General features: G+C 42.2%; 2 protein-coding genes across 6 annotated transcripts; one reads left to right on the top strand and one right to left on the bottom strand.

Moving 5' to 3' along the window:
• Positions 1–38954: 38954 nt before the first annotated feature.
• Positions 38955–76076, bottom strand: HMG20A (high mobility group 20A). Of its 3 annotated transcripts, XM_075857768.1 has the most exons (11): positions 75662–76073; positions 71831–71897; positions 69218–69257; positions 64495–64577; positions 51304–51445; positions 50542–50757; positions 50064–50196; positions 49760–49791; positions 41972–42047; positions 41650–41865; positions 38955–40892 (listed from the first exon to the last, which is right to left on the bottom strand). In XM_075857768.1, the coding sequence occupies exons 4-11, from the start codon at positions 64575–64577 to the stop codon at positions 40756–40758; spliced, it is 1035 nt and encodes a 344-aa protein (XP_075713883.1). In that variant the 5' UTR covers positions 69218–69257; positions 71831–71897; positions 75662–76073; the 3' UTR covers positions 38955–40755. The 3 variants fall into 3 exon arrangements, with proteins under 3 accessions (XP_075713883.1, XP_075713884.1, XP_075713885.1); XM_075857769.1 differs by lacking the exon at positions 71831–71897; XM_075857770.1 differs by lacking the exons at positions 49760–49791; positions 50064–50196 and having other exon boundaries at positions 75662–76076.
• PEAK1 (pseudopodium enriched atypical kinase 1) lies at positions 76057–139203 on the top strand. Of its 3 annotated transcripts, none has more exons than XM_075857767.1 (5): positions 76057–76196; positions 110463–113079; positions 134438–134643; positions 136142–136611; positions 137058–139203. In XM_075857767.1, the coding sequence occupies exons 2-5, from the start codon at positions 110567–110569 to the stop codon at positions 138231–138233; spliced, it is 4365 nt and encodes a 1454-aa protein (XP_075713882.1). In that variant the 5' UTR covers positions 76057–76196; positions 110463–110566; the 3' UTR covers positions 138234–139203. The 3 variants fall into 3 exon arrangements, with proteins under 3 accessions (XP_075713882.1, XP_075713881.1, XP_075713880.1); XM_075857766.1 differs by lacking the exon at positions 76057–76196 and adding an exon at positions 76232–76360; XM_075857765.1 differs by lacking the exon at positions 76057–76196 and adding an exon at positions 107877–108271.
• Positions 139204–144179: the final 4976 nt, after the last annotated feature.

The following is a 144179-nucleotide window of genomic DNA, read 5'->3' as shown; positions in this document are numbered from 1 at the left end:
ATGATATCACTTTGTCATGCTAAATGAATTATAAGAGTAGGCGGTTTGCTTTAAAATGAGGATGGTGCTTGAAATCATGGTCTTCTTCTGTTAACCATGGTTACCTCCAAGGAAACACGAACGGTCATCATTGCTTTGCATCAAAAGGGTTTTACAGGCAAGGACATTGCTGCTTGTAAGATTGCCCCTAAATCAACCATTTATCAGATCATCAAGAACTTCAAGGAGAGAGATTCAATTGTTGTGAAAAAGGCTTTAGGACACGTAAGAAAGTCGAGTAGGTCCATCTCCTAAAGAGGATTCAGCTATGGGATTGGTTCAACAGCAGTGCAGAGCTTGCTCAGGAATGGCAGCAGGCAGGTGTCAGTGCATCTCCACGAAGGCTTTTGTAGGTTGGCCTGGTGTCAAGAGCAGCAAAGCCACTTCTCTCCAAGAAAAACATCAAGGATAGACTGACATTCTGCAGGAAGTACAGGGATTGGACTGCAGAGGACTGGGGTAAAGTTATGTTCTCTGATCAAGCCCCCTTGAGACTGTTTGGGGCATCTGGAAGAATGATTGTCCAGGGAATAAAAGATGAGCCCTACCATGAGTCCTGTGTCATGCCAACAGTAAAGCATCCTGAGACCATTCATGTGTGGGGCTGCTTTTCAACCAAGGGAGTGTGCTCACTCATAATTTTTCCTATGAACACTTCCATGAATAAAGAATGGTATCTAAACATTCTCCAAGAGCAACTTCTCCCAACCATCCAGGGGCAAGTTGGGGATGAACAATGCTTTTTTCCAGCATGATGGAGCACCATGTCACAAGGCAAAAGTGATAACTAAGCGGCTCGGTGAATAAAACAATGACATTTTGGCCAGGAAACTCCCCAGTTCTCAATCCCATTGTAAACCTGTGGTCAAGCCTCAAAAAGCGGGAGGTCAAATAAAAACACAGAAATTGTGATAAACTCCAAGCACTGATTCGGTAAGAATGGGTTGCCATCATTCAGAATTTGGCCCAGAAGCGGATATTCAGCATGCCAGGACGAACTGCAGAAGTCTTAAAAAAGAAGGATCAACACTGTAAATATTGAGTCTTTGCATAAACTTAAAGAGGCTCTGTCACCAGATTATAAATGCCCTATCCCCTACATAATCTGATCGGCGCTGTAATGTAGATAAGTGGTTTTTATTTTGAAAAACAATTATTTTTGAGCAAGTTATGAACAATTTTATATTTATGCTAATTAGTTTCTTAATAGACAACTGGGCGTGTTTTTACTTTTTACCAACTGGGCGTTGTACAGGGGAGTGTATGAGGCTGACCAATCAGCTTCATACACTTCTCATTGTTCCAGCTCAGCATGATCCACAGGACAGCGTGATTGTGAAGTGAAAGAAGCTGGGCTGGAACAATGAGAAGTGTATGACACTGATTGGTCACTGATTGGTCAGTGTCATACATTTCTCTTCACAACGCGAAGTTGCTAAAAAGTAAAAACACGCCCAGTTGTCTATTAAGAAACTAATTAGCATAAATCTAAAATTGCTCATAACTTGCTCAAAAATGATAATTTTTCAAAATAAAAACCACTGCTGTTATCTACATTACAGCGCCGATCAGATCATGTAGGAGACAGGGAACTTATAATGTGGTGACAGAGCCTCTTTATTGTATTTATTAATAAAAGTTTAAAAACTTATGAAATACTTATAATTGTACTTCAGTTACCATTAAAACATATGACTAAAAGATCTAAAAACACTGCAGCAGCAAATTCCATTTAAACCAAAATTTGTGTCAGTCTCAAAACTTTTGGCCAGGACTGTACTAGAACTTTATTAACTATTAAGATCCCTTCACAGACACACAGACAGCTTGTCATTCCCTATTTGGGTAAGATACTCAAGTTATTTTAGCTATATCTCTATCTCTCTCTCTCCTGCATTTGACATCAGCAGGGGAAGGTAAAGGGCTGCAGTAATTCCAATCTCCACCAAATGTGCCCCATATTAAAATGAATATAGTGTTCAGCCTGTAAGTGAATGAAGCGACCAAAGAAACAGATTGAGGTGCCTAAAATATTCTTAAATTAATTACTAGAGCTATGCCTTTTTTGGCAGTTCCAGTTTTGTTAGGATCTGGCAAACATCTTATCGTCCAAATATTTATGGCCCATCATAACCATTAGATTGTCTGTAAAGGAACATACAATTGGTTGGAAAGGCATAAGCATATTGCAAAGTAAAAATACAGTATAAAAAAGTTCATATTTCAACATGTTTTTCACCTTCATTGATTTGCATATTTGCATGGATGGGGCATGTATTTTTCATAGCATGGATGGGTAGCCCTTTCACCCAACTTTTTGCCTATATTATACGGTCTGTAACACAAACATAGATGGCTATGGAGTCCTTACAAAATAATTAAAAACATTTGTAAGGACTCAGAGACTGAGTGAACTTGAATGGTATCAGAGATGTGTCTTGTAACGAGCTGTGCACCCGTGTGTCCATCACATGACCGGGACTCAATTGTATCCCCTGGAAGTAAACAATGAAGTATTGAGAGGCAGCAAGCAGGGATCCAGAAGACCAACAGAAATTTAGAAGAAAGTAAATTATAAAGTGTATACACGGAAAAATATTTATTTTCTGAAACCTTTTTAAATGCCACTCTTGACCACTCATTGGATGAATTGCATCATAGTGCAACTGGGTTTTATTACATTTTAATTCAAAGCCTAGAGGTGGTGCCATGGACATTGGCTATTTATTTAGACAAGTATTAACAGGATAGAGTTAAAGGCAAAATTAACAACAAGTATGTGTCAGTTGGTATTTGTGCAAGTCAGCATTTATACAACATTAATTGTTCCTTTCCATTACTGTGCCTAGGCACAGAGTCCCAATTTCCCAACCACCATAGGAATAGTATCAGTTAAAATGTAACTTTTATTAATGTATCAAATGGAGACAAACAACAGACAAGCAAGAGTTAAAATTGTGTTCAAAAGACGGCCAGTGTGAGTCACAGAGAGTAGAACAAATGTATGCAGCACATCGCTGTGCACTGTGTGAGAGACTGATTCGGCAGCTGCAGACTGCCGTGGCAAGAAAACAGTCCCACACTAGTAGAAGAGATCACTGGACCGTCAGTGAATGTTAAAATGGCGAAAGCCCCCCCGACATGTTTCGCTGCACAAGCAGCGTCCTCAGGGGATAATTCGGGGCTAATGAGCGCGCGTTTTACTTCCTGCTCTTTATATAGACTAGTGCTCATTGCGTGCAATAGCATCATCTCCATCCCCAGCCAATCACACAATCCCATACGACGAGCCTCCAAGCTGCATGAATGACATGGTCAGTAACCAATCAGATGCCAGACCAACGTCCAATCAACATGTGCGTCGCGCGCACGCGTGTATCATTCCAGATGAATGATTGTCATATCGCGGGTGCCCTGCATGTCAGATGAATGACAACCTGAACAACCAATGAGATGCCGTGAGTCCAGGTCCAATCAACGCATGCATAACGCGCATGCGTGTAATAGTCAAGGCAGGTAATAGTAACACTGCCGAGATCTTCCATTCATATCAAATAAAGAAGGAAGTAAGGGACTGTATTATGACAGGGCAAAGCAATCAATGGAATTGGATAGCAATGGGGTTATAAACAAGAGGGCATAGCATCAATGAAAGGAGGACGTAAATGCAGCCATTCACCATCACACGGGAATTATCAATGGGCATAGACAGAGCACATATGTCAATAGACATAACAGGCAGGGGTACGGAGAGAGCAGGAATACAAACTTAGGTTGTCTGTCATGTTAGTAATATCAGAACGGTGACATTATAGATGTTTCATAAACACTGTAAAGTATAAGTAGTCATACATCAGCAATTAGTTTTAATTCAGAGTCAGTGTATTGTAAACTGTCAATCTGACAGTGATATCATGCTACAAAAGTATATCTCTGCAAATAGATATATTTCTATAAGAAGGCCATAAAGGTAAAACCTTCATTTAAACCATTGGGGCTGAGGGAGTTCAGCCTATATATCCAACGGGCTTCTTCCTGTAAAAGCCTCCTGTCTAGGTTGCCAGCCCTAGGACCCAATTTAACCTGGGTGATGCCCCAAAATTGGAGGACCTTAGGATCACCCTCATGGAAGGATCTCACATGTCTGGAGAGGGAAGTGTCCTCTTTCATGTTTATGGAACTGACATGTCTCGAGATCCTTCTCCTGAGTTGTTGGATGGTCTTGCCAACATATAATTTGGGGCAAGGGCATCTGGCGGCATACACAACGCCACTGCTCTGACAGTTAATGAAATGTCTGATGGTAAAGTTATGACCGTCTAGGATGTTAGTGAAATGCTTAGTCTTGGGCATATATGTACAGAAGGAACATTTTCCACAAGGAAAGGAACCTACAGTAGGAGACGAAAGCCACGTATCACGAGGGACAGTGGGTCTCGAATAGTGACTCCGTGTAAGGAATTCACGAAGGTTCCTACCACGTCGATAGGTAATATTTGGAGTATTTGAGATGACATCTGTTAAATCTGGATCCGACTGTAGAATTGCCCAGTGCTTTGTTAAAATTTTGGAGATCTGAGAGGAACAAACATCGAAGTTTCCTATACACCTAATGGTGGAGTTGTCATGTTTTTTCACTATATTAGTTTTCTTTCCATAGAGTAGTTCTTCTCTTGGGGTAGCTCTAGCTCTTGCATAAGCTCGATGTAAGATTTTCTTAGGATAACCTCTTGCCAAAAATTTATGAAAAAGGGCATCACACTCCAACTTAAAAGTGTTTTCCTCAGAGCAATTCCTTCTGGCCCTAAGGTATTGTCCAATTGGTATTCCCTTCTTGAGAGATGGTGGATGGAAGCTACCATAATGTAAAAAACCATTGGTAGCGGTCTCTTTTCTAAAGATGTTAGTGTGGACACCACCACCAGAATCCAGAGAAATCTGAAGATCAAGGAAATCAATAGTGTTTTTATTAATGTGGTGAGTGAATTTCATGCCGATGTCATTGTGATTAAGTAAATCCATAAAATCAAGAAACAGTGTAGTGTCACCATCCCAAAAAATAAGTATATCATCGATATACCTCCCCCAGAATAGTATGTGACAAGTGAAAAAAAGTAAGTCCTCATTAAAAATTAAAGTGTCTTCCCACGACCCCAAAAATAAATTTGCATAGGTGGGTGCACAAACTGTGCCCATAGCAGTGCCTTTAACCTGATGGTAAAATTTGCCATCAAATAAGAAATAGTTATGAGTGAGTAGAAATTTGAGAAGAGAGAGTATCAAAGTGTTATGTGCCTGAAATTGTATCCCTTTAGTGTTCAAAAAATATTGTACCGCTTTCAAACCCAAATCGTGATTAATATTAGTGTAAAGTGATTCTACATCAACAGTGGCGACTAAAGTCGTGTCAGTGACATTGATCCCCTGGATTCTGGTGAGGGTGTCCTTTGTGTCCCTCAAGAAGGAAGGTAGGGCCTTGACAAAAGGTGCCAACATTTCATCGACGTATGTACTGATGCCCTGTGTAAGATTATCGTTTCCAGAAACTATGGGTCTCCCAGGCACTGGTCTAGTATTTTTATGAATCTTCGGAAGTGCATAAAAAGTTGAGATGGTAGGAGTGGGATTGTACAGAAACTTAAATTCGTCCGAAGTAATGAGTTCCCTGGATTTTGCATCATCCAATAAAGAGCGTAATTCAGATGTAAAAAGATTAGTAGGGTTCTTCTCTAAGATGGTATATGTGGATCTATCATCTAGTAATTTATATACCATGGATGTATAATATGAACGATCCATGATCACGATGTTCCCACCCTTATCTGAGGATTTTATGATAATTTCGTTGTTGTTACATAATGTATCTAATGCATTCTGTTCCATTTTATTAAGGTTGTTATAGGTCCCATGTTTTGTAGCCTTTAGTTTCCCCAATTCAGAACTTACTAATTTGACAAAAATGTCAATGTGTGCATATTGTGCAAAGGGAGGGGTCATCCTTGATCTGGGACGTAAGGAAGAGAAAGGACCAGTAGCTGAACTGATTCTATATTCATTTTCCTCAGAAAGGGCTTCAAGGGCTTGTAGAGTACTACGTTCGTTGGAATCCATTGGGTGTCCATCATTAGTCTTGGTCTTAAAATATTTATGCAATGCCAGCTTCCTGGCAAAAAGATGAATATCCTTGACCCAGGAGAACTCATCAAAAGCAAAAGTAGGGGTGTAAGAGAGACCTTTGCGTAGAAGTGTCTCTTGATGATGACTTAACTGCAAGGAGGAAAGGTTGCAGATCTGTAACTCGTCTGAGGTGTAATTAACTTGTTGTGCTATCTGGGCTGGTTCCAAGGAGTATGGTGTATCCCTAAAAAGGGGAAAGCATTCGGAGGACCGCTCATCAAAGAGCTTGTGGCGGATGTGGATATAGGGTTTCTCCCTAGAACATCTACACTTGAAATGGTCCCCATAGTAGTTGGGGTTGATGGTATATTCGTGGTCATGGTCGCAAAGGAGGGACGAGCCAAGGAAGATGCTGATGATGTAAAAGAGGTTGGACGTGGTCCACTGTGAGTGGAGCATGATGCTGTGAATTTTTGAGACACAGTAGGTGTTCTTTTAGAGGGGTTATACTTATTCCCTCTAATTTTACGTTTTGCTCCCAACCTAGTATCGTCCGAAGATGGTCTGGAGTCGTCTGTCCCAGACACGTCGGACTCTGAGATATCCTCAGATCTATAAGCACGATTGGGAAATGGAGCAGGAGTGCGAGAACGGTAAGTATATACCTGTCCTGTGTCAAAGTCTCTGCGATCACGTATATATTTACGATGTTTTCTTTCTTTTATCTCTTTCTGTAAATGTTCTATATTTTTTTGTAATTTAAATTCACAGTCAATGAATTCAGGCTCAGAGCTGAATATTTGTATATCCGCAATTTCCTTCTCCAATTGTATACTTATTTTACTGAAGTCTCTTTTTTCAAATTCTAACAGATAATGTAACATGCGTGATGAGCAGTCAGTCAATATCTGCTCCCAGCCCTTAGTGAAGGTGTTATCATTGCGATATGAGTTTGGAATAATGTTGATACGCAAACCCCTATAAATGATCTTCTGTTGAATGTATGTTTCTAGACTCGTTATTTCCCAACAGGAACGGACATATTGTTTATACGTTTTCTGTAAATCTCTAAATGCCGTTTGCACATCACACTTATTCAAGGGTATATTCTCAGTGGAGAAGACAAATGCTGCATCTAATGATAAATCATCAGGATTCAATTTCCTAGACAGGAAACTGGCCATAACAGGAAGAAAATTGATAGAAATATACCTAAAGATAACTGAAATAACTGCCGATGTATATCACTGGTAAAGTACCATGTAACAGGGGTCAGATATAAGGGTGATTAACCCAAATTCAACATAGAAAAACAAGGAGGACCCCTAGTGGTTGGCAGGGATATATTAACAATAAGGAATAGAGTGCCTAGGCACAGAGTCCCAATTTCCCAACCACCATAGGAATAGTATCAGTTAAAATGTAACTTTTATTAATGTATCAAATGGAGACAAACAACAGACAAGCAAGAGTTAAAATTGTGTTCAAAAGACGGCCAGTGTGAGTCACAGAGAGTAGAACAAATGTATGCAGCACATCGCTGTGCACTGTGTGAGAGACTGATTCGGCAGCTGCAGACTGCCGTGGCAAGAAAACAGTCCCACACTAGTAGAAGAGATCACTGGACCGTCAGTGAATGTTAAAATGGCGAAAGCCCCCCCGACATGTTTCGCTGCACAAGCAGCGTCCTCAGGGGATAATTCGGGGCTAATGAGCGCGCGTTTTACTTCCTGCTCTTTATATAGACTAGTGCAAAGGTCTCTCTTACACCCCTACTTTTGCTTTTGATGAGTTCTCCTGGGTCAAGGATATTCATCTTTTTGCCAGGAAGCTGGCATTGCATAAATATTTTAAGACCAAGACTAATGATGGACACCCAATGGATTCCAACGAACATAGTACTCTACAAGCCCTTGAAGCCCTTTCTGAGGAAAATGAATATAGAATCAGTTCAGCTACTGGTCCTTTCTCTTCCTTACGTCCCAGATCAAGGATGACCCCTCCCTTTGCACAATATGCACACATTGACATTTTTGTCAAATTAGTAAGTTCTGAATTGGGGAAACTAAAGGCTACAAAACATGGGACCTATAACAACCTTAATAAAATGGAACAGAATGCATTAGATACATTATGTAACAACAACGAAATTATCATAAAATCCTCAGATAAGGGTGGGAACATCGTGATCATGGATCGTTCATATTATACATCCATGGTATATAAATTACTAGATGATAGATCCACATATACCATCTTAGAGAAGAACCCTACTAATCTTTTTACATCTGAATTACGCTCTTTATTGGATGATGCAAAATCCAGGGAACTCATTACTTCGGACGAATTTAAGTTTCTGTACAATCCCACTCCTACCATCTCAACTTTTTATGCACTTCCGAAGATTCATAAAAATACTAGACCAGTGCCTGGGAGACCCATAGTTTCTGGAAACGATAATCTTACACAGGGCATCAGTACATACGTCGATGAAATGTTGGCACCTTTTGTCAAGGCCCTACCTTCCTTCTTGAGGGACACAAAGGACACCCTCACCAGAATCCAGGGGATCAATGTCACTGACACGACTTTAGTCGCCACTGTTGATGTAGAATCACTTTACACTAATATTAATCACGATTTGGGTTTGAAAGTGGTACAATATTTTTTGAACACTAAAGGGATACAATTTCAGGCACATAACACTTTGATACTCTCTCTTCTCAAATTTCTACTCACTCATAACTATTTCTTATTTGATGGCAAATTTTACCATCAGGTTAAAGGCACTGCTATGGGCACAGTTTGTGCACCCACCTATGCAAATTTATTTTTGGGGTCGTGGGAAGACACTTTAATTTTTAATGAGGACTTACTTTTTTTCACTTGTCACATACTATTCTGGGGGAGGTATATCGATGATATACTTATTTTCTGGGATGGTGACACTACACTGTTTCTTGATTTTATGGATTTACTTAATCACAATGACATCGGCATGAAATTCACTCACCACATTAATAAAAACACTATTGATTTCCTTGATCTTCAGATTTCTCTGGATTCTGGTGGTGGTGTCCACACTAACATCTTTAGAAAAGAGACCGCTACCAATGGTTTTTTACATTATGGTAGCTTCCATCCACCATCTCTCAAGAAGGGAATACCAATTGGACAATACCTTAGGGCCAGAAGGAATTGCTCTGAGGAAAACACTTTTAAGTTGGAGTGTGATGCCCTTTTTCATAAATTTTTGGCAAGAGGTTATCCTAAGAAAATCTTACATCGAGCTTATGCAAGAGCTAGAGCTACCCCAAGAGAAGAACTACTCTATGGAAAGAAAACTAATATAGTGAAAAAACATGACAACTCCACCATTAGGTGTATAGGAAACTTCGATGTTTGTTCCTCTCAGATCTCCAAAATTTTAACAAAGCACTGGGCAATTCTACAGTCGGATCCAGATTTAACAGATGTCATCTCAAATACTCCAAATATTACCTATCGACGTGGTAGGAACCTTCGTGAATTCCTTACACGGAGTCACTATTCGAGACCCACTGTCCCTCGTGATACGTGGCTTTCGTCTCCTACTGTAGGTTCCTTTCCTTGTGGAAAATGTTCCTTCTGTACATATATGCCCAAGACTAAGCATTTCACTAACATCCTAGACGGTCATAACTTTACCATCAGACATTTCATTAACTGTCAGAGCAGTGGCGTTGTGTATGCCGCCAGATGCCCTTGCCCCAAATTATATGTTGGCAAGACCATCCAACAACTCAGGAGAAGGATCTCGAGACATGTCAGTTCCATAAACATGAAAGAGGACACTTCCCTCTCCAGACATGTGAGATCCTTCCATGAGGGTGATCCTAAGGTCCTCCAATTTTGGGGCATCACCCAGGTTAAATTGGGTCCTAGGGCTGGCAACCTAGACAGGAGGCTTTTACAGGAAGAAGCCCGTTGGATATATAGGCTGAACTCCCTCAGCCCCAATGGTTTAAATGAAGGTTTTACCTTTATGGCCTTCTTATAGAAATATATCTATTTGCAGAGATATACTTTTGTAGCATGATATCACTGTCAGATTGACAGTTTACAATACACTGACTCTGAATTAAAACTAATTGCTGATGTATGACTACTTATACTTTACAGTGTTTATGAAACATCTATAATGTCACCGTTCTGATATTACTAACATGACAGACAACCTAAGTTTGTATTCCTGCTCTCTCCGTACCCCTGCCTGTTATGTCTATTGACATATGTGCTCTGTCTATGCCCATTGATAATTCCCGTGTGATGGTGAATGGCTGCATTTACGTCCTCCTTTCATTGATGCTATGCCCTCTTGTTTATAACCCCATTGCTATCCAATTCCATTGATTGCTTTGCCCTGTCATAATACAGTCCCTTACTTCCTTCTTTATTTGATATGAATGGAAGATCTCGGCAGTGTTACTATTACCTGCCTTGACTATTACACGCATGCGCGTTATGCATGCGTTGATTGGACCTGGACTCACGGCATCTCATTGGTTGTTCAGGTTGTCATTCATCTGACATGCAGGGCACCCGCGATATGACAATCATTCATCTGGAATGATACACGCGTGCGCGCGACGCACATGTTGATTGGACGTTGGTCTGGCATCTGATTGGTTACTGACCATGTCATTCATGCAGCTTGGAGGCTCGTCGTATGGGATTGTGTGATTGGCTGGGGATGGAGATGATGCTATTGCACGCAATGAGCACTAGTCTATATAAAGAGCAGGAAGTAAAACGCGCGCTCATTAGCCCCGAATTATCCCCTGAGGACGCTGCTTGTGCAGCGAAACATGTCGGGGGGGCTTTCGCCATTTTAACATTCACTGACGGTCCAGTGATCTCTTCTACTAGTGTGGGACTGTATTCTTGCCACGGCAGTCTGCAGCTGCCGAATCAGTCTCTCACACAGTGCACAGCGATGTGCTGCATACATTTGTTCTACTCTCTGTGACTCACACTGGCCGTCTTTTGAACACAATTTTAACTCTTGCTTGTCTGTTGTTTGTCTCCATTTGATACATTAATAAAAGTTACATTTTAACTGATACTATTCCTATGGTGGTTGGGAAATTGGGACTCTGTGCCTAGGCACTCTATTCCTTATTGTTAATATATCCCTGCCAACCACTAGGGGTCCTCCTTGTTTTTCTATTTCCATTACTGTGTGCACATCTTTTGGCTGTTAAGTGTTAATTCAGGTGGTTTTACACTGGCAGATATGCGGCGCTCATTTGCTCCATTCAAACAAAAGCAATGATCGTTAGTATGGGGTAAATGATTGTTACTATGATCGTTCGTCTCCATTCATTTGCATCATATCGGCAGCACATCTCCCTGTTTACACAATAAGTTGTGCTACCGACTAGCGACCATTTTTTGGCCGCATAAAAGATGCGATCAGCTGATGAACAAGTGTTTGCTCATTTATCGGCTGATCTTTTCCCCGGATTACGTTCACCCGATCATAGGCCTGTGTAAAAGAGCCGTGTGCCTGCATTCATGTGAACACTAGAAGCTTTCAGGCATTGGAAACAATGACTCCTGATTAAGAGGCTATCCCTTGAGCACACTACAGTAGTAGCAGTAGTAGTGATAGTAGTAGCAGGTACTACATAAGTGTGAAGTCTCTACTTCAACATCACCATGAGCATTAAAATGTTCAAAAATGTAGAAACAGAAAATAAAGAACCCTAGATACGGAATGCTCTTCACCGTTTTATTCTCTTGCCTATACAATGGTTAAAGGGGTTTTCCAGTCCCCAAAAATGAATGGCCTATTATCAGGATAGGCCAACAATAGCCGATTGGTCGGGGTGCGACTTTGACTGTGAATCGTCGACCCGCATTTAGCGGCTATTCACAGTATTGCAGCTTTCTTCTCCCATTCACTTAAATGGGAGAAGGCTGCAATACTGTGAATCGCTGCTACATTTGTGTTGACGATTCACAGTGAGCAAGAAGAAATTAAGCAGAGCTCGTACGAGCACTGCACCCCCTTCAAAACAGCTGCTCGGCGGGGGTCCCAGGAGTCGGACCCTGACTGATCAGCTATTGATGGCCTATCATGAGGATAAGTCATCAATTTTTAGGGACTGGAAAACCCTCATTCAAGAAGACAAAATAAAACGATGATGAAAATAGATAATTGTGATTAAAGTATTTGTCTCCTTAAGATCTGTGGTTTGCTAAATAGAGGTAATGCTTATAATCTAGAATGGTGGAATAATTTCCTGTTACTTGTTTGTTAACATTCTGCATAACTTGTGTTTGATGCCCCCGGCGCTTGGCATTAATTAGTATCTTCATACATATTAAATTAGGTGGTCACCATTGCTATTCACATGCAGTACAAAACTGTGAAATAAGGGGTAATGTAGGGTAACCAGTTTTAAGGGATGCTAAATATTATTTCTATACATTTCTTAGTTTGATCATGCATTGAACTGTAAGAGTAAAGGAAATTAATTTCTTTGAGCTTAGATGATGAGAAAAATAAATACTGATTCATTTGGCCTGTACATATACAACAGAATCATTTTCCATGAAAGAAAAAGGAACTTTAGCACAATTAAGAGCAAGAAGCCGATTGTGAACAACGCAATAGAGGGTGGGGGTGGTGCAAAAATAGGCCAGGTCTTAAATGGGTACCTTAGATACCTGGGTCGCACCCTGGTTGTCAGCCTGTCAGTAGGAGTAGAAGACAGATGTGAGGGTTTACACACAAGACAAAGCATTCAGATGAAAAGTAATTTGCAAATGCCCTACTCTGTGCTATATATCGCCAGACTTCAGGTAGTAAAAACTTACCTTTTTTAAGGTCATCCTAAGACGGCTTGATGGCCACGAGAAACAACTTAGACAAGCAGGTGACTGATGGCTTCAAGATGACAGCTTCAAGCCTTGAGGTATAATGGATTGAGGACTGACTGTCATAGCTAGGTTCGGGAGTATATCCATTGTGTATGTGCAGGATTTTAGAACTTTAAACCATACAGGACTAACCACATGCAAGGGAAAGAGAAACATAAAACCTTGTGGGGGAGGAATCTCTCAGTTTCGATGGTTTTGTAAATATATCAAGAAAATTAAAAAATTCGGTAAAGATTTTTTTTTTTATTGTTCTAGTTCACAAAAAGTATGTAACTGATAAAGACAGCTCTCCAGAAGTCTCCGATTGCCCTTATTGAGATATAGGTCTCATTTTATATTGTGTGTAACAATTACCTGACAATCTTTTTTTTGTTTCCTGTAATCTGATCCTTGCTGTAATAGACATCAGCCCTCTACACTGACTTCCTCTAGTCTTTGCGGGACTCATACATAGCTCCAGCATAAACCATAGGTGAGAGTTGCAGAAGCATGGAAGAGCGGACATCCAGTAGACTACGCTGAGCGCGGTTATTGAGCTGGATCCACTAATCATAGAGATAGGATAAAAAAAAAATCAGGGAAGAACTGCCCATTTATTATTTTTTAACAGCACAACTAGAGTGGTAATGACATTGTTCAGAAGAAACACTTAAAGGGAATGTGTTGCGAGTTATTTATTTTTTTATTTTTTTAATTGAACAGTTAGTGTAAAAATGATTAAACATTGTTCTAATTTTTTACTTTTTTTCACTAGTCAGGAAATATTATAAATTAGATTCTAATTTATAACACTTCCCAGTGCTGGTCACTAGATGGAGCAATTCCCAAAATTGCAGCATTGCATGTGGTAAAGCAACCACATTGCTTTATGCTGCAAAATTTGGGAAAACTCACTCGGTCTAGTGAGCGCTCAGAACCCCCCCTCCTTTATCCTGGCTAGTGCCGGGAGAAACGAGGGGATTGAACGGTCAAACCTCCTACACTGTGTGTCGCCATTTTTTGAGCTAACACACAGTGTAGTAGGTTAACATACACTAGTAAACACACAGTAAAACACGTACATACATAGAAATCACTTACCTGCTCCAGTCGCCGCCGCTCCCTCCGGTCCGTCCGCTCCGTCTGCTACCACCGCTCCAAGTGCACAAGTCCGGAAGCCGCGACCGGAAGTAGTAATCTTACTGTCCGGTCGCGACTTCCGGTCTACAGGAAAATGGCGCGGACGGCGCACAGTTCAACTTGGACTGTGTGGGATCGGCGCATGCGCCGTTCCCACACAGACGGCGTACAGCATAGTGAATGGAACGGGCCCCGTTCGCATTCACTATGGGACTGTAGCTGCCGTATTCCATGTCTGTATGTGTCGTTAATCGACACATACAGAAATGGAAAAAAAAATGGCAGCCCCCATAGGGAAGAAAAAGTTCAAAAAGAAAAAAAAGTAAAACACAAATAAATATAAACGTCTTTAATAAAACACTAAAATCAAACTGATGTAAAAAAAATTTTTTCGTGCCACTGTTCCTTTAAAGAAACATTTGTTTGTTTTTAGAATTTTGAGGTCGTGTTTCTTGTCATCTTTATTAACATTCAATTACAAAGATGGTTTCATGTATTTATTTCTCGTCAGTTTAAGACCAAACTGAAAGATTGGTATGTAACATAAGCCCTTCTACATACCGGACAAGATTTTGTGGAGGAGACATGCTGAAAAAGACTTTCTACAGCTTTCCTGCAAGGTCCATGAACACTGCAGAAACTGTTCAAAGGCTATATTGGAAGTAACACCTATTTGCAGGCACCGTTTCCCATTCATAATAACAATGATAATAAATTTAGCGGTGTCAATTAAAAACATCTTTGTGCACAATGTCCCTGAAGTCAATCAGGAAACCTGCTGACAAATGTGTTGGCACAGATAGAATGACATTGGTATTTATACACAAGTCTTGATTTGCCCTTTCCTAGACCACGGCCCTGCATCACGAACAGTGGTATTAGAATCATTGGTAAGCAAACACCACGCTGATCAATAGATAGGCAGACACATTGCTGTGTATTAATCCTGTGTCACTACGATTGATACAAGTGTTTACTAAGGGGAAGATGCAGAAAACGCTGATAATACAACGGCCATCCCAGACGCTAAGATACAGTGATATTTAAATATGTATAGCGCTTTGCGATAGTATTCACACCCTTGGTGTTTTTTCTGTTTTATAGCATTACAACTTTGAATTAAAATGTACTTATGGGGGTTTGTACCATTTCATTTACACAACATTCCTACCACTTTGAAGGTGTAAAATATTTTTACTGTGAGACACAATGATTAGGACAAAAAAAAACAGAATACAAGCATTCACCCCCTTAATACTTTGCAGAGCCTCCTTTTGCTGCAAATACAGGTACAAGTTTCTTGTACTATGTCTCTATTAGCTTAGCACATCTGGGTATTGGAATTTTTGACCATTTTTCCAGGCAAAACTGCTCCAACTCCTTCTAGATGGGTTGCGAGCTCTGGGCTTTGACTAGGACATTCCAAGAGATGTATGTTTGAATTTAAAGGCTACGTAGACCTTTGTAAGGCATATATATATATATATATATATATATATATATATATATATATATAATTTTATTTTATTTATTCTTTAATAAAAAGGTGTATTAATGTGTATGCACCACACAAATAATTTTTATTAAAAATTATTTTTACTTTTTTAGATACAGCTGTTATGTATTCTCTATACAGAGCAGCCGTATCAAGTGCTATTCACTGAATCCCTCAGTCCCGCGGACTTGACGGGTTCAGTGAGAACGGGTCCTGCATGTCTCTGACATGCAGGATCCACCTGCAAACGCTCACATCTAAGTCCTTTCATAACTGGTGTATTTATACTGACATCATGTGACACTTTGATTGCACACAGGGGGACATTATTCTACTCATTTATGTGACTTCTGAAGTTAATTGGTTTGACCAGAACATATTTATTGGTTTCATAGAAAAGAGGGTAAATACATAAGCAATCCCAACTTTTTATTTTTTTATTTTTTTTATAAACTAGGTATTTTCTTTTTCATTCGACAGTAACAATTTGCACAATTTTGTCCATTACATAAAACATAGTTGGCAACAGTCCCGAATTTGCCGGGACTGTCTCGAATTTACAGAGACAGTCCCGGTATTAGCCTTATTCAATTGTAGCTGCGTCCTCAGGACACAGATACAATTGAATATTATGGCAGAGCAGGAAGCTATCTGCTCCCTGCTCTGCCATTCACTCCTCCAGGAGCAGAATCCCAGTCCAAAGAGTTACCGACGCTCTGGCCAGGGACTCTGCTTCTAGAGGTAGCCCCTGACGTCACTGTTCATATATGGACAATGAGGTAAGGGGCTCCTTCTGGACCAGAATCCCCTGTAGATAGTGCCCGACACAGCCCCCTATAAAAAGTGCCGCAACACACCGTTTTAGATACTGCCACCCCCTGTAGATAGTGCCCCACAGTCCCCTGTAGATAGCGCCCCACACCCCACCCAGTCAACAGCGCTACACCCCCCTCCCCGACGCTCTGGCCGGGGATTCCGGTCCTAGAGGTGGCTCTTAATGTCACTGTCCATATATTGACATTGACGTCAGGGGCTCCTGCATTAGAGGAATCCCCGGCAACACTCTGGCTGGAGATTCCACTCCTAGAGGGAGCCCCCAATGGAGCTATCTACAGGGAGAGGGTGCAGCGCTATCTATAGGGGGTGACACTATACATAGGGGGTGTAGCGCTATCTATAGGGGTGGGCGTGTAGCACTACCTATAGGGTGTGCATACGTGGCACTATCTATAGAGGGTGTGGCACTATCTACAAGGTGGTGTGTGGCACTATCTACAAGGGGCTGTGCGTGGCACTATCTACAGAGGGCACTGTGGTACCATCTACAAAGGGCACTGTGGCACCATCTAGAGGGCATTGGCACCATCAACAGAGGGCACTGTGGCACTATCTACAGAGGGCACTGTGGCATTTACAGGAAGCAGTGCGTGGCAATATCTAAAGGGAGCAGTGTGTGGCACGATCTACTGGGTGCAAGGTGGAGCACCATCTACAGGGGGCACGGAGTGCGGCACTATCTACGCTGGTTTTTACACTACCAGTAGGGGTCAGCACATATTACCTAGCCCTAGTGATAAAGTGAGACATCACCTGCCTGTAAACAATCGAATAACCAGAGATACCGGGCACCATAGTAGTTGTCAGCCAAACTAGTGCAGAAATTTTTGTTCATTTATTTGTATGCAGAAATTCTTTGAAGAAAGCCACGCCCCATTCGCCACACACGCCAGATAAGCCACACCTCCATAAGACATACCCACCAAAGAAGACAAACCCTAACTGCCCCTGGAAAAAAATTCAATTGTTGGCAACTATGCATACAATCTAATCTAAAATCCATTTTAATTCCAGGTTGTAATGCAACAAAACAGGAAATACACCAAGTGGGCAAATACATTCGAAAGGCACTGTAACTCTAGGTTGTGCAAAGGCTGCAGTCGTACATGCGCCCTGGAGTGAGATTGGACCCCTCTGCCACATAATCGTTGGAGATCCCTATTTTGAATTGGAATTCCGGAGTGTTAATCCTCTGCTTCCAGATGCAATGAGAGCGATCATCTCCAAATGAAGATTTGGAATAATGGTGGCCTAGCTGCCGAAAGCATTCCATGTCATTAAACTATAAATAGAGCGAAAAATATACACCGCGCTACATAAAGCAATCACTAGTGTTAACCAAACCAAAGGGGTCGGTAATAATGTCAGGTTTCACCTCGGAAGGTTGTAATAAGCCAGGCACAACTCTAATAACGGAAGTATTGCGAGGGGAACACATGGACGCATGACAAAAGGAACAAACGACATGGAAATAGACCATGGGGCAGATGCACTAATGTGGATGCATCTAGAATATGGCGTAAAATGCTTCAGAATGTGGCACTTTTCTGGCGCATAATGTTGCAACTAGTTTTGGATATATTTATTAAGCAGATGCACCAAAAAGAACAGATCTTTGTGCCTCACTTTAAAAAGTGTCTAGAAAAGAAGGACATGGCTTAGCATAAATGGGGCATGGCTTAAATGCGTCAACGTGTGGCAAATATCTGACAAACAAGTCTGTCACAGAGTAAGTCAAATCACAGGTGGTATAAGGAAGAGAAAATGATAAAAATGTCAAGCAAGATGCACCATATTTACCATACAACATGCTTTAATAATAAATTTGGTGCATCTTGTGACTGCCTGGTCTAAGTTACGCTGTCTAAATCACATCTGCCCCATGTTGTAAAGGAATCAGCAAAGGAACAACTGTAGCAGGAAACAATTGCATATCAGACTCGTGCCTTCATTGTGGATAAAATATAACATCCAAAGATTTAAAAAAATTGTTACAATAAAAGCTAATGGTGGAGGTGTGAAAAAGTAACAAAAACGCGTAAAAAAAACCAGCACTAAAAACGTGGCGTTTTTCCTAAACCCACTGCGTATGAATCCACCATTAAAGGACTAAATGAACACATTTCCTGTCATTGAGCCCATTGAAAAAAGCTACAGTCAACAGCACAGCAAATAGAAGGTCCAGTTCGCATCATGTTTTGCCCATCTTATTAAAATGTAAATTTTCGTGTGGTTTAAAGATAAAAATGTATGTCTAACAGCAAGATACATTTCCTGTTGCAATTGAATTCCACTGTAAAAGAAACAGAATCAACAGGAAAATAAATTGGCAGGGGTATAAAATAATTTAAGACACAGATTATACTCATCCCATTTTGAACATAACATAAGAGGTTTTTTATCTAAACCCAATAATGGGTCAATATGGCAATTGTGGAAGGATCAATGTATGTTTACAGGGGGTGATGAGCACTTTTGACCATTGAGAGCATTGGATAACAATACACAAATATGGGAAAATTTTGATCATTCCCTTTTCCCATGAAATGAAAGCAATTCCTTAGCCTACCCCTCGCCTTGAACGATAAATCATCACATAGAACATGTTAGAGAAATACTCTTGGTATGGTCACCATGAGATGATTTTGACATAAGGGTTAATAATGATGCAGAGGTTACCCAGGTCTCCCTCAGTGCTGCACATGAACAACTAGATATTAAATGGTTTCCTTAAAGCCATAATTATTTTGCAAGGAAATACAAGCAAGAATACTTACGATTTATCTTATTCCCATAATAGTATATAACTGCAGACACGCGGTCACTCCTACATTGCCATGGGACAGCAAGCTAAAACCGTTAGCAGACACTATATTGACAAACTGGAACTATTATTATTCTGCCAATGCATATCCAATAAGTGGATGAGATGTAAGAAGTGCGCTTATAAATGTTGGATAGTAATACCGGTTTGCCTGAGGCATTTGTCAAAGCTCTAAACTAAGAATTCCAATGATATGTTGAAACAAGGGAGAAGCTTTGTTGATATTTAATTGTTTACACCATTGGGGGAATACATTATGAACTCCTTTACAAACTAGTTGTTAATGGTTTTCAGGAGCTCAGTTATGTATTGATCCTTCGTTCTGAGAAGCCTAATCTTGTAACAGAGGCCAGAATACTCCTTGGGCCACATGAGACATTGGACTAAACCATATTTCCTTATGATCACTAGAGAATGAGAATAGTCGCTAATACTTGACCCGAGCATTTTAATGACCTTCTCAATCATGGGAATTGTCAAAACAGTTGAATGTAAAATGGGAATGGTATATAAATAGTCATCCCTCTTAGGCTTTTTATCCATCGATCAAAAGAAAAAAAAAAAAAATCGATATAAATCTGATCCCAAAGTGATAACAAATCTGTACAAAGTGATCTACATGAGTTATAATTATTAACACAAAAGAATTGTGTAAATAATGAATACATAACTATTCACCCCTTCATGTCTGTATAAAGGCCCTTTTGGCAGAAATGTCAGCTTGCGTGGGTGGCTTTCTATCAGCGTTTCACATGTGGATGTTCTTTCAAAGCGGATGAAGGTCAGTCAGGTAAAATAAGCACCTTGAGCGAACAGCTTTCCAACCAGTTTAGTTTACAAAGTCTTGTAGAAATTTAGCAGAGAATACTGGGATCCGTTTCCTATTTCCCGTCTATATTGGCTGTGCACCAGATAAGTATGAGAAGGTTCCTGCTACAAGCGGTTGCCTCCCAGTCAGAGAATAACCTGATCTAAAGTCTATGAGAAGGAGCAGAAGATAAATACAGTGCATTTGGAAACTCTTCAGACCCTTTCAATTTTTTCACATTTTGTTATGTTGAGGCCTTGTGCTAAAATGAAAAAAAATTCAAATTTTTCCCTATCATTCTGCACTCCCCATAATGACAAAGTAAAAACAGAACGTTAAATCTTTCTAATTTATTGAAAAGGAAAAACTAAAATCTTGCATTGACATAAGTATTCAGACCCTTTACTCCGTACTTCGTTAAAAGCATGGAACCCTGGGTTACATCACTTATAACCGGTGACCATTCAGAGTAGGAATCATTGACCACAACTCTCTGGATACGGTCCTTGAGCCAATTCTCAATCCAATTACAAACTATACTATCTAAACCTATAGTCCTTAATTTACCCATTAGACGTCTATGTGGGATAGTCTCAAATGCCTTTGCAAAGTCCAAAAACATATCAACAGTGGCCCCTCTGTCTAGGCGTCTGCTCACCCCTTCATAAAAACAAAATCAGGTTGGTTTGACAACTTCTGTCCTTAGTAAAACCGTGCTGGCTGTCACTTATAATACTATTTTTTGCCACATAATCCTTTATATAGTCCCTCAAAAGCCCCTCAAACATTTTCCCCACATAGTATGTTAAGCTTACTGTTCTATAATTACCCGGGGAGGACCTAGAGCTCTTTTGAAAATAGGCACCACATTTGCTCTGCGCCAGTCCCTTGGCACTATACCAGTCACTAGAGAATCTCTAAATATTATGGAGATGGGGACAGAAATAACTGAACTAAGCTCTTTAAGAACTCTAGGGTGTAACCCATCTGGTCCCAGAGCCTTGTGTACATTTATTTTATTTAACTTAGCTTGGACCATATCTACATTCAGCCAATTCAGTATATCAACTGATATATTAACAGCACTGGCACCGGCTACATCAGCTGCTCTTTCTTCTGTTGTATATACAGAGCTAAAGAACCCATTTAGTAACTCTGCCTTCTCTTGATCTCCTGTGACCAACTCCCCATTACCACTATCTAGGGGTCCTACATGTTCAGACCTTGGCTTTTTTGCATTTACATACTTGAAAAATTTTTGGGATTTGTTTTACTATCCTTGGCCACCTGCCTTTCATTTTGTCTTTTTTGCTAATTTTATTAAGCTCTTTATAATTTACAAAGGCTATAGCTGTACCCTCAGATTTGTATTTTTAAAATTCCCTTTTTTTTTTTACCTGTAATTGTAATGACAGGGATAGGGAAACAGACAAGTGAGCCCTAATCTACCCGCCACTCAGTCCCTGCCTACTTGCAACGACCCGCCCGAGGCGACGGGGTACAACTGGGCGACGGTCCCTACACTCAGTAAGTGCATGACAGACAACCAGACAAGGAAACACAGAACAAAGGGAAACGGGGCAGTTGCCCACGGCAACACCGTGAGCAACAAGAGTAGTAAACGAGCCGAGTCAAACCAGGAGAGTACGAGGTGTCAAACGCAGAGCAGGAGAGTAGTGAACAAGCCGAGTCAAACCAGGAGTGTACGAGGTACCAAACGCAGAGCAGATGAGTAGTCAGTAAGCCAGGGTCAATACGAAGCAGGGACAAGTAGTTCAAGAAGCTGCAGCAGGGCCAGGAAACCAACAGAGAAGAATTCCAAGCAAGGAGGAACAGGAAAGGCAGGTATAAATAGACAGAGGGCGGGAGCTAGCTCCGTCTGGCTAGGCTGTGATAGGCTCTCCCACTCCTAAGCCTGCCATCCTGAGTGGTGGAAGATGGAGTCAGTCTCACAGACATAGAAGCAGGTGCAGACTGATTACCTATGGGCATGGATACAGAAGCTGTGCCCGGCAGATCCTTAACAGTAATGACCTTTTTACAGAAGGTGTAAGCCATGTGGGGTTTAATTTTAGTCGTTTATACTTGTTACCTATAGGAATAAATTTTGCACTATAATTACCCAAAGTAGATCTGAAAATCTCCCATTTATCATTTGTACCATTATTTAACATTAGTTCTTCCTAGCCTATATCCTGAATTGCAGCCCTCATCCTGGGGATATTGGCCTTCTTAAAATTAAGTGTTTTTGCCCTCCCAGTCTGTTTTTTACAGTATAGGTAAAACATATTGTGATCACGGTTACCGAGGTTTTCACAAACATTGACATTCCCAACAAGCTTTGCATTATTATTATTAATGACCAGATCCAACAGAGCTTCACCTCCAGTCGAGTTTTCCACAAACTGGCCCATAAAATTTTCCTGCAACAGGTTGAGGAAATTTCTCCCCTTTCCAGTTGAAGCCAAACCATGACACCAATTAATATCCCGGTAATTAAAATCTCCCATTATCACTACAGTACCAGCCTGTGCAGCCCGCTCCATCTGTTTACAAAGCTGATCTCCCATCTCCTCAGTTATATTGTGGAGGGGGGGGGGGGTCTATAGATTACACCAAAAGTAATTTTTTCAGTGTTTACCCTCCTTTGTAATTCCACCCACAAGGTTTCAACCTCCTCACAATCTTCACCCTGTAAGGTCTCTTTCACACTCGCCTTCATATCACTTCTCACATACAGACATACACCAACACCTTTCCTATTGGTCCTGTCTTTCCGAAACCGTGTAAAACCCTGTAGATTTACAGCCCAGTCATGTGAAGAGTCTAGCCAAGTTTCAGCAACACCAACTATATCTATATGTTCCTCCAGTACAAAGGCCTCAAGCCCCCCCATTTTTCTTGCTGGCTTCTGGCATTTGTGAACATATAACTTGCCTTTTAATTTTTCACTTTCAGTATCAGAAATGTGATTATTTTACATTTGGGCATTTTTATTTTCATTGCTGTCTTGTAACAAAAGGATCTCCTTATCCTGTTGTCTAGTCCTCTCCCCACAGTCTGTTCCCCCCACCAATTTAGTCTGACCCCTCTCTAACCTGACTACCCATTTATTTTCTACATTGACCTCCCTCCTCAGCCCTAGCTTAACCCCTTCCCGCCACAGCCCTTTTTCAGATTTTCATTTAAATTTTTTCCTCCCCACCTTCCAAAAGCCATAACGTCTTTATTTTTCGGTCGATATAGTACTATGAGGGCTTGATTTTTGCGGGACGAGTTGTAGTTTTTAGTAGCACCATTTATTTTGCCATATAATGTACTAGGAAACGGGAAAAAAATTATTTGTGGGGTAAATATTTTTTTTTACAGAATTCACTGTGCAATTAAAACAACATGTTAACTTTATTCTGCGGGTCAATACGATTACGGCGATACTAAAGCTATATAGTTTTTTCTATATTTTACAAGTAAAAACGTAAGTGTAAAAAAGAAAATTTATTATGTGTCGCCAAATTCCGAGAACCATAACTTTTTTATTTTTCCGTTGATTAAGTGGTATGAGGGCTTATTTTTTGCGGGATAAGCTGTCGTTTTTAAGAATACCATTTTGGTGTACATGCGACAGTTTGATCACTTTTAATTTAATTTTTTGTGGGAGATTAGGTGACCAAAAAATAGAGATTCAGGCATTTACAAGTTTTTTTTTTTAAGGCGCTCACCGTGCGGGTTAAATAATGATATATTGTAATAGCTCAGACTTTTACGGACGCGGCGATACCAATTTTGTTTATTTATTTTTTTACTATGCTCTAGGGGAAAAATGGGATAAGGTTTTTTTTTAAACTTTTAATATTTATTTATTTTTTACACAAGAAAAACAACTTTAATTTTTACTTTTTTTTATTAGTCCCCCTAGGGGACTTCAACAAGCGATCGTTACATCGCTTGCACGATATACTGCAATACTAATGTATTATATGTAGTATATCGTGATTCTGACAGGCATCTATTAAGCCCTGAGGCAGGGCTTAATAGGTGCACAAAGATGGCGGACCTGGAGGACTTCATTAGGCCCCCAGGCAGCCATAGCAACCATCGCCGCCCCCCCCCCCCCCCCGCGATTGCTTTGCTGGGGGCACGATGAGCTGTTAGAGGGGGTCACCTCCCTCTTTCTAACGATTTAAATGCTGCGGTCGCTATTGACCGGAGCATTTAATGAGTTAAACGAGCGGTATCTCGAGCACGATGCCGCTGGTTACTCTGAAGTGTCGGCTGTAACAAACAGCCGACACCCGCATCGTATGGAGCGGGTTCACTCCATGAGCCCGCTCCATACTTCCCCTACCCGACTTTGGCATATGGATACGTCAAATGTCGGGAAGGGGTTAAATACCCTGCCACCCCAGCTAGAATTCTCTCCCCTAGCACAGCGGACCCCCTTCCATTTAGGTGCAAATCATCTGCAGAATACAGTTTGTACCCCAATGAAAAGTCAGCCCAGTACTCTAGGAACTTAAAGCCTTCTCCTCTACACCAAGATTTAAGCCATGCATTTAACTCCCTGAGCTCCCGCTGTCTTTCCTGTGATGCGCACGGCACAGGCAGTATTCCTGAGAATACAACCTTGGAGGCCCTTCCCTTCAGCTTGTAGCCTAGTTCTTTAAAAATTTTCTTAAGGCTCCTTCACCTAGCATTTATTCTGTCGTTGGTTCCCACATGGACCACGACAGCTGGATCATCAGCAACCCCTCCCAGCAATTTATCCACCCACTCCACCACATGCCAAACCCTGGCACCAGGGAGACAGCAAACCTTTATGTTGAGGTGGTCTTGGTGACAAATTATTCTGTCTTCCCGATTATAGAATCCCCTACAACTACCAATTGCCTTGCCTTACCGGCATTACCATCCCGCCGACTACTAGCTGGGCTGTTCTCCCAGATGTTAGGGAGATCAGTATCCACTAGGGCTGCCAATTCGGAGACCAACACCCTCGCATCATCACCCAACTTGGCAATTTTGCTTGGAATATCAGAGGTTCGATGGGGACCTTCGGTGGACAGCCATTTTCAGGTCTCTCCAGATATGTTTGATTGGGTTCAAGTCATGGCTCTGGCTGGGCCACTCAAGGACATTTAGTGTTGTCCTAAGCCACTACAGTGTTGCTTTGGCTGTGTGCTTAGGGTCATTGTCCTGTTGGAAGGTGAACCTCTGCCCAATCTGCAGCCCAGAGCACTCTGGATCAGGTTTTCATTGAGAATATCTCTGTACTTTGCTCCCTTCATCTTTCCCTCAACCCTGATCAGTCTCCCTCTCCCAGCCACTGAAAAAACACCCCCACAGCATGATGCTGCCACCACCATGCTTCACTGTAGGAATGGTATTAGGCAGGTGATGAGCAGTGCCTAGTTTCATCCAGACATGACGCTTAGAACGGAGGCCAAAAAGTTCAATCTTGGTTTCATCAGACCACAGAATCTTGTTTCTCACAGTCTGAGAGTCCTTTGGGTGCTTTTTTGCAAACTCCAGAAGGGTTTTCATGTGTCTTTTACTGAGGAGAGGCTACTTTCTGGCCACCCTGCCATAAAGCCCATATTGGTGGAGTGCTGCAGTGACCTTCTAGAAGTTTCTCCCATCTGGATCTTTGGAGCTCAGCCAGAGTGACCATTGGGTTATTGGTGATCTCTATTACCAATGCCCTTCTCCCCGGATTCCTAGAGCTGGCCGCCCCACCAGACTAAGTAAAGTCCTGGAGCTGCCAAACTTCTTCCATTTAAGAATTACGGAGGCGACTAGGCTCTTAGGAACTTTTAGTGCATAATAAAAGAAAATTGTACCCTTCTCCAGATCCGTGCCTCCACACAATCCTGTCTCTGAGCTCTACAGGCAGTTCTTTCCTACTCATGGCTTGATTTTTGATCTGATATGCATTGTCAGACTTTATATAGACAGGGGTGTGTCTTTCCAAATCATGTCAAATCAAATGAATTTACCACATGTGGACTCCAATCAAGGTGTAGAAACATTTAAAAGATGATCTAGAGAAATGGGAAGCCCCAGAGCTAAATTTCAAGTGTCGTAGCAAAAGGGTCCAAATACTTATGTCCGTGCAAAATTTGAATTTTTTGTTTTTAATAAATTCGCAAACATTTATTGAGTGCAGAATGATAGGTCAAAACTAAAACTTTATTTTTGTTATTTTTGCACAAGGCCTAAATATAACAAAACGTGAAAAAAGTAAAAAAGAGTCTGAAGACTTTCTGAATGCACTGTAGGTAGTTCCAAGGCCAGGAGATGTATATAGAATAGTTTAGCTGTGACACGGGACACAACAGATTCCATTAATGCCTGACCATATAACTTAGAGAAATCAGTCATCCCAATTCTGGACACAGGTCCAAAGCACATCCAATTTAGTTCTATATATCCAAATGGTCATTAAAATGCGCAGTCAAATTCACGGTTATGTCAATACATACTGTATACAACAAATATAAATAACATTGTAATTCCAGACAAATTTGTTAAAACTGTTTTCAAGACATGGGTTCTCCATAAAAACTAAGGGATACTTTGTTACACTAGCACCCATAATGGTCCAGTCTTTGCCGCATTACAAAAAGTGTGCCTTTTACACAATGAAATCTCTAGAATAATAGCTAGCGTTAGAGGTTTCTTAACCTATAGTTGTATACTTATAAGTTAAAAGAAATACTATTCAGTGGGGCTGCACAGCGATACCAGACACAGCCCATTGATAAAACAGAGCGATTTCGCTAATCCTGGACAACCCCTTTAATCACTGATAATACAAAGTTATGTAACTTTCTAGTTTATGTGGTGCTTTCATCCCTCACCATTGTTGAGATCTCTGCTGCGGTCAGTGAATGGGAACATTCTTTTTTACATTCAGATGCTGAAAACCAATAGCGATAACACTTCTCACAGCTGTGGGTTTAATACAATTATATCCAATCTGTGTTGCTAAATTAATTGAGTCCAATTGGCGTACTGCTTATACTGAATACAAGTGTCTCGGCTATGAGAAGTACTAGGTCTCCACTGACAGCAAGCAGAGATCGCAACAAAAGTATTTTTGGTTCAGTAAAACCACTGGGGGTTTGAGTGTTACATGGAGAATACTGACAGTTATGCTAGACGCATGAGTTGCTTTTAAATTGTGACATTACTGCTCACAACCTTAATGTTACCCTATGGGGAGTAAAGTCTTGACATGGTCTGAATTCTTGCAATCATCACATCTCCTGTGGCTTATTTCCTCATAAGGTGACATTGAGGTTGCTTGCGGATTGCAGTAATGGCATAATTTTAGAGCAATTTGTGGATGACACCTCCGCAGCAGAACTTTAGCCTCAAACACACCCATCTGAATAAGGTCTAGTTTATTGTAAGTAGCTTATCCATCAAGGAATTAAACAACCCCACATATAGCTTTGTATGCAAGCCTTTTCTGCCTTCCTCTCTTAGGTAACGTACTGCCACACAGTGGATACAACATATCTCAACTAGAATTTGCACAAAAAGATACAAGTTGTGGATTATTATTCAGGAAAGGTTATTACTATTCATCAAATAAGGTGGTTAAACGGTTAAGAGATATATACGCGTTCTCATACTTAGCTGTTAAAAAGAAGAAAAAAACAGACTGTATTTAATAGCAATGCAGGTATAGCAGATATTGGGGCAGATTTACTACTGTTTCTGGGTCTAGAAAGTGTCAAAAAATGTGCCAAATTTTGGTCCAAACTTAGATGTTTGGACCTCACTAGGCACTTTTTAAAAGTGTTTTGGAGAAGGGGCGCATCTTAAAATGTGCCTGTGTGTGCAAAAAAAACTGACATAATTCTGGCGTAAAGTAAGTCAAATCAAAAGTGCGGCAACATTATCATGCAGCATGCACCACTGTAATAAATTTAAAGACAAAACAGATAAAAACAAGGACATTTAAGCAAAAACACCGAAAAAGGCCATACTTACAGATGGACACAGCCAGGTCAGAAACGCTGATGAAGGCGAGTGAGCAGGTGCTTTAAATAATAATAGCCACTCCCACTAGTCTTGAGGGGAGTGGTATGTGGTGCATGGGATGTGTAGTAAGAAATAATAAATGAATAGTGTATGTGCAAGTGTAATAATGTAAGTGAAATATAGGGGGCAGTAATGAGTAAAGTGCCTAAAAAATAAATTAATAATGGGATGCAAGTGTGTGAAACATGGAGGGATAGTGTGTAAGTCATGAGGCGCAACGTGTCTAGCCAGGTAGAAGCCTATTTGTGACGCCTTGATAATTCATAGAGCGGGCTACCCTGCTTGCTAGGCCAAACAACAACACACCATGCTCTCCCAGCATCAAAGACCTGGCTGTGTCCAAAAGAAGCGAATATAAGTAATAATGAAAAATACCTGGGGTATTAGTGATCATTTTGGCCAAAAGGACGCAAGCTCGCAATCCACGACAAGGATCCCCAGACTTGCGAGTCCCTAACTGGAGCGAAAAGCTCCTGATGTACAGACAAAACAGATAAAAACAAGGACATTTAAGCAAAAACACCGAAAAAGGCCATACTTACAGATTGACACAGCCAGGTCAGAAACGCTGATGAAGGCGAGTGAGCAGGTGCTTTAAATAATAATAGCCACTCCCACTAGTCTTGAGGGGAGTGGTATGTGGTGCATGGGATGTGTAGTAAGAAATAATAAATAGTGTATTATTTAAAGCACCTGCTCACTCGCCTTCATCAGCGTTTCTGACCTGGCTGTGTCCATCTGTAAGTATGGCCTTTTTCGGTGTTTTTACTGTAATAAATTTGTCGCATTTTGTGTCTGCCTGGTCTAAGTTTACGCTGTCTAACTATGAGGGCTCGTTTACACGAGCGTGATATACGTCCGTGCAACGAGCGTGATTTTCACGCGTATCGTATGGACCTATGTTAGTCTATGGGGCCGTGCAGACAGTCCGTGATTTTTGTGCAACGTGAGTCCGTTGCAAAAAACTCACGACAGGTCCTATATTCATGCGTTGTTCGCGCATCACACACCCATTGAAGTCAATGGGTGCGTGAAAATCACGCATGCCTCACGGAAGCACTTCCGTGGGACAAGCGTGATTCGCGCAACAGCTGTCAAACTATGAATGAAAACACAAAAGCACCACATGCTTTTCTGTTTACAAACAACCAAACGAAGTGTCATAATGATGGCGGCTGCGCGAAAATCACGCAGCCGCGCATCATATGGAGATGACACACGGAGCTGTTAAGTGCCTTTTGCGCACGCAAAACGCCACGTTTTTTGCGTGCGCAAGATGCACACGCTCGTCTAAACCCGGCCTTAGACAGCATTAGTAAATGTGGGCCATTGTGTTTAGGCTATATTTACACGTATACAAAAAATATCCTCTTAGATGATAAACCAAGGCGCCTCCACAGACAAGTGAACCAAGAAGAAAAACCACAAAAGGAAAAATATTCCCACCATAATATAATCCAAAAATTGGACACATTTTATTGAGTAACATGTATGTATGTATACAAAATAAGAAAATCAGTTAAAAAAAAAGGAGCGCAAGGGCAAAAGATAGTATAGCCCACCATTACAAAAATCCCACATACAAACAAACATACATACGTGAAATATAAATGGATAACTATTGAATACACCAAAAAAAAAAAAAAGATTGCGGAGACTAAAGGCTCTTTTACACGGGCCAATGATATAGCAAACAAGCAATCCGGACCATTGTCCTATGTAAAGAAAGCAACGATCAGTCGATAAACTAGCAAATGCTCATTCATCGGCTGATCATATAGTTTATGCAGCAGATATGCCCGTCCCCTTACAACACTGATCATAGCTCCTTGTAAAAGGAGCAAACGAGCGCCGATCAACGAGCAGTCTCATTGATCGGCGCTCGTTGTTACGGCCCATATTGGCCGTTTAAAAGGACCCTAGGATATACAAATTACAAGTGTATGATGAATGGACAGCGGTCTAGTAAATGTCAATAAATGTATGCTCCGATATCAGGCTACAGGTATCTCTATAAGAGAAGATAGGATACAGGAATTGCGCGCAAAAAAGTAACCGACTCCACCCAAATATGGAGAGTTGTGTCCAAATGAGAAGTATATCGATTATTAATGTGTTGCAAAGAATAGAGAAGTATATCTCTCACTATTTAGCGGAGTGCCGCTATATATTAAAATGTAGTCCATGCATTATACACAAATACCATCCAAAAGTTATATATTTCCAGACATTACCTGACTTTATGCAGTAAAGATAAAGTGCATATGCATGGTCACAGATGTATATATTGTACCACCATAAACTGCCAGGGTCAATGCCCACAATGCATATTACGTGCTGTAAAACCGCAGCGTAATACAGTACCAGCATACGCAATGAGATTCCAGGGAATCTCATCTCCACGCTGAAGTATTTTTCGGGATGTAAATTGACCCACGGTGCATGTCAATTTATCCGGCGATTCCTCTTGCGAATTCTATCTCCTAGTTATGCAGAATTACACAGCAAAACCCGCAGCATGAAAACAAAGTGATATACGCAAAACAGAAAAACTGCACCAAAAAACGCACCTTCAGGTTCCTTTTTGTGCTGTGAATTTTTTGTGGTTTCGCTGCATATTTTCAACAGCAAAATAGGCAACGTGTGCATTTAGACTGAGGGTGCAGTCACATGCAGCGGATTTTGTTACAGAAATTTCTAAACTGAAAATCAGTCCAAATCATCTGAATGGAACTTGGAGAAATCCATGAAATAACTCCACTCACATGAAATTTCTGCAACAAAATCTGCCGCATGTGACCGCACCCTAACAAAGTACACAAAATGTCACGACAAGCATGTATTGATGTAAGCCCCTCGACATGGTGACAGAGTGGCAGGTTACACTTCGCTTCATCAGGAGGGTTTATATTAAGGTGCCCTGCACATGGCCGTAGCCATAATCCCGGTCCGTGATTACGGCCGGCGACAATCGCCCGCATTTGCGGGCCGTGCTCTCATTTTAAAGTATGGGAGCACGGTCCGTAAAATAAAAAAATAGGACGTCCTATTTTTTACGGAAGCTTTCTACGGCCCGAACACCTTCCCGTAAGTTTACAGGAAGGTGTCCGTGGGCCATAGAAATTAATGGAACCATATTACAGGGTGGATTTATTCACCTCAAGTGAGCGACGTTTCGGTTCGTCACAGAACCTCTCAAGCTATTACAAGTAGCATGAGAAAGGTTCTGTGACGAACCGAAACGTCGCTCACTTGAGGTGAATAAATCCACCCTGTTCCATCTACTCTGTCCTGGTGCCATTACGCTGTTCTTGGTTGCTCTATATATGTGTATATTTTAAAAAAAAAAACAAAAAAAAAACATGCACACAATGCAGCAGAAAACGGCAATATTTTTAGAGCATGCTGCAACTTTTTAAAACTGCAGCGAGCCTTGCCCTTTGAAGCTGTGTCAGTTTACATGCGAATGAACAAACCGAATACAAAACAAACTAGTTGGTTTACCATAGAAGATGTTCTAGGAACACAGTAGTAGCAGTGCTTTTTGCTGCAGGACATTTGTTACAGGTGAGGTTTCAGAACAGTTGACATTTCATCTACGTGGGCCATATATAATTTGTGTGTGCCAGATGATGCAACATTAACAAGGCGCAACCTGGTGGCGGATACGGGAAATGCAACATCTTTCTATGATCACTATATAACGCTGAAGGGCATTAAACTCTGTCCTTGTCACATGAGAATCACACATGTACTCGGCTCGAAAGGCTGAGTTCACACTGTGCGATTTTAGCATGTTTTTTTATTTGTTTGTTGATGAACTCTTAGGCTGGATTCACACGAGCACATTACGTCCGTAATGGACGGAACGTATTTCGGCCGCTAATCCCGGAGCGAACACACTGCAGGGAGTCGGGCTCCTAGCATCATAGTTATGTACGATGCTAGGAGTCCCTGCCTCGCTGCAGGACAACTGTCCTGTACTGTAATCATGTTTTCAGTATGGGACAGTAGTTCCACGGAGAGGCAGGGACTCCTAGCATCGTACATAACTATGATGCTAGGAGCCCGGCTCCCTGCAGTGTGTTCGGTCCGGGATTAGCGGCCGAAATATGTTCCGTCCATTACGGACGTAATGTGCTCATGTGAATCCAGCCTTATTGAGCGACATTGGAATTTATCTACCCAAACAATAAAACAAGATTTACTTACCGATAATTGTATTTTTGGAGCTCATGACAGCACCCATGCGAGGAGACCACCCATCCCAGGACAGCAAACCTGAGGAGATAAAAAGGTTCACACCCCCTCCACACCCCAGTGATTTGCAAGAAAGGAAGTAACCGGAGGAGTGAAACAAACAAGGTATCTTGAAAGATAACACAAGAGGCAGAGACGAAAGGGACCCAAATCTGCTAAGTTATAGCCCTAGTCTGCCTAGGCCAGACCCAGACCTATAGACCTCCACACAGAGGAAAGGATAGAGATTTAACGGACTCTCAGTGCCAAATAAAAACGTATAAGGGAGGGAATATATAGGGTGCTGTCATGAGCTCCAAAAAAACAATTACCGGTAAGTAATTCTTGTTGTTCCATCGCTCATGACAGCACCCATGCGAGACTAGACTAGTAGTCATCAGGGAGGGACAACAGCCTTCAGGACTTTGCTACCAAAGGAAGCATCTGCTCCAAAAAGAACCTGCAGACAATAATGTCTTTAAAAAAAAAAAAGGTATGTGGAGAGCTCCACGTAGCACCCTTACAAATTTGAGAAAGAGAGGCTCCTGCTTTCTCAGCCCAGGAAGTGGCCACTGACCTAGTTGGGTGAGCTTCAAACCCTACTGGTGGAGGAAAAGATAAGGACACATAAGCTAAAAGGTATTGCCTGCTTAATCCATCTGACAATGGATACGGTAGAAGCCTTACCATCTCTACGAGGTCCCTGAAACTGTAGGAGTAGATTTTCATCTTTCCTCCAATGAGAAGTAACCTCTAAATATTTCAGAAGACATCTCCTGACATCCAGGCAGTGGAATCGATCTTCCTGAATGTTCTCTGGGACAGGAAAGAAGGAAAGTAGCACGACACCCTGTGAAGTATGGAACTTTGAAAGGAAGGAGGGGAGAGGTTTAATGATCACCCTGTCATCTAATACCTTAGTATAAGGGGGGTGAGCTGAAAAAAACATCTGCATCTCCGAAATCCTCCTGGCAGATGTAATGGCCATAAGGAAAGTAAATTTTATGGTTAGTAGTCTCCTACAAACATAGTAGAGGTGTTCCAAAACTCTCAAGTAGATGTTAGATGTCACTTTCTTCTTACCTAAGAGTGCGTCTACTACCTGAAAGACTTTTCTAGAGAATTAACCTCTCAAATTCCATGCCGTCAATTGAAGTTTTTTGAGATGCGGATGGAAGGGGAGCCCTGAAAAAGAAGATCCTTCCTGATGGGAAGGATCCAAGGAGGATCTACTAACAAGGACATGAGCCAAAGTAACCAGGCTCTCCTGGGCCACCTTGGAGCAATCAGAATTACCGCAGCTGTCTTCCCGGATTTTCTCTAATACCCTGGGAATAGGACAAAGGGGTGGGAAGGCAAATCCCAAAGAGATCCATCACAGGAAGACCCCATCTGGAAACAATCTGCAGAAAAATATCCCTGTTCAGGCACCACTCGCCTTGCCTGATTCTGACTCTGCTAAGGATGTCTGTAACATAATTGTCTGAATAAATTCTGACATCCTTTCCCTGTAATATAATAGGGGAATTGCAGCAAGGAGACCCTTCTTTATGGCCATCAGTTCCTTGAGATTTGAGGAAGAGCTGGTCAAAAGATCCCATCGTCCCTGTCAGAGATCCTCCCCCAAGTGAGCCCCTCAACCCTCCTGGACTTGCGTCTGTGGTGAGGCTGACCAGGTTAAAACTCCAATGGGAGCAGAAGCTCCCCAGGACAACTTGTCTGGAGGACAAAAAACTTAAAACTGAGGTGTGGAGGGTGTGGAACCTTTTTATCTTCCCAGGTTTCCTGTCCTGGGATGGGCGGTCTCCTCGCATGGGTGCGGTCATGAGCGATGGAAAAAAATGCTGTGTGAACCCAGCCTAAGGCCTTATTCACACGAACGTTGAATACGTCCATGTGACGACCGTTAAAACAACACAGACATATGCAATTCAATGGGGCGATTCAGACATGGTGTTTTTCACGCAGTGTGTTTCCGTTGCATGAAAATCACTCCATGTCCTATTCTTGTGCTTTTTTTGTGTATCACGCAGCCATGGAAGTCGACGGGTGTGAAAATCAGGGACACACATCCGTGTGCTGTCCGTGATTCACGCACACCAGTTGCTTGAAATGCAGAGAAAAATAAATAAAGAAATGTGCACCAACACTGACAACAACTGATGCCACACGGAACAAACACTGACGGCACACGGAACTGCAACGCATGAAAACGTGTCCGCTTTCTGCGGACGCAAAACGGAAACGCTCGTGTAAATCCAGCCTAAGGGGGGATTCACACGAATGTGTATTCGGTCCGTGCGGTTTTCACGCGCCACGCAAAGACCAATACAAGTCTATGGGGCAGTACAGACAGTCCGTGCTTTTTGCGCAGCGTTTGTCAGCTGCACAAAAAACGCGACATGTTCAATATCTCCGCGTATTTCGCGCATCACGCACCCATTGAAGTCAATGGGTGCGTGAAAACCACGCAGGTCGCACGGAAGCACTTCCGTGCGAACCGACTGAAACAGCACACCAGCTGTCAAAAGGATGAATGTAAACAGAAAAGCACCACGTGCTTTTCTGTTTCCAAACATCCAAACGGAGTGTCTTTTTAGATGAGCAAACCTGGACAACCGAACCGAACTTCACCGGGTTCGGCCGAACTCGTTTTGGCCGAACCCGGCAAAAAAATTTCCGGTACGCGACGTCAGGAGATAGTCACTGTCCAGGGTGCTGAAAGAGTTAAACTGTTTCAGCACTATAGACAGTGACTTCCGATCCCAATATACATGAACCTGTAAAAAAAAAAACGAAGTTCTGACTTACCGATAACTCCCGGCTTCTTCCTCCTGTCTGACCTCCCGGGATGACAATTCAGTCCAAGTGACAGCTCCAGCCAATCACAGGCCAAGCACAGGCTGCAGCGGTCACATGGACTGCCGCGTCATCCAGGGAGGTGGGGCCAGATGTCGAGAGGCGCGTCACCAAGGACGCGTCACCAAGGCAACAGCCGGGAGAGAAGTTCTCGGTAAGTACGAACTTTTTCTTTTTTTTTAACAGGTTGCTGTATATTGTGATCGGCATTCACTGTCGAGGGTGCTGAAAGAGTTACTGCCGATCAGTTACCTCTTTCAGCACCTTGGACAGTGACGGGCGTCGACTAGCCTCATCTCTATGATGGCGGCTGCGCGAAAATCACGCAGCCGCGCATCATACACGGATGACACACGCAGCTGTCAAATGTTTTTTGCGCGCGCAAAACGCAGCGTTGTTTGCGCGTGCAAAAACGCAACGTTCGTCTGAATCTGCCCTAACAGTGCAGATATAAAAGTTGTGTCTTATAAGTCGTGCACCAGTGTGATTGATCATCACAAGACCAAGACAGAGTTTTATCCACTGGAATTAGACACGGAAGGTTTCTATTGAATGACTGCAAACAATTTTCAATAGTAAAAAGCTGTGTAGTGTATACGAGGCATAACTTTACGCTGCAAGTACATTTTGTTTTTGAAAATACACCTAAAAAAAACACTTTTTAGAAGCTGATTTCACTTGAAACTAACCTTATTCTTCCGCCTGTAAGGCCTTATTCATACAAACGATGAAACAAGCCGTGTGATGGCGGTTTTGTTTTTTTAACGGCCATCATGCAGCTGCATAAAAAATCCACATGACCATTGTTTTAATGAACCAGGCCAGTGAAAAAAATGGGAAATGTCCTATTTTTGCTCGTTTTCACAGATCCCTCAATAGACTCAAGACTATGAGGGATCTGTGAAAACGGGTCTCACACGGATGGAAATCGACCTTTCCCTTCTTTTTTCTGCAGCACAAAGTATTATCGTTGTCGGCAGCACCTCTCCCTGTATAAACAGGGAGAGGTGCTGCTGAAACGATGGAAATGGAGCAACCAGCGCTCGTCCCCACACATAGCCAATAATTTCCCACAGGGAACAGCAGATTGCTGGGTGTGATAACGTAACGGCCCAAAGATGTGAAAAAAAAACAACTTTTTAACTGTATTCACAAACATATAAATCAGATCATGGTAAAAAACCAATGTCCAGCACGTGGCTCAGCCTGACACGAGTTTCACCAAAAGGCTTTTTTTCTCTTTCCCTTATATAGAGATTTAGGAAGAAGAGTTCTGGTGATGGATATAACTTTTAACGATTGAATGGAAATCCCACAGCTGCAATATGTCTCTCTACAACCTACAAGGAAGCATCTACAGCTGGCTTCGGTAGGGAAAAAAAGACTCTGTGGACTACTTAGTGATTTCAGACAAAACCGCGTGCTGCGCACATACCTTTATTTTAAATGTGTCAAACAAGAAGATGGCGAATGACATCACTAGGTGTGTATCCTGCTCCATTTACTAAGACTATGCTGATGCCTAATTACAGAGTTCAACACTGTCCAAGACTACCGTTTCACCCCCCATATAGACACCCGTCGTCATGACTCCTTAAAGACTCCTAGCCCCTTTTAGGCACTAGTGCTAACCTACTGGAGAAACTATATGAGGGCTGAATATAGGCTGTTTATCCCAGAAATCCTAAGTACACCTCATTCCAAATTATTATGCAAATGTTATTTTTCGCTGATTTTCCTAAATAGTCGATGCAAATGACAGTCAGTATAATCTTCAAGCCATCAACCGTTGGAGTATAATGCGAATTCTATTGAACAAATCTCCTAATGATAACAGATTTTTATTTTAGAAGTAAAAAACTCAAAATGCACTCTTTCAAATTATTATGCACAACAGAGATCAAAACATTTTAAAGGTTGTAAAGAGACTAAAATGGTAGGTTGTTGAATTTGCAGCATCAGGAGGTCATATTTACAGAAATCAAAAGCTCTTTCAATCACAAAAACTTAACAGGCCAAGTTACATGTTAACATAGGACCCCTTCTTTGATATCACCTTCACAATTTTTGCATCCATTGGATTTGTGAGTATTTGGACAGTTTCTGCTTGAATATCTTTGCAGGATGTCAGAATAACCTCCCAGAGCTTCTGTTTTGATGTGAACTGCCTCCCACCCTCAGATATTTTGCTTGAGGATGCTCCAAAGGTTCTCAATAGGGTTGAGGTCAGGGGAACATGGGGCCACACCATGAGTTTCTCTCCTTTTATGCCCATAGCAGCCAATGACTTAGAGGTATTCTTTGCAGCATGAGATGGTGCATTGTCATGCATGCAGAAAATTTTGCCACAGAAGGCACGGTTCTTTTTTTGTACCATGGAAGAAGGTGGTTAGTCAAACTCTACGTACGTTGCAGAAGTCATTTTCACACTGTCGGGGACCCTAAAGGGGCCTACCAGCTCTCCCCCCATGATTCCAGCTCAAAACATGACTCCGCCACCTCCTTGCTGACGTCACAGCCTTGTTGGGACATGGTGGCCATTCACCAACCATCCACTACTCCATCCATCTGGACCATCCAGGGTTGCACGGCACTCATCAGTAAACAACACGGTTTGAAAATTAGTCTTCATGTATTTTTGAGCCCACTGCAACCGTTTCTGCTTATGAGCATTGTTTAGGGGTGGCCAAATAATAGCTTTATGCGCACTTGCAAACCTCTGGAGGATCCTACACCTTGAGGTTTGCAGGACTCCAGAGGCACCAGCGGCTTCAAATACCTGTTTCCTGCTTTGCAATGGCATTTTAGCAGCTGCTCTCCTAATCCTATTAATTTGTCTGGCAGAAACCTTCCTCATTATGCCTTTATCTGAACGAACCCGTCTGTGCTCTGAATCAGCCACAAATCTTTTCACAGTACGATGATCAAGCCTAAGTTTTCTTGAAATATCCAATGTTTTCATACCTTGTCCAAGGTATTGCACTATTTCACGCTTTTCGGCAGCAGAGAGATCTTTTTTCTTTCCCATATTGCTTGAAACCTGTGGCCTGCTTAATAATGTGGAACGTCCTTCTTAAGTAGTTTTCCTTTGATTGGGCACACCTGGCAAACTAATTATCACAGGTGTCTGAGATAGATTACAATGATCCAAAGAGCCCTAAGACACAATACCATCCATGAGTTTCATTGAAAAACTAATAATTAAATGTTTATGACACTAAAATCCAATGTGCAGAATAATTTGGAACATGGTGTATAATGACTGACCTGTCTTCCGTCTTTTTTTTTTTTTAAATCTATTTGGTTAAAATTGGCGTATGTGTTTTAAAATTATATACGCACACAAATAAAAAGCAGAGTTTCTCTTTCATGTGTAAATTGTAGCAATGCATTTCTCTCAGGAACAGTATGAAATTCCAGTGACAGCTGCTCTTACAACACCATATTTCTATTTTACCTTTTCCCAAGGTCAAGGTTGTGAAATGGCCAAACAGCTAGAATATGACCCCACTGGTGGTGTCTTTGAAGGACAGAAGTGTGCAATTCAGTAGTGTCTAAGGGCAGATTACCATAGTAATATCTTCCATCTCAGGTCAGGGATCTTCATACATAATATATTAGTGAATAACGCACACAGCAGCTTCTAAAACAAAATTTTATAAAGGATTGTAGGATTTCAAAATGAAGTAACATGCAAACATCCGCATAATATGAAGGGCGATGAAAATGTGTGTTACTCCGGAGAAAATGCAGCTGCAGGAAGGGTTGATTCACAGAAAAACAACTTAATAGGTATCGACATGGAGGTGAATTCATTAACCACAAAGTGCTGATAGGATTTGCAGCTTCAAGCAATTTTAGTATAACAGCATATTTGACAGTTCTCTGTATACAATACCTGTTTGCACAGCGTTGTATGTCAGTTGTTGTTCTATGACAGCCTACACTATAAAGAACATAAAAAACAATTTTTCCAGTAATCACATAACATCTACTGAAGTGACATCTGCAAAGAATCTAAATTATTCACACCTAAAACACATACTTGGATCTAGAAACATATAGTTTAAATAAATACTGTATAGTGGCTGCCCGTGGCAGGACTGGATTGGCGTTAATATGACCTCTTGGTAATTAAAGTGATTAAATGCTTCGTTATAATTTGCCATGGTGACACCGGCTCCTGTGTCTCTTTAAGATGGCTTATAAGGAGTTCATTATACGGTAGGTCTAACCTTGTTAGCAAGGAATGAAGAATGTTATTGACCTGCCACTGATTGGTTAAACTACTCTCACGCTGGTAATTAAGGAAAGAATGCCCTGAAAATGGGATTCCTCCAGACATTAGTAAGACGCCCTCTTACACTAGTTCTATCACTGAGATGCTCGAAGTTCACACAAGATTTTCTATTAAAGGAAGCAAAAGGACTAGAACAGGTTGGTTGACAGCAGCCATTTCTGTGATTCAAACTAATGCTAACTCGTAAGTGGTAGGCAGAGCGTCCTGATGGTCTCCATGGCTCCCGTATCCAGTACTGCCGTTAGCTCTATAGGATTTCAGAGCGCTGGCGGACACTCTGGATATGGGAACCATGGAGATGAGCAGGACACTGTCTCTAACTGCAGAGTTATGAGCAGCCGGCATAAATGGACTATACGCAGTCTGTGCTGCTGCTGGAAACCAGATCGGTAATACAAGCGATTTAGAAAAACAATGATCGTGCACCTTCCTGCACTAGAATCGTTTTTCACTGAACGTACGCTTGATCATATTGATGTTCTTGTGTTAATTATAGTTTAGGTTAGAGGTCATAGTGACAGGTTCCACTGGTTGCTGTGGGGATACCGACACTGAGGGGGAGGCGATTTATCACTTCTCTCTAAAAGAAAAACTGTAGCAACCAATCAGAGCTCAGTTTTCATTTCTTAACCGGTTCTGGAAAAATAAAAGCTGCACTGTGATAGATTGTGGCAACAAGGTCTGCTTTACTGTTAGACGCTTTATAAATGAGGCCAAATGTTTATACACAATGCAATGCATGTACACACTAGCTATATCTGAACATTGTAGGCGGAGTAAGAGCTGGGCCACGATGGAACATATTCAGGTAAACTGTGACATGCTTATAAAACCATAAAAATGCAAATGAAAAAAATATAGTTGTCCATAAAAAAAAAATGATGTTTACTTAGAGCGGTCTTAACACAGCATACACCAAGCTAAAACAGTAATCATTATTTATTCACATACTGCATGCGGCCCTGCAAAGCATATAGAGCACACAGTGAACAGATAAAGAGGGCTAGAAGAAAGAATATTTGTATTTGCGCCAGTCAACTGTGTTCTCCTAATGGTTTTGTGTAACTGTGGCTATTTCCCTTATTTCTACAAAAGAGGCCAAGCATAAGGTTCTCATTGTGTGGCGAGTGCGAGATTCCTCCTCAACCGTCAAGCTGACTTAGCACTTCTCGGACGCCAGAGATAAGCACCTCGCTCTCCTTGGGATGCATAAGCACAGCACTTTGCAGACGGCTCATATAAGAGTCAATAGTCTCCAGGGTTGGGGTCTCATTAGTACCTTGGCAAAGGAAGGGAGAATAAGATTAACGACTGACGTTTTGCTACTCATATACAGTACATTAAACATGTGTTTCTCAAACTTTATGTACAAATGTTATTGATTTGTCCATAACAATACACTTTTCATGTCCATCCTTTCCTACACTTACTGCAACATTTAGTCTAAATCAGAACTATTGGATTTTTCTTTACGAAGAGACCTTACTGTGTGTGAACGAATATGTGACTTAAAGGCCATGTAAACCTTTGAATGGCATTTTTTTTATTTTTAAATAAAAAGGTCAGTTAGTGTGATTGGTGCAACTTTATAAATAGTTTTTATAAAAAAAAATATTTGAACTTTTTGAGATATAAGCTGTTCTGTATTTTCTATACAGAGCAGCTGTATCGTTTGCTAAATCCTGTTCCCTTCAGGTCAGTTCATAACTTAGATGTGATAGATTACAGGTGTATCCTGTGTGTCAGAGACAAGCAGGAACCGCTGACACTGAACCAGTCAGGTCCGGGGGACTGACTGATTCAGGTCATAGCGAAAGATACAGCTGCTCTGTATAGAGAATACAGTGCAGCTGTATCTCAAACAGTAAAAATGAATTTTTAATAAAAACTATTTAGAAAGTTGCACTAATCACACTGACTGACCTTGAGATAATATATATATATATATATATATATATATATATTCCATTCAAATGTCTACATAGACTTTAAAGCATAGCTTACAGAGAACCATAGCGAACAACCTAAATAAATACCTGGAATAGGGACAGTGTGCAGGCAATGTGTAAGAGCCTGGCGGACGTTCTGTAAATGTTGCTGGAGCAGCGTGTTTCTCCCCTGTTCTTGGTTGAGCTCAGCCTCCAGTCTCTGAACTGCAGATCGCATACTTTCCACGTGTTTCTGTAAAGCTGCATTTCGCTCCTCAAACTCCACGTTTGATTTCCTGAGCTGTCTTAACTCTGCTTCTCGTGCTAAAGAAGCAATGATGGATGGCAATAAAGTAAGAACACAAATCACTAAAGAAGACTACGAATTTCTAAGTCTTCTGTCAACCGCATGCTGGCCCAGCAGTCCTACCTTTACTGTGATTCAGAAATTCCTCTGTGAAGATTGGAATATCAAACACTGGTCTCTCCTTCAGAACCACTTCTTTCTGAAAGCACATGAGAATAAAATGATGGAGAAAACAGTGTATGAGGAGGCAAGCTGAGAATGGAAGTGGTAAACAAAGCACCAGTGAGAGAAAAATGTTATATAGAACAGAGAGGTAACAGGTATGAGAAAAAGCTTAGTGAAAAGTGGAGAGGAAAGGACTGTACACACGGATGAATGCAAGAACTACATTATGTTACGCAAAAAGGGGATTACTGGGAAGTAACAGCCTGAGAAATGAAAGTGAAACAAGTATGCTGAATAGAGTAAAGATGAGGAATAACTTCAGAAGGTAATGTACGTTTTCATTTAAACACAATTTTATATTTTATACTAGTCCTTCTCAATGAATTAGAATATCATAAAAAGGTAATTTATTTCAGTAATTCAATTAAAAAAGTGAAAGTCATATATTATATAGATTCATTACACACAGAGTGATCTATTTCCAGCATTTTTTTCTTTTAATGTTGAGGATTATGGTAACGGTTAATGAAAACCCCAAATTTTGTCTCTCAGAAAATTAGAATATTATATAAGCCCCATTTCAAAAATTATTTAAAAAACTAGAGTATAGAGTGTAGAGTATATGCCCTCAATACTTGGTGGAGGCTCCTTTTGCATGAATTACTGCATTCATGTGGTGTGGCATGGTGGCGATCAGCCTGTGGCACTGCTGAGGTGTTATCAATGCGGCGTGGCATGGAGGCGATCAGCCTGTGGCACTGCTGAGGTGTTATCAATGCGGCGTGGCATGGAGGCGATCAGCCTGTGGCACTGCTGAGGTGTTATGGAAGCCAAGGTTGCTTTGATAGCGGCCTCCAGCGCGTCTGCATTGTTGGGTCTGGTCTCTCATCTTCCTCTTGACAATACCCCATAGATTCTCTATGGGGTTTAGGTCAGGTGAGCTTGCTGGCCAATCAAGCACAGTTATACTGTGGTAATTAAACCAGGTATTGGTATTTTTGGCAGTGGGGGCAGGTGCCAAGTCATGCTGGAAAATGAAATCAGCATCTCCATAAAGCTTGTCAGCAGAGGGAAGCATGAAGTGCTCTAAAATTTCCTGGTAGACGGCTGCGCTGACTCTGGACTTGATATAACACAGTGGACCAACACCAGCAGAGATGACATGACTCCCCAAACCATCACTGACTGTGGAAACTGCACACTGGACCGCAACCAACTTGGATTGATGCCTCTCCACTCTTCCTCCAGACTCTGGGACCTTGATTTCCAAATGAAATGCAAAATCTGAAAACAGGACTTTGGACACTGAGCAACAGACCAGTCCTTTTAAAGGGAAGGTGTCATTAATTTTTTATATTTTTTAATCATATTGCTTTTAATATGATATTAACATAAATTGTATTTGTGTTCTCATGTTCTACTTTTTACTTTGTTCTTACTTTTACTTTTCTATGGGGGCTGCCATTTTTTTTTCATCTCTGTATGTGTCGATTAACAACACATACAGAGTTGGAATACGGCACAAACATCCCCATAGAGAATGCGAACGGGAGCCATTCCATTCACTATAGCGTATGCCGCCTGTGTGGGAACGGCGCATGCGCCGCTCCCACACAGACCAAAACGAAGCTCGTTCGCAGAGCAAAATCCGGCACCATTTTCATGTGGACCAGAAGCCGCTGCCGGACAGTAAGATGACGACTTCATCCCATATGTTCAAGGAAGCGAAGGCGCAAGGAATAGGAGCAGAGGCGGCGGCAGGAGAAGGTAATTTATGTTTGTGTATGTGATGTGTGTATTATGTTCGTGTATGTTCGTGTTATACTGTCTGCTGAGCACTGTATCTAATCCTCCTACACTCTGCAGTCGCTCAGAAAATGGCGGCACAACGTGTAGGAGGTTTGAAGATTCAAACCGCTCCTTCTCCTGGCACTAGCCAGAATAAGGGAGGGGAGATTGTGTGAGGACACTAGAGAGAGTGTGTCCACCCCAAATTTGTAGCATAAAGCAATGAGGTTACTTTACCACATTGACCATGCTGCAATTTTGGGAACTACTCCCTCTAGTGGCCAGCACATGGAAATGTTATAAATTAGAATCGAAATTTATAATATTTCCTGACTTGTGAAAAAAATGAAAACAATGTGTAATCACTTAAATAATAATTGTTCAACTAAAAAAAAAAAAAAATTAAAAAAATTCTAGCGACACATTCCCTTTAAAGGCTTAGGATTTTGGGTTTTCATTAAAGCGGCTCTGTCACCACATTAGAAGTGCACTATCTCCTACATCAGGAGATGGGCGCTACAATGTCGGTAACAGCAGTGCTTTGTATTTAGAAAAACTATCTATTTTTACCACTTTATGAGCGATTTTTAGCTTTATGCTAGATTCTTAATGCCCAAGTGGGCGTGTTTTTACTTTAGACCACTTTGTTAAGAGAAGTGTATGACGCTGACCAATCAGTGACAAATCAGCGTCATACACTTCTCTCCATTCATTTACACAGCAGATAGCGATATAGCTATATCGCTATGCGCAACCACATACACAAAGACTAACATTACTGCAGTGTTCTGATAATGAATACACATGACCTCCAGCCAGGACGTGATGTCTATTCAGAATCCTGACACTTCTGAATCTTTTCTGTGAGATTTCCAGCAAGGCAAACGTAATCTCGCGAGATTACGCTGTAAACTGTCATTTAAAACGAGATTACGTTTGCCTTGCTGGAAATCTCACAGAAAAGATTCAGAAGTGTCAGGATTCTGAATACACATCATGTCCTGGCTGGAGGTAATGTATATTCATTGTCAGGACACTGCGGTAACGTTATAGTGTGTTTATGTGGCTGCACATAGCGATATAGCTATATCGCTATCTGCAGTGTAAATGAATGGAGAGAAGTGCATGACGCTGATTGGTCACTGATTGGTCAGAGTCATACACTCCTCTGTACAACGCCCACTTGGTCTAGAGTAAAAACACGCCCACTTGGGCATTAAGAATCTAATTAGCATAAAGCTAAAAATCGCTCATAAAGTGGTAAAAATAGATCGTTTTTCTAAATAAAAAGCACTGCTGTCACCTACATTACAGCGCCCATCTCCTTATGTAGGTGATAGGGCACTTATAATGTGGTGACAGAGCCTCTTTAACTGTTCACCATAATCATCAACATTAAAAGAAAAAAAATGCTGGAAATAGATCACTCTGTGTGTAATGAATCTATATAATATAGTAGTTTCACTTTTTGAATTGAATTACTGAAATAAATTAACATTTTGATGATATTCTAATTCATTGGGGACTAGTATATGAAACTGGTCTACATAAAGAGTTAAAAAAAAGTTGTAAATCTGTTTCATTACTTATCTTGAACTGACCCTTTGTTAGAGCCTGTAGTATAAAGGGGGTTTTACACAGGATGATTATGGGGCAATAAAATCGGCAAACGCTCGATCATCTGCTGGTCGTAGAGTTTTAAAAAAGTGAAATATTATCGTTGTCGGCAGCACATCTCCCTGTGTAAACAGGGAGACGCGCTGCCGACATGATAATAATGGATGGGTACCAGCGATCGGAGTAACGACCATACGTTCCCATCCATAGCTCCGTGTGACAAGAGCAAACGAGCGCCAATCATTGAGGTCTCGTTGATCGGTGCTCGCTGCACTGGCCGGTGTACAAGGGCCTTAACTCAGAGCTGTACTGACAATTGGAAACAGTCAATAAGCTTGTAACCCGACACACCACTGAGAATTAAGCGAAGCGTCTATATCACAGGGGGCAACTTTCCCACGAGATTACTGTACAGTGACAGGCGTAAAGAAGACACTTTCAAGAATGCAAATCACCAGAACAAGCTTTTAAAAGGAGTGCTCACATCAGGACAACCCCTAGCAGGGCTTAGTGGCCACCCCCAGGACGCTCTTCATGAGCCAGAGTGGAGAGCCACTAACAAGCGGTTGCCCTCACCGTCTTGGGCTGTCCATTTATTGCATGGGTGGCCATTCATACGAATATCCACTTTGTAATACATTTCCCTTGAAGTAAAATGTCTAGCCGTAGCTTCCCGGCAAAATCAGTATTTTTATTTCAATATGGAAGCTACAATATTAACTGGTTGCCGACACAGGACGAGTATGCTCGTCCTGAGCGGCGAGCACTTCGCGCATTAGGACGAGCATACTCGTCCTGTGTGACAGCCGTCTCTGCCGTCTCTGTGTGTGCGATCGAGAGCGGGGCAACGGCTGTAATACACAGCCACGGCCCCGCTCTGACAGCGGAGAGGAGAGAAACATCTTCTCTCCGCTGTTAACCCTTTGAACGCCGCGATGACAGCTGATCGCGGCGTTCAAAGAGAGGGGACTGCACATTGATCGCGTCACAGAATATAACTGTGACGCGATCAAAGCCCACAACTCGTATGGCCAGACAGCCCAGGGTCCAGTGAAGGACCCCAGGGCTGTCTGAACATATTTCCTGTTGTTAGGGCATACTGAGGTATGTCCTAACAACTGCCTGTGTACGATCAGTAACAGGCTAATGTACTGGCATATAGATCTATGCCAGTACATTGCAGTTACAAAATAAAAATCAAAATAATAAATCCCTTTATGGGATTAACAAAAAAAGTTAAATGATTGTAAAAAAAAAATAATGGTAAATAAATAAATAAAAAGTAAAAAAAATACACAGAAACACACATTTTTTATAATAAATAAACTTTTTAAAATATAAGTCCAAAAACATGAAATAATATAGACATATTTGGTATCGCCACGACCGTAACAACGTGTACAACAAATGTATACCATTATTTATGATGATCGGTGTATGGTGTAAAAAAATAAATATTAAAACTGCTGCGCAACTGCTTTTTTTCTGCATTTTAATCTAATTAAAAATTTATAGAAATTAAACGATAATGTATTTGTACCAAAAAATGGTACGTACATAAAGTACAACTCGTCCCGCAAAAAACAAAGTCTCATACAACTACGTCGTACAAAAAATAAAAGCGTTATGAGCGTCGGGATGCAAAGAGGGAAATGTAAAAAAAAATTGCTCTGTCCTCAAGGCTAAAATTGGCCGTGTCCTTAAGGGGTTAAAGAGGTTTTCTGTGATAACACAACACCAATTAACTATTTAGCACCATGTGCCGTGCACTTACATCACTGTTGCTGTGTAATTAGCAGTAAGTGCCATAAATGTACGCTTCAAGAATGAGGTGTCAGCTGAGATTTACAGCCATTTAACCCCTTCGATGCCACAGTCAATAGTGACAGCGGCATCTAAGTGGTAAGCCAGAGAGAGGGGACAACCTTTAGAACCCCATTGGCACCCGCATTCAAACCGCATGGTGAACACAATAAATTAAAAATAACAGCAAAATTGCTGTTTTTTTTCTATTCCCCCACATAAAACATTTGCTAAATATTTTTTAATACACAATATGTATCCCGAAATTGTGCCTTTAATAAATACAACTCGTCCCGAAAAAATCAAGCCATCATGCGGCTACGTTGACAGAAAAATGGTAAAAGTTATGGCTCTCAGAACGCAATAATGAAAAGCCCATTACAACCACGTCCTTAAGGGGTTATGTAGACATTGAGCCAACAGGAAATGCTGAGAGATTTCAGCTCTGAAGCAAGCAGAATTGTAAATGTAATTCTGGACTAAAATACAGGCTACACCTGTGTAGGTCTGAACAGGATAAGTAATGCATTGTATTCACAAATGTATTTAACTTTTTATGTTAATTATGTAGGTGAACTGTGAAATTGCATTGAAAGGCTTTAACTGTGTGAAGCATTCTCTTAAGGTCCTATTACACCGGCCAATTTTGGCTAAAATCGAGCACCGATCCACGAGACAGCTTGTGGATCGGCACTCGATTGCTCCTTTCACAAGGAGGACCGATCGGTTATGTATGGGGACAATCATCATGTTGGCAGCACATCTCCCTGTTTACAGGAGACAACGATAATATTTTGTGCTGCATAAACAATACGATCAGTCGATGAATGAGCGTTTGCTTGTTCGTCGGCTGATCGTTGCCCTGTTTTACATGGCAATGATGGAGTACGAGCATTCATATAAACGCTTGTTTGCCCAAGCATTGGCTCGTGTAAAAGGGCCTTAAAGAGGCTGTCACCAGATTTTAAGTGCCCATTTTCTACATAATGTGAACGGCGCTGTAATGTAGATAACAGCAGTGGTTTTTATTTTGAAAAATGATAATTTTTGACCAAGTTATAAACGAATTTAGATTTATGCTAATTCGTTTCTTAATAGACGAATGGGCGTGTTTTTACTTTTTACCAACTGGGCGTTGTGGAGAGAAATGTATGACACTGACCAATCAGCGACCAATCAGTGACCAATCAGCGTCATACACTTCTCATTGTTCCAGCCCAGGTTCTTTCACTGCACAATCACGCTGTAACAATGGGCTGGAACAATGAGAAGTGTATGACGCTGATTGGTCACTGATTGGTCAGTGTCATACATTTCTCTTCACAACGCCCAGTTGGTAAAAAGTAAAAACACGCCCAGTTGTCTATTAAGAAACTAGTTATCATAAATCTAAAATGGTTTATAACTTGCTCAAAAATGATAGTTTTTCTAAATAAAAACCACTGCTGTGATCTACATTCCAGCGCCGATCAGATTATGTAGGAGATTTATAATCTGGTGACAGAGCCTCTTTAAGTCTTCTGTGTACAGACACTATGACTGAACTTGTATCTTTCAGCACGGAGCAATTTGCACTTACATTCACCACTGTTCCTACTCTTTACCCAAATTTCCTCTACATGGCACCAGCTATTTCAGTGGGCATAGCTTTCTTACCTATAGAAATGAAAATGAGGTAATAATGCTGTACACTGGTCTATTTTAAATCCAGCTCTGTGCCAACTCCTCTCTGTTTACCTGCTAATATACTTTTACTATCCATATACCAACAACATTACCGAAACATTTATTATTTGCCATTATGTTCGTCTGATTTTACATTATACATAATGGGGAAGATTTAGCAAAACCGTCAATCAAAAAAATTTGCCCAGTTGCCCTTAACAACCAATCATAACGCTGCTTTTCCCAGAGCAGAATAAAAATTAAAGGCTGGGAGCTGCCAAGTTTCGATGGGCAACAAGGCCACATTTTCTGTTAGACAGTTTAGATAAATGAGGCCCTGTAGGTGATAATATATTTACCTTTCTCGCTCTTGATTCGGTAACCAGTTTTGGGTAGTGATTTCTTAGTTTCTTTATAGTACTTTTACACTTTCAGAGTTTACTTACTAGAAGCCCACATTTCACTTTCTTTAACCACCCTTAATTTGATATGAAAAAACAAAACACCCACAAAGAGGACTTTCTGCATGGTAGTGTAAGGGTGCGGTCACACGTGGCATAATTTTCCGTACAGAAAAAAAATCAGCTGCGGAAATTTGCATCATGTATTCCTATGGGTGGAATCAAAATCTGCAACACACACAGTCTAAATTTCTGTGCAAATTTCTCCGCTGCGTTTACTGTAGGTGTTACTGATTTTGGATGCACTGAACTAAGCAACACAAATACGCCATTAAATCTGCAAAAGTAATTCTGCTGCGGAATTACTGTGGTGTACTTCCACACCACCTGTGGCTGCATCCTTAGAGTCAATCAGAAAATCACAAATGTATAAGACATGTATAAGGGGCTTATCATGGAGAAGAATCCTCACCTCAGGATCACTGGAGATTGTACGGGATCCTTCTAAAAATAGAGAGAGGAATCATGAAGGAAATTCTCTATTCTGAGCCATATAACATATACCGAACCCCATTGACAATATTGAAATCAACTCCCCATCTCATAAAATCAGGTCAATGTCAAACTAGACACACACTCGCTATCACTCTAATTCAAAATTGCTATCCCTTCACCAGTCATCTGCCTTTTCTTCACCCGCGTGACTTTCAGACATACAAGCTCTTCCCCCACCTGTGTTTGCTCTCAACCCACACTACTTTCTCACCACACCTCACCCTGCCTCTGCTGCCTTCCCTTCTGACGACTCTGTGCCTTGCGGCTGTAAGATCGGTAGGCCTCTGTTTTCTGATACTGCTGCAGTTCCTTTGTATACCGTTCCTTGTCTCTTTCCGCTTCATCCAGGTAACGCTAGAACAACACACACAGCTCAGTGCTGGTGGAGGCGGAGAGAGTTTACGGGGAATATGGCAGAAAGAAAAGTGGATTAAAAAGGTAGGTGAAAGACAGAACAAGAAGACAGATGGAAGACAGAATGCAGATGGAAAGATCAGATCCAGAAGAGGTAATAGAATAGGGGATATGAATAAACAATGACTTGTTTTAGGCATGAAGGAATAACAAAAATTTCCGCAAAAGCCAAGCCTGCTGTAGAGAATATATTTATTTATTACAATGAATAAATAAAGATATTTTGAAGGATTTTCTTGGTATAGCACTGATAAAAGCTCATGATAGATTGTAACATTAGATCACCTGCTTCTCTTCAGCTGCCAACTTGCTCCATTCACTACCCACAATCCTAGTAATTTCAGGAAACGGGACATCTGGACGTTCCGTTCTTAGTTGCTCTCTTCTCTCATTCATGAAGCGTACATATCCAGTCAGTGGAGCTTTAGGAGCATTATTGTCACGTGGGCTTCTTTTCCTCTTGCGTCCTTTTGTCCACCCTCCACGCCGAGGTCTTGGTTGCTGCCAAAGTAGGAAAAAACATGTCAGGAATACAACATTACATACAAGCTTCCCTTCAATTAAATACAACTTAAAGATACGTTGCATGGCTGTTACCTGCTAAGGCCCTGTTCACACGGTGGAATTTTCACAGTGATTCTGACGTGTTTCCCACATCAGGATCAGCGTGAAAGATGCTTGTAAAAAGCCTCCCATTGCTTTCAATGGGACTCTGTCCTGTTGTTCATACTCGGAATGTAAATCTGCCTCGCTAAAATAAAAGAAATGTCCCTTCTTGACGTTTCTGCGACCTATTCCGCCGCAAAACCAGTGTTGGGTAGCCACACACAGATAACCCCATTGAACGAGGCTTGGCTGCGTGCAGATACTCGGCTGGTTGTACTGCAAAACGGCGGCAGGAATCCATGGGTCAGCCTTAGATTTCTGCTACGGATTCTCTGACAATTTCACGTCGGATTTCTTCCTTCGAAAAAATTACTTGTAAGCTTTACTTAAAATAGCAACATCTAATTTTTGCTTCCAGCTTTGGGTTTTTTCTCCTCTCACCTCTTCCACTTGTCTCCGTTCTCCACCATCTAACAACGGCTGCTCCACACTTGGATGCTGGGCCTGGTGATCTTGGTCTTCTTTTTGAGAGGTAGGGGCATGAGGTCCTCCAAGATTATTTGAGGAATCTGTGCTTTGGGTACTGTCAGACAGATAATATTACTTTTACAGTCTGAATGTTACATAATTAAAAATGAAAAATCAGCTAAATTTAGCAAGAATTTGTCAAATGTATTTATAGTCTCTTTAGCCTCCCATGTTTGTATACGTCAGTGTACTATTTTTTTCCGCTGTATGGAATAGTGCAGTCTGCTGCGCTATTCAAAACAGAGGCTTCCCACAAAAAAAAAAAAAATTATTATATATATATATATATATATATATATATATATATATATATATATATATATATATATATCATATACCCCGTGGTATATAGTTTTTTAAACCTGGTAGGCTATGGGTGACGGATTAGTGACATCTGCGGAGGTTTTTCGCCCGCATTTGTTTGGTAATGTGGAGCCGCAGCAAGACCATGTTTAACCCCTTCCCGCTCCTTGACGTACTATTACGTCATGGCAGCTGTATCGTTCGCGCTCCATGCCGTAATAGTACGTCTCGGGAGTAACGGCCGTTTCGGCCGTCCTCCCGACACATACAGGAGCTGTGACGCTGCTGTCTTGTTCAGCAGCTGTCACAGCTCCTACAGCGGGGACCGATCGCTGTGTCCCCGCTGATTAACCCCTTAAAAGCCGCGTTCTATAGAGATCGCGGCTTTTTAGGGGTTAAGCTGCCATCGCCGGCCTGCTACGCGATAGCGGCCGGCGATGGTGACTATGGCAACCGGACACCAAACAATGGCGTCCGGCGATGCCATAGACGGAAGCCTAGTGGGTCCTGACAACGTCAGGACCCACTATGCTTGCTGTCAGTGAGTAGCTGACAGTTCTAATACACTGCACTACGCATGTAGTGCAGTGTATTAGAATAGCGATCAGGGCCTCCTGCCCTCATGTCCCCTAGTGGGACAAAGTAATAAAGTAAAAAAAAAGTTAAAAAAAGTTGTGTAAAAATAAGAAAATAAAAGATTTAAAAGTATTAAAAGTAAAAATCCCCCTTTTTCCCTTATCAGTCCTTTATTATTAATAAAAATATATAAACAAACAAATAAACTATATATAATTGGTATCGCCGCGTCCGTAACGGCCTGAACTACAAAATTATTTCATTATTTATCCCGCACGGTGAACGCCGTAAAAAAAATAAATAATAAACTGAACCACAATCACAATTCTTTGGTCACTTCACCTCCCAAAAAATGGAATAAAAAGAGATCAAAAAGTCGCATGTACCGAAAAATGGTACTGATCGAAACTACAGTTCGTTACGCAAAAAATAAGTCCTCGCACGGCTTTATTGATTGAAAAATAAAAACGTTATGGCTCTTAGAATAAGGTAACACAAAAAGTGAATGATTGTTTACAAAACGTATTTTATTGTGCAAACGCCATAAGACATAAAAAAAACCTATAAACATCTGGTATCGCCGTAATCGTATCGCCCCGCAGAATAAAGTGAATATGTCATTTATAGCGCACGGTGAACGCTGTAAAAAAAAACGAAAAAAAAAACAATCGTACAATTGCTGTTTTTTAGTCACCACGCCACCTAAAAATAGAATAAAAACTGATCAAAAAGCCGCATGCACCCCAAGAAAACTACAATGGATTCCTCAAGGGGTCTAGTTTCCAAATTGGGGTCACTTTTGGGGGGTTCCCAATGTTTTGGCACCACAAGACCTCTTCAAACCGGACATGGTGCCTAATAAAAAAGATGCTTCAAAATCCACTAGGTGCTCCTTTGCTTCGGAGGCCGGGGCTTCAGTCCATTACCGCCCAAGGGCCACATGTGGGACATTTCTCAAAACTGCAGAATCTGGGCAATACGTATTAAGTTGCGTTTCTCTGATAAATCCTTTTGTGTTATAAAAAAAAATGGTATAAAGAGGATTTTCTGACAAAAAAAAAAATGTAAATTTCACCTCTACTTTGCTCTAAATTCCCGTGAAACACCTAAAGGGTTCATAAACTTTCTAAATGCTGTTGTGAATACTTTGAGGGGTCTAGTTTCTAAAATGGGGTTTTTGATAGGGGTTTCTAATATATGGGCCCCTCAAAGCAACTTCAGAACTGAACTGGAACCTAAAAAAATAAATAAATGAGGCAATACTTCGCTTCTTACATTATACTGATAATGAGCCGTGCCCACCCCGAGATGACCCCAGTTTTGACCGTTTGTATAAACGGAGACCCCTATTAGACCGTTCCAGTGCCCGGTTTTCCCCAGCATACACCCCTGAGAAGTGTATTTCTATTGATGAGTCCCTGGTACATTTTAAAGGGAGGGTTCAATTCCGCCAGTACCTGCCGGGTAAGAGGGCAAGGTATGGCGTGAAGATGTATAAGCTGTGAGAGTGCATCAGGGTATACCTACAGGTTTAGGCTATATGAAGGAAAGGCCACCCCCAAACCAGACTGCATCCTGGACTACAATAGGTACATGGGAGGGATGGACTTGTAAGATCAAGCCCTGAAGCCCTACAGCGCCATGCGGTGTGGTATAAGAAGCTGGCCGGGCACATCATACAGATGGCATTGTACAATGCGTACATGCTACGTCGATGTGCAGGCCAGACGGGAACTTTCCTGGAATTTCAAGAGGTGATTATCAAGAACCTAATCTTTAGGGACCAAGAAGGGGGGGCACCCAGTACTTCTGGAAGCGAGCCCACACGCATCGTACCAGGGCAACACTTTCCAGGAGAAGTTCCCCAAACTGGCAAGAAGGGAAAAAGTCAAAAGAGGTGCAAAGTCTGCTATAAGAGGGGGTAAGGGAGGACACAATATATCAATGTGACACGTGTCCCGAATAACCAGAGCTCTGTATGAAAGTGTTTTAAAATTTATCATACATCCCTTGGTTTATAATTTACCCCAATTTTACTTACCCTGATGCACTCCACACAGCTTATCCCCCCTCGTCTTTCCCCTCTGGGCCCTGCTGTGTGTCCAGGCAGCTGATAACAGCCACATGTAGGGTATTGCCATATCCGGGAGAACCCACATTACAGTTTATGGGGTGTAGGTCTCCGGTCAAAATGCTCACTACACATGTAGATGAATGCCTTAAGGGTGTAGTTTTTAAAACGGGGTCACTTCTTGGGGGTTTCAACTGTTCTGGTACCTCAGGGGCTTCTGCATACATGACTTCGCACTAGAAAATCCCCAGTAGGCCAAATGGTGGTCCTTTCCTTCTGAGCCCTCCCATGGGCCCAAATGGCAGTTTATCACAACAAATGGGGTATTGCGGCCCTCAGAACAAATTGCGCAACAGAATGGGGTATTTTGTTTCTTGTGAAAATAAGAAATTTTCAGCCAAAACTACATATTATTTGAAAAAAATAATTTTGTTTTCATTCCCAGCCCAATTCAAATAAGTTCTGTGAAAAAACTATGGGGTCAAAATGGTCACAACACCCATAAATGAAGTCCTTGAGGGGTGTAGTTTCCAAAATGGGGTCATTTGTGGTTGGTTTCTATTGCTTTGATACCTCTGGGGCTCTGCAAATGCGACATGGCACCCGAAAACCAATCCAGCAAAATCTGGACTCCAAAGAACACACAGCGCTCCTTTCCTTCTGAGCCCTCCCATGGGCCCAAACGGCAGTTTATCACCTCAAATGGGGTATTGCCACACTCAGGACAAATTGGGCAACAGAATGGAGTATTTTATTTCTTGTGAAAATAAGAATTTTTGAGCTAAAATGACATATTATTGGAAAAAATATATATTTTTTTAATTCCCAGCCCAATTCAAATTAGTTCTGTGAAGAAACTATGGCGTCTAAATGGTCACATTACCCATAAATGAATTCCTTGAGGGGTGTAGTTTCCAAAATGGGGTCACTTCTGGTGGGTTTCCATTGCTTTGATACCTCTGGGGCTCTGCAAATGCGACATGGCACCCGAAAACCAAACCAGCAAAATCTGTACTCCAAAGAACACACAGCGCTCCTTCCCTTCTGAGGCCTCCCATGGGCCCAAACGGCAGTTTATTGCCACAAATGGGGTATTGATGCACTCAGGAGAAATTGGGCAACAAAATTGAGTATTTTGTTCCCTGTGAAAATAAGAAATTTTGGTAAAAAATTACATCTTATTGGAAAAAATTTCATTTTTTTAATGTCACAGCCCAATTGAAATAGGTGCTGTGAAAAAACTGTGTGGTCAAAATGCTAACAACAACCATAAATGAATTCCTTGAGGGGTGTAGTTTCCAAAATGGGGTCACTTTTGGTGGGTTTCCATTGCTTTGATACCTCTGAGGCTCTGCAAATGCGACATGGCACCCGAAAACCAATCCAACAAAATCTGGACTCCAACAAACATATAGCGCTCCTTTCCTTCTGAGCCCTCCCATGGGCCCAAACGGCAGTTTATCACCACAAATGGGGTATTGCCACACTAAGGACAAATTGGGCAACAAAATGGGGTATTTTGTTCCTTGTGAAAATAAGAAATTTTGATCACAAGTGACATTTTATTGGAAAAAATGACATTTTTTTCATTTCAGAGCCCAATTCAAATACGTGCTGTGAAAAAACTGTGCGGTCAAAATGGTAACAACAACCCTAAATGAATTCCTTGAGGGGTGTAGTTTCCAAAATGGGGTCACTAATGGGGGATTCCTACTGTTTTGACACCTCAACACCTCTTCAAACCTGGCATGCTGCCTAAAATATATTCTAATAAAAAAGAGGACTCAAAATCCACTAGGTGCTTCTTTGCTTCTAGGGCTTGTGTTTTAGTCCACGAGCGCAGTAAGGCCACATGTGGGACATTTCTAAAAACTGCAGAATCTGGACAATACATATTTAGTAGTGTTTCTCTGTTAAAACCTTCTGTGTTACAGAAAAAAAAATGAATAAAATTGAAATTCAGCAAGAAAAATGAAATTTGCAAATTTCACCTCCACTTTGCTTTAATTCCTGTGAAATGCCTGAAGGGTTAAAAAACTTTCTAACTGCTGTTTTGAATACTTTGAGGGGTCTAGTTTTTAAAATGGGGTGTTTTATCAGGGTTTCTAATACATAGGCCCCACAAAGCCACTTCAGAACTCAAGAGGTACCTTAAAAAAAAGGCTTTTGAAATTTTCTTAAAAATATGAGAAATTGCTGTTTATGTTCTAAGCCTTGTAACGTCCAAGAAAAATAAAAAAATGTTCAAAAAACGATGCCAATCTAAAGTAGACATATGGGAAATGTGAACTAGTGACTATTGTGGGTGGTATAACCGTCTGTTTTACAAGCAGATGCATTTAAATTCTGAAAAATGCAATTTTTTCAAAATTTTCTCTACATTTTGCAATTTTTCACCAATAAACACTGAATATATCGACCAAATTTTACCACGAACATGAAGCCCAATGTGTCACGAGAAAACAATCTCAGAATCGCTTGGGTAGGTTTAAGCATTCCGACGTTATTACCACATAAAGTGAAATATGTCAGATTTGAAAAATGGGCTCTGAGCCTTAAGGCCAAAACTAGGCTGCGTCCTTAAGGGGTTAATGTTGGTCTAAGTAGTTTTCTAAGTGCTATTTTCTTTGGGTGTTTTTACACAGTCCGTCAGGCAATCCATACTCTTATTGGTTAAATGCTGTGCAAACTGCGTTTTTCGGACGCAAGTCCATGCTCGGTTCTGCTGGTTGTTCCCCTGACCGTTTTGCCTCGTTTGGTATATAGTTTCCAATTTTGTATGCGAGTTTTTAATGTTGAAACATCTCTAAAAAACGCAAAGCTTACTAACCCAATTGAAAGGCCACATGCGTTTTTTCCTGCGGCCCAAAAAATCCAGCAAAAGAGCGCAGTGGAAACCCAGAATTAGCCCCCATGCATACGAACGTAAAAATGGCCGTAATTACGGGCCGTAATTACGGCACGTTTTTACGGGCCCATGGACTCCTATTGGCCACGGGTACCTCCCCGTATGCTTATGGGAAGGTGCCCGTGTCGTTAAAAAATATAGAACATGTCCTATTTCAGGCCGTAATAACGGCACGGGCAGGCCCATAGAAGTCTATGGGGCTCCCGTAATTACGGGTGACTACGTGTGTGTACCCGTAATTACGGGAGCGTTGCTAGGCGACGTCAGGGGATAGTCACTGTCCAGGGTGCTGAAAGAGTTAACTGATCGGCAGTAACTCTTTCAAAACCCTGAACAGTGAGTACCGATCACAATATGGAACAACCTGTAAAAAAAAATAGAAGTTCATACTTACCCAGAACTCCCTGCTTCTTCCTCCAGTCCGGCCTCCCGGGATGACGTTTCAGCCCATGTGACCGCTGCAGCGGTCACATGGACTGCCGCGTCTTCCAGGGAGGTCGGACTGGATGTCAAGAGAGGGACGCGTCACCAAGACAACGGCCGGGTAAGGCCCCATGCACACGACCGTAGCCATGTGCACGACCGTTATTTTCGGGTCAGCCGCAAGCAAGTCGCGGGCAATGCACATGGCCACAGCCATTATTTTCAATGAGCCCGGACTGCAGAAGACGGCCGTAATAAGACATGTCCGTTCTTTGTGCGGTGCGGGCTCCCGGGCCATGCACAGACTGTAAAAACTACGGTCGTGTGCATGGCCCCATAGAAATGAATGGGGCCGCAATTCTCCCGTGGATTTTCGGGGGAATTGCGGCCGCAAAAGCATGTTCGTGTGCACGGGGCCCAAGTATGAATTTTTTACTTTTTCTGCGGAAAGGGCTGTCCCTTTCTCTCTATCCTGCACTGATAGAGAGAAGGGCTGCCGATTACTGCAGTGCAATTTTGCAGCGAAAACGTGCCCGGAAATACTGGTGCAATACGTGTGACCAAGGACCCGTATTCACGCCAGTATTTACGGAAGGAAAAAAAATAAGTTTGTGTGCATGAGGCCTTACTAAATCAGCAGGCAAAGAAATGTCAAGTCAATCTGGGTCATACTTAGTAGCAATAAGGTACCCGTGGCCAATAGAAGTCTATGGGCCCGTAATAACGGGCGTTTTTACGTTCGTGTACATGGGGCCTTACTAATACAAACTACAAGCAATGGTCATCTGTAATGTTTACATAAAAAACAACATACAAAAAAAAAATTGATTTACAAAACCAAGTAAAGCCTTTTTATCTCCAGTTTTCGATACACTAGCAATATCTAATGTAGATCGGAATCTACACAGGAAAGTCTCAAATTTTGTCAAGTCAAAGAACATCAGTACAAACAATAAGGAATAGATCCTGCTGATCGTTGCCATGTAGTCATTTTTCATAAGTCTACAAGTATATGGATTTTCCAGAATACTTACTGTAACGTACACATACCTAAAGACTTTCTTTAAAGTCCTTATACCTAAAGACATGGAGTGCAACTCATTCATAAACAATCCAAGCCCCCCCAAGGAAAAAACAAGAAGAACTGGCTTGTAAAAATCCAACCCAGGCAATTTATATTTCCTAGCTACTGCAGCTTTTTTTTAACCCCTTAACGCAGCATGACGCAACTGTACGTCATGGTTTGCCCTGCATTAAGAGGCCATGAAGTACAGTTACTTCATGGTGCTTTTCTGTCACTATGTGAAAAGACATGGTGACAGAACAGTGACATCAGTAGTCACAGACAGTCGATAGTCACTGGGACTCGTCGGGTGAACAATCTCTGCGCAGCACCACCTGCGATCGCTGTGATTGGTCAGTTAGTAGTGACTGACCAATCACGGTATTGCAGCACGGTTACCGGGCTAAAAGAGCCAGGTAGCCATGATAGGCGATCGGCTGTTAGCAACAAGAGGCCTAACAACGGCCTCTTGTCTGCAAAGCACGGCGGCCTGTTGGCTACGCTCCCAGCCTTTAACTCCTTAGATGCCACACTCAAAAGGGATTGCAGCATCTTAGTGGTTTCCAGGAGATCGGCATCGCTTTGATGTGGTCGCACGGATACCAATCGTTTTCAAAATGGGGTGATTTATAGGGGGTGTATAGTATATAAGGCCCTCAAAACCAGTTCAGAACGGAACCGGTCCCTAAAGTAAGGCTTTTGAAATTTTATTGAAAATGTGAGAAACTGCTGCTAAAGTTCTAAACCTTGTAACGTCCTAGAAAAATAAAAGGATGTTCAAAAAACAATGCAAACATAAAGTAGACATATGGGATATGTGAAATAGTAACTATTTTGTGTGGTACCACTATCTGTCTTACAAGCAGATACATTTAAATTAAAAAAAATTCACATACATTTTGGTGTTTTTCATAAATAAACACTGAATGTGTCGACTAAATTTTACCACTAACTTAAAGTCCAATGTGTCATGAGAAAACAACCTCAGAATCGCTTGAAAAAATAAAAGCATTCCAAAGTTATTACCACTTCAATTGACACGTCAGATTTGAAAAAAAATGGTCTGGTCCCTAAGGCCAAAACAGGCTTAGTCACTAAGGGGTTAAAAACTCGCATACAAAATTGGAAACTATATACCAAACGAGACAAAACGGCCAGCGGAACAACAAGCAGAACAGAGCATGAACTTGCGTCTGAAAAACACAGTTTGCACGGCATTTAACCAATAAGAGTATGGATTGCCTGACGGACTGTGTAAAAGCACCCAAAGAAATTAACACTTAGAAAACGACTTAGACCAACATTAAGCAAAGTTTGAACAAGGTATGACTTCATTAGTTGATACATAGAATGACCATCACTTAGTTCTTTCAGCATTCCACAAGTGTGTGCGCTATGGGCTGTCAAAGTGCATTTCTGGGAGATGACCGACATCGGAAAGAGGTTATTAAAGAGCTAAGGTCCCTTTCACACTGCGTTTCCTGTGCATGTTTGACGTATGCATCAGGAAAGCTCTCGGCACATACGCCAAATGTACCCACAGCCTCCCAAAGAGTTTTTGGGCCTCCATCGAGCAAACCATTCTTTTTCCTGGATAGAATAGCATAGACAACTACATTATTCTATCCAGAGGAATTCCACAAAACAAATGCATACCGCGCTGTATACAAAAAAAAGCCTATGGGTGACAAATGTAACTGTATAGCATTTGTCACAGGCATCAGTGGGAGTGGCACATTGACTAGGTCGAGTCCACATAAAATAAAACATATATACACATATATATATATACACTCCCCTATACTCTCCGCTTTTCCCCTCAGACTCTCACAGGAGGCCGTGGCTGATACAAGGTACTTACGCCCAGCAGCGTCAGGGCCTTATATGTGACGTAGAACTCAACGTCCCGAGTGCTGTGTCACATACGTCGTCCTTACGCTGCCCGGCCTGCTGTGAGAGGCCTAAAGGGAGAAGCGGAACGGAGTACATAGATTTTTATTTTATTGTCCGATGGGGAAAGGGGGGGGGGGGGATAGTTCAAAGGAAAGGGGGGGTGGAGTGATCAGTGGAGGGGTGCAAGGTGGGGAGCTAGGTGCGCGGCCCGGCACAGGCCTCTAGCTTGCTATGCCTCACAGAGCTAGGAGGTCCACAGCTAAGAGCTGGTGTTAGAAGTTACATCACTTTTTGGTCCATGAGTGGCCCTGCCCCTTTTGTAAAGTCATGCTCCTTTTTAAAAAGTGGCGAGGGCGGCGTAACATGTCCAAGAGTTGCAATTTACCCCTGAATTGTGAGTCTTGGGCATTTTGCAGAATGCAAATCTACGACTACTATGAGAGGGAGTAGACTTGCACCATAACGTATGCCAGTTTCTAGCGTAAGTTATGGTAAATCTGTCAATCCGTCGAAGGCTCAGCCTCCACTTGCTAAATCTCACCCCTTTTCTTGCCACTTTCAGAAAGTAGCGAGAGAAGTAAAAAGTCATACATTTTAGTACAAATAAGGGAAGGGATATGATGACCGCAAATCTCTCTCACTCAGAGTTTTGCGTTAAAGAATCATCTCGTTGCAAAATAATGACACATCCTTGAAAGCATTCTTTCTGAAAGTATGTGGTGACGTTGTTTACGGAGATGCAGAAATGGGTTGAAAGAAAAACAGCTTTCAGTCATCTTGAAAAGAAATATGTCCAGCATCCTCCAGTAAATATGCCAGTTGGACTCTGCCACCCTGCTCTGAAGCTCATGCCACATCTGCTGCTCATCAAGCCCAGAGGACAAGGCTGTACAACAAAGCTAATACATCAGGTGAACCTGAAGAGAAGGCACAGCATCCATTTATACTTCCAGCCACAGACAATCAGAATCTTTTCTAGCAAAAAATGAAATACCTATCATATAAAAAAAACTATTTTTTGATTTTACAAATACGTTAGGTTTTTGGATAGAGAACGCAATTTTTATCAGCGAGCAGTTTCAAAGTTACTTCCAAACAATGGACATTGCCAGTGAATGAGAGAACCTGGTCCCTGTCTAATGGGGATTGTCTGGCCCCACAGATGAGAAGGCAAGTCATTTCAGACAGTCAGGGATGTCTACCCATATAGCAAACATCTCTCAGGCCTCAGGCATACGACCATGCTTTTGTGTCCGGAAATTATCCACATTTGGCGGAGCCATTCATTTCTATGGCCTCGTACACTACCATGGTTTTCACGGATCCGTGGTGAGGCCGCAAATTGGGGCCACAAAAACTCAGGACAAGTCATTCTACACTCCAGATTTGCGGCTTCACAAACTCGTGACCTTTTTTTTTTTTTGTCGCGGATCCGTGAATCCTGATGACACACGGATGCACAACAAAAGTTTATTTGCAGGCAAATGGACTGCTACGGTCATGTGCATTAGCCCTCAGGCTAAATGACCGGTAGTGATTGTTTTCAATTGACCATATTCACTTAAAGAGGCTCTGTCACCACATTATAAGTGACCTATATTGTACATGAGGTGATCGGCGCTGTAATGTAGATTACAGCAGTGTTTTTTATTTAGAAAAACTAGCATTTTTGATGGAGTTATGACCTATATTAGCTTTATGCTAATGAGTTTCTCAATGGACAACTGGGCGTTTTACTTTTTGACCAAGTGGGTGTTGTGGAGAGGAGTGTATGACGCTGACCAATCAGCGTCATACACTTCTCCCCATTCATTTACACAGCAGATAGCGATATATCTATAATCGCTAAGTGCAGCCACATAAACACACTATAACATTACTGCAGTGTCCTGACAATGAATAGACATTACCTCCAGCCAGGACGTGATGTGTATTCAGAATCCTGTCACTTCTGTGCAGGTCTCTGTGATTTACAGCACAGCACAGCGAGATCTCGCTGTAAATGACAGCTTACAGCGTAATCTCGCGAGACTACACCTGCTATGCTGTAAATCAGAGAAAGTGCAGAGAAGTGGTCAGGATTCTGAATACACATCCCATCCTGGATGGAGGTAATGTGTATTCATTGTTAGGACACTGCTGTGTGCAGTGTAAATGAATGGGCATTAGTGTATGACGCTGATTGGTCACTGATTGGTCAGCGTCATACACTCCTCTGTACAACGTCCACTTGGTCAAAAAGTAAAACACGCCCAGTTGTCCATTGAGAAACTCATTAGAACAAAGCTAATATAGGTCATAACTCCGTCAAAAATTATCGTTTTTCTAAATAAAAAATACTGCTGTAATCTACATTACAGCGCCGATCACATCATGTACAATATAGGGCACTTATAATGTGGTGACAGAGCCTCTTTAAATTAAAAAGTTCTTCCATCAGATGGGTCTAATGTTGTGTATGAACATTCTTATTTCAGGATATCAGGGAAGGAAGAATGGCTTCTCACAATCAAACTCTATCAATGCTATAAAGCAATTATATCTCTATAGATGCATTCACAGTCTTAATTTGACCAAAAGCCAATCATAACAGAGTCGTAGTGTGTAAGCCCAGCCTTTGTCTGTCCAATTTCTCATGATGATAAACAGGCTGCGGAGAACAGCAGCACAAAAGAGTGTGTACAATGCATTATATAAGGCTGGTCTACATAGCAAACAAGCCAGCACATTCAGACATTGCTGTTCCCACCAGCTATTCTGTCGTGTATGCCTAGGCCTGGATGGAGGAATGGACTTTGACACATGCTTCGGATTGTGTTACCTGATAGGCTAATATGACGGAGTACAACAGATGACAATGTCAATCCAATGGTGTTCCCTGATCGTAGATGGCAAAGCCTCAGCCCTACAGTTTATTACTGTAGCTCATGCATGAGTGACGTTAAGTGCATGAATAAATATTAGAAGTTACAGTACAAGCAAGTTTGACAGTGACTGACAAAGAGCATAAACAAGGCTGCGAAGCATACCATTTCTGTCTAATCTTCAGCCTGACATCTTTATTTCTCCAAGTTTCTATCTACTTTGCTGGATCTTATGTAATTGTACATCCTCTAAGCAGAAAACTCCGGTAGTACACTTTCTTCATAGACAATATAGAGCAATTCTCCTCAGAATACTGAGCGATCGACCTAGTTATTATGATAAAATTATGACGATCCAGCTTTCTTCGTAATCCTGAGGTACCAGTTTATCGGAAATTGTTGCCGTTTCACACATACACAGATAAAGAAGTCCAGCAGGCGGAGATCATAACTGTATATGCATAAACATCCCTCTAGGCCTCCGGGCATTCTTCACACTGTACAAAGGAATATATCTTTGTAGGTCCCATGCTGGAGCCAACATTGCTGGTGCATGGTGGGTATATTGGCACCAACACCAGTAATGTATACCCATAGGAGTATTGTAGAGATCTGTATAATGCCCAAGCAGATATAATTTTACACATAGAATAAAGAATGCCCTGAGGTCAAAAGGAATACTTATGCATATACAGTTATAATAGTTGCCCGACCACCCTCCTAGCAGTGCCAGTCTATAAGGCGATTTTTTTTTTAAAAACAAACACCTGGAAGGAGTCAATTTTCATTGCATACCACATTATTGGGAATTCCAGACTGAATTAATGGAAACACATCTACATTTAGACGACAAGCTTATCCAAAGCCATTGATTTCCTCAGAACCAATTACGGTACCCAAAAATGTACTTTGGGCAGATGTGATCGAGGTTTCAGGATGTATCTTTTATTGTATTCTGAACAAAATATTATTACAGAATAGAAGATCAAAAAAACATACTGACCCAGTGAGTGGTGGGTCTACATTCTCTTTGGCCTCCTCAATGTCCCCACTGGATGGTGGAACAGCAGAGATAGCCCCTTCCATCTAGGAACAATAAAATGGTGTTAATATAAGATGGTGTACTGCTTACTTTATTTTATTTAATTTTTTTAAGGACTATCCTCCTCCTACGTAACCATAAACATAGAACTTACATACAAAAGACTTCTATTTAGAAACCCATATGCTGTGTTACTGACCAGGAGTGATAGAATGCTATATGGGAATTTACTTTCTCTGTAGCAGTTGCTAGGTTGTGAGGTAAGTTGCTAGAAATAACAGTACCATATGTTGTACACTGCACAATCCGTATTTGATAGGCCATATTTAAGGGTTAACATACCCCTTGTGTTGCTAGGACCGAATTTACAGATCAAGTGAAGAATCACAACTATCTTTTTGAGAATTTCTGAGGGGTTGCCCTTTAGGACTTCCTCAGAGTGCTGTAGCTGTAGATTGTACGACATACAGGATGCAGAAATGGAAGAACAACTAGAGATGAAATACGAAAGCCTGCAAGATGACCCCTGAACCACGAGAAAAGTCTCATGGATGGAAGGCTATCAAGTATCCACTTGTTTCTACCATGTACTTGTAAACTATGCTCTCCGAGACCTATATATTGAACTATGCATAGTGAAACGTAAGATTTTTTTTTTACACTGGCACCAGAATCCAGAAAGTGTGATAATCCAAAACTCGCATCCAACATAGAACTGCAATATAATATGTAATTTTACAAGACAAGAAGCAGAAGACGGAGCAGAGAGTAGCATTTAGGATATTCCTCTGATTAAAACAAAAACGTCTGGAAATCCAGATCGAGAAATCTTCCTGGAGGTTCTTTACCTATACATATAATTATATAGATTTCATATACTTTTCTCTGAACGTGAAATACTCCAGAACATTTGATAATCCAAAACCTGTCACGTCTTACTGATACCAAGTTAAAGACATTTTACTGTATTACCAATATTATCGAATCAATCTTATTATAGTTTTTTTTACGTGCCTTTAAAGACGTTATCCAGGATTTTAAAATTGATGGCCTTTTTTAAGATAGGCCATCAATATTAGATCCGTGGGGTTTCGACTCTTGGCACCCCCTCCTATCAGTTGTTTGAAGGGGCCGCAACGCTTCTTCCTTTTTTACGACGATTTAATTTTTATTCGTACTTCAACATGCCAACACATTCGAAGTGGCTGTGCAACGTATTGCAGCACTGTCCCATTCACTTGAATGGAACACCACACCAATACCTTCACCAGTCGCTACAAAAGTAACGGTGTGATTGTACAAACAAAAATGATGGGCAGTCGGACCTCCACCAATCAAAAAATAAGCCATATATTTTAAAATCTGGGATAACCTCTTTAAAGGGGTATTCCCAAAATCATAAATTATCATCTATCAACAGGACAGGGGATAATTTTATGATGGTTGGGGTCCCCACCGATCATGAGAGCGGGCGTTCCAAACTTACAGATCCTCCTCACTGCGGTCAAAAACATTGAATTGAGCGGTGGTCGGCATGCACACAACTGCTCCATTCAAAATCTATATTAATGACGAAAACAGCCGAGTACAGCGCTCAGCTGTTTCTGTCATTTCCATAGACCGTGAATGGAGGGGCGCGCTTATGCTCGACCGCCGCTCCATTCAAGCTCCTCCTCGCTGCGTGGGTTGCAGTGAGGAGGACCTGGGGGTTTAGGACCCCCGTTCTCACAATCAGTGGATTTCCCAGCATTGATATCCTGTGGATAGGTGATAATTTATGATTTTGGGAATACCCCAATAACTTCAAGGGCTCTATACATGTAAAAAACAGGAGTGTTTAAATAAGCAGTCCCCTCAAAAACATTTTGGGCCCCCGTTTGTGAGGAGTCATAAATGATACTGTGGGTAGAAAACTCACCTATGGCAATATCTTGAAGTTTTAGCCTCTGTTTCAGGCTGCCGTTCCATCATATGACCCCTGCTCTGACTAACTGAATCTTACAGCATCTGCTATGGGGAGAGCAAGTCAGTCTCCCTATTCATATACACTGCTATAACAGCCTCCATTTGAGTATCATAGGAATGAATAGAGACTGACTTCCTCTCCACACAGGAGAAGCTGCAAGATTGAATTAGTCTTGAGGTTATACGCATACATTGGCGCTAATTTGGAGCATCAGATTTCTCTTGCTTGGTGGTTTCTTGAACTATTGGAGGAATTAATGACATGCCTCTATTGGTTTTCTCCTGTGCGAGCTCCTCAGTTCAGGGTGCTCATTATGTTACCAAGAAACACTCGCTCATGAGCTGTTCATGGATCACCTTTTGTCAGGTTTTCGTCTCTCACATTACAGTTCTGAATCTTACCTTACGTTTGATGATGGTCATCCAATGTACACGCTCTCCTTGTTTCCTGCGTTCAATACGGCATATTGCCATTTCCTTAGACAGCTTAAGTTGTGGAGCAGCAGCTGTCATCAGTATTAAATGGGCCTTCCTGATGGATGTTTTTGAGCACCAGTGAATGTTTAACCTTTCACCGACATAACCTGTGTGACTTCCTCTGGTTTCATAGTTGCAAGGGTATCAGTTAACAATTCCTAACACAAAGCCATGAATCTTCCATAATTTCTATTTGTGTATAGACAATCCCCTTCGGCTATTTATTAATTACTACAGTAAGCTTACTCACTGAAAAATCAACAGGAAATCTGCAGATATTAAAGGGAATCTGTCACATTGAAAAAAACCAGTCCTATCTGTAGGTAGCCTGTTATAGAGCAGGAGGAGCTGAGCAGATTGATATATCATTTAGTGGGAAAAGATTCAGTAGAACTTGTTAATGATCTTAACCTCTGCTCATTTTGGGTTTAGGAGTCCAGTGGGCGGTCCTACTCAATGATCAACAGCCTTCCCTGTATATGTGCGCATACAGCGATCAGTGAGCAGGACCGCCCACTGGATTCCCAAGTGAAGAATGAGCAGAGGTTAAAGAGGCTCTGTCACCAGTTTATAACTGCCCTATCTTCTACCTAATCTAATAGGTTCTTTAATGCAGATAAGTAATGTGTTTTGTTTTTTTAAAGAAAACAACTTTCATTTTTGAGAAAGTTATGAGCATTTTAAGTGTTATGCAAATTTGTTCCTAATGCCCAAGTGGACATTTTTTTACTCTTGACCAAGTGTGCGTAGTAAAAAAGAGAAATGCAGGATGCTGACCAATCAGCGTCATACACTTCTCTGCATTCATGTCCAGCTTAATCCACAGCACAGCGTGATATCGCGAGATCACGCTGTGCTGTCACTTACTACTGTAGTTCCTTCACACAAGCGACGGGAGAATGACCGGACATCGCCTCCAGCCTGAAGTCAAGAATTAGGAACATATTTGCATAACACTTGAAATGCTCATAACTTTGTCAAAAATAAACGTTTTTTAAAAAAAAACAAAAAACATCACTTATCTACATTAAAGCGCCTATTAGATTAGGTAGAAGATAGGGTTATCAGCTGGTGACAGAGCCTCTTTAAGATAAACAAATTACAAGTTCTACAGAATCTTCTCCCACAAAATTATACATCAATCTGCTTAGCTCCCCCTGCTCTCTAACACGATGCCATCAGATCAGACTGCATTGTCAACATGACCGGTTCCCTTTAACCGGTTCAGGACCGGGCTATTTTGAACTTTTAGGAGGTAGCGATGTGATTTTTGCGCTGTTTTTTTCCATAGACAATGCAGGTTTCTTTTTTTAATCATTTTTACACATCCTTTTTACTATTTTAGAATTTTTAGGCTTAGAGTTTGAAAATAACAGTAAAAAAAATAAGTTTTTATTACTTTTTAGCTATTTTTTTTTCTGGTAATAACATAGTTTTACCCTAAAATAGACCTTTTATTTGTGATCGTCATTGTCTACCGTAAATTTTAATATATTACATGCCTATTTTAGGGTAATTGGCTCAGCGCTAGCGTTACGACAATGATTGGCGGGGGGAATGTTTTTTTTGGGGTGGGTATTTTATATGTATTATTTTTTTTGCACTTTAGTTTACTTTTATTTTTTTATTATTATGGTCTGTCCCTCAAAAGGTCAGAAAAGACCTTTGGGGGACTTTATTTTTGTTTTCTTCTTTTACACCATGTTTTTCCACTGTAACTGGGGCTGCACAGAAGCCCCAGTTACAGGGGAAATCAGCCCTCTCATAGTGACTATTGTCACTAATAGGGCTGTGCTGGGTCTAGTAAGACCCAGCAGCAGTCTGTCAGTAACAGCATCTTGGCAATCATGTGACCAGTCACATGATCGATGGGACCAATAGAGACAGCGGCGCTACCGCTGCCTCTATTCGTATACACAGCACTCATTGAGCACTGTGTAGAAGAGATCAGAGAAGATAGCAGCAGCTTATATCTTCTTCTCACTGACTGCCGGAGACCCGACATTCAGCTGCCCGATCGCTCGGGCAGCAAGCTAAAACCAACGGCGTAAATAGTCTATGGTGCGAGTTTTAAGGACCGTGACCGCTGGCCGTAAATACACAGCCAGCGGTCGGAAACCGGTTAACACGCAGGTTGATATGTTCACATCACTACAAATAAAGTTGTCCTTTAAAACGAAAAAAAAAATAAAAATCTTGGATAACTTCATCGAAGTTCTGATCCAGACTAGACAAGCCTTACCTTCTGCAACTCCAGCAATTGCTGTTTCTATTCACCCAACCTGAGATACAACAAAATGAGTCAATGTTAGTCAATGAATATACATTTACTAGTGTTTATCTAACAGGTTTCACAGGTTTAGAAATTGTACATTAGAGCGGTTTGTGCCATGGCGAGATCATTTCCGGTTTACTTGGTTACATGTTTGGAACGAGGGACTCTTTATTACCTCAGAATGCCCTAAGGCTGGGTTTTCATGCTGCGGTTTTGGTGGGGGTTTTTTTCCCCAGCGATTACCGCAAAACCATTGCGTTTTGAAAAGATTTTGAAAACCCAACCTAATAGCGAATTAGAAAATGTGTTTTCTACACCAGATAACACTTAACAGGTTCCCAATCGCTGGCTGTGTTTTTACGGCCAGCGGTCAGGGTCTCTGAAGTCCGCTGTATAGACTAATTACGGTGGCACTTCAGAGAGTGTGCCCGAGTGTGCCCTGGCTGTTGACACAGAGTGTCAGGGGCCAATCTTTTGACAACCAATCACAGCGATCACATGCATTTCAATGCAAAATATAGTGTGCACACGCTGTTACGAACAGCTCTGGGCAGAGTATCAGGGACCAATCTGATGGTCCCTGAACATGTGATCGCTCTGAAAACCATGTTTTATTTTGACATTTCTGGCAGCAAATCTCCTGCCTCTTTTCTTCTCCTCAAACATTATTTCAGTGTGAGGAGAAGAGACTCGAGAGAATTGCTGCCAGAAGAATACAGTTACAAAAAAAAAAATAGTGTTACACATCAATACATTCTCTGTATAGATTTCTATCTATCTATACAATCTATCCATCTATCTACCTTTCTATCTTTTATTATATTAGAATAGGCAGGTAGGGAATATATAATTATATATATACATATATATAGCAATAGCGGTTTTTTTGTTAGTGGTAATGTGTATATATATATATATATATATATATATATATATATATATATATATATATATATACACACATACATACACACACACACACACCCACACTCACCAGTTAGTTTGTGTTTGTTTATAAAAATAAAAAATAAATATTACGACAATGATTGGTGGGAGGAATGTTTTTTTTTGGGTGGGTATTTTATGTGTATTATTATTTTACATTTTTTTTTTGCACTTTATTTCACTTTTATTTTTTTATTATTATGGCCTGTCCCTCAAAAAGGTCATAAAAGACCTTTGGGGGACTTTATTTTTTTTTTCTTCTTTTACACCATGTTTTTCCACTGTAACTGTGGCTGCATAGAAGCCCCAGTTACAGGGGAAATCAGCCCTCTTATAGTGACTGTTGTCACTTATTAGGGCTGTGCTGGGTCTAGTAAGACCCAGCAGCAGTCTGTCAGTAACAGCATCTTGGCTTCTTCTATCGTAAGCCGTCCTAGATCTCTATGTGATAAATAAGGCACACATATTTGGTATCTCCATGCACAGCACAGGAGAAGTGGAAGAATGTGAAAAGGAGATTAATTTTGTCCGTGGTCTATACTGTGTGTGAAAAATGCTATCAGTTTGACGCAATTGCTAAATTTTTGCATTTTTTTTCAAATTTTTCCCACTTTAGAGAAAAAATTAAAAATTATGTATACTGACAAATGCCATTAAAACAAAGCCCTATAAGTAAAATTCAAAGATGAACTTTATTCACCTGCAGGGCTATAATCATCTAAAGAAACGCATAGAAAAATTGTGAAAGTTGCTCTGGTCATTTAGCTGTAAAACAGCCGAGTGCTTAACAAGTGAGGGTATGTACGCCTCGAATTACTCCTGAAAATACGGCTCCAATACGTCGGCAAACATTTGCCCATTGCTTGCAAAAGGGTCTTACGATGTTCTGTGCAGACGAGCTGTTATTTTACGCGTCGCTGTCAAAAGACGGCGCGTAAAATTAGGGCCGCGTCAAAGAAGTGCAGGACACTTCTTGGGACGTAATTGAAGCCGTTTTTCATCGACTCCAATGAAGAACAGCTCCAATTACGGCCGTAAAAGACGCCCCGCGAAAAACGCGAGTACATGCAATAACGTCTGAAATTCAGGAGACGTTTTCTCCTGAAAACAGTGCCGTGATTTCAGACGTAATTGGCGTTGACGTGTGCACATACCCTTAAAATCAAAGCTTAAAGGGAATGTGTCGCTAGAAATTTATTTTTTATTTTTTTCAGTTAAAGAGGCTCTGTCACCAGATTATCAAACCCCTATCTCCTATTGCATGTGATGGGCGCTGCAATGTAGATAACAGCAAAGTTTTTGTTTTTTTTAAAACGATAATTTTTGCCCAAGTTATGAGCAATTTTGTATTTATGCAAATGAGCTTTTCAATGGACAACTGGGCGTGTTTTCTCGTTTTACCAACTGGGCGTGTATTGTGTTGTTACCAACTGGGCGTTGTGAATAGAAGTGTATGATGCTGACAAATCAGCGTCATACACTTCTCATCGTTCCCACCCAGCTTCTTTCACTGCAGACATACAGCGTGACGTCACCCACAGGTCCTTCAACATTGTCGTCGGACAAAGAAGATACATCGGCTCCAGGCGTCCGAAAGGTTAATATGCTCGTCTCTAGGGAGTTTGCTATGCTTACCTGCACTGTACCCTCTGACGCCTGGAGCTGATGTGTCTTCTCTCTTCCGACGCCAAGGTTGAAGGACCTGTGCAGCCGCCATTGAGAAGTAAAAGTAAGAACTAAGTAAAAAGTAGAACATGAGAACACAAATAAATAAAATTTATGTTAATATCATATTAAAAGCAATATGATAAAAAAATAAAATAAATCATGACACCATCCCTTTAAAATTGGTTTCAGCTAGGGGCAGCACACTGAAGATATATTCATACAGCTTCCCTCAAGTTCAATATTTAACTAATAAGTATTCATTTTTAACTTTATTCTTTTCTTCAAATATACACCGGTATTTTCAGTACCTATCACAAATATGCAATAAATGCTTTTATCTTGTAATACGTTTAAGGGCTTTTTCCACTAAGCACATTTATCGCCTATCTTCTGGGACCCACACCAATCACTGGAACGCGGGTGCAGTGAGGATTTTGAATGGAGTGGCAGTCACGCACGTCCACAGCACCTACATTCGACGTCTATGGGGCCGACGGGGACAGCAAAGTACAGCACTCGACTGCTTCCGTAACCCCATAAGACAATGAATGTCGGAATCCTCCTCACTGAAATAGTGCAGTGAGGAGGAACTAGGGTCGGGACCCCCGTTCAAGGGATCAGTGGGGCCCCCAGCGATTATACATTTATTACGTATTATATGGATAGGTGATAAATGTGCTTAGTGGGAAAAGCCCTTTAATGAGGAGAAGGCTCTGTAGAAGAAGCACTAGTCCTATCCAGCTTCTTTGGACAGGATAAGGGTGGTCTTACACGGCCCGACGTGGGCCGTGTAAACTAGCGCTTATCAATGAGACCGCTCGTTGATCGGCGCTCGTTTGCGCCTGTCACAAGGAGCTATGTATAGGGACGAGCGCTCGTTACACTGATCGCTCGTCCCCATACAGTATCATGTCAGCAGCACGTCTCCCTGTTTACAGGGAGATGTGCTGTCGACAACGATAACAGTTTTGGCATTAAAAACAATATGATCAGCCGATGAACGAGTGTTTGTTCGTTCAATGGGTAACAGTTGCCTAGTCGGAATGATCGGGAACGAGCGTTCGGTGAACGGCCGTTTTCCCGATAATTGTCTGGTGTAATCGGACCCTAGCATCACAAAACTCACTTTGGCAATTACTACAAAGCTTTATAGGAATACTTAGGGAAGGGCCAGGTTTCTTGAGTCTGATGATTGCAGTATTTTACTCAATAGTGAGGGGGCAGGGGAGCACTCCCTTTATGAATACAGCAGCGACCTCTGTATTCTGTCCTAGGTGCTATTAACCACACGCCACAATATTTTTTTGTGCGGTTTGGTCTAATAGTACAGTGGACCGATCACTATGACAGATTTGCTATAGAGGAGTGATAATGGAGTCAAATGTCAGATTTCTCTCTAGGCCTGTGGTGGTCAACCCACCAGATTATAGGGCCTGCCATATTCTGCCAGAGCGAGGACAAGGGTTAGACATACTAATGATACACAGCCATTAACTTGGGGAAGGAACTGCACACTAAGTTACATCAAGTTATCTTGGGCCATAGCATAGCGGACAGGGCACCACTGTTCTAGTCCTGACCAGGATTATTGAATTATCTGTCCCCAATTTTTGGGCTGTAATCTGTATCAGTTCGTGATATATTCCCCTGGGGACATTCAGTTAAATTATCTTACTTTTTCACTGCATCTTTATGTAATTTTTCAGTGACTTTCACTTTCAAGTGAATAAGTCTGAAGGGCTTCCTTTTGTCTGAATGAGTCTAGAGGCTGGAGTCACAGTGAGGGTATGTGCACACACACTAATTACGTCCGTAATTGACGGACGTATTTCGGCCGCAAGTACCGGACCGAACACAGTGCAGGGAGCCGGGCTCCTAGCATCATAGTTATATACGATGCTAGGAGTCCCTGCCTCTCTGCAGGACAACTGTCCCGTACTGTAATCATGTTTTCAGTACGGCACAGTAGTTCCACGGAGAGGCAGGGACTCCTAGCATCGTACATAAGTATGATGCTAGGAGCCCGGCTCCCTGCACTGTGTTCGGTCCACTACTTGCGGCCGAAATACGTCCGTCAATTACGGACGTAATTAGTGTGTGTGCACATACCCTAAGTTCTCTGACCGACCAGATTCAGAATAGTACAGAAGCAGCCATTATGTTAGGATACATATGTACAGTTCATGACAGCTGTACTAGAAGTTCATAAATTGACCTGTGGTGCGTTTTTTTAATCCGTAGCATGCCAATTTAGGTGGCGGAATTGCTGCTTTTCTGTTGCGGGTTCCCCCCATTAAATTAAATGAGGAGGTAAATCCTGCAACAAATAGTAGATTATTGTGGCAGAAAAGCTGTGATTCTGCCGCAAAAACCACAACTCAGAAAAAAAAGTTATACTTACCCAAATCTCTCCGTCCAGCATGGCCCCCAGGGATGACATTTTATCCCATGTAACTGCTGCAGCGGTCATGCCGGGAAGCCAGGCTGAGGGATGTCAGATGGAAGTGTCGCCATGACAACGGGTAAGTATAGTTTTTTTTGTAGCCTGCTGTTTTCTGCAGCGGACATTCCGGACTAAAAAACTGCACCACAATTTGGTGCGGTTTTTCGGACGGAAATTCCCTGCGGGATCCAGGACGGTTACGCTCTGTACCTTTAAGCAGCGTGTCTGACCTGTGTGAACATAGCCTATATGTATCACACGATTCTATAACGATTGCTCCAAAGAGACATAAAAGGAGAATTTTGGGGACAAAATATGTAAAAATATATATATAAACATGTTCACTTACAAGTCCATCTTCTTCTTGTCGCCATATGTCAACAATATAACAATATGGTGACAAGCGATGTCAATACCTTAGCAGTATTAGGTCACCACATCATCCACAGTTCCTGCGTGCATCATTCGTACATGCACTAAAGTCAGTGTGAGGTCATGGATGAGAAGGTCTTGATGACATCATTATTTTATACTTGCCAACTCTCCCACGAAAAGGTGATACCTCCTGGACAAGCATGTAAATCTTCAAGGGGTGCACTGGGTCCGCTTTAAAATGTCCTCACCTCTGCACTTTCCTGCAGTCCTCTTCACTCCCGAGAGGAGGATGGCAGGAACAGGGAGAGGCGAGTGTCTGCACGTCTAGTCTGTTCTTATTTAGGGGGTCTGTTCTGGGGACTTTATTTATTTATTAGGTCTGTATTTATTTAGAGGACTGTTCTAGGGTCTGTATTTATTTAGGGAGTCCGCCATGTGTTTTGGCGGTCTTGTGCAGGGTCTGTATTACTTTAAGAGATGTGGTGTATTCATTTTGGGGTGCTGTGATTCAAATGGCCCGTTAGGGGCGTGTCCTGTATAAATTGGCACAGCATACGGTTAAAAAAACAATCTCTATGATATCTCTTATCAAAACTAGCAAGTATGAGTTATTTCTGTCCGGCCACAAGGGGAACTATATTATTACATTGCCATTTTATTTTCTGTTACTATGCACACTTTATATATATATATATATATATATATATGTATATATATATATAAATAAAATAGATTTTCATTAGCAAACGGACTATGTAAAAAGAGCCGATAACCATTTATAAAACAGTGTATATAGAACGCCAGTCAGACCATAAAACACCTTTGTGGAGCGCTGCGTCTCATTGTTAGGAGATTACTGCGCAGACCTCTGCACCCCGCCCGTCACCCTGCCCGCTGGGTCACCACATGTACACAGCCCTAGACTACGCACGTTAACGAGAGAATAGAAATACAACAACGTAGAAGTGTACATATTTTACCAGCTGGTCCGCTTCTCTAGCCACACTCGCTCCTTAGCAACCGGCGAGCACGTAAAGCGATACGTCGTGATAAAGATGTCTACCCTGCACTGTATCCCTCCGCGACAGTTTTTTTTACGCTCGGGGAAAAAACCGTAAAAGTAAAGTGTGTAGTTACAAAAGCTAAACAATAACGTTTGTTCGTCAGTTCTAATACCGAAAAAACAAATAACAAAGACTTTCAGGAACTATAGAGAGTTTCCTTCATTGCGCATGCTTAAAAAAAGAAAACATGATTTGCCGCAGGGCAAGTCGGGAGTTGTAGTGCTTAGGTACACGGAATGCAGCGATTGGCCGCAAGTCGTTTTGGCTCATTGGCTGAAATCGATCTCAAGCCTCTCTTTGGATGAAGCGGTTCGGGAGGGGAGCACGGCAGTGATTGGTGAACAAGGGCGGACATGTTCCGTCAGACAGAAAAAGGGAGGTGGTGACGTAGACTGTCTAGATGGGCGTGGTGAGGGTTCTGTGTGCAAGAGTGACGTGAACGTGACGTCAGGTATGGCATTCGTCAGCGCCCTCCCTGCAGACTCATTTGCATGGAATGTGAACACGTGATTTTGTGAAAGAACGTGATGATACAGGGAGAATAATGTAGATAGTGGGGCACAGGTGAAGCTGCCAGCGTGACAGTATGGAGCACAGTGGTGAGACGAGGAGCAGGTGAGTGAAGGGGGAGTGGCAGCAGTGAGGAGTAGATGCGGAGTGATTGTGAGATGGGAGCGATGTACAGGTGTCATCAGCCATCCTCAGAGTGAACGGCCACTGCAGTTATTATGCATGAGTGTGTTTACACGTGACCATTTTCTTTATGAGCCAAGTTAACTGAATGTAGTAAATGGTCAAAATGATTGTTTCCATCAAATCAGAACGGTATCTGGCCTGCTGCCATCTGTCATTTTATAGCTGGCATTACACATTGGATATTTGTACTTTACATCACCATTTGTATGCAATGTATATACTGTACTGTACCCATAGGTTCTAGCTCCAAATGTGTAGTTCAGGGGTATACAACTGGTCTGAGTGGCTACATTGTCAGGTGACGCCATACTTCAAGGCTGAAATACAACTTTTATAGGGGTATTCACATCGGAGACATTTTTGGCATATCCACAGTAAATGCCATGAATGTCTGGTAGGTGGGAGTTCCACTTTAGAGTCCCCTGTACACCCGTCTGGCGCTCTAGAGAGGACGAGACTTGGCATGTGTGGGACTCTCCATTGTAGTTTGTGGCAGTTGCTGAAATGGTCAAGCGTTTCAGAAATCCCTCTTTTCTGGAATGCTGACTAGGGTGTCGGGGGGACCCCTGTTCTCCCAACATATGGGGGTTCCAGAGATAGATGACTAGTACAATGCCTTTGGGGGGGGGGGGGTGCATGACACAGGGATTCAATGGACACCAAAGAGAGACTACCAATACCATTTAAGTACCGCCACCTCGGGCCTCCCATAACAGTGCTAGCCGCACACAGTGACCTCCCCCCCCCCCACAACAATCCCAGCCACACAATTCTCTTCATAACATCGCTAGCCACACAGTGCCCCCCCCCACCCCCCCCCACCCCACCCCACCCCACCCCATAACCATCCCAGCCACACAGTGCCCCCCCCCCCACCCCACCCCATAACCATCCCAGCCACACAGTGCCCCCCCCCCCACCCCACCCCATAACCATCCCAGCCACACAATTCTCTTCATAACAGTGCTAGCCAGATAGTACCACCCCACAACAATCCCAGCCACACAATTCTCTTCATAACAGTGCTAGCCACAGTGACCCCCCCCCCACCCCACAACAATCCCAGCCACACAATTCTCTTCATAACAGTGCTAGCCAGATAGTACCACCCCACAACAATCCCAGCCACACAATTCTCTTCATAACAGTGCTAGCCACAGTGACCCCCCCAGCCACACAATTCGCTTCATAACAGTGCTAGCCACAGTGACTCCCCCTCCCCCCACAACAATCCCAGCCACAATTCTCTTCATAACATTGCTAGCCACACAGTGCCCCCCCCACCCCACAACAATCCCAGCCACACAATTCTCTTCATAACAGTGCTAGCCACACAGTGCCCCCCCCACAACAATCCCAGCCACACAATTCTCTTCATAACATTGCTAGCCACACAGTGCCCCCCCCCCCACCCCATAACCATCCCAGCCACACAATTCTCTTCATAACAATCCCAGCCACACATTTCTCCTCATAACAGTGCTAGCCACACAGTGACCCCCCCCCCCCCACAACAATCCCAGCCACACAGTTCTCTTTATAACATTGCTAGCCAGGTAGTACCACCCCATAACTCTACCAGCCGCAGAACAGAGGATGGAGCTGCCATCTAATAACAGCACTCCGCTCTTTGCATCAGAAGGATGCAGTTGTCTTTTGACAGCTGTCTCCTTGAACTGTCTAGACACAGAAATGCTTGTGTTAGCCAAGATTGGCATTGCAGGCCGCTTTCAGCCGCCGGGCTGCAGGTAGTGCACCAATGGTCTAATGAAAGTCTGACTGGCCCCTATGATGTACCCAGTTGCTAGAAACTCAGGTTAGATTTTAAAAAGAACCTGTCACTAGGTGTGTGGCCACTAAATCACCAGAATGCCGTTATGAAGCTGGGGTTTTAGCGTTCCAAATCTGCCCACGTCAAAACCGGACGTTTCAGGAATAGTTAGTTAAAGACCTTTAGATGTCTGGGAGATGAGTCCAGCGGCATCGGGTGCATACGCATTGCACACTTGAAGCTGAGGACCGCACACCGCGCATGTGCATTGAATTGATGTGTACTGGACTGGGTTTCATCTGCGTAATGTGCGTGTGCCCAATGGACCTCTCCCGCTCTCCTCTGGATTAATAAGTTCTTTTGCAACTATATTGCCGAAACATCCAGTTTTTACATGGGCGTGTGTGAAATACTAAACCCCAGCTTTATAACCGCATGCTGATTGTTTAGTGGCCCCAAATCTAGTGACCGGTTTCCTTTTATCAGTTGTTTGTTTAACCAGAAAACGCATCAAAACTGCACTGAAGCAACGCGGCATTAGCGTGACATTGCATAATTGTGACCTGACAGGATGGTGATTCTCTTGGGTGACACCCCATTATAATGGCAGTTGTCAATGATTAAATGTAAGGGAGGGAGTAAGATGTGTAGACACCATGAGACATAAAGGGTGTGAGAGTTTGAGGCCTCGGTCATGTTCTTGACAAGCGAGCATCCTGTGAAGAGAATATACAGGGAGAGGAAGAAATACAATGTAACCAGCACTATACTGGCCAGTGCCCGTCATACCGTGTGGGCATGGAAACTTGGGTTCGTTACCACTGTGTGCGGTTTACACATTCTTTCCTCTTCATCATTCCTGTAACAATGTTCTTTTCCTTTTTGTTTCATACCCGATATTCTCAGTCATCCCCTTTCTCTCCCCTCGGCTTCCCTCCCAGTTCCTCTCTCAAGAAGTTTCCATTTCCATATCTAGATTTCTGGCTTTGCTTTTTGCAGACTAAGCTTTGCCGTTTATTAACCATTGCCCACTCAGCTGCGCAATAAATGCTACATCGCGATACAATTAATCATATATGTTACTCGGAAAAATGTGATAATGATTTCTCGGTTTGTGTGTTTTTTTTTGTTTTGTTTTTTTTTAACAAAAGTGTTAATAATCTGAGAGCCATGTAGTTCTCCAGCTTAATATATCATGTGTTATCTGACACAATATAAGATATGTCCACCAGTAAATGGACTATACGTTCTGCCAATGCCTACATAGCTTTCACAAGGAGACATTATACCATTTATGCCAGATTTCTGGTGGAAAAATTGGCATATTTTGGAGCATCTCTGTTTTGTGCAAAAATCTGCGTCTTTTATCAATTTCCGTCGCTCTCGCCACTTTAAGAAAAAAAGTGGCTGGGGTTAGTGGCTGGGGCTCCCACTAACTACAGTAGGCTTCTGGTTAAGACTGGCGTATGAAATGAGTCAAAGTAAATAGATTTTTTTCAGATTTTACTCATTTCTTAGGTATAGCCCCCCCCCCCCCAAAAAAAACCGCTGCTTAGTGCTGTGTATAAAAACCGACCATTTTGTTAAATTTTCTGGCAAGCTTTACAAAATAGCCCTGCGAGTTGACAAAAATCTATGGATCCACTGCTGTGTTGGGCTTCGTTCACATCTGCCTCGGGGCTCCGCTCATGAGTTCCGTCGGTCCTTTCCGTCAGTGAAACCCATGAATGGAAACCAATGCTTTCTGTTTGAATTACCATTGATTTCAATGGTAAGGTTTCCATTTGTCTCCGTTCCATAAGGTTTCTGTTTTTTTTGCGGAATTAATAGCATAGTCGACTGCGCTATTGATTCCGCCCAAAAAAATGGAAACCTTACGGAATAGGGACAAAGTGAAACCATTAGCAACAGAAGCATTACCATTGAAATCAATGATAATGCAAGCTGAAAGTTATGGTGTTTATTTAATTTCCGTTCATGGGTTCACCTTATGGAAAGGTCACACGGAACCCAAGAACGGAATGGTGTCGGGGACGCAGATGTGAACGAAGCCTTAGTAATGAAACAAAATTTTTCTCCAGATCAACCGACCAGCCCTCCATATCAACCCCATGTGAGCATGACATGTGAAAAGTGGGCTATCAGGATTTACTGCACTTATTTGGACTTTTTTTTCCCCCCCATACATTTCTGTACTCTTGGGTAATATGATTATGAGAAATTCCGACTAATAGGTGCTGGATTTACGGAGTATGACGATTTCATAGTAAAGTGTTTTGTGTGGTAATATGTGATATTTCGAGGCCTTTCTATGGAAAGTAATCAGATTGTGTCATAAAGAACTGATATTTTAGGAGTTAATGTTCTTTGAAATAATGCCTAAAATGGATAATGTTATGATTATGGGCATGGCCGTCAGGAAGGGGTTAGTCTAGCAGACTGTACTGTCACAATGGAAAGGGGTCGTCTGATTTTGGACATGGGCCCAGCTCTGATCCCACACAGGGACTGAGTCAGGATGTGTGAGAGAGCGGACAGCTGTTGTTCTATATTCCCTAGTTGTTTCTCATGGCATGCGCAGTGAAGCGAGTACATTATCAGTACATGGATAGTTTGCACACAGAAAGGGAATTTCCAGAAATAGCAGTGAATTTAAAATGATACTACTTATTGCAGCATGACTGTCTATAGTAGATGGGTGTGTGTATGTATGTATGTGTATATATATATATATATATATATATATATATATATATGTCTCTTCATGATACGTGAACTAGCATGTATGCATATTAGGTTTAGTGCACATCACATTTTAATGTGTATTTCGGCAAAGCTTCGAGAGTACACACTAAAAGTCTCTGGAAGGCTCCATTAGCCCGACAGAGGTTAAGAGTGTCCTTTTGGCCTCCGTCAGCCTTTCATAAGTCGGTATACTTTTTTTATTTTTTTTGTGGGATGGAATAGCGTAGTAGACTACACTATTACATCCCGCGGGATTCTACAGAAAAACAGACGACGTACTCTATAGCTTTTTTTTTTTTAACATGGGAGCCTATATGTAACATACACCACTGTATAGCATACGTTACAGGCATACATTTAATGTGTACGTGATGGGTTTTCTAATCACTTTTCAGGCTGTATATGCTCAACAGATACCATGTTAGCCTATGGGTGACGGATGACTGTGATGGATGCCTAACAATGGCGTCCATCACCCATAGGCTTAAATGGTATACGTTTAACACATACGTTATGAACAGGGTCATGAACGTATACCATTGTAGTCCATGGTAACGGATGCCACTGTTGGGCATCTGTCGTAGCCTATGTTTAATGTTTACGTTGGGAACTTTACACGGCGTATACGTCAATTATATTGCATATAATTGTAGACTGGAGTAAATGTAACATTGTATAGCAGCGAGTCACAGCCCAGGGGTCAAGTGAAAAGCAGTGATGAATGACGGACATTTAAGTTGTAAAACTGGTGGGTGAAGGACATAGTACAATGTCAAAAAAGAGCCATTTGATGGTAAGTCACTGGTAGTTGAGATATATATATATAGCATGTATACTAGTGTCAGAGCAGGCTCATATGGATTGAAGGTTACAGATGGGGATTTGCTTAACCACATTGTGTTAAAAATATATCTGTATTACCATTTGCATTCATTATTCATTTTTCCTTCCTTCCACAATTCTTTATTTATTTTTTTTTCCCATAAGTCTCAACTCTGTGTATAAAGGCTGTGACAGTATTTTGCTAGAACACGAGGTATTTGATTATAAGTTGAATTAATTATTGATAATATTTTGAACTACAAAAACCAAAATCCTATTCTTATGTGCATTGTACTTAAAGAGAACCTTTCACCTCCCAATACATGGGCAGCTGAGTGCAGCATGTAATGGGGGGAGGGCTGCACAAACCCTGGGGCACTTAACATTTTTCTTCTACCTCCCTCCGTTATTTAGATATCGGTGCCGTTATATTTGGCGCCCGATATTTAACTCCTTAATGACCAAGCCATTTTTTACGTTTTTCCATCGTCGCATTCCAAGAGCTATAACCTTTTTATTTTTGCGTCGACCTAGCTGTATAAGGTCTTGTTTTTTGCGGGACAAGTTGTATTTTTTAATAGCACCATTTTGAGGTACATATTGTTTATTGATTAACTTTTATTAACTTTTATTTGGGGGGAAATAGAAAAAAAACTTGAAATTTCGCCACTCTTTTTCGCGTCTTAAATCTACGCCGTTTACCGTGTGGTATAAATAACACAATAACTTTATTCAGCGGGTTGTTACGATTGCAACGATACCAAATTTGTATCGTTTTTGTATGTTTTACTACTTTTACACAGTAAAAACGCTTTTTTTTCAAAATTATTTGTTTTTGTGTCTCCATATTTGAAGAGCCGTAACGTTTTTATTTTTTCGCCGATGCAGTCGTATGAGGGCTTTTTTTTTGTGGGACGACTTGTAGTTTTTATTGGTACCATTTTGGAGTAGATGCGACTTTTTGATCACTTTTTATCACATAGTCAGGATTCACAGAAAACAGCAATTTTTCCATAATTTTTTATTACATTTTTTACGGCGTTCACCGTGCGGGTTAAATAATGTAATAGATTTATAGTCGGGGTCGTTACGAACGCGGCGATACCAAATATGTGTAACTTTTTAACTTTATTTTGTTTTTTTAATAGTAAAGCATTTTGTAAGGGGAAAAGCTGGGTTTTTCATTTTTTTTTAAATTAACTTTGTTAAACTTTTTTTTCACTTTTTTACTAGTCCCACTAGGGGACTAGAATATGCGATTCTGCGATCGCATTTATAATACACTGCAATACTTTTGTATTGCAGTGTATTACTGCCTGTCCGTTTAACACGGACAGGCATCTGCTAGGTTATGCCTCCGGCATGATCTAGCAGGCATTCGCTCCAGGCAGACCTGGGGGCCTTTATTAGACCCCTGGCTGCCATTGGAGACACAGACACTCGGCGATCGTATCGCCGGGTGTCGGTGGGAGAGAGGGAGCTCCCTCCCTCTCTCCAAAACCACTCAGATGCGGTGCTCGCTATTGTGCACCGCATCTGAGGGGTTAAACGGGTAAGATCGATACTAATATCGATCTCACCCGGCAGAGCAGGGACGCCCTCAGCTGAGAGCAGGGAGATTTGACAGCTCCCTGCTCTGTTTACTTATTCCGATGCCGCGACGTAAAAAGTCTATGGCATCGGAATAAGGGCCGTTAGTGACCGACGTAGAAACACGATGGGCCGGTCACTAACGGGTTAAATAAACTCCTGAACAGTCAACAGCTGTGACACTGTCCAGAGAGAGAGAGAGAGAGATATATATATATATATATATATATCGATCTCGCACACACACTCTCACTCTTCAGCTTTTAAGATTAGCCTTCTGCCGAACTGGCTGTTGCTGTAACACTGTCCATATCTGATTGGACAGTGTCACAGCCATAGTAACACGCCCCCTTGCCAGTACACGCCCCGTTGACTGTTCAGGGGGTTATTTAAATATCGGGCGCCAAATATAACAGCACCGATATCTAAATAATGGAAGGAGGTAGAAAAAAATGTAACGTGCCCCAGGGATTGTGAAGCCCTCCCCATTACATGCTGCACTCAGCTGCACATGTATGGGGAGGTGAAAGGTTCTCTTTAAAGGGGCCGCTGTGTATACATAAAGATACAGTGAAGGGGCGGGGCGAGCACAACCCTCATGAATACAAAAGACTAATAACTCGTTCACTGTATTCTTTGTTAGGGTTCATTAACCAAACGGCACAGTATTTTTTTTTTTGTTCTATTTTGACTTAGACGATGTTCACATCTGCTTAGGAGCCTCCGTCGCAGATTTAATAAAAAATCCTGTACAAACTAGGGCATCATGCGCAGCTGTTTTGTCTTGTAAAATGACTGACACCATGACGGAAATTTGACAGACCCTATTATGGTCAGTGCGATCCATCAGGTGAGTTGGTCCCCGTCATGCGACAGATCAGTCACTGCTGTCATTTTGGTTGTTCTGCTCTTTTGCTGAAACAGAACAGAAACAAAGAATGCAGATGTTAACAGAGCCTAATCGTACAGCCTTATATAGGGCAGCATATTTAGTTGACATAACCGCTTTATCTAGCAATAATATATATATATGCCAAGATACCACATTTCCTATGTTACAAAGATTGAATATTGGGGAATGTCAGTCAAATAGTTAGAAATATCTACTTCTGTGCCTTTCCCTTCCTTCCACAACTCTGTGCACTGCTACACTCCTCTTCCTGGGGCGGTCCTGTAGAAATGTTGCTCCTGAGTTCATGGCTCATGAATAGACCTAACTCATGAATAGACCTAACAGTTTTTGGTAACAATCCAAACAATATAATAATCTGAATGGCTGCCATTTTTGGTTGTCACCCAATATCTGACCGAGGTAACACAGGAGAACAACTCGGAGACTGCTTGAGGGAGTACAAATCATTTAAAGAGGACCTGTCACCTCTCCCGACACTTCTGTTTTAGTAAATACTTGCATTCCCCATGAAATATAAATTCTGGAGCATCTGCATTTTGCCATTCTTCTATTAGTTCTCCTGGAAATATATAAATACACCGATAACTGGGTGTTACCATTCCTGTTGTCAATGCAGCGGCTCCCTACACACTCTGGCATTGTCCAATCATTGCTGACAGTCTCAGACTGTGTAGAGACACACATCTTATTGACGAGGAATGTTAATGCCCAGTTGTCAATTTATGCATACATTTCCAGGATGAATAACAGAGGAACGGCACAACAGAGTATTGATAAACAGGAATGTGTGGAGCTTCCTTGTCTTTATATGTATAGAATAGCACTCCAGCATAATTCGCCTTTTCCTGCAGACTATAACCGGCATCAACAGGCCCGACCATTGGCCCCTGGCGCATCATCTATGATTGAATTGAGCAGTGTATATCTTTTTACATGAAGAATTCAGTCTGCCGGAAAGTCCATAGAAATATTAGCTGGTTATATAATAGGGGTATTATATGAAGATGACACACAGAAAATCTCCACAAAGATGTACTGTTAAATTCCAGCTTCTTTTTTTATACTGTGTAAAAACCATAATTTTTTGGCAGGCTCTATATTCTATATTTGGTACTTTACTAACTTCTATTGCATTGTATATTACTTCAGTACATTTAGTGAATAACCCTTGTGACTAAAGGCCCTCTTACACGGGCCAATGATCGGCCAAACGAGAGCAACCCCGATCATTGCCATGTATAAACTGGGTAACGATCAGCCGTTTAACGAGCAAACGCTCATTCTTCGGCTCATCAAATCTTTTATGCGGTCAAAAAAAAATTATCGCTAGTCTGCTGCACATCTCCTTGTTTAAAAAGGGAGATCTGCTGCCAACATGATGCAAATGCATGGGTACAAACAATCGTAACAATTATTGCTCCTTGTGAATGGAGCTAACAATTGCTTATCGACGTGCTGTATCGTTGATCTGCGCTCCTTTTTCCTTAATTCTGTGGTTTTATCAATGAGAATCTGTGCGTCATTGAACCGTTAGGCTGGATTCACACGAGCATGTTCGGTCCGTAAAGGACGGAACGTGTTTCGGCCGCAAGTCCCGGACCGAACACACTGCAGGGAGCCAGGCTCCTAGCATCATAGTTATGTACGATGCTAGGAGTCCCTGCCTTGCTGCCAGAAAACTGTCCCGTACTGTAATCATGTTTTCAGTACGGGCTAATAGTTCCACGGAGAGGCAGGGGCTCCTAGCGTCGTACATAACTATGATGCTAGGAGCCCGGCTCCCTGCAGTGTGTTCGGTCCGGGACTTGCGGCCGAAATACGTTCCGTCCATTACGGACGTAATGTACTCGTGTGAATCCAGCCTTATCAGTACTTGGCAGTCCAGCATTCACTATACAGTATTGAGTAAATCACATGTAGATATATGGCAATGTCAATGCACAGCCCTGTTATTAAAACGATCTGTTACTGTTCAGTTCACAACCTACAAATCCTGACTAAATAATGCACAAGTTACAGAAAATAAAAAGGTAATAATAACTTGCATGCTGTCAGATAATAAACATATTCATGAGGATTAGTATTTGCAGACGTATATATTATTCTATATAATAGTCATGGGCATAGGAGGACACCAATTAGAAGAAAATATACATTTACAGCGAAAGAAAGCACTTAATAAAGCCTCAAATCTGGAAGATACATAATATACTGTATGCAACTATTCTGTCAACATTCTTGTAATTTCTGTTTAAAAACACCTCAGATTGTGACTCCACCGCATGAATGTTTTCGTCAGTTTTGTCCATAGCAATGTGGACCAGGATAGGATGTGATGTCGCGATATGCCAGCACCGCATCTTGTGTTATGGCATCTGCATGTCCCTAGCCCTAACCATAGGAATGGGGGGGCTATGACTAGTAGGGAAGTAAGGGCTGCTGTGAATAATAGCGAAGTGAGGAGCCTGTTGTGACTACTGCCAAAGTGCGTGTGGGAAGGCCTGCTGTGACTATTGGAAAATAAGGGCCTGCTGTGACTACTGGGATAGTGGGGGGGCCTACTGTGACCTGGGAAAATAAGTCTCCTGTGACTAACTACTGTTTATGGGGGGCCTGCTGTCTTTACTGGTGGGGGTCTGCGCTGACTACTAATGATGTAGAGGGGAAAGTTTCAACACACAATTTACTACTAAAGTGGAGGGAGGGTACACTGCTGTAAGTGGGAGCTCAAGGGGAACTTAATTCTGAATACTGGGGGGATGAACATTAATTGACGTAGCCAGCTAACACTTCCCCAGTTGCTGCATCAATTGCTCCTCAACTGGGCATTTGTCCAGGTCTGATTCATGACATATCAGAAGATCGTTTCGACAGAGTTTTCGCTTCTAAACATAGTATCACAGATGCCACCCCAAAAATAACCTACAAACTAAAGATACAAGACAAAACAGTTGGCGAAAAAAAGGCTGCATTGTTTATTATGGGTTACACATTTCATAAATAAATTGAAAAAAATAATTAAACCAACTTCAATTATCACTTCTTATTAAGCAAGTGTAAAGTCCATATCTAAAATGTTCAATCATTAAATTCGGACCTTGTTCACCCTAGGTTAGCTGGGTGACACCCACTAATAACACCGCAACAAAATATATTTAAGGGGGAGGGGATGTTTCCAGGATTCTTTTTTTCAGACGGGCGGCTGACCGGACTTCCTGCTATCTTTCCTGAATTCCCACCATAAGACAGGACTGCCAATCAGGGTGCTGTTTTCAAAATCTTCCTTGACATGAGGGATCTATGGAAGAAGCTAGAAAGTTGAATACCAAATGCGAGCCCTCTACAAGGGGGATGTGGAACAATTCCAAACCTGCAAATCCTGAGGGAAGGTAAGGGAAGAAAGCAAACCTTTAAACATAAATTAAGACCGTAGGGGGGTGTCATGATCCCATGTGTCCCCAATGCTAAATCCTCAAGTGGGGGGCTTACATTTGTTTTTTTTATATGTAGGTTGCAATTGGCTCAACTAACGATGGGCTGCTACATCTCAGGGCCATATTGACTGATTTTAATAGATGACAACTTTGTCAGTTGTATTAGTTTTGAACTCGCTTGTCATCTATTCCTATTAAAAAATAAATAAAATGGATCTGATGCCAAGTAGGTGTGGACAGGACCCCAACTGGGTTATTAATAGAAGGTTAAGGATTAGGCCTGAGCAGGTTTATCTGTGGATTAGTTGCAGCCACTCCGGATAATACATTCTAAGAATACTAAGTTACTGCCTCTTGGGTGCATTAGAAGAGTTTGTACTCTAGTGATATAGATAAATGTTATGAGTAGAAACTAGCTCACTTTACCTATTCTTATCTATATGGATGTACTGTGTACAACCAAATTCTACCCAAAGAAAATTCTGTTACATAGAGGATGAGAAAGACAACACTCTGCAGAGCCACACACAAGACTGTCCATTATCAATCATAGTGTGATGCCCACGGTCGCTGACCACCAGCATTCCCCTCTTAACGGCAGCCATGACCGCAGAGCAGTGAAACTCCACCGGTGTCTCCCTTCTCAGGGACTCCGGCGCGCTGGTTCTTGTTCTTAGAGGGCCAGTGTGCGTACCAGTATAGTGTCGCCAGCCTATCCCTGGACTATTTAAAGGACCCTGCCCATGTTAGTGCTAACCCAGAGTTAGTCTGTGAAGGTTCCGTGGAGACACCATTGTCCGTGACCAGTTCAGCTTCTGATAATCCAGCACAAGCCAGCATTAAGGGTACCTGTGACTGTTATATACTTGTCTCGCCAGTAGCTACTTTGTTACACGGAGTAGCCCAGTGAGTCCACATTCCCCACGAGCGTAACACATAGCACTTGTGTAACGACACCGGCTGGTCACAATACGGTAGGACTACAGCAATACCAGGATGAAAGGTTAGGGATGAAAGGTTAGGGATGAATTGTGAACCAACCGGACACTCGAAGGGAAGGGATATATGGAGTTCGTATCGCAATAATGACAACAGCAATACAAGAAACTGGGCACGCCAATTCATGACATGGTAGGTAACCAGATGATGTCAGACAGATAACGGTAACAAACGGATGAAGCGTGATAACAGTTAGATGATGAAAGACAAACGGATGATGGTAGATGATAAATTAATCCTAACTAGCTCTCTAAACTTCTATCCTTGGATCTGTTCCTAAGCGCTGATCATAACACTATTACACTAACCCTCACTTTCTCAAAAACTGTCCCCAACAACGCCCCAGGAAAACTCTAGGAACCTGAGGATATAAAAACAGCACAAACTATCCAAAATTCCAAAAACCAGACAAGCAGAAAATAAAACCATGAAACTAACAGAACTAAACACAGAAGCAAACATGGACTGAGGAAATACTAAGGCAGAGCTAAAAACTTACAACACGAGACTGGAAGACACGATCAGACTAGCACAATCATAGGCCAGGGATTCTTAAGGAGAGGCGGACCAATCAGGTCGCTCTCTCTAAACAAGCCACAGGCTCACATCAGTGTGGGCATCTGACCTGCACTGATGAATCAGCTATTCAGCAGTTGACTCAGCAACTGCCCCAGGTACTGCTCAATAGCTGGAAGATGACAAGTGTGCAAGAATAGACCTGCTGATTATATCAACTTGTAATATTCTATTGTGCACCAGATGATCATGCAGGGTCTAGCATTTAGTATAGATATAATAATTCTCTTGTTTCTCTAAGCATTCATAGACCGTTCATTGGCAGACTAAACCAATACCATGAAGCCGATCAAAGCACTAACCAACCCACAGTTGTTTGTGTTATGTGTGGCATTTGATTACCTAATCTTCTAACAAACAAGGACCTTGAACTGGTGCTTCTAGTTAGAAGTGTGGTAAGAGAGAAATAGAAATGTTCTCCAAGAAATTTTGGTCTGCGAACATTTATTTTACATTCACTTCTCTAGAGGTGGTAATTCCGGGAATGCCACAGGTAAATGAACCGGCAGCCACGATGGTATGTCCAGCGGGGTGACCCGAAGCACAGTCCAGATTTTGTGTAGATCGTCCGGTTGCTTTATCACTATGGGTTTACCATTGTCCATCACAGAAAGTCCAAAGGGATACAACCATCTGTAGGGAATGCGACGATCTCTCAAAATATCAGTAAGCGGTTTCAGTATTCGCCTTTTGTTTAGAGTGCTTGCCGCTACGTCTTGAAAGAACAGAATTTTGGAGTTGTCGTAGTAGATTCCTTGAGAGTCCCTGGCCCTCTGTAAAAGAGCAGCTGTGTCGACAAAACTCAAGAGCCCGCAAACCACATCTCTCGGAGGCTCTCCCGGGGCAGGCTTGGGCCTAAGAGCTCTGTGTATACGCTCGATAATCACTTGGGAGGCTCGATCCGCCCCCAGTAGATCTGCGAAAATTGAAGCGGCTGCTGCTCTCAAAGCCTCCGGAGCTACACTTTCCGGCATACCCCTTAGCCTAATATTCTTCCTCCTGTTGCGATTCTCCTGATCTTCAAGCTGAAGAAATGCAGAATTTAGATGTTCCTGTTGGGAGATAACCGTCTGTTGTGTCACTGCACTGTGGGACAATAAAGCAGTATGAGCATTTTCCAGTTCCTCCACTCTGTGGCCGATGTGTTTTACGTCTGTTTTGATATCAGAGAGTTCTTTCAGCACTGGAGATAAGGCTTGAGCTAAACATTTTTTGAGAAAAGCTCTAGAAATATGGCATGCATCCGATTCATCACATGCAGTAGGCTGAGCTGTAGTACTCTCTCTATCCGAATCCCCATCCTGTGACATTTCAGTGTCCTCCTCTTGTGTGGATAGGTGACTCCCAGTTAAAGAGGAAGCAGCGTGCTTTTTGTTAAAGAAACGATCAACTTCATGTTGATTTTTATGCTTTTTAGGCGTGTGGTGAGCAACATCTTTGAGCTTTTCTTTGCCAGTTTTCACCATCTTGTGTTAGTTTTGTGGTACTAAAGAAAAAATAGAGTGCGTGTCTCTTCAATGGTAGTTACATGTAGCTCATTAAGAACAGCGCTTACAGCTTCCTAACTGCCTCCCTAGCAATGGTGGAGGGAGGAGGAGGGGGTCGCCTAGCAAAAAAAAATTTGTCGTGGGAGTCCAAGTGACTACACTGTATGTCAGATCAGTAATAAAGCTTGTTCACTAGGTAAATTCCCAGCGGAGAAAAAATTAGAGCAGTGCTCTCATAAGTAAGGTGATGATATGAAGTGAAGTAAAGCTTGGGGGTATAAGTGGCACTTTCTCTGAAGTCCTTGGGCGCTGGTCTGCAGGATTCAAGCCTGGGCCTAGTCTCCTCAGACCTCACAGTAAGGAACGGGCTGCCCCTGGGATTCAGGTCTGTAATCTTAATGCGGGTCTCTATAGCAGAACGGCACTTGTGTCTCCCAGGCAGCTGCAGCTGCTTAGTGTGCTTATTGTGTACCTGTTATTGCTCCTCTGGTCTCTTCGAACCTTCCCGCCGGCTGTCTCGCCCGAAATCTAGGTCCCGGATTGACACGAGGCAAGGCCTCAACCTGATCCTCTCCCTGAAGTCGCAACCAGACCACCGAAGATGGATCCTCAAATGCCTGGACGGCGCTGCGGCGGTAGCGAGGGAGTGTCAGCTCATTCAGAGCAGTATGTATCTGCAGCTCCTCCACTTCTATTCTCACCGCTCCTTCCCGCCGATCGTCTCGCTGGAAATCGAGGTCCCGGTCGACCGCGAGGCTAGGCCTCACTAGCTTGTTCCTCCGATATTTCGGCGGAATCGCCCAAAAAACCACTCCACCAGTGCCCAGTCGTCTCCGCAGCAGCAGGGAGAGGGGAAGAGGTAGTTTCGAGCACTTTCGTTCAGCAGATGGAGCAAATTAGGTCCTCTGTTGGCGGAGCTCACCAGAGTTGCGACCGTTCACTGCAGCGCCCAAGCCACGCCCCTATTTATTTTACATTCAAACAATGTTTTTGTTTCTACTGCATTCCCATTGTACAAAATTACTATGTTAAAAGTAAACCTAAGCATTTATATTGTAGTGTTGTTGACACTCGGAAATACTTTGGGGTAGGGCAAAATTTAGGAAACTTGCATTTTGGAAGCTGACCAAAGCTTTGCACATCACCCTTATCCGGCTCTGTGGCCTGCCATTCCCTAGACCTACTCCCTGTTCCATCCTGCCCACTCCTGCTGCGTCACCACCCAGAACTTAAGTGGTCCCCAACGGAGGTGTCACGGACACAGGGTATGTGGACCCACTAGGCCGCTCCGCCGTAGCGGGGAGGCAGCTGACCAGGTCACAGTCTATGCGAAAGTCAATGGCAGACAGTAATGCTTGGGTACCTGAAATAGTCCAGACGGTGGCTGTGGCTTCAGCACAGATGGAGGCTGGTGCGGCAGGTGCCGCCAGACGTGGCGGGCAGTATCCGATGTAGCAGAAGACACTGGACGTGGCAAACGACAGCAGGTGCAGTAGACACGACTCCAACGCTGGTAGGCACAGGAACTAGAACAATACGGAATACAGGAACGGGTAACAGGGCACGGGTAACAACTGGAACGGAGAAACACTAAGGGACCATTTGCGAGACAGACTGGGATAGACTAACAACGCTCAGGCAAGGATCAGAAGGCCTAGGGCCTTTTTATAGACCATGCAATCATGGCAGTTGATGATGATGACGATCCTTTTGTGCGCGTGCTGGCCCTTTTTAAGGCCACGTGCGAGCACGCACCCTACGGGACACAGCAGGACAGAGCGGAAGTGAGCGCTGGCGTCTCCTAGGAAGGAGACGGGCCAGCGCTCACGGATCCATGGCTGCGGGCGTCGGGAGGTGAGTAAACCCGACGGCCTGCGGCCATGGATGCTACAGGAGGTAGCTGCCAATTCTTACAACCAATGTCTGTGGGCCTCCCCAAACCACTGTTAAGAAAAGCACTCGCCATGCAGCCACTGCCATACCCAGCCTCACTGCGCAAACGGAACTTGACTGTATGGACTATCTTTCCAGACCAGGGTGAAGTGTCTCAACTCTGGCCTTACATTAAAACATAGAAAATCAACTTGGTGGGTGGTTCTCTGCTAAACTGGTACCGTCTTACCCCTATACAACACCTTTGGGGAGGGTTAAATGTTTACAAAGTCCCACCTTCCACCCTCTGTGTCACCTATCCCATTCACACCTGACTCCAATGCCCGACCTCTTATAGTCTATTACCCCTGCCCTGTAGGCAGGCTGGAGCCTAGTTTACAATAACCTACCTCCTGCATTTTAGCTATCCTCTGTGAGCTAAATAGCCGCAGCTAGTGTGCTACTAAATCTCAGTATAGGTAAAATACATCGGCCTCCAACAGGCTGTTTAGCTCACAGCTTTAACTGGGTAAAGTTGCAGAAAACATTCAGCTTTAAAGGGGCTGTTCGGTTTCTTTTTTTTTTTTTTGTTAGAAGGTTCCCTCAACGTTAAAGAGGCTCTGTCACCAGATTTTGCAACCCCTATCTGCTATTGCAGCAGATAGGCGCTGCAATGTACATTACAGTAACGTTTTTATTTTAAAAAAACGAGCATTTTTGGCCAAGTTATGACCATTTTTGTAGTTATGCAAATGAGGCTTGCAAAAGTCCAAGTGGGTGTGTTTAAAAGTAAAAGTCCAAGTGGGCGTGTATTATGTGCGTACATCGGGGCGTTTTTAATACTTTCACTAGCTGGGCGCTCTGATGAGAAGTAACATCCTCTTCTCTTCAGAACGCCCAGCTTGTGACAGTGCAGATCTGTGACGTCACTCACAGGTCCTGCATCGTGACGGCCACATCGGCACCAGAGGCTACAGTTGATTCTGCAGCAGCATCAGCGTTTGCAGGTAAGTCGATCTTACCTGCAAACGCTGATGCTGCTGCAGAATCAACTGTAGCCGATGTGGCCGTCACGATGCAGGACCTGTGAGTGACGTCACAGATCTGCACTGTCAGAAGCTGGGCGTTCTGAAGAGAAGAGGATGTTACTTCTCTTCACAGCGCCCAGCTAGTAAAAGTATTAAAAACGCCCCGATGTACGCACCTAATACACGCCCACTTGGACTTTTACTTTTAAACACGCCCACTTGGACTTTTGCAAGCCTCATTTGCATAATTACAAAAATGGTCATAACTTGGCCAAAAATGCTCGTTTTTTAAAAATAAAAACGTTACTGTAATCTACATTGCAGCGCCTATCTGCTGCAATAGCAGATAGGGGTTGCAAAATCTGGTGACAGAGCCTCTTTAAATTGATCACAGGATGTCTTGTTTCCTGGCACCCCTATCGATCAGCTGTAATCTGGGGTCAAGTGCTCCGTTTCCCTGCAGTCACACTGCAGGGGAAGTGAAGCATTACACTGTTTGTATTGAAATCAATGTACTGTAATGCATGGACGTGCCAGATGCTCCAGAGCAAGGGACGCTATTTGTAGTCATGGTCTACTAATAGACGAGGGTCCTGAATCGGGGACACCCAACTATTGCCATCTTTCAGAATGCCTTAAAAGGGTAGTTGAAAATAAGTTTTCTAAATCATAAAATCCTTTCATTGTGGGTTATCTATGTTAGTTGTTTGCAAGCAAAAGTAATCTCCCTAATATCGTTTGGTTCAGTGATCATCATTAATGGAAACACTTAATTATTGATCTGGACACAAGGTCTCTCAAGGGTCAGCTAATTATCGTTTTAATCTGTTCCTTTCTATGTGGCCTACGCATAACCTAGTATTACCCAATACTTTCAACTATTTGGGTGGATTGTTACTGCTGTGATTCTAAAATGTTACCAGTTCTAATCCTACATCTCTGGAAGTAGAAAATGAATCTGTTCTGTAACTTGGTTTTTAGAAGTTCTGCTATTCCGTCATAGAAACAAAATAACGAGAAAAATAGAAGCCTCAGATCCTTTGCATGACAAAAATCAACGGCGCCAAACGTAACCCATTGACTTTAATAGTAAAATAAAGGGTGACCATATCCAGCACCTCCTTCAGTAAAAAAATGATACTGCTATTTTTTTTCATATTTACAAGTCACCTGAACCTGTTGTAAACCTACATTTAACTAGTTTTATTCCAGATATACTATTGGCAGTATTATTCAATAAATCTATTTTAGGATATTTTTCCAGTTCATACCTTTGGAAAATCTGGTGTTCAGAGACATAATCCAGAACATTTCTCTATTTAGATATCTCCTCCAATTACACCCCACCCCCCTTTACCTTAAAGACCTTTTTACATGTTCTAAACCGAAAAAGTTTAAAGTGGTAAAAATTTCTATCATGGACTTTATCGGGTTTCCATCATGGTTTCCGACATTTTGCCGAACAAAAAAGCACTGCATTTCACTGAAAAATTACATAATCAGCGAACGGAGCCACTGACACAGATGTGAACAGAGACTTACAAGGTTTATACAGTATGTAAACATTCTAAAAAAGAATGCAGTAGGGCGGCTCTGTGTAAAGGATTTTAAATCCTAATCCTGTTTAATGTGTATGGCTTCCTTTTAAAGGGTACAGAGGTTGCAACCATAGTCAGCCGTATTGGAGATAATGGGTTAATTCATCCACCTGTATACTAATATATACACTTTATTGTTTTCTACCCTCCCATTTTTATATCGGCAAGTATCATATACAGTCATGAGAAAAACAAAGTACACCCTCTTTGAATTCTATGGTTTTACTTCTAAGGATATAACAAAAAATATATCTGGTTATTAGAAGGTCCTAAAATTTGGGTAAATACAACCTAAAATGCAAAACACATGACAAATTACACTGTTATTTTTTATTTAACAAAAACTAGGCCGAAATGGAAAAGCCGTGTGTGAAAAACTAAGTGCACCCCATGAATCGTTTGTAGAACCACAACTAATTGTTTTATGACTTTATCGGTGTCTTACTTCGTTGTGATGGAATTTTGGCCCACTTTTATATACAACATTGCTTCAGTTTATTGGGGTTTATGGGCATTCGTTCATGCACAGCTCTCTTAAGGTCCCGTCACAGCATTTCAGTTGGCTGAGGTCTGGACTTGGACTGGGCCATTGCAACACCTTGATTCTTTTCTTTTTCAGTCATTCTGTTGAAGGTTTGCTGGTGTCCTGGGATCATTGTGCTGTTGCATGACCCAGTTTCAGCCAAGCTTTAGATGTTGGATAGATGAGCTCACATTTGACTCTAGAAAACTTTGGTATACAGAGGAGTTCATGGTCGACTCAATGACTGCTAGGTGCCCAGGTCCTGTGGCGGCAAAACAAGCCCAAATCGTCACCCCTCCCCCACCGTGCTTGACAGTATGAGGTGTTTGCTGATATGCTGTGTTTAGTTTTTATCCAAACCTGGCGCTGGGTATTATGGCCAAACATTTCCACTTTGCTCTCGTCTATCCAAGGTACGTTGTTCCAGAAGTCTTGTGGTTTGTTCAGCTACGACTTTGCAGACTTATGCCATGCTGTCATGTTTGTTTGTTTTTTTTAGAAAGAAGAGACTTCCTCCTGGCAAACCTTCCAAATAAACCATACTTGTTGAGTATTTTTCTAATTGTACTGTCATGAACGTGAACATTTATCATGCTAACTGAGGCCTGTAGAGACGGAGGTGTAGCTCTTGGGGTTTTTTGTGAATTCTTTGATCATTGCACGTTCTGACCTTGGGCTGAATTTGCTGGGATGTCACCTCCTGGGAAGAGTCAACTGTCTTGAATGTTTTTCACTTGTGAATAATCTTTCTCACTGTAGAATGATGGACTTCAAATTGTTTGTAAATGGCCTTATAACCCTTCTCAGATTGATGGGCAGCAACAATTGCTTCTCTAAAATAATTTCTGATGTCATTCCTCCACGCCTCAATGCTCCAGACCAGCAAACTGCCAAAGCTTCTGCTTTTATAGAGGTGGTCACACTTACTGATGATCAATTAATCACCTGACTGCTACTTACCCTCATAGTTCCTATGGAAGCAGTAAGGGTGTACTCACACAAGGATTTTTCATTTCGGCTTAGTTTTCGTTAAATAACGACAGTGTAATTTGTCATGTGTTGTTCATCTGAGGTTGTATTTACCTCATTTTAAGATCTTCTAAGGACCAGATGTTTTTTTTTTTAAATTATGTCTTGATACGGAAAACCACAGAATTCAGAGGCCATACTTTGTTTTTCTCATGAATCTATGTTTCTTCCATATTCCTGCTATTGTGCCTTCTTATTGCAAGGCATTACTACAATTAGGTAGAAAGGAGCACGAGAGCCCTCATGATGAAACAGCCAATGCATAATACGCCCCTTAGGGTTTACATCAGGCAGAATAAATACATTTTGTGTGTGTGTGTGTGTGTGTGTGTATATATACTATATATATTTCTGCCTAATTACTGCCACCAAAATGTACAGAGTACACATAAGACAGGCTAAGCACACAAGCACAAAGATACAGCAGCACCCTTTGTGCGTCAAGGTATGCCCAATCACTTAATAATTTTATTATTTTAAATTGCATTATTGCTATGTTTGCTCTACTTATAAATGAGAGGTTCTTAGCGCACATTTGAAATCAGATGAATCTAAAATTATAATAAAAGAAATTTTTCTTCTACTCTTTCTTTTTTTTTTTTTTTTTTAATGCACTCCTGATGTTGTATTTTATATATATATATATAATATATATATTTTTTTTAAAATTCAAATATTAATGAGGCCTTCAGGGCAGTTCCACTTAAGTGTGTAACCGGAGCATTTTATCACCCATATCAGTGGCAGGGGAGGTTTTCAGTTGCCCGGAAACATCCCCTGTGACCAGGGCCGGAAGGCCCTTACACACTATTGTACTCAATTGTATTCGTGCCCTGAGGACGCGGATACAATTGACAGCGCTGGCGAGGAAAGAAAACCATCAGCTCCCTGCTTCTATTTTCTTGTGATGTAGGCGGCGAAATATCACGGCCTGATCAGAACCCAATGTTGTAATATGGGTAAAAAATGCATCCATAATTTGCTCTAGTCAAACTGGTTTGAGTGGTGTTTTTTTAAATGAGTTTTACACAAATGGCCTACTGTTAAAAATAAAAGTTAGACGTTTACAGAAAGCTATAAAACACATAGTAACAAAGGGCAAAACATTTTTTTTTCTTTAAAGGGGTTTTCCGATCAGAGACTTTTGACATATCCACAGGATATGTCATAAATGTAAGACCCGCACCTATCTCTAGAACGGGGACCCCTAAACCCCATTCTAGCTTTTTCTTGGTCATGACACAGTCTCGCAACCACACACCCCCCCCGCCCGACTTTTCACATCAATCAACTTTATTCCTTTGACAAATTATTTTTCTCAAAGTTGGAAAGCATAATAACAATTGCTTACTAGTATGCTGTTTATCTAGCCCTGAGAGCTAATCCCAGTCTGGGTACAGTGACTGACATATTGCAACCCAGACCTCCTCAGGTTGGTTTCTGTCCTGTGGCCAGACATGCCCTTGTCCCACCATTCAGGTCGTGAATACAGCTTAAAAAAACAAACACCTTAGAATATGGCTACCCAATTTACTTTGACTACATGAAAACGTTTTGTTTGTTTTTTAGCAAAAATGAAAGCGGTTGTCCACTACTGAACAACTGATGACCTATCCACCGGATAGGTCATCAGTATATCATCTGTGCGGGTCCGACACCCGGACCCCGCACCGTTAAGCCGCTCCGGCTACCTTTGGGCACCGGATGTTATGGCCTACTATGCGATGTACGGTGCCGGAAGCAGTTGGCTCCTTGCAATGCGTAGCGGCCGAACTTCAGCTCTACTCCATTCACTTGAATAGGAGCAGAGCTGCAGTACAGCAGCTCGACCGCTGTTCAGTGGCTGGAGCCAACTGCTTTCACATGTACATCCGGTGCTCGGAGGCAGCCGGAGTGGCTTAACGGTGTGGAGTCCAGTAGTCGGACCCCCACAGATCATGTACTATCCGATGGATAGGTCATCAGTTGTCCAGTAGTGGACAACCCCTTTAAGCAAAACAGATCATCTAAAGCAAACATAGTATAGATATACGCATCGACCCCCAGAACAACATCCTAGAAATGCACACTTTGTGCAAATTGTAATTAATATTGCCCATTAAAAGTGATGTGCCCAAGTAACATTTTTAAAATTAAACATTATATAAAAAGCGGAACATATTTGAACGATTGTGCATGCGCATTGGGTAGGATACAAGCACAGGTCACCTACACTTGTTTCCAGCTAAACATCATCAGCATCCTTTTGACACTTGACAGTCACCTCTTGAATCAATGGGTGCTAAAAGAAAAATGCATTCAATACTAATATAAACCAGCCATGGACAGGTGGGAGGAGTGCACTACCTAGATAAAGGTTGTGCACTCTTTTGCATAAGACAGGCTAGGCAGTTTGAGATGCCGCTGACTTATGATATATTGCTCATCATTAAAAAAGACTAACATGGCATATTTTTAAGTGGAAATCCAGCTAATCTAAACTGTCATACAAAATCACTAATGAAACGTCTCCAAATTTTCCGTCAATTTTGAATTACGTTTTAGCAAGAAAAAAATCTTGCTGAAAAGTCCCTGCGTCTTTATAGTCCGAAGCCAGGGCTTCTCTCTCTCTCCTTACCCGGCACTGATCAGTAGGATCAGTGCAGGGCAGCAGGTGAAGCTAAATGACGCATGTTCACATAGCGTTCAGCTTGGTCATGGAGACATACCTCCCAACGGTCCTGGATCTAGCTGGCCGGTGGTATGTCCCAGTGTCCTCTGCGTCCTCAGGACCCAGATAGAGTTGAATCCATTGATGGAGAGAAAGCTGGCATATCCCTGCTTTACCATTTTACTATGTAAGGACGGCTGTAAACGGCTCGGCTCAGACAGGCGCGATGCAGTGACGTCATCACGCCTCTCTGCGCCGAGCAACTCATAGCACAGACCGGAGGAGCCGAGGGATCTCCTCCACTTGTCGTGGAAACGGGGCAAGGTGAGAATTTTTTTATTAGGCGCTATGGGAACATTATACTATATGGGGCAGCTATGCACTGTTCATGCAGCAGTGCTGTGTCTATAATGTGTGTACTGTAGAGCTGTGTGTATATCTTTTGTGCGTTCGACAGTGCTGTGTGTGTATAATGTGCGTTCTGCAGAGGTGTGTGTGTGTAAATACAATGTCCTGGTGGGAGTAAAAATATTTTACCTGGGTACGTCCTATTGTCTGCTGTATCTAATAGTGCAAAAAATACGGTAGTTGAACGGCCTACACATACAAGTTTTACATGGACTTTTAACTTTGTTTTTTTGTGCGGCTTTTTTGAGAATTTTTTTTTTTTCTTTTTAACTTACAAAGACATTATTTTTTGTTCAGTAATTTAAAGTGGTTGACTGATCTTCATAGCCTCTTTTTAGACTGTAGCCATCCTGCAATCAACTGAGAGTGGGGGGCTTCTTTAACCCCCAGCAATCCACTGTTATCAGTGCGGCTGTTCATTTAAATAAATGGGTTTCTGTGTAATACATAGTAACATTGAAACCGCCAAAGTGAAAGCCGCTCACATATTTGGGGGGGAGGTCCTGAGCAACTGGTCCTCCTCTTTGATGTCCTAATAGGGCATATGGAAAGGGGCTGACCAGATGGGACTGCTCCTTTAATTCATGTAGCTGGGAAAAGGGCAATAATCTCCTATTACGTTAAATGACCTTTCTCAACAAAAAATATATTTTCAAAGAAGAGACACTTGTGTTGTGATTCTAGGGACCCATCCTGAATTCTCCTGCTCAGCTCATAGGCAGAAACGATGCTGCACATCAGTGTAATTGCTGTTGTGACTGTTGCAGATGGCTAACTATACAGTTTGGGCGCCAGGTTTGGATCATGCAAACTTTTACATTACCATGATTTCCTATGAATATAAATGGAAGCTGTCACTGCTCATCTGTGAATGGTAGGGAATGGAATTGTCACTCTTTCGATTTGGGTCCATTGCTATAAACTAATATTTTCTGATTCAGTGGTTCATAGACATTTTTTATTATTTCAATATATATTGCACTTTCTTTCATATATTCCTGTTTGGAAAGGTGAAATACGTTTCACTTATGGCGTCTTCAGTGCTGGGAAGTGTTGTCATTATTGTTATTAAAATTCCATGGTTTGGCAAGGGAAGAAAAGAATATTCTATGGTTTTAGACATAATAAAACTGCATGTTGTGAGTTGTGCTTTTTTTTTTTTTTGGCAGCTGCCTCCTATGATATCTGGTGTTTCTGGATATTCGGGTTTGATTCACACCCCTAATTTTTTTTTAATTTTTTTTTACGGGATTCATTTTGTTGTTCCTGAGTTTGCAGAAGCCTGCAGGACCTAGGTATGATGTTGCTTTTGTGTAATTTAACCATCTTTTCTAAATCTAGGACCATAGCTTACTGTCAATGGTTCCCAAGGAATTTTTATAACCGTTTACAGAATGCATTGTGTTTATATTTGTGATGTATTGGGACAAAATGACCAGTATTCCAAAGTCCTCCGGTATCCTAGTATAACAGGGGTCGGGGAAACTTTAATGTAAAGAGTTGTTTGGGGAAGGGGTGGGGTTTTTTTTACACTGGAGAGCTACTTTTAGATGTCCCTGTGATGTGGTGTAAAAAAAAAAAGCCTCAGAGCTACAGAACAAGGGAGAAGAAGTCCGCAAGAACGACCGTTTTACCTCTATGTCACTGGCAGTACTAGGGACAACTCAAGCAGTTCTACAGTATGAGGACCTCCCCAAACATTTTCCTTGATCTCTGCTTCCTGGATCTCTGTGAATGTGGCATTTGGGCAAAGGGAGCTTTAATTTTTTTTTACCATTCTACAAATTAATATTTCACATGAATACGCTCATTTCCGGCATTCCGTATTAGAGAAACTATTTAAAAAATTGTTGTCTGCATGATATCTATGTCTAACTGAAGTCATTCATATGTCTGTAGTTGGTGGGGGGGGGGGGGGGTGATGTCCAGTATCAATTTTATTGTCTGATAGTTCCATTTTTGGGGTGCACAATATGTGGCCCGAGGTGCCATTGAGTGTAGCCCCCAGTCATCTCAACACACAGACATACATGTCTTTGTCCTGATGGGTCAGAAAGTTTTTCTGACAGCCGCTTCCTGCTGATGTAGAATAGAGTGCCATCATTAGACAGTAGCTCTGTTTTCTCTACCCTGCACTGTTCATAGCTACAAGTGGTGGACTTTAAGGACACATGTGAATGCCCTCTAGATGTTGCTCATATGTATCTTCCATGACAGAGGTGAGGAGTGGCACGCCACTCTAGAGTAGGAACAGGTAACTTCTAATAGTGTACTGTGTGACTGTCATTGTTATGGGACTACTGTGTGGCTGGCACGGTTATGGGGGTAACTGCAGGGATGTATGAGTTCTATTTTAAGCAATTTAAGGGAGCAATCCAGGCAAAGCTGTTAGGCTATATTCACACGACAGTGAAAAAAAAATGGCCATTTAAAGCTGATCAATGGACCATTTTTTTAGTGCGTCCGTGTGTCCTAGGGCTAGGAAATGAATAAAAAAATAACCAAAATCAAATTTCAGCGCAATTAATTGGCGCCATCTTGCGAATTTCCGTTTTATAAATTATTTTCGCCCGGTTTAAACTGTATCTGCATCCTCAGGACACAGATACAGTTGAATCCCATGGTAGAGCAGCGAACCGTAAGGTCCCTGCTCTACCATTCACTATGTATTGCTGGACGTGAGGCAGTTATGTCATCGCGCCTATCTACGCCTAGCTGCATAGACCGGAGGAGCAGAGGGATCCCCTCCACTCATCATTGGAACGGGGGTTAGGTGAGTAGGTATTGTATAATTTTTATTAGACCCTATTGGCAGCAGCTGTGGGGGCATTATACTGCGTGAGGGCAGCTAAAGGGGCATTATACTGTGTGGTAGTCAGTTATGGGGCATTATACTATGTAGAGGCAGCTATGGGGCCATTATACTGTGGAAGGCAGTTATGGGGGCATTATACTGTGTGGAGGGCAGTTATGGGGGCATTATACTGTATGTAGGCAGCTATGGGGGCATTATACTGTGTGGGGGCAGCTATGGAGCATTATACTGTGGGGAGCACTATGGGGCAATATACTGTGTGGGGCAGTGTCGGGGTATATTATATACAGTAGTATACAGCAGGCTCCGGGGATAAATATGAACTCAATGGCGTAGCATGCAATTAGGGGGCGTAGCAATGATCGTAATCAAGGTTACATGTTCAATTAATTTTGATTTAGGTCATAATGGCTGATATCCATGCGAGCACGCTTCTGTGTGTAACAGAATATCTGTTACAGTTCTACATCACTGGCGCTTTAGCTAGACTGACAAATATAGACCCCTGATGAATTAGTATACAGAAACGCATAGGGTCAATAGAAAAGGGATTATAGCGTAGGTGACGGAGGTATCGTTGGGTAACCCCAGCACTGGGGGATTTAGGAGCGGTAACAGCAGGCTCCGGTGTTTTTGCAGGTTCCCATCCACCGATACACCAATGTTAAACGCTGATCCAGCTTATATCGTTCAAGTACAATCGGAACAGAGTTCACAACTGAATTGAGATTGTAACTTACAATTTAACACGTTTTTATACAAACACGGTGGGGCTTTTTTCACAGTGGTGATTGTACCCCTGTTTTTAGAGAGTTATCTATTAATAAAAATTTAAAATTTTACTCATTAATTACTTCAGTGAATTTTAGGTCATAATTGCCCAGCCCTAGTGTGTCTCAAAATAGTTATCCATTTTAAGTCCATCTGACCATTTTTAATGGCCATTTGTCATTAGTTTTTATGGCCGTTAAAAAAACAAAAAAACGGATGGATTTAATTTTTTTGTCCCAACCCACTGAAAACACCAGTGCCCGCGTAGATAGTGCTGCAATGCTCCTGTAGATAGTGCCACAGTACCCACTGTAGATAGTGCCCCTGTAAATAGTGCCAGTGTCTACTCTAGATAGTGCCACACACACACCCCACCCTGTAGATAGCCCTACATACCCCTTCCTGTAGATAGCGCCATTTGGGGCTCCCTCTCGGAGTGGAATCCCCAGCCAGAGCATTGCCAACACTCTGGCCGGGAATTCCAGCATCGTAAAGCTCCTAACGTCGCTGTCCATATTTGGACAGTGATGTTTGAATCGCCGCCCTGAGCGTTGGCAACTGACGTCATTGTCCAGGACTTTCCCAAGACAGGAGTCCTCTGCATAGTTGAAAGCACAGACATCACTGTCCATTTATGTGACATCAAGTGCTTTCCCGGGCTCAGCGCTTAAAGAATCGCTGTGCCCGGAGTGTATTATTGTAAGGGCCAGGATCGGTTTTTAATGGCCGTCACAAGGATTTAAGACGGATTGAAAAGCGGCCGTTAAAAACTGATTACTTGACTTTTATGTGCGCTGTCGGGCTGTGAAAACAGACAAAAATATAACATGTTCTATTTTTGATGGCCAGTATTCACAGGCTGTTAAAAAAAAAAACGTCGTGTGAATACACCCATAGAACTTCACTGTTCTGAAACCCGCAGTGTGACGGCCGTTAAAAAAAATTATAAAAAAATGGCTGTCACACGGCCATTTTTCACTGTCGTGGGAATGTAGCCTTATTGTGTTACACCTAGTGCAGACTTCAATGTTCTTTGTATTCATGTGTCATGCACCACCCTCTCAAGCCCTGGCATAGCACAGAGCGGCGTGATTAACATCGAGCTGCTCACGCCCCTTTTTATAAAAGATAACCAGCACTAGCTGAGTTATCAAGTTAAAAAAAAAGGTAGGGAATTTTTTTTTTATTTTATTATTTTTTTTAACAGCAATTGATTTATAATTTAATTTCAGCTTAGAATGCATAATAAAAATGTTTGGACTCCACTTGGGAATAACCCTTTAATGTCTGTAGGGTTAGCACTCCAGAGCCGAGGACATGAGGTAGAACTGACTGTATCCGTAACTCCGATAAACTACAATGGTGATAGGTGCGTGCATGTTCGACAACTCTTCTGCTCTTCTCGAGTGCTGAACAGGGGAGCTCCATTCTTCCAATAGGTGGTGACCCCAGCTAATCGACATTTATGGTATATACTGTTGATATGCTATAAATGAACGCTTTAAGATTTATTGCGGGCCTCATCAGTGGCACAATCTGGCAATGTGGTCCCCGGACCAGGTTGTGCACCCCTGGTTTGGCACCATAAATGTTATATATGCGATTCGAAAGAAATGTTCTGGAGCGTTTTATATGTTTGTTTCAGCGTGATCTGTGTGATAGATCTAGTCTGCGGCACTCCTAGGAGACGTATTTATGTGATACCTGTTGAGATATTGTAGCTGCTTAGCCAAGCCCCTTTTTTGATGGATGCATGAGCCCCATTGTCCACATTGGCTGGCCTATAACTCTGCGTGAAAAATTGGCAAATTCATTGTTGTGTTTAGCTCGTCCTAAGTTCCCAAACTAGAAAACATATATTCTCACGCAGGCTATATTGATAGAACATTTCTGAGGATTTTAGGATCTCATTGTCCAGTTATTTTGCATGTGACATTCTGTAATATTTTACCAGATTCTACATATCTCTGCAGCTTGTTTCTCCAATATACTGTATGAGGCCAGATACAGTGAATACACTTGCAGGTGTCTGCCATTCTGCTGTCCCACTTTTGGAATGTGACTGTAGGAAAAACAGATGGTCACAGAGAGATCATTGATTTGTGTGGAGAAGGGCACTGTCTGTGCATGCAGGGTTTCAAATGAAATGCAAGTAGTGACAGGGACGGGGAAAGTAGAACAATGTGTATTTTCCCACAAACTACTTTAAATGTGACCCTTCTTGTCTGCCATGTTAAAATGAAGAATAAAAGTCTGTCCCAGTGTTATTATGAGTGCAGTGTTATATTTGTGGATTCTGTACCACCCCATCAGATCAAGGTCCAGATAATTATTTAAAGGTCTGTCTGAGTCCTGCATTTACTTACAGAGGAACTTTCCCAGGAAAAAAAGTCTATCTAAAACTGGTCATACACATTAGATATCTGTCGGCCAAACGCCCGTGACCGCTATCTCTCCCGACTCCCCAAAAAACATGTAGCTTGGCCAATCCATGTATATTTCAATGGGGAGAGGGAATTAATCCACTACTAAGTCACTTCTTTGAATAACAAAAGCAGCTTTTCTGACCTGGCCCGACGACTAATTATATGGCCGCCCGCAACTTCCCCCAATGTTATCACCTGGATGTTAGGGGTTTCTGAAGCTAGACTGGTGGCAATCACAGAATGCCGGGCTAGCTTCAATTTAAAATGGGGTTGTTGCAATGAGACAACCCGTTTAAAGGGGTTTTACCAGAATCGACAAATATCACCTATCCGCTGGTTAGGTGATACTTGTCTGATCGCAGGAGGCCCCACTGTTAGCAAACATAGGGGTCCCAAACCCTCCCGTCCTCCTTACTGCACCCCTCTCAGTGAGGAGGAGCTTGAATGGAGCGGGAGGGCGCATTCTTAACCTCTGCTCCATTCAATCTCCTCACTGCGGTGGGTTCGGGACACCCGTTCTCGCGATCCGTAGGGGTCCCAGCGATCAGACAGTTATCTTCTATTTCGTTAATTGTCGATTCTTTAACCCTTTAAGGTTTTAGCACCTATATAATGATCACTTTCAATGTTTGAGTATGTGCACCCTGAAGGAACACCGCGGCCCACCAACTATGTTACGTTTCTTGCTCTGTATACCGGATATTTCTTGATTTTGTATGTAGGGACTCCACTCCAGCTATTGGAGCTGACATATATTGTTTGGTTAGCCAAATGCTAAGGATTTGCATTGATTAATATATCAGGTCCTTTTTTTTTTTTCTCATCTGTCAAGATGTCAAAAATTCTATGCAGTTGTTTATGGGAACCCTCAGTGACAGCCCCCACAGAGGTTGGCACCCAGCTTCCCCAGACTGCTGAAAGGTCAATCTGCTTGGCTATACAGCAGTATCGGCGAAATAAGTAGAAGGGATATTTCAATGCTTTTCACTTTAGAATCCTGTTTGCTTCTCTACGTTTGTGTTTACTATTTTATATGCACTGATGTGTGTTTTTCTTTTGTAGCCTAAGAAGTAGCAATTTCCTTGACAATATTCCGATTAATTTTCATGTATTGGTGTTTAGTTCCCTTATTTGGATGTTCAAGCTCAATTACCAATACAAGGGTATGCAATTTTGTCTTAAAGCTCTGCTATTATTTATAGGTTGCTTGTCTCTCGGTTTCCTTTTAAATGGCACAATGTAATGGTATAATGTATCCTTGAATGAGCCATCCATTAGCTTGGGAAGAAAATACTGCTGTAATGGGACGGGGATCCCTGAGGGATCCCTTGGAATAATATCCGCCCTTGGGAATCCCTCTTTATAGAGTACACATCATGAGAGACTATAATACATTTAAGACCCTGGCCAGTTAAATGACCTAGCTTTGTGTTCTTGTTATATTGTAATGTGTATATTTCCTTTTATGATTTATAATATTGCTTTATAAATGTACATGTTCTAAAGTGTCCAGACGGTGACCTTCACTGTATACATTTCATATGTATTTATAAGCAGTGATGACTTTTCTTATGAACGTCCAAAAGGCGCCATAAAGATTGGATGCTGGATTGAAGGAATTTTTTAATTTATATATATATATATATATATATATATATATATATATATATATATATATATATATAAATATAAATGTAATTTCATTTCTAAAAATAACATTTTGTTTTGTGCTTTTTTTGTCTGCGTCACATGTATAGTGTATATTCTTTTGTGTGCTATCTGTATATTTCATCCCATGAGACGTGGCTACTGTGTGTCAGTGTGTACAGTGCATGTGAATATCAGATGAGCACCGTTTGTATATGCGGGGGAAGCATATTTATGTGTATGTGAGAGTGAAAAAAAGTGTGCGCCTTCCTCCTTCAGGAAATGATTTGCTTGCTGCTCTTAACATTCCCTGCAGGGGGAAAACCATATAGACGGAGAGAGAAAGAGGCAGACACACTGGCTGAGAGACACACAGAGGCACAGGCCAGCAGCAAACCTACACAGATCAGGCACAAATACACACTGAGACACACATCATAGCTTGCAACACACAACACGCTGACACTGTTCTTTTAAATAAGCTGTACAGGAGCCTGACACACAACGCTGTCACACTAATGCATGGCTATGGCTCATCCTGACAGCTCTGCTACACTCAGCTCTACTACACTCAGCTCTATTGCCATCAGCCTGTGATTGTGGTGACACATAGACACACACAGCTTTCTGCCATACAAAGGCTGTCCTGTCACATACAGATTCAGCTGATCAGCGCAGTGTGACCGTCTTTCTCTGCAGGGACAGATCAGCTAAACGCCTGTTCTGGTGAGTGCTAGAATTGCTTTGGCTTGATGTGAATCTGTGGGCTTGACATGCTCCAGAGCGTGTTCTATAGGAGACGACTGGAGAGCTTTGACTGGCATAAGAGGTTTAATAATTGTCTGCGTTTTTCTGCATGTTTTGATATAAGAAAAAGAACATTGTTAATTCTGTGTCCAGCATGTATGTGGCATAAGATCAGTCTCTGCTATTCTGCATCGGGGTACAGGGGGCAGTATGTGTAGGTCTGCAGCAGTGTTAGTGCCAATGACATATGTGATTTTTGATCTTCTTAAGCAGGACGTGGGGTTAATTCTGTATCCTTCAAGCATGAAATGAGGATCTGATAGTAACTGGCAATCACACGGTTAAAGAAGAGTTGCTGGCTTAGTCTGGTTAGGGCAGAATTTTACATTGATGCTCTTTGGGCCTTTTGACTGGGTGGCGAGCCTCCTCCCCCATATTGTCCTGTAAATAGCACATACTTTCCCTGCTCCCAGACTGACCCCCCCAGACATACCAGGCATTCCTGTAACTCTTCCCAGGCCCGGGAGGCAGGGGAAGCTGGACCTATACTCACATATATACATTTACATAGCCTGTGCTGTCACATTTCTATACCGCCTACGTACTGTCACATGCACATGCTGCGCTCTGTCAATCTTGGAACCACTTGCTGTAGAGACGTGCTGAGACATGGATGGAGAGTACAACTTTCCGGCACTCACAGCACATATGTTTAAATGGACTTGTATTCTACCTATATGCCAGCTAGGCATATCCTTGATTTATGGTGAATCCTGGTCACAAGGATGTATATTTCTAGTATTTATGTATTTGTGTATATGTGTGTGTGTGTATGTGATATATATATATATATTAGTCAAATGCACCACCCTGTATCTATAATAGAGGCGTCCTGTCAATAGGAGTGTTTCCAGATAGGGTTAAAAGTGCAATGGTCTGCAGAGTTCTGACTGAGGAGGTGTCCCCTCACACCCATGTGTGATTCAGAGGCAGGACATGAGGTGGTGTAGTAGGAGGTGGGGGCCTATACTCCGTATCCGACCCTTAATGTCTTCCTTCCTTATAAAAAGGAAATCTGTAACAGAGAACAGCTGATTCTGCAAAGACTGGAAATGCAGATGCGGCTTTTAGGCCTGGCCTGGAAAGGGTGCAGAGGGGTCAGTGGATTATTAGAAACTTCTGTCAGGATGGAAACAGAAACTCTGAGTATCCTGGTTGAAAGATTCTGGAGATGTTCACAGAATGTCAAGATCGAAATAGCTGGTTCTAGGGTCAGGACAAAAATAGTTGTATGTCCAGAAGGTCAGAATGGGAATTGTTTTAGTAACAATAGGAAAATGATACTTTATACATGGCAGACGTTTTGACAAGTAACAGAATTAATGGTCACATTCCAACCATGTTATGTAGACTTCTAGACAGATATACGGGATATCTGCATGGGTCACTGAACAGATAAAGCAGTCCGGACAATGGGTTAATCTCAGGGTATTTAGAACAAGGACAGCAGGGCCACAGAAGTTGGAAGACAAGTTGGCAAAGGATTACCATTTTCATCTTATTGTATACTCTTGTTCTCCATTTATTTGACAGCTACTGAGGGTGTTCTATAGTGTTCTATAAATATATACATTTTCTACGAAACAATTAGGTTGGCAGAGCTTCGTTTGAGTGGGAGTTTGGCACAGTCAATGTACATAGTACAGTCCACTTTAACCATGTATGATGGAGGTACTGACTTTATTGCATTGCTTTAATGTAGAAAGGTTATAAAGCAGCAGTATGTTGGCGTTGCTGCCTATGTGGCATGTATATGTCATTGTATGATATGCAATTATAAGAAATGTGACAATGTTGCTTACGGTGGAGCCATTGTTCTATTGTACATGTGCATTATTGTATTTGTGCTATACCTACTGAGTTGTTCAAATGCAAAAGAGAGCTGTAAAAGAAGCAGAGCAGGATGAAACCTATCCAGTGTTATTGACGTTGTAATAGGGCCGTACCACATAAATGAGAGCTAATTTATAGATCTACCCATTCCCTTGCCAGGGTGACATGGGCATAAAGTGCAATAATAATATATTAATAACTTGAATAACTTTCGAGTGCTGATGTTGGACGTGTTAATGCTTTATGCTCACTGTTTTTTGTTTTTGTTTTTCTACAGGTACATGAGCTAGATATGCTGCTGGTTAAATTACTGCCCCCTATGAATTTCTAACTGAAGTTCCATTTTGTGCCCTGGTGCCATGCTCTGCAGTAACTGCAATCATGTCGGCTTGCGGCTCATTTACAGAGCATGTCTGGAAACCAGGAGAGTGCAAGAACTGCTTTCAACCCAAAGGACACCATCAGTTATCTGCTCTGGGCAGAGGCAATTTTTGTCAACCCCCACCACCTCCTCCACCACCACCTCCTTACCGAGCAAATCACACCAAAGTCGCTCCCAACCAGAGACCACGTGCGACCACCGGGTTCAGGCCACCTGTAGCCAAGAAACCTACCATTGCTGTGAAGCCTACCATGATGGCTGTAGATGGAGCAGTATGCCATCCTGTTCAAAGCCATTCTAGGTCACCACTGCCCGCACAAAACACCCGAATGCCAGCCCAGAATGTAGTATCTAATGATGATCGAGCAAATAACAACACAGCGGCAGAACAAACCGTCACTAATAACAATCATGTGAGTTGCAGTGGACTCACAGAAGTGCTGAAGGAGATAGCGGGTTTGAGCCCAGTAGAACCTGTACCTCCCTTAGATGGTACACCTCGAGAAAATTTTCTATGTAGGATCAATCAATGTTATCGCCGCTCTTTAGAGAGGAAGCCACCTGCTAGCTGTTTGTCTGGAAGTCGTCATGAAGGAGGAGAAACAAAAAAAGGTGTTAGAAGAGTAGCTTTAAGTGGAGAAGAAGGTGCAGTTATTGGAATGGATGGTGGGCGTTTCTGCTATCCAGACTTTTCCAGTGGGGATGACAGCTGGGATGACGAAGATGAAGAAGATCCGGGAGAACGGGAGAGCTGGGAAGAGAGTGATGAAGAACTTCTTGCAATGGAGATACGCATGAGGGGACAACCAAGATTTGCAAATCTTCAAAGTGGCAGCCTATCACCTGGGCCAGGAAGACTTGGAAAACGAGAGAAGTGGAATACTGTGCCGTTACGTCAAAAGTCCTTACAAAGGGTGTGTGCTGTAGACTATGATGATAGCTATGATGAGATTCTTAATGGCTGTGAAGTAGGTGGACAGGGTGAAGGCAACCTTGTGTCACCTTCCCCTGATACATCAATGGTTGATTCCTTGTCTTGTCCTCCCTCCTCCTCTTCTTCCTCCACTTCTTCGTCATCATCATCATCTTCTGGGGGACTCTTTTGCAATGGAAATGTAGTTAAAGAAAAAGCATCAGCAGATGGACCAGATTATACAACACAGGATATGAACCAAGATACTGGTATGGCACAGGCTAAGCCATATCGTGTGGTAAACTTGGAGCAGCCCGTCTGTAAACCATACACAGTAGTTGATGTTTCTGCTGCTATGGCTGGGGAATGTCCATCTCGATTAAATACAAAACTGAAACAGTCAAGCTCTACACGATACCAGGAGGTTTGGACATCAAGCACTAGCCCTCGACAGAAGCTTGCAAAAGCAGAAAATGTGGAAGCTCCTAAACGGAGCTGCTATATGTCTGCTCCAACTTCACCCACTGCTGGTTTAATTGCCCATACTGTACCTGTTCGTTCTCCCAACTTATCAGAGATCAAATTTAACAGCTATAACAATGCAGGAATGCCGCCTTTTCCTATTATCATCCATGACGAACCTGAATTTGCCCACAGTTGTAAAAGTGCTGATAAAGTACCCATCCTCATTAATCCTAGTGCTTATGATAATTTAGCTATTTACAGAAGTTTTGTTGGTTCTGGTGGTGTCTTTCCTCCACCTCCAGACAAAGAAAAACATCAAACTGGAAGTGTAGCAAGCCACACATATGAGGAAATAGAAACCCCTGCTAAAGCCCCAAAAAAAGAGGAGTCTGTTGGCGGGGTCTCCCAGGAAACAAGTGGTTGTGCACGAGAAAGTGCCAACCGTGTTCTGTCTCAGATTGTGGCATCCATCCAACCCCCTCGTTCTCCACCAGAAGCTTTGACTCCTGAATCTGGCAGTAGTGATGATCATCGTCTGCCAGAGACCCAATCTGATCCAGAGCAACTTAGCGGTTCATTAGGAAGACCAAAAACTCTGTTTTCCTCCCAGAGTGAAACTTTTGGAACTGTGAATTATAACAAAAACTCTCCTGCACTTTCCAGTGATGATAGCTCAACTGTATCCGCTACCACAGAACCCCTGCCCCCTTTCCCACCTCCACGCTCTACTTCTTCACCCTACCATGCAACTATGTTGCACAAACACTTTGCAACTCGTGGAAAACCAGTGGGAACTAACCGACCCTCCCCAACTGATTCTGCAACACAGCCACGCCGACCAGCAGATGGCAAGCCACGTCGCTGGATATCCTTCAAAAGTTTTTTTAGGAGGAAGAAGGATGGAAGTGGACAAGGGGGCTGTGAAGACAGGGGAGAAGAGGGAAAGCTAGTAGGACTAGATGGCACTGTTATTCACATGCTTCCACCTCCACCAGTCCAAAGACACCACTGGTTTAGTGAAAGCCGAACAGAGCCTGGAGAGAAGCCATCAATTGTGTTCTTGTGTCGGTCAGAGGAAGAGCAAGCTGCAGGAAGTCCACAGGATAGCATGGGCACGGAGACGAGGTCTAGCAGGTAAATGTCACAAATAAGGCTTATGTTACAGAATAAAAATTCACTGTCTAATTAACATTCCCAGAAAATGTAATTAATGTTACACGGTGCCGTCCAATAAAGACAAAGATTACAAAAACAAAATTGAAGGACATAACCAGCACACACTGGGATAGAAAAAAATATATCACATTTTTTAAAAATAATTTAAAGGTACCAATTTCCCTGGTTAATACAATACAATACAATACAACATAACATAACATAAATCGCTACAAATGACAATACTTTATAAAAAGAAAACCCTAAATTGACCTGGCCAGGTGGAGGACAAAAAATGTAATATACCCCTAAAGAACAGAGCAGAGAAAATGAGCTAGTCTGATATGAGAAATGGATTATTAAAATAAAATAAAATAGACCCAACAAATACAGTACATACACATCTAGCACAATTCCCTCTCTGTCATAGCTGCGACAAATCAAACACCAGTCAGGCGTGTAGGCAACATAAGGGAACAAAATTATCTAATAAATGTCCCTTCCAGTAGTCTGTGATGTCATGCCATATACAGAGAGGTAGTATACGCATCTGTGTGTTCAATTGAGTTTTCAATTGATCCAACAGGCATGAATCCAAGATCCCAAAGTAATGTATGTATTTGTCAAAGAAATCCCTTGGTAGCATTAATGTAAATTTTCCAGAGGTAATATAGACTGTCAGGAGACCCAGGTATCATTCAGGTATATATCCCTGAATCAAATTGGGTTGTTCCTGTGCCAAAACAGGCCTTTGGTAAGTTTCTTATGGACCAAAAGGTACCAACCTCATAGTGCAGCATACAGTATGGATAACCACCCCTCTGGTGAACTACATACCAACCAGGTACATGCACCAAAGCCAAAAGGGTTTTCGTTCCCTTGGGTGCCACAGCCGTCTGTGGCCGGGATCCTCTCCTGGTCCGGGGAATTTCTAACCGCATGATACTGCTTGGAGCATTCACAAGCCAACATGGCGTGGGGTCACGCGGGTCATGCACGGCGTGATGACGTCACTCACGAGCCGTGTAAAAGGAAATAAGTCTGAGTGGCTGACACATTTTGTCCCGTTCGGGACTTCCTCAAAGCCGACGAAATCATAACGATGTCTGTTCTTTATATAGTATAAATATTAAAGGTACAGTGCCTTCCGTTTAGAAAAAATACTTAAAGCACATCTTAATACAGAGTATATTTTAACCGGTTCAGGACCGGGCTGTTTTGATCCTTCAGGACCAGACACCATTTAGCCCTTTTTAGCACTCGTTAGTTAAACGGCTATAACTTTTTTTATTTCTTGGGCTAGCGACAATGCAGGTTTATTTTTTTTATCATTTTTATACACATCATTTTTGCTATTTTAGAATTTTTAGGCTTAAAGTTTGTAAATAATAGTAAATAAGCTTTTTTACTTTTTAGCTATTTTTTTCTGGTAATAACATAGTTTTATCCTAAAATAGACCTTATATTTGTGATTGTCATTGTCTGGCGTAAATTTGTAATACATTACATGTCTATTTTGGGGTAATTGGCTCAGGGCTAGCGTTACGACAATGATTGGCGAGGGACGACGTTTTTTTTGGGGTGGGTATTTTATGTGTATTTATTACATTTTTTGCACTTTATTTTAGTTTTTAGTTTTTTATTACTATGGTCTGTCCCTCAAAGGTCAGAAAAGACCTTTGGGGGACTTTATTCTTTTTTTTTTTTTTTTTTTTTTTGTTCTTTTACCCCATGATTTTCTACTGTAACTGGGGCCGCACAGCAGCCCCAGTTACAGGGGAAATAAGCCCTCTCATAGTGACTATTGTCACTAATAGGGCTGTGCTGGGTCTAGTAAGATCCAGCAGCAGTCTGCCACTAACGCTGCCGGAGACCCAACATTCAGCTGCTCAGGCAGCAAGCTAAAGGTTTTAAGGACCCTGACCGCTGGCCGTAAATACACAGCCAGCGATCTGGAATCGGTTAAAGATCACCATTATTCTATAAATAGTTTTAATACAGATTATGTTATGTTTAATACTTAAATTATCTCACTTCATATCATAACGTTATATTTATGTCATAAAAAAGAAAACCGGTATAAGGTTATTAATTATAACTAGGTACTTTGCAATAGTACAATTACCAAAAATTTCCGATAGTGGTACTGAATTTCAACAGAAATTCTAGATAGGTGCCTAAGGAGAAAAATAAAGAATGTATAAAAAAAGATTTCTATAAATAAATAACAAATAGGCCACTGATGGCAGGGAGCCAGTCAGAGACATTGCCCAAATGGGCAGTCTAAAATCGGGTCCCCACCATCAGCGGCAGGCAATAAGAAAAAAACCAAAAAAAAGATGTGGGTATAGGTAAAGTGATATAAATATATCAGCAATCACAAGGAGGATTGTAAGTAGGTTATAATCGAGGATCCTTCAGATTGTAACCAAAATAATCTAAAGAGGATAGAGAGCCAATCCCAAGGAGTCAGGTCGCCATCAGCGGTAAAGAACTCATTGGGATGTTGTCTAGCAATGAAATATGAAAATGGGATAAAAATACTAGCTACCTCAAAAATCACTTAAGTCCAGTATTCTCAGGTACAAGGATGTAATAGGGGATTGGCCCTTCTTGATGGAGAGCATTCCCAGAATCACCCCAAGTGATACCGGGTAAGGTCGTCACCAATGAGGGCCCTAGAGGTGTTCATCTGTATACCCATTTAAAAAACAGCTATCTCATAGATGGGAAATTATGGAGGGCAGTAGGACATGCCTCCATCTTAACAAAGATTCCTAAAGATTACCCAAAGATTATTTTAGCTGTATATACACATAATGGAGATTTAATGTTGTATTAAATATGGGGTATGTCATGCGATCCAAAATACAAAGTCTGTTACAACCAAAGGCTGTCTGTGGTGGTATACAGTGACCCCACGCCATGTTGGCTGGTGAATACGCCAAGCGGTATCACACAGTTTGAAATAACCCCGGATCAGGAAAGGATTCCGGCCAGAAGCCGGCTGTGGCACCCGGGAGAATGAAAACCCTGCTTTTGACCCTGGTGCATGTACCTGCTTGGTATGTAGTTCACCAGAGGGGTGGCTATCCATACTGTATGCTGCACTATTATGTTGGTACCTTTTGGTTCATAAGAAACTTACCAAAGGCCTGTTTTGGCACAGGAACAACCCAATTTGATTCAGGGATATATACCTGAATGATACCTGGGTCTCCTGACAGTCTATTACCTCTGGATTATTTACATTAATGCTACCAAGGGATTTCTTTGACAAATACATATATTCCTTTTGGATCTTGGATCCATGCCTGTTGGATCAATTGAAAACGCCATTGTACACTCACAGATGAGTATAATAATAATCTATATATAGCGCCAACATATTACGCAGCACTTTACAATTTAGAGGGAACATGAAACAAACAATATCAGACATTACATAGTGACAAAGTTAATTTACAATTCAAACCAGAGGAGTGAGGACCCTGCTCGCAAGAGCTTACAATCTATGAGGAAATAAGGGAGACACAAAGTGTAACCGTGTTTGTTCTGTACAATGGTCCAGCCATCTTTTATACACATGGGGTGGTACACATAAAGCTGCATGAGCCGGTCACCAGCCAGTATCTGTGTATGATGGACATGAAGAGAAGGAGTGTGAGGGAATCTTATTCTGAAGGGGGCCAGGGAAAGGAGGCAGATTAGGGTATGTTTTAGGCCTGTCTAAATAGATGTGTTTTCAGGGCACGTTTAAAACTCTGAATATTGGGAATTAATCTGATTATCTGGGGTAGCACATTCCAGAGGACTGGTGCAGCACGAGAAAAATCTTGGAGACTGGAGTGGGAGGTTCGAATTATGGAGGATTTTAATCTAAGGTCATTGGCAGAACATAGAGCCCGAGTAGGGTGGTGGACAGAGATGAGGGAGGAGATGTAAGGAGGTGCAGCACTGTGGAGAGCTTTGTGGGTGAGAGTAATAAGTTTGAATTTTATTCTGAAGGGGATGGGCAACCAGTGCAGTGACTGGCACAGAGTAGAGGTGTTGGTGTAGCGGTTGGTCATAAAGATGAGCCTGGCTTCTGCATTGAGGATAGATTGGAGAGGGGAGAGTTTAGTGAGGGGAAGACCGACTAGTAATGAGTTACAGTAGTCAAGATGAGAGTGAATCAGAGCAACAAGGAGAGTTTTGGCTGTTTCCACAGTAAGAAAAGGGCTTATTCTGGAGATGGGTTTTAAGGTAAAGGTGACAGGAGCGTGAAAGTAATTGAATGTGAGGAGTAAAGGAAAGATCTGAGTCAAAAATAACCCTGAGAAAGTGGGCATGCTCCTTAGGAGTTATGATAGTGCCACACACAGAGATAAAGACATCAGGTTTAGGGAGGTTAGTAGATGGTGGGAACACAAGGAGCTCAGTTTTAGAAAGATTCAGTATCAGATAGAGAGAGGACATGATGTTAGAGACAGCGGACAGACAATCACTGGTGTTTTGTATTAGAGCAGAGGTGATGACACCCAATTATATACCTCTTCCCATGACCTCATCGTAGAGATGGTACTGGAAGCCAAATCTGCTGATGGTTTGTCCAATAGGGGCTGTGTAGAGAAAAGAGTGGACCTAGGACTGATCCCTGAGGAACCCTGATAGCAAGTGGATAAGGAGAAGAAGTAGAACCAGCAAATGACACACTGAACGAGCGGTCAGAGATATAAGAGGAAAACCAAGAGAGAGCAGCGTCCTTGAGGCCAATAGAGTGGAGCATGTTAAGTGGGAGTTGGTGGTCTACAGTGTCAAAGGCTGCCGAGAGATCCAGAAGAATCCGGAGAGAGAATTTACCGTCCGATTTAGCCGCCAAGAGATAATTTGAGACTTTAGTAAGGGCAGTTTCTGTGGAGTGTAGAGTGCGGAAACCAGATTGCAAGGGGTCTAGAATGGAGATGGCAGAGAGATAGCGAATAAGGCGAGAGTAGACCAAGAGTTTGGAGATGAAGGGGAGATTAGAGACTGGTCGGTAGTTAGCAACGCTGCATGGGTCAAGACTTGTTTTTTTCAGTAATGGGTTTATAATGGCATGTTTAAAAGAGGAGGGAAAGATACTAGAGGAAAGAGAGAGGTTAAATATTTTAGTCAGGTGACTAGTGACGGACAGGAGGAGGTGTGAGGGGATAGGATCACTAGGGCAGGTGGTAGGAAGAGAAGAAGAGAGGAGCCTGGAGTCTTCTTCTGTTATTGGGGCAAATGCTGAAAGTGAAGAAGAGGGAGTGCGGGAGGGAAGGGGATCGATGTTACTAGGGGACTGGGAGATAATATCATGCCGGATGTTGTCAATTTTAACTTTAAAATAAGTGGCCAGGTCTTCAGCACTGAGATCTGTGATTGGCATCTGCACTTTAGGACTAAGGAGGGAGTGAAAAGTATTAAAGAGGCGTTTTGGATTATTAGATAGTGTGGAGATGAGAGAGGTGAAATAGACTTGTTTGGCTCGGTGAAGGGCAGAGTTGTAAGTTGTGAGCATAAATTTGTAATGGAGGAAGTCTGCAGCCAAATGCGATTTTCTCCACAGTCGTTCGGCACATCTCAAGCACCGCTGAAGAAAGCTGGATTGAGGCGTGTGCCAGGGTTGTCGTTGTCTTTGTCGGGTGGTTTGGAGTGTAGGGGGGGCTGCTTCATCGAATTCATTTTTGAGAGTGCTATTGTAAAGTTTGGCAGCCAGATTGGGACAAGAGAGGGAAGAGATAGGGGACAATGAGGACTGTAGACTGTCTATGAGTTGCTGAGTGTTAATGCAGGTACAGCAGAGATATAGTTAATTCAGGAATGGAATGGATTATATACCTGTATGAAGAGAAGAGAGATGGATACTACCCCTCTGTATATGGCATGACATCACAGACTACTGGAACGGACATTTATTAGATAATTTTGTTGCCTACACGCCTGACTGGTGTTTGATTTGTCGCAGCTATGACAGAGAGGGAATTGTGCTAGATGTGTATGTACTGTATTTGTTGGGTCTATTTTATTTTAATAATCCATTTGTCTTATCAGACTAGCTCCTTTTCTCTGCTCTGTTCTTTAGGGGTATATTACATTTTTTTGTCCTCCACCTGGCCAGGTCAATTTAGGGTTTTCTTTTTATAAAGTATTGTCATTTGTAGTGATTTATGTTGGGTATTAACCAGGGAAATTGGTACCTTTTTTAAATTATTTATAAAATAAATGTAATACATTTTTCTATCCTAGTACGTGCTGGTTATGTCCTTCAAATTGTGTTTTTTTTAAAAATTTTTCTTTTAAGGCTTATGTTACCATGATTTTTAAATGTAAAACCTCTGTAAAAATGTAATTTAAGAAAATCACTAAATTTGATAACCAAAAAAAAACAAACCACTAATATAACGTAAAAAAAACCTCCATTAGTCCTTCACTTCCAGTGCACACTTCCTTCTGGACAAAACAAATTGAAATGGTTTCCAAACCATCTTATTACATAGGCTGCTAAATTAAGCAATAGCTTGAGGCAGAAGATTCACCCTAGAAGATTATAGTTTTATCTAAAATTGTGTTAGATATTAACCCCTTAGTGACCAGCCCATTTTAGGCCCTAATGACCAAGCTATTTTATTCGTTTTTCTATAGTCTCATTCAAAGAGCTATAACGTTTTTATTTTTTCGTCTACATAGCTGTATGAGGACTTGTTTTTTGCGGGATTAGTTGTGCTTTTTAATGACACCATTTTTGGGTACATATAATTTTTATATTAACTTTTATTAACCTTTTTGGGGGGGATTATAACAAAAACCGGAAATTCCGCCATTGTTCTATGCGTTTTTAAATTGACGCCGTTCACTATGCGACGTAATTAACATGTTACCTTTATTCTATGGGTCGGTACGATTACGGCGATACCACATATGTAGAGTTTTTTTTTTTATGTTTTACGACTTTTGCACAATAAAAACACTTTTGAACTAAAATTAGTTGTTTTTGCATCATCGCTTTGCAAGAGCCGTAATTTTTTTATTTTTCCATCAATGTAGTGATTTTTTGGGCTTGTTTTCTGCGGGACAAGACGTAGTTTTGAATGGTACTGTTTTGGGGTGCATGGGACTTATTGATTCATTTTTATTATGACTTTTTTGGGGGGCAATGGAAAAAAATTGCAATTTCGCCATGGTTTTTTTTTTTTTTTTTTTTTACGGTGTTCACCTTGCGTTTTAAATGACATATTAACTTTTATTAATGGAGTCATTACGGTCGCGGCGATACCACATATGTGTACCACATATGTGTACTTTTTTTTTTTTTACACTTTTACTAATTATGGAAAAAAATGATTTTATTAATTTTTTTACTGTACTTTTTATTAATAATCTTTATTTCACTTTGATGACTTATTTTATTAGTCCCACTAGGGGACTTTACTGTGCGATGTTCCGATCGCTGCTATAATGCTTTGGTATACTTCGTATACCAGAGCATTATTGCCTGTCAGTGTAAATCTGACAGGCAATCTGTTAGGACGTGCCTCCGGCGCGTCCTAACAGGCATATGTCCAGGGCAGACCTGGGGGCTTTTATCAAGCCCCCGGCTGCCATGACACCCCATCGGAGACCCGCGATTGCATTCGCGGGCCGCCGATGGGTGACAGAGGGAGCGCACTCCCTTTGTAAACAAAGTTAAATGCCGCGGTCGCTATTGACGGCGGCATTTAACGGGTTAAACGGCCGCGATCGAAGTAAACTTCGATCGCAGGCGTTGGAGCAGGAGCTCAGCTGTCATCAGACAGCAGAGCCCCGGCTCCTGCCTGCACGGGAGACCCGTGCAGGACTTAGACTAGGCTGACGTGAAAAGGCGTCAGCCTAGCCTAAAGCCCATTAGTGACTCACGTGAAAAGGTGTATTGGTGGTCACTAAGGGGTTAAGTAAACTTCAGGGACTGTAAATAATGAAACAATTGAATGGCTTTAGTGAAAGTGGTGGAGAATAATAACAAAATATTTAGGTGTAGGGTTCCACTACCTTCACTTTCTACTTTTTTTTTAGGTGAGTAAGTTCTAATGTGTCACCAGGAACCTAATCCTATGTAGCCAAATAATGATACATAACTTGACTTTGGGGAATGCAATAATCTATCTGTAGTCTGATAAAGTTCTTAAAGAGGCTCTGTCACCCCATTTATACAGCAAGGCAAGCGTAATATCATTTTAAATGACAGGTTACATCGTAATCTCGCGAGATTACGCTTGCCTTGCTGTAAATATCACACAATCTCGCGAGATTACGATGTAACCTGTCATTTAAAATGAGATTACGCTTGCCTTGCTGTAAATATCAGACAGACGCTACAGAAGTGTCAGGATTGTGAATAGACCTCACGTCCTGGCTGGAGGTAATGTATATTCACTGTCAGGACACTTGAGTAACGTTATAGTGTGTTTATGTGGCTGCACATAGCGATATTGCTATATCGCTATGTGCTGTGTAAATGAATGGGGAGAAGTGTATGACGCTGATTGGTCAACGTAATACACTTCTCTCCACAACGCCCACTTGCTCAAAAAGTAAAACACGCCCAGTTGTCCATTAAGAAACTCATTGGCATAAAGCTAAAATAGGTCATAACTCCGTCAAAAATGATTGTTTCTCTAAATAAAAAAACACTACTGTAATCTACATTACAGCGCCGATCACATCATGTACAATATAGGTCACTTATAATGTGGTGACAGAGCCTCTTTAAACACAAACCTGCCCCTCGTCAGTTATAGACCAGGGGATATAGGAGAACTTGACCTGAATCTGAAAACCCCACTTTGAATACATCTCTAAAATTCTTACCTAATTTACCCTGTTTATGAAATCTCTGGGTTTCTTCTGGCCTTGAGCTTATATTGTCTTGCTGACACCAGTGAGTGACAGGAAAGCGTTTTTGTTTTTACAGCGTTCACCGTGCGGTATAAATGACATGCTAACTTTTGTAGCAGGTCAGTACGATTATGGCGACACCAAATTGATGTTGTTGTTTTACTACATTTGCACAATAAAAATACTGTGGAAGATTTATTAAGACAATTAATAATAAATCTGGTGGTCCGTTGGTGCCCTCCTCCTGGTTAACCCTACCCACTTTTCTCTCCACATTGGAAATAGGAGAGAAAAGTTGAACAAATTCCTACAAATATGGCAGACACAGTCGAGTCACATTATAATGACCAGCAGCTAATATCCAGTAACTGCCATGTGCAGCACGGACAGCAGCTAGACAGCTGGGAGTGACTCAATAAGGTGTTGGTAGGTTGTCTCAGGTATCTGGAGCCATGGTGACTGCTGTACATCCCACATTTGCTAGAGGGTGTGTGGGGGAGGATCCATAGAGCGAACAAGACAATCGTGGTGGTCCCACAGATGCTCAATTGGGTTCAAGTCTGGCGAATTAGGGGGCCAGGGAAATACTTGGAAGTCTTAGTCGTGCTCTTCCCACCACTGTCAGACATTTCTAGCCGTGTAACATGTCGCATCGTCTTGTTGGAAGATCCCATCTGCCCCAGGGAAGACAAACCGCATGTATGGGTGGACGTGATCTGAAACTATTGATTCATAACCAAATCGGTTCAGAGTGCCTTCCACATGGATAAGTGGGCCCAGGGAATGCCATGAAAAAATTCTCCAGACCATAATGCTGCCGCCACCAGCTTGTGTTCTTCCAGCAATCGTGTCAGGTTGTTTGTTTCTCGCCTGACACGGCAACAGGGTTCACTGAACTGTTGTATTAGACACACGTTTGGTAGCCCCCTGGTTGATTTTCACGGTGAGCTGCTCCACTGTAGCATCTCGTTCGGCCCTCGCACACCTTCGTAGTGGACATTCACCTCTTAAATCAATGGCTCGTGGTGCCCCGCAGTTTCCACATCAGTTATTGCCAATGGTGCCATTGTCCGCTCACGATACACTTTCACCACTGCAGCACACAAACCGTTCACAAACTACGCTGTTTAAGAAATTCTGCCACCCTTGGCTTGAAAGCCAGTAATCATCCCTTTTTTGCAACTCTGATAAATTGCCCCTTTTACCCATGGCAACAACGTGTGATATGTGTTCAGCCAGCCTATCGCACACCTTAGGGTATGTTCACACGGCTTATTTATGGACGTAATTCGGGCGTTTTCCGCCTCGATTTACGTCCGAAAATGCGGCTCGATAGCGTCGGCAAACATCTGCCCATTCATTTGAATGGGTCTTACGATGTTCTGTTCCGACGGTCATTTTTTTTTACGCCCCGCTGTCAAATAGACGCCCGCGTCAAAGAAGTGCCTGTCACTTCAGACGTTAAATGGAGCCGTTTTCTATTGACTCCATGGAAAAACAGCTCCATTTACGTCCGTAATTGACGCAGCGAAAAAGCGCCTCAACATGCCATGACGGCAGAAATTACGGAGCTGTTTTCTCCTGAAAACAGCCCCGTAATTTCAGCCGTAACGGACGCTGCCGTGTGAACATAGCCTTATATACCCACCAAGCCAGCCCACGACGCATCACTTTCTTCATGGGCTACACGCTGCCGACGTCAAAAGTAGGAGGTGGTCATAATAATGTCACTCCACTGTGTATATAGTGCACCAAAATTAGTTTCTTTTTTTGACTCCAAAAAAGTTGTTAATTAAATTGCCCCCGCTTTTTTTTTATTTTTTAAATTAGTATGTTTTTTTTTTTTGGGAGCTGTAATTAACCCCTTTATACCGAAAGTATGTTAAACCTTAATGACCAAGCAATTGTTTGTTTTTTCATTGTCGTGTTCAAGGAGCTATAACTTTTTTCATTTTCTGTAAAGATTCCTGTATAAGGACTGTCTTTTTTTAATAGCACCACTTTGTGGTACTTATAATTTATTGATTAACTTTTATTCAATTTTTTGGTGGAGTAATAGGAAAAATAAACGGAAATTTTGCCACCTTTTTGTGTCTTCAATTGACGCAGTTTACTGTGTGGTATTAACCCCTTCCCGCTATGTGACGTAATAGTCAGTCACAGGAGTTGTCCTGTTAACGCAAACTGACAGACTATTCCGTCACATCATTAACGGTACTGTGTCAGCAGACACCGTTTTAAAGCAGTGATATCTTAACGCTATCACTGCTTCAAGGCCAGGACCAGAGCTAGCCTCCGATCCGGCCGATTAACCCCTTAGATGCAGCCCTCAAAACCGAGCGCTGCATCTTAGGTGTTTACAAGCCGATCGGAACCCTGCAATGAAATTGCGGGTTTCCGATGACTGCTCCGGATGACCGGAAGTCTAACAATGGCCTCCTGTCTGCCTAGAACGGAAGCCTGCTAGTTCTAGCCCAGAGGCGGGGCCTAAAAGGCGCCCGGCCACAGTTTCAAGATGGTGCAGGCTCAGAAGCCGAGCTTGCGACATCAGCCGTTGGTGTCAGCTGTATGTTACAGCTGACACGGTGCTGTAACGGCAGGGAACGGAGCTAGCTACGATCCTTGCCATTAACCCCTCAGATGCCGCGATCGCGGCATCTTAGTGGTTTGTAGCGATCGGCTTCAACACGATGTTATCGTTACGAATCCGATCGCTGCTAAGGCAACCGGAGGCCTAATAATGGCCTCCTGGTCTATCATGTACGATAGCCTATTAGGCCCCGCCCACAGACGGGACCTAATAGGCTTGCAGGGTGTAGTTTCCAAAATGGGGTCACTTCTTGGGGGCTTCCTCTAGGTGTGGAATCCCCAGCCAAAGCGTTGCCGGCACTTTGGCCGGGGATTCCTCTCTGGAGGAGCCCCTGACATCACTGCATATATGGACAGTGTAACGGTCACAGGGTATGTGGACCCACTAGGCCGCTGCGCCATAGCGGAGAGGCAGCTGGCCTAGTCAGTCTATACAAAAGTCTATAGCAGTTCGTAGCACATGGGTACCTGAACTAGTCCAGACAGTGGCTGTGGCTTCAGCACAGATGGAGGTAGGTGCAGCAGTTTGTGCCAGATGTGGCGGACACTACAAGACGTGGCAGAAGACACTGGACTTGGCAGAAGACACAGGACGTGGCAAACGACAGCAGGTGCAGTAGGATACGACTCCAAAGCTAAGAGGCTCAGATACGAGAACACAGCACGGGATACAGGATACGGGTAACAGGGCACAGGTAACAACTGGAACGGGAAAACACTAAGGGACCATTTGCAAGACAGACTTGGGATATACTAACAATGCTCATTCAAGGATCAGAAGGGTAGGGACCTTCTTATAGTCCAGGAAATCATGTGAGTTGATGACGATGATGATTATTTTCATGTGCGCGCGCTGGCTCTTAAGAGCTTGTGCGCGCACCCTACAGGACACAGCGGACCAGAGCGGAAGTGAGCGCTGGCGTCTCCTAGGAAGGAGATGGGGGCCAGCGCACACAGATCCATGGCTGCGGGCGTCGGGAGGGGAGTAAACCCGACGTCCTGCGGCCATGGACACTACAGACCGGGAGAGGCCTTCGTCTATCAGCGGAATTCCCGACTAGTGCCTCGGCAATGCGCTTGCCGAGCATTCCAGTCCAGGAGGAGCCACTGACGTAAATGTCCATATATGGACAGTTATGTCCGAGGCCTCATCTATTAGCAAGATCCCCGACCAGAGCGCTCTGGCTGGGGATTCCACTCCTCGAACGAGCCCCAATAAGCTATCTATATAAAGGGGGTGTAGCGCTGTCCACGGGGTGGGGTGTGTGGCGTGGCACTATCTACAGGGGGTGTGTGCGTTGTTTCTCCTTCGGCCCGCTGTCAGCGGGCCGCAGATTGCCGCTTTAGTGGCCACATGCGGGCCGCATGTTTGAGACCTGTCTGACAAGCATTTTCTAAAGGCAGACCTGGGGGTCTTTGTAAGGCCCCCAGGCTGCCGTAGAAACAATCGGCACCCCGCTATTGCATTGCAGGATGCCAGTGGGGTGAGAGGGGGAGCCCCCTCCCTCTAAAACCACTCAGATGCGGCGGTCGCTATTGAGAGTCGCATCTGAGGGGTTAAATATGATCAGAGACCACTGCTAGTGGTCTCCGATCGATGCCCTGATGCCAGAGGCTGTTAGCAACAGCCCGGGCTTCAGAAGCACCCCGCCCGATGAAGGAAAACTTCTTCTGAAGCGCCAACGTGAAAAGGTGGCGCTTCAGAAGAACTACCCCTAACGACCGACGTAGAAACACTATACGCCGGTCTTTAAGGGGTTAACATTGGTACCATTTTGTGGTACACTTGACTTTTCAATCACTTTTTTTCTTTCATATTTGGAGGTGAGATAATTACAAAAGACAGCAATTTTTCACCATTTGGGATAACTTCCGCAATTATACTGGTGATACCAACTGTCAGTTTTTCATGGCCGTTTTGCATCAGTGTGTCTCCAAATTTTCATCCATTTCCAGTCCGTCTGTCCATTTTTAATGGCAGTTTGTCAACCGTGTGCCATCAGTTTTTCATGGCCATTAAAAAAAATGGATTTAATTTTTCAGGGTTTTTTCTGTCCCAACCCCCTGAAAACACAACGGTGCCCCTGTAGATAATGCCGCTATGTCCCTGTAGATAGTGCCCACATAGACAGCGCCAATGCCCACATAGTTCCACAGTGCCCACTGTATATAGTGTCACAGTGCCCACATATGAAGTGACATAGTGCCAAACACCCCCCCCCCCCCGTAGATAGCACCACTGTAGCTCCCTCTAGAAGCTGAATCCCTAGCCAGAGCGTTGCCGACGCTCTACACGGGGATTCATTCTGCGCCTAGAGGGAGCCCCTCACATTTGGACCGTGACGTCAAGTTTTCCATCTAAGAGCGGAATCCCCGGCCTGAGCGTCGGCATCACTCTGGCCGGGGTTTCCGCTCCAGAAATAGCCCCTGATGTCACTGTCCATATATGAATAGTGACGCCAGGGGCTTCTCCTGGAACGGAATCCCCGTCCATAGCATCGGCAAGCTCTAGATGGGGATTCCATTCCTAGAGGGAGCTACAGTGGCGCTATCTAAGATCGGAATCTCCTGCCAGAGCGTTGGCAACGCTCTGGCCGAACATTCCGGTCCAGGAGTAGCCCCTGACGTCACTGTCCGTATATAGCCTGTGACATCAAGTGCTTTCCAAAGACAGGAGTCCCCGGCCAGAGATCTTGTGATGCTCTGGCTTGGGACTCTGCTTCTAGAGGAAGCCCCAGAAGTCACTGTCCATATATGGACAGTGGCGTCAAGGGCTTCCCCGGGCTCAGCTCCCAAAGTGCTGTGTCCAGGGAGTCCTCGGCCAGGATCAGTTATTACCGGCCGTCACAAGGATTGATTCCTGAAAAACGGATCCATTGAGTTCCGTCGGGCCGTGAAATTGGCCAGAAATCGGGCATAATTTTTTACGGCTAATATTCACAGGCCGTTTAAAAAACGGCTGTGTGATTACACCCATAGAACTTAATTGTTCTGAAAACGGCCATGTGATGTCATGTGAATGTAGCATAAAGCATTTTGTAATTCGTAAAAAACTTTTAATTAAATATTTTTTTAACATTTAATTTTTTTTTTTTTTACATTTTTTACAAATGTACAGGCATCCTATTAGGCCCTGCCCCCAGCAGAGCTTAAATAGTAGTACAAAGAAGGCAGCAGACCTAGGGGCCCCCAACAGCCATGTAAACCAATCTGCACCCCAAGATTACATTGCGGGGCTGCCGATGTGGTGACAGAGGGAGCCTTATTCCTCTGTTAAACTGCTTAAATGCCGTGGTCACTGGTCGTGGTCGCAGTATTTACGCTATGCTACGTGTGAACTTACCCTAAATGCATGGCGCCAAGGGGTTAGGGTGACCATATGAGTTTCTCTTCCTTTGTCTACACTCTATGTAACTCTCTTTTAGATATTAGGTCACACATTCTGACTTCCACAGTGCCTGTTCCTTCACTCTGCATTTCTATTCTCTATCAAACATGGCAGATACATGTAAGCAGCCTCTAGAGGCATTCACATGTATCTTCCAAGTTCTGCACCAATATCTATAATCAGGGAAGAAAGAACATAGTTGCTGTTCTCTGCATCGGAGGGATACAACTCCCTTTTGACATCTCTGTTCTACACCTGGATTTGGCTAAAGAAAATGCATCAGACTGACCTGTGTGAACAAGGCCTTGTAATAACTATAACATACAAAACGAATTGTAATGTCCGTCGCCCTTTCCTGCCGACACCAGTCCACAGCGTATTCTGGCTCCCAGCTGCTGCAGTGTCTTTCCTCCGCTCTGCTCATGGCTTCTAGGGCATTCGCTTACCCTTCTCTTAAAGGCCCAGAACACGCCAAATTCTACCCAGCTTTCCTAGGTATGAAAGGGTACCTCCCACATTGCAATTATGTTCATACTCCAGCTTGCTAGTAGTCATTCCCGTATTATCTATTTGGACACTCTGTTATTGATTATGCTGGACTTGACCATCCTTGTCTGCCCTTACCACTTTCCTGTTCACTGTTATGACCGTCTGCTGCCTGGACTGATCTCTGGCTCTGATTACCGTGAGTCAACTTTTGCCGCCTTCCCTTACCTACGCTTCAGCTCTGAACTTGCATTTATTATGCTGTCTTTGTACCACGCCTGTCCACGTCGCCCATTGCCAACAAGGACTATTCTGGGTGCAGCGCTCTTCGGATTGTAGCAGCCAAGTCCACATCTCCGTATGGAGGTTAAAGCGTAAAAACCTAGTTAAAGGGAATGTGTCGTGAATTAAAAATGATTTTTTTTAAAGTAAGTTACTGATTTTTATTGTATTTTTTTTTCTTCCACAAGGTGGGAAGTATTAAAAATGAAATAATAATTTGACATGTTTTCCTATGTTGGCCATCAGAGGGAGCACTTCCAAGAATTACAGCAAGGTGAATCCGGCAAAGCAGCCTGACATACAGCTGCTGTAAATGTGGAAGGGAGACTGGCTCCCCCTCCCTATTTTTGGCTACTAGCCGGGAAAAGGTGTCTTCAAATTGCTAAGAGTTGTCCAGCTCCAGTTTAGAAGAGATTGTAGAAATGGTAGCTGGCAGAAGCTATAGGACACACCAAAAGGCACATAACGGAATTGCTGCAGAAGATTTCTGCAGCAATTCAGTTGAAAGTAGCAGACATTACGCTGCGGAAAAAACGCAATTTCCTGCGTTTTTTACTGCAGAGAATGGTGTGGATTTTGCTGTGTTTTTCACAATGCTGGGAGATGGTGACATCTCGTCTGAAAAACGCAGCAATTCAGTCCACTTTCCGCAGCAGGAATTGACATGCTGAGGTCCAAAATATACGCACCGCATGTGAATTTCTGTTCGGAATTCCTACACAGCGTGTGGATGCACAATTCCGGATGGAAAATACGCATCAATTCCGCTACGTGTGGACAAGTCCTAAGATTGATGAAAGTGAAGTGGGAGACCCTGTTGTGAATGAATTTTCAGTTGATCCGTTCACACAGCGTGTATATGGCGCTTTTTTGGTGCATTTTACGGGCTGAAAAACTTTCCAAAAACGCTTGATTATTCTTTTCATTTAAATAAAAGGGAAAGCACACCGTTAGTGCATACAACGCGCTTTTTTACGCAAGCATTTTTAAAAACGAGTTTTGTGTAAATAAAGAAGTGTCGGGTCAATTCTTTGGCACATAAAACGTTCCAAATGTTCCCATAGTTAGTGGGAGTTCTAATTATGCACCAACAAACATGCAAAAATCGCACACAAAATGCATAAAAAAACACGAAAAAAGCGTCAAACTCTTGATTAATCTTCCCATCTACATCAATGGGAAAGCGAGCCCTTAGTACATACTACGCTCTATTTTTACGCAAGCGTTTTTAAAAAGCCGTTGCGTAAAAAAGACGCGTTGGATCAATTCTTTGGTTCATAAAATGCACCAAATGTTCCCAGAGTCAGTGGGAGTCCTAACTACGTGCCCAAATACGTTCAAAAAGCGCACACAAAACACACAAAAGAAAACCTGCGAAAAATGTGTTCAAATCCCTGTAGTTTAAAAACCACTTCACAAGAAACACTAGTTTATTTGACACGTTCACACGTAAATTTACTTTGTGCCGTGTGAACATGCCCTAAGGGAATTATTTTTCATTGGCCCCTACTTTACAATGCTGTAGGTGAGTATAAATATTTTAATTTTCATATTACTTAGGCCTCAGGCCCACATCAGTTATTTTCTTCATGTGCTATCCGTTTTTTTAACGGATAGCACGCTGACCCATTCAGTTCTATGGGGCCATGCACGCTTCCATTGTTTTAACGGAACCGTGTGGCCATTCCGACAAAAATAGAACACTGTACTAAAAAAAAAAAAAAAAATAGAATACTACTGTCCGTTTTTTGCGGAACAGTCTCGGCCATTTAATTCATTTGGTCCACGGACCGCACACGGAAGTCATCCGTGTGCGGTTCGTGTTCCACAGATCTGTCTTTAGCGGCCGTACGACGAGCAACGGTCGTGTGCATGAGAACTAAGGCCTCATGCACACATTCGTTGATTGTCATACGGCCGCGAATCACGGATCTGTGAAACACGGACCGCACACCGGTGGCTTTTGTGGATCTACGATCCAAAGTATTAAAAAAACACAGACATAAGAAAATATATTTATTGAAATAAAAAGTCCCCCATAAAACCCTCGTTAACCATTTTATTTAAAGAGACGGTCACCACATTATAAGTGCCCTATCACCTACATAAGGAGATGGGCGCTATAATGTAGGTCACAGCAGTGCTTTTTATTTAGAAAAACTATCTATTTTTACCACTTTATGAGCGATTTTTAGCTTTATGCTAGTTTCTTAATGCCCAAGTGGGCGTGTTTTTACTTTAGACCAAGTGGGCGTTGTACAGAGGAGTGTATGAGGCTGACCAATCGGTGTCATACACTCATCTCCGTTCATTTATATAGCAATAGCGATATAGTTATATCGCTATGTGCAGCCACATAAACACACTATAACATTACTGCAGTGTCCTGACAATGAATATACATTACTACCAGCCAGGACGTGATGTTTATTCAGAATCCTGACACTTCTGAATCTTTTCTGTGAGATTACAGCAAGGCAAACGTAATCTCATTTGAAATGACAGGTTACATCGTAATCTCGCGAGATTACGCTTGCATTGCTGTAAATATTACAGAAAAGATTCAGAAGTGTCAGGATTCTGAATACACATCACGTCCTGGCTGGAGGTGATGTATATTCATAGTCAGGAGACTGCAGTAATGTTATAGTGTGTTTATGTGGCTGCACATAGCGATATAGCTATATCGCTAGTGCAGTGTAAATGAATGGAGAGAAGTGTATGACGCTGATTGGTCAGCGTTATACACTCCTCTGTACAACGCCCACTTGGTCAAAAAGTGAGAAACTCATTAGCATAAAGCTAAAATCGCTCATAAAGTGGTAAAAATAGATTGTTTTTCTAAATAAAAAGCACTGCTGTCACCTACATTATAGCGCCCATCTCCTTATGTAGGTGATAGGGCACTTATAATGTGGTGACAGAGCCTCTTTAAAAAAAAAAAAGTCTATCATCGCAGTAGTCCACCGAATCTACGATGTAGTCCTATAGGTCCAGCAGAACCTACAAAACCCAAAAAATAAACTTAGCAATATGAAAAATATGAATACTTATACTCACCTACAGCGACTTCTGTCTTCTCCCTGCACCACAATAAATACTAGAGGTCCCCACAAGCACCCTGCATGCACCCCCCCCCAAACACACCCACACAAACCATCACTCCAAGCACCCTGCACACAACCCCCCCCCCCCCCACGGACACGCACCCACTCCCCCCCCCCCCCCCCCACAAGCACCCTGCACACAACTCCCGCACAGAGGGTTGTGTGTGTGGTGGGGGTTTGTGTGTGGCGTGGTTGCATGCTTAGGGGGGGTTTGTGTGGGGCAGGTGCTCGAGGGCGCAGCGGTGCCCAATGCTAATTCTTCAAAACCGCTGATAAACGGCTATGAATGATCAGTGGCGCCCACTGATCCTTCATAGCTGACAATCAGCTGTTTTGAAGGAACCGCTGCCCCGTCGAGCAACCCCCACACACACACACGCAACCGCAGCTCCCTCCCGCACGCACAAGCCCCGCATACACACACACACCTTGCCTGCAGTGCGGCCGGTCATCACCAAAATGGCGCCGGCTTTCTCCCTACAAACCAGCATGCGCAGTACAGAGTGAGACCGCAGATGCGCAGGATGTAACGAACGGCTCCCGTTTATTATGTCCTATGCCCTGTAGCTGCAATATTCTATCGGTGAATGTGTCGTGAAGAGACATATACACAGATGAGAGAAAACATGGCAGCCCCCAGTGAAGTAAAAAAGTGTTAATAAAAAAAATTAACCATTTATGTGAAAAAATAAAGTAAATTATAATATTTTATTAAATAAAAATAAATAAAATTCATGACACCTTTCTTTTAACCACACCATACTCTGTAGGCCCCTTGACACGAATGGTGTATAGCAATCTGTTTGTTTCTACTTTCTCATACCTTCTTTTTCTATTGGAAACAAGATAAGCCCCACACTTACAAAAAAAAAAAAACACGGGGGAATTTAACAACTTTTCTATGCCAGTTTTCAGTTGCAAATGGCTCAAAAGTCGCAAAAAATTGACTTGTGTATCGTTTCTGGCAGCACATTTTCTTTACAAAGTGGGTGGAGCTTAGCCACCAGCCGTCTGCAGCATTTAGGGCGGATTTACACGAGCGTGTGCGTTTTGCGCGCGCAAAAAATATGGCGTTTTGCACGCGCAAAAGGCACTTAACAGCTCCATGTGTAATCACCATATGATGCGTGGCTGCGTGCTTTTCGCGCAGCCGCCATCATTATGACACTCTGTATGTTTGTAAACAGAAAAGCACATGGTGCTTTTCTGTTTTCAATCATACTTCTTACTGCTGTTGCGCAAATCACGAGCGTCCCACGGAAGTGCTTCCGTGTGGTGCGCATGATTTTCACGCACCCATAGACTTCAATGGGTGCGTGATGCGCGAACAGCGCAGAAATATAGAACATGTCGTGCGTTTCACGCAGCGGACACACGCTGCGTGAAAATCACGGACTGCCTGCACGGCCCCATAGACTAACATAGGTCCGCACGACGCGCGTGATTTATTACACGCTCGTGTAAATCCTCCCTTATTATCATTTACGCCAGAACCTGGGGTAAATTAAGGTGGAAATCTACGCCTGCTTGCGCCTCTTACTAAGTTTGTTGCGTCTTACTCCAGCTTGTTTCCAATTAAGTATGAAACGCCAGTCTTAAACTCCCCCCAAAGTGTGATTGTGTGTATGTGTGTGTGTGTATATATATATATATATATATATATATATATATATGTGTGTGACATAAAGAAAACCTGTGTAGATGACGGTGTTTATTTAAAAGTAACGTCCATTGGTATAGCTGGTGCAGATATTTTCGAGAACTAGCACTCTCGAGCTAAGCACTACACACCAGAAGGCTGTTGGTAGCAGAAAGTCCAGATATAAGGCATTTTAGCAGCGTACATGTCTTACTGTTCACACTTATCACACTTCCTATTCTTTACCATCTCCTTCCTCTTCCCTGTCGTGCTGCTCTGTGTGGTTTCAGTCTGTTTGTGCCGCACTTTCACTAGTAGGATCTCTGCTCTTAGACTTACACTCCTCGCTGTGATATTCCTCTTTTTTTTTTAACTAGACCTTTTTTTCAAGCAGTATTTTGTCCCTCCACTGTTTCCATGTGCAGGTAAGACTGTAAAGGGTGTTTTTTTATTACTGTTTTGGTAACAGAGGGGGAATATTTCCTTTTTGAGTTTTTATTGAGTTGGAAAGGGGGGGTGGGGAGTAGTGCGTGTCAATGCTGAGCTGTCCTAGGGGAAGGGTTTCTGGTGACACTCCCTCACAGGTAAATACACAGGTTAGGTCACCTCACAGGACAGTCTTGTCACGACTTTCCACTCCATGAATTCAAGTCCTTGCTGTTAGAGAATGGGGAACTGTGTCAGTAGCAGAGTATGGTGAGCTTGTACCTGTTTTTCACCTACTTTCTCGTATTTCCAGTTCACTTTGCTGTCTCTGCTGCTCTATTGAACCTACAGATTTATTTTTGCTGTTTTACTTTAACTTACTTGCGCTTGCCATAGATTTACATGTATTTTCCTTCAATACGATTGTTTCTGTTTTTTTACTTTGAGAGCACGTGTCTTTTTAGTATGAACAAATTGATGGAAAATGGCTTGAGATCTGAACAGTGGTTATGGTGCTAACTTCATTTTTTGTATCTTTTAATACAGCACTCCTGATGATATGCCTGCACAAGACTCTCCTTCACTTGACCCTAGGGTGCTCGCATCCCCCGATGAGCAGAACCGGGCAGACAATTCTCCACCACCTGTTGTTGCTGAGGTTCAGACACTTGAGGAACCCGCTCCTGTCTCTGGTGCTGCCTCGGACTGCTCATCTGACTTCAGTCCGGTGGGAGCCACCTATAGTAACTTAGGTGAGATCTAAAGTTCTCAAGCATTTAGTTCCTTCAACCAATGTTGCTTCTACCAAGGTTGTCCTGGATCTAGACATTGAACTTGTTATACCATAGAATGTAAAACAAATCACCAGTTTCCAATGGCAGACTCTTTCTTCCCGAAGGCAGCAGAGGCGTTACGCCAATAGGGCCATAAGTAATATGTCATCAACGTCAAATTACTGTAGGCCATAGTAACATTGCATTCATAGTTATGTAACCATTGGATACAGCACATGATGTTTCCAATGGGAGTAGTTTTCTCACAGGAGGCATCCGTTTTTATGTCGAACGGCTTCTCGTGCCAGACAGTCCAGATGGGAGGATGAACTGTGCAGCGCTGATTTTTTTCTCTTAGCTGTAATCCGTTCAGGTGAAAAAATTATCAAGAGACAACTGATCTGTGTGGATGAGCCCTTATAGGTAAATTAAAAATAGTTTCTTATTTTTATAGATTTCAGTAGGTTTTGAAAAATGTCTGGATCCGGGATAACGTCTTTAAGCTATTTGCCTGACATACATATGAACAATATTTCATTTCTAATGCTTCATAGGTCAATTCAAAACGGTCACATATGCATTTTTTTTATTTATCACCAGTTGCTTACATAGCACCAACATATTACACAGCGCTGTACAGAAATTGTCATCACTCACATCAGTCCCTGTCGGCAATGAGGATCACAATCAAATTTCCCTGTTTAAAACACATTTATATACAGTAGAGCAAATTTTCATAGAAAGCCAGTTAACCTATCCAAGTATCTTTTTTTTTTTTTTTTTTTGTGTGCGAAAAAACTGGAGCAACCGATGGAAACCCACACAAACATGAGGAGAACATGCAAACTCCATTCAGGTGGAGAAAAATTCACTATTAACATGATTTTATGGCAAAAATATCTGGAATCTTCTTAATACCCACATTCTATAAGATATAACACATTTTCTTAACATGAACAGGGTGGCTTGAGGGCGACTAGTAAGAAGAATTTACCTATTACAGTCATTCCAACCCCAGACATCTATTTTTGACATCGCTTTATTTTTAGCATGTACATATGTAATATTGTACCTCTCTACTGTAAACAATATGGGGGATTGGAAGTCTGGGGGGTTCCATGACTTCCAGTTGCTGAAAAAGTGCATATATAGATCTGGTGGAAACCGCGATAAACCTCTAATGGCCTTTCCTTTTATTTTTCATTGGACTCTAGTTTTCTGTATAAGACAAATTAATGGATGCAAAGCAATTCCATCAGTGTCGTGAGTTAGTACCTTCAAACTTTGATTGTTATGGCTGTACATTTTAGGAGCGTTATACCGTATAGGTGCCTGGCATTATTTTCCAATGAGTCTGCTATATTAAGGGGTAAAAGGAAATTCTGTATAAAAGAGCAGGAGCTTCCTCACAAGCTCAAGACAGAAGTAGTAGTTTATATTCTAAAATCCAAATCTGGTAAATTGTCTATATCCACAGGTCCGTCTCGGGCAAATATGATCCCATATAAACAGCCTCGTCTGACCCATGGAGGAAGCCCACCTAATGAAGGAGAACCCCATCCAACCCCGCCTCCTCTTCCAAAGAAGAATGTGACACCTCGACAGTCCACACCAGACAGAGCACTTGGGACGTCGCTGAGCATGGCTAACCCCACTTATGACACAGACCGCAACTGGGAGACTGGTGGAAATGAGTCGGGAGACTCCATGGAGCGACCCAAAAGTAGTGGAGGAAAGATTGCTGAATTACAGGTTGAAGCCCTGCGTCGCTTCTTTGCTCGTTGTGAGGACATCTTCATGGCAGGACAAAGAGAGCCAATTAGCTTTGGACTGGAAAGCTGGCCAGACTTCAGGCTAACAAGCCCCTCACCATGTTGCCAGTCTGGAGATGCAGTATATTACCGGGCATCGTACGCACGGGACCCTAGAAATCTTTATGCTGTAAAGGTAATCTTTTAGATTTTTTTTTTTTATTTTTTTTTTTATAATTGACTCAGAATACAGATAGCAGGCATTTTTATTTATTTTATATTTTTTTAATATATACATATGCTTTTACTTTTTTTATTTTTTTTGAGTATTGAAAGCTGATCCTTCTGTGATGTTTGTGAATACGTTTGAATGCTTTGTAGTGGTAAGGAAATGAGGAGGTGTTAAAAAGCACGGGAACATAGACTATACTTCACGTCCGAAATCTGGCTTCATCCGTTGGTCCCAGTCACTCCTTTGCATTCCCTTGGCTCCTGTCGCCAAGTACTATGTGCAAAGATATAATTTCCCCGAAGTCTTTTTTAATTGTTTTCTATAACCCAATTGTAATTGTCAGTAGACATCTTTTATTAATAATCTGCCTTTACACTGTTCATTTAATAATGTCTTTTGTTTATTTCCAGATTTGCCGCAGCAAATCTAAGCAAGCCCAGCGGGAATATTATCACTGTCTGGCTGTACGACAGGGCCTCACTGAACATTTCAATATCCAGCAGGACTGTGGGCAATTTCTGGCTGAAGTACCTGCACGTTTACTACCCTGGGAGGACCCTACTGTATCTGAAGAAGAGGAGCAAGATGAAGAACAAGAAGGAGAAAATGTAGAGGTCCCCAAAAAAGGAAAAGCGACACCCAACAAAAATCTAAATCCAAGTTCTATTAATAATCAAGGCTCATTGGGCAAACGGAGGAGTAGAGTGGTAGTTATTACCCGAGAACCCCCCAGACAGACACTTGCAGATTTTGTCCGGGAGGCTGAAATCCAGCATCGTAGAGAACCAGAGCTGTATGAACGACAAGTGTGTCTGCTACTTCTTCAACTCTGTGGGGCTTTGGAGCATTTGAAGGCACAAGGCATTACTCACTGTGATCTTCGTCTAGACAACCTTTTGCTTGCCAGCTGCCGTCCTGGCGAGTCTGGCTGTAGTTGTCATAGGTCTGCCACAGAGGAGCCAAATGATCACGCCAAGGAAACCAGTCCTTCTGAACAGAGAGCATTCCCAACCTGTGCAGGCCGATTGCTACTCACAAATTTTAACCAAGCTAAATTGAAGAGCCAAAGTGTTTGGCGTCCACAGGGTCTAGGCGATCCTTCACGTATGGCTCCTGAGATTGTTGGGGCAACACAGTACCGAAGGAGTGATGAGTTTCAGACTGGGATCCTCATCTATGAAATGTTGCACTTACCCAACCCTTTCATTGATGGTGGTTTGAAGGAAAGAGAATATGGACCCTGTGACTTACCAGCTGTTCCACGCCGCTCTCCATATTCACGTGGCTTAGGGCGACTGGCAGGGCTTCTCTTACAGCATAGCCCCTCAGATCGGCTACAGGTGGGACATGCCAAAGCTGCCCTACGCTGCCTAATTTGGGGGCCTCGAGAAGAAGTTTTGCAAGGATCAGGATCTCTGTATAACTGGTTGGAAGTGAAGAGGACTTTGCTACTAATAAGACTAGCAGAGCGAGCTCTAGAGAAAGAGGGTGGAGTGACTCTGGAGGACTGGTTGTGTTGTCAGTACCTGGCATTTGGCACAGCCCAGGGACTGGCCCAGACGCTGCGGCTACTAGAACAAAACTGACTGTCATAGTCCTCTTCTAAGTTTTCGGACATGGTCTGTGTGCAATAGCTGGGAATACCCCAGAAGGCTCCGTTTAAGAAGCTTGAGCGTCCAGTGTTATACCACTCCTTCCTGCACAGTCAGGCAGATACCTAAGCAGACATTACATGCACATGTGGGTTCTCACATACACTGACTTGCATGCCGCAAAATCAATGGACTTAGTATAGATATTGTAATAAGCGTATTTACAAACCAGTATATTTCATTTTATTGACACGTTTTGAAATGCCAGCCCCTTTTTTATACACCATTTTAATGTCGCCAGAAGCTGTTTTTTACCATTTACATTTCCTTAATAGTTTGTTTTAAACAGTCTATTGCATACAGGTATAGATAGATTGATCAGGTTTACCGCTGACTGGAATAAGTAGGCCATCCTTACAAACCCACTGAGAGGAATACACAAACTGAAGCCATGACACACACACACACACACACACACACACACACACACACAGCACTGCTGGTACACTATACATACGCACACAATCTGCCAGACTGTGGGGGGAGAGATTACCAGAATTAGTATTAATATGAAATGTTTTATTCTTAATGCTTTTAATACCATAAATTCATATTTATATTTATATGCAACTACACATGCAGTATACTTAAAGAACCACACCCATAGTGTTAAAATTCATATATAGAACTATACACAGTATACACGATGTGAAGACAGAGGTGTCTTTGACGCTTCACGTTTCTAATCTTATCGGGAGTAGGCAGGTGTGACCCTTACAGAACCCCAAAGCTCAGTAATTCCTCTGTTATAGGAGGCGAGGGGAGCAGAGGTGGTCATCTGCTACTGGTGTCCCATGCTCCGATGCCTCCTTTCCTTTTTGTTTTAGTTGTGGTACTTTTTCCATCTTTACTGCTGATGTTCCTACTGTTGCTGTGTTAATAAATCTGTTTTATGGCACTGGTATTGGTGTATGCGCACTCTTGTGGGATAATGCTTGGTAATAAGTTCATGTGAACCTGACAACGTTTATGATTTATTATAGAAAATGCCTATAAATCATTGGTAATTTCTGTTTGTCTAGCTTTTCACAACGTTTTTTTTTTTTTGTCATAGCAAAATGAAATTCAGTGGGATTATGGCACAGTAGAATTCTGGTGAAAAAGCAACATTTTCTATGTGTACTGTAGACACATATACACTTCCAAGTCACACAAGTGAAGTACTTCTCTATCTCAAGTGTAACACAATTAGATATTATTTCATCAATTTGGGAACATTTATGAAAGACCACTATTTAACCGGACACTAACAATAATTGTATTTCTAAAAGGGGCATGGTGACTGAATTGTGAAAGTTCTCCACCACTTTCTCAACAGAAAAGTGGCGGTGAACAAAGCCACGTACAACCTAGCGTTGTTCACTAGACTGCAGTATTTTATGACCGGTCTGCACCTTGTTGGAGGATATAGCTTAAGCCACACGTAATTTTCCAAATTTGGGTCTGATCTCAAGAATGTCATTTTTGTAAATATTGCCCATTGTCTCTTGGCCCTATTACTGCATAAGTCCAGGTTTCTACGTGGTGTAAACGTTACGGAATTTCTGCAACGGTATTATGTGCGAAATTCCGCAGCATTTACAGTAGCAGCAAAGTGGATGAGATTTTGAAAATCTCATGCCTACGCTGCGGAAAAAACCCCACAGTGAAAACGTCAATAAATTGTCCTGCGTTGCAGAATTTTAATCCGCAATATGTCATCTTATGATGTGTTTTCCGTAGCGTTTCTGTTGCAGGTTTTGGTTTTCCCCATTGTGTTCAATGGGGATGCAAAACCTGCAACAGAAAACCAAGTGTTGCGACTTTTGCGGCGGAATCGTAGCGATTCCGCTGCAAAAATCTGTACTCAGAGAAAAAAAGTGTCATCCTTACCTAGAACTCTTCTTCTTCCTCCAGGGATGACGTTTCATACAATGTGACCACTGCAGCCAATCACATGCTGGTGCGGTCACATGGGTTGTAGAGTCATCCAGGGAGGCCGGATTGGACGACAAAGGAGGGACGTGTCACCATGACAACAGCCGGGCTAAGTATGAACGTTTTTGTCTTTTTTTTCTATACTGCTTTGCGCAGTGGAAATTCCGGCTGAAAAAAATGTTTTTCGGATGGAATGTGCTGCGGGTTCCAGGTTGGATACACTGCATGGTTTTTACGCAGCGTATCAGACCCGTGGGAACCCGGCCGAAGGGTTTATTTACACTTTAGAGATTTGAGCTGGTTAAATTTGCTGATTTAGGGTCACACATATCTAAAACTGTCCTTGTTCTATGGACTGTACATGATCCAGTAACTGACACAATAGCGAGTTAGTAATTCATTCTGATGCAATTTCATTGTAAAAAAAAACAAAAGTGTAAAGTCTACTAGAGTGCAAATTTATATTATCCATGTGTAAAGGCCCAAAAATGTACTGTATATCTTTATGATGTAATCTATTAACATTAATACGGTCACCATAACGTTTGCATTTTAGATATTTATCCTCTTTAGGGCTCATCCACGTGACACAAACGTCTGCCCTGAGCCTGTACGGCGACACACGGATTGCTTAAAGATCCATTTTGCTTCTGGGGAAATAGCTCTACAATTCGCCATGCAATGCCGCATGCCATGTTTTTTTCCCTTATGGATTTGCACAGCTATCTATGGGTGCGTATTTGGCATCATTGTGATGTGATGTGATGTGGGACCTAATTGGCTAGACACGGTTATGAGTCTGCGTATGTGGTAGTTTTATTTGTTAAGCTATCCAAATGTTTGTTTTTTTGTGTACAGTGCATTGGTGTTAATATGTTAAAGGAAAAGGATGTCATTTAAACCTATGTTGCATGTAGCATAGCCATGGCATGAAGATTTTATGTTCAGCCAACTGCACAAATACATGGAAAGCAGAGTTGGTGATGGCAGAAAAAGATGACAAAGTTCATCCAGGCTCTGCTTTTTTTTTTATTAATTAGTTTTTCCGGATTAAGGCCTGGACTACACGGAGACTTTTTGTAGCACAACTAATTGATTTTAACGATTAAGTGACGGCAGCAGTCCTCAAGATTGCATATAACTCAATTGGACTGCAGCCTTGATTAGTTAATTAAGATCAATTAGTTGCGCTACAAAAAGTCTCTGTGTAGCCCAGGCCTAATGCAAATAAAGTTTAATCGCCATCAGTACAGTGGCAAATACTTCATAGTTTTTCCTTTTTTTTTAGCCTTACTCTGGATCAACACTAGGATAATAGGTTGAAATTGATGGATTTCTCAGTCTAAGGCCTTATTCGAACGAACGTGTCCATTTTGCGTGCGTTAAAAATGTAGTGTTTTTCCTGCATTGCAGTTCCGTGTCACATGCGTGTACGGTGCCTGTCTGCGTTTCTTACGCGTGTATGTCATCCGTATGTCACGCGTTTTTTACATCAGCAAAATAAACTAAAGGAGGTGTTTTTCTTTCTCATCCTTTCTTTAGCAACTGTTGCATGAATCACGGACAGCACACGGATGTGCGTCCATGTGCTGTCCGTGATTTTCACACACCCATTGACGTGGGTGCGTGATGCGCTAAAAACGCACAACTATAGGACATGCAGTGAGTTTCACGCAGCGGACACATTCTGCGTGAAAAACACATGTCTGAATGGACCCATTGAATTGCATAGGTCCGTGTGATGTCCGTTGGTTTAACGCACGTAACACGTACATGAAATACGCTTGTGTGAATAAGGCTGCACTTACCGAGGCTGAAAACCCCTACGTAAGAAGTCGTGCTCTCAGCTGAAAAGTGAATATAAATCTAGGAAATCGACTGCAACAGGCTTATTCTAAAGCACTCTTTACATGGAACTACTTTTCACACCGCATCACTTTCATCAAGACGATCCTGGTTGCCGGGGGGCTTTTTTGTTGCCTAGCGACAACTCTCCCAAGAGCCATGCGTTAGTCCGCAATGCCTACTGTAAATGTTGCTACAAGCTGCATCTAAATTTACAGATTCAGCCGCCCGTAGTGATGGATCAATGATGAAATGATTTTATCATTTACCAGTGATATTTTCCTTCATTCACATTGACCACTTGTTACTATAGCTCGAAACAAACTAATCCTTACGGCAATTAGCCAGTGTAAACTTTTTTGGTAGTGGAACATAGGGTAAACTTTTAAATTGCTCCCCTCCCCCACTGATCTAAGCAAAATAATATTTTTCATTTTCTGAAAGGGTTTAGGAGTGCTAAAATTTTCAGAAACCGTATAGATTAGCATATTGCATGATTAATAAATGAATATGCATAATAAGGTTATTTAAAAGTAATTTGTATGACAAGCATTGAATTTTGAAGCGCTTCTATAGCAAAATGATTATGAATTGCAGAATGCATATTTCAACTTAGTATTATTAGGTGATTGAAAATGTCTGTCTGATGAATCAGCCACATGATTTAGAGGACGGCTTAAGGCTGTTTTTGGTAGCTTTTAGCTTCCAACATACCAAACAATGAAAGATCTGCAGAACCAAATTGACACAACAGACGGAACAAAAGCAATGTAAATGTTTACTTCAAAGTAAACCATCGGTTGATGTCTCCCAACAAAGTGCTATGGAGTCTTTGTGGCATTTCATTTGGTATTATTTATCTTAAATATCTTAGTTCACAAAATTGGGTAAGGTATGAAAGTAAAAAGTGGAAAAGGGAAAAAAACTGTTAGAACTCAAACATATCCACCATGGAGTCTTCAAAAATGGAAACCATGACGCCTTATCTGTTTATGCGAGCTCATGGGAATCACGAAGCATTACATTTCTAGCTATGTTGACGTTACTTTTGTATTGTGTGGGGCCATACTGTCTTTCTCTAGTTTAAGAGCCCTTCAGAAGCCCTATAATCATATCCTACAAAGGAAAGCAGAGATGCTGCCCTGAAAACAGCCCCTTCGCACAGAAACCTTTCCCTCAGTGACACTAATAATTCCTGATAGACCCCATGATTCCGAGGATCAGGGCTGAAAAACTGCAGAATGTGAATGACTGGGGTGGGGGTACTAGCACAGGGTAGTCAACCTTACCACTGGAGGAGGACTGAGAAAGTACCGCTTCTAGGGGAGAATATCTCTGTACATACAGAGCCTGTATGGCAGCACACAGAAGCTCTACGGCTCTGTACTCAGGAGCCGTTCAGCCTCCATGCACTGCCGTACAGGCTCTATGCACAGGGCTCTGACATAAAGCCTAAGCGCTACAGCACAACTTACATTTGCAAATTTGCTCTACACAATTATAATCTTTTTTTTTTGGGGGGGGGGGGGGGGTATTTTTATTTCCGAAAAAATTACCATTGCATAGAATTAACAATAAATTTATGTTACAATTCTAATAATAATAATAGTTATAATACATTACCCCCCACACCAGAGAGAGACGAGAAGAAAGAAATACATACCACCTACTAAACTCTTAAATTAGAAATCGGCCTCTGCCTTTCTCCAGGTGACAAGTAGTGGATCAAGGCGCCCCAGATCTTTAAGATCCCATCATCTTATTTATCTTCCCATATAGGCCTGACTCGAAATGTATTACTTTTTTTTTTACCATATTTCTCCATTACCTAACCACGGGAGGTTTTAATGACATCCACATTCTAGCAATACCTAGTCTGGCCATAAAGAGAAGTTTTGCAATGGCATTTTTTTTTATTATCCGGGACCTTCATCCACGCCACGCCTCAATCGAGGCATGTCCAAAATTCTCACCTTAATACCCTCCTGTACATGTGTAATAACCTCCAGACAGAATTTCTAAACCCCAGTACAGAAAAAGAACACGAGTAAAAGCCAGCCATAGGCCAAATACATTTAGGACACTAGTTGTTTACCTGTCTTGGAAATCTCCAGTTTT

The sequence above is a fragment of the Rhinoderma darwinii genome, chromosome 3, assembly GCF_050947455.1.
Source record: "Rhinoderma darwinii isolate aRhiDar2 chromosome 3, aRhiDar2.hap1, whole genome shotgun sequence".
NCBI classification, from domain to species: domain Eukaryota; kingdom Metazoa; phylum Chordata; class Amphibia; order Anura; family Rhinodermatidae; genus Rhinoderma; species Rhinoderma darwinii.
This window is presented reverse-complemented; position numbering and strand designations above follow the sequence as displayed.

Excerpts from the sequence above, each read along its gene's own strand:
- HMG20A (XM_075857768.1), bottom strand. The coding sequence starts at position 64,577 with ATGGAAGGGGCTATCTCTGCTGTTCCACCATCCAGTGGGGACATTGAG. Across the intron at positions 51,446-64,494 it reads GTAGACCCACCACTCACTGG|TACCCAAAGCACAGATTCCT; the intron begins GTCAGTATGTTT and ends TCTGTCTGACAG. Across the intron at positions 41,866-41,971 it reads ATTTCTGAATCACAGTAAAG|CACGAGAAGCAGAGTTAAGA; the intron begins GTAGGACTGCTG and ends TTGCTTCTTTAG.
- PEAK1 (XM_075857767.1), top strand. The coding sequence starts at position 110,567 with ATGTCGGCTTGCGGCTCATTTACAGAGCATGTCTGGAAACCAGGAGAG. Across the intron at positions 113,080-134,437 it reads ACGGAGACGAGGTCTAGCAG|CACTCCTGATGATATGCCTG; the intron begins GTAAATGTCACA and ends CTTTTAATACAG. Across the intron at positions 136,612-137,057 it reads GAAATCTTTATGCTGTAAAG|ATTTGCCGCAGCAAATCTAA; the intron begins GTAATCTTTTAG and ends GTTTATTTCCAG.